Source organism: Paroedura picta, chromosome 1, assembly GCF_049243985.1.
Source record: "Paroedura picta isolate Pp20150507F chromosome 1, Ppicta_v3.0, whole genome shotgun sequence".
Classification (NCBI taxonomy): Eukaryota; Metazoa; Chordata; class Lepidosauria; order Squamata; family Gekkonidae; genus Paroedura; species Paroedura picta.
In genome coordinates, this window is record NC_135369.1 from 1834513 (window position 1) to 1953215 (window position 118703).

The 118703-nt window shown below is 54.8% G+C and overlaps 3 protein-coding genes across 8 annotated transcripts; 1 reads left to right on the plus strand and 2 right to left on the minus strand.

Annotated features, from left to right (window-relative positions):
• Positions 1–654: 654 nt before the first annotated feature.
• Positions 655–44931, minus strand: OTUD7B (OTU deubiquitinase 7B). The gene is given in 20 exon segments (XM_077319281.1): positions 655–5858; positions 5861–5981; positions 5984–6220; positions 6222–6589; positions 6592–6660; positions 6663–6701; positions 6704–6767; positions 7593–7677; positions 8152–8200; positions 8203–8265; positions 8624–8704; positions 8707–8772; positions 8888–9015; positions 11415–11512; positions 12880–13007; positions 14422–14523; positions 16532–16744; positions 17210–17344; positions 22048–22198; positions 44659–44931. Coding segments are annotated over 19 exon segments (2538 nt in total). The 5' UTR covers positions 22133–22198; positions 44659–44931; the 3' UTR covers positions 655–5451.
• Positions 44932–52466: 7535 nt separating this feature from the next.
• On the minus strand, positions 52467–67564 carry LOC143829038 (uncharacterized). 6 transcript variants are annotated; one of them, XR_013227986.1, is made up of 14 exons: positions 66961–67166; positions 65649–65713; positions 64652–64700; positions 64466–64532; positions 63766–63816; positions 62726–62753; positions 61999–62029; positions 61448–61505; positions 59372–59402; positions 58786–58819; positions 57969–58016; positions 54767–54802; positions 53762–53789; positions 52467–52613 (listed from the first exon to the last, which is right to left on the minus strand). XR_013227986.1 is itself a non-coding variant. In XM_077319329.1 (14 exons), exons 2-14 carry the CDS (start codon positions 65668–65670, stop codon positions 52599–52601), a joined length of 486 nt encoding a protein of 161 aa, XP_077175444.1. In that variant the 5' UTR covers positions 65671–65713; positions 67471–67564; the 3' UTR covers positions 52467–52598. The 6 variants fall into 6 exon arrangements, 5 of the variants coding, with proteins under 5 accessions (XP_077175444.1, XP_077175450.1, XP_077175433.1 ...); XM_077319329.1 differs by lacking the exon at positions 66961–67166 and adding an exon at positions 67471–67564 and having other exon boundaries at positions 57981–58016; XM_077319335.1 differs by lacking the exon at positions 66961–67166 and adding an exon at positions 67377–67435 and having other exon boundaries at positions 57981–58016.
• Positions 67565–69492: 1928 nt separating this feature from the next.
• VPS45 (vacuolar protein sorting 45 homolog) lies at positions 69493–117345 on the plus strand. The gene is made up of 15 exons (XM_077319295.1): positions 69493–69681; positions 70982–71116; positions 72160–72220; positions 77771–77850; positions 79287–79355; positions 80828–80965; positions 82182–82292; positions 82728–82862; positions 85070–85183; positions 87211–87378; positions 92487–92645; positions 94372–94479; positions 95460–95581; positions 103754–103885; positions 116860–117345. The coding sequence occupies exons 1-15, from the start codon at positions 69589–69591 to the stop codon at positions 116945–116947; spliced, it is 1713 nt and encodes a 570-aa protein (XP_077175410.1). The 5' UTR covers positions 69493–69588; the 3' UTR covers positions 116948–117345.
• The last annotated feature ends 1358 nt before the right edge of the window (positions 117346–118703 follow it).

The window sequence follows — 118703 nt, forward strand, 5'->3', positions numbered from 1 at the left end:
CTCACTGGTAGTCTTCAAGCAGCGGCTGGACAGATCCTTCTCCTGGATGCTTGAGGCTGATCCTGCACTGAGCAGGGGGTGGGACTGGATGGCCTGCATGGCCCCTTCCTACTCTGGGATTCTAGGAGTCTAGTTCAGCAGTGGAAGGGGCTGCCTAAGGAGGTGGGGAGCTCCCCTCTCTGGCCGTCTTCAAGCAGCGGCTGGACCGATCCTTCTCCTGGATGCTTGAGGCTGATCCTGCACTGAGCAGGGGTGGGACTAGATGGCCTCATGGCCCCTCCCCACTCTAGGATTCTAGGAGTCTAGTTCAGCCGTGGAAGGGGCTGCCTAAGGAGGTGGGGAGCTCCCCCTCACTGGCAGTCTTCAAGCAGCGGCTGGACAGATCCTTCTCCTGGATGCTGGAGGCTGATCCTGCACTGAGCAGGGGGTGGGACTAGATGGCCTCATGGCCCCTTCCCACTCTAGGATTCTATGGTCGTATGATCCTTGGGGGTCCATTCCTGCTTCTCTCCTGTGAATGGAGCGTTGACGCTTGAAAGTTCATCCTGTTGGCGTCTCGGGTGCTCCTTGCTCCACTCCCACCCCCCAGCCAGGCATTCCAGAAGCAGAACACAAAAAACGTACAAAAACACAACTGTGCTTAAATAAAGCTGCTTTCGTAAAAAATAGTTTTTATTGTCAACAACAACTGGAGAATTAATTCAGGTCACTTCTTGGACAAGTAGCAGAAAAAACCCGGAGAGAAACCTTTACATGGATCTCTACAAGCTGGTTAAAGCTACACCCTGGACTTTTTGCCTTTTTAAAAAAGTTAATCTATTTTTTTAAAAGTAAAACCTGAAGAACGGAGATGGGAGGCCTAAGAATTAATGTGTTCAAGTAAAGGAGAGGATGCGAAGGGCAGCACAACGTGGTCTCCTGCTGTGCGCTGAGGAGATGGTCAAAATGAAAGGACGAGAAGGAAGGAAGAGGGCAGTTCTTTGAGAGTCTTAATCAGGGAGGGGGCGGAATCCACAAAAAGGCCACCAGGCGACCCTTCTCTGTTTCCCACCAACAGCCGGACAATCCTAAGAGGGGCAGAACTCTGACCTGGACTGGTCGGTGCATCCCTGGGGGTGGGAGCCGATGTCTAGTTTTCGCCCGTCTCTTAGGAAATACCCGTGGGCAAACTGGCCAGGGAGAGCCATGGGCCAGCTCCCCCCTTGGCCAGAAGGAGCCGGGTAACAGCCCAGCATGCAGCACGTGACGATCAACTTCCCCTCCGACCGTTCTTCTACCAAAAGCAACTCAATATATTTAGCATTCACTTCTCACAACAAAAAAGGTGCTTGGAAATCCACACTGCTGAGTCCTCCTCAAAAACAAAAGCACAAAGTACCACAAAACTTTCCCACGGCATCCAGTATGCAGCTGAGTAGGCAATGAGGGAGGAGGGGAGGGGGGTCAGTTCTGTTCAATAAATATATATATTTTAATATTCCCTTTATAAAGGAAAGAGAGAGGGGTGGGGAATGTTTCACCATAAAGGAAACAACTGACCTCAAAATCGCCAGGAAGAGAAAGAAGACCGAAGAAACAGCTACATCAGTTCAAAGTCAGCTCCATGCTAAAGTCAATTCATGAGAAGTCATTATGACCTCCTTAAGGCAGAAGGGCTTTGGAATCAGGGTCCTATTCAAAACTCCGGAGTTCATAGAAAAAATAGTATTCTTTTACTTAATTTTAAAGGTCTTTTTCTTTTTTTTGTCTTGATTAAAAATGCTACTAGGCAACCTACCTGCACTTTTTAAAAAGATCACACGCACAGACGCACACACAGAGGCCATTAACAAGCTGGTGGGGGGGGGGCCCAGTCCCAAATACTCTCCATCCAGAACTGAGCCTGCACGCCCAATGCAGACTGAGCCCCTTGTGCCAGGAGGTGCTCCAGTGCCCCCCTCCCTCCTGTGCAATGGGGTCAGGGCCGGGACTGGGAACGCTGCCCACAGTTCTCTCGGTAGGGAGAGGACCAGTGGCATGGGATGACGGAAGACGGCCACTGGCCGGGGGACGGGGAGAGGGGATTCACCCCGGCTGAGACACCCTCTGCAACCCGAGGCTATCGTGCCGTGCCAACAAGCCAAAAGGGAGGGGACTGAAAGCGCCATTATACAAAACCCCAAAGAGCCTCACCCTGGAGGCTCCCTTGGGGGAATCTCTGGAAATGCAATTTTATACCGATTACAGAAAGACCCCTTAAAAGCAGATCCCAAGTTATTAAAACAGGATTAAAAAGACAGGACAATTTCTAGATCTATTTTAGTCAATATCAGATGAACTGTATGCTGACGATGGAACGATACACTATGTGGAATCCTGACCGGGACCATCGTGCTGGAACGATCCACAGCAATGGGGAGAAGGGCACAAGGGGGGTTTAAATACAGACTGAGATTTGTGTTTGCAAGGGCAGAAGTCCCAGGACCATGTTCTTTTATACTTTTTTTTGGCCATGCAGCCAAGCCTTAAGAATCAAAAGAAACTGTGTCTACACTGGAGACTAAGAACCCTAAAACATCCGTTTGCCACCAGTGGTGGTGGATGCTGACCGATGTCCTGGCCACAGGAGACCTGTGGGGAAAACCTCCAGAAAATTAAGTTGCATCTAACCCAGCAGAGGAGCCGAAACACTCAGTTGGGGCAGGGAAAAGGGGTGGAGACGCGCCGTTTTCGGTATTTGGGGGTTATATATAAAGCTTACCATCATAATGGCAAAATGCTGTCAACAAAGGGAATGGAGTACCCTGGAAGGTGGCAGGCGTCAGCCCCTCGTGGGTTGAAGCCTGATCTAGGACTTCTGACCTGGCTTTGCAACTAAAACAATCCCCATTGTGTCCTTCTCCTCTGTAAAAGAAGGGAGGGAGATGAACATCGGCACAAGATGGATATTCTGATCATAATTATATAAGTTTATAATTAAATACATGTAAAAATAACGATTTGTTGTCCAGCATAATTTGACTCCATGTATTACCAGATAAACTATATCTTCTGTTACAGAAATAATCCCGTCTTTTAATACTATTTTAAATAACATGTTAATAGCATGGGAATAATATTCATTACGAGGCCTTTCTATCATCACCCTCCCTCTCCCCTCCTCAACGGTAGAGCCACTTCAGGATCCTCCCCAACACTCAGAGGCGAGGGGAGGAGGAGGGCCAGCCCCCATTGCAGGCGCTGACGGATCAGGGGGTTGGGGGGGGGGCTGACTGTCTTGCAGGTGCTGCGGCCGGAGCCTCGCCTGGCATTCCCCCCCCCCTTTTGCTTGTTGACACACGGCTGGGTGCAGCCCATTTCCCCCCCCCCCCCCCGTTTCCTTGTACTGCACAACATCTCCAAGGCTCTCGCACCACACGTCAGCCCCCTCCTGCCCAGAACTCCACGGCCCTCAGGATGCAAAAGAGCCGCGGGGTAAAGCTGCACCTGCACAGCCCCATGTCGTTCCTAAGCTCTCCTGATGCCAGCAAGGGTGCCCCTGAGCAGCCACTGCCTTGAGGAAATGGCAGAAGTTTTATCTGCTGGAACTGGGGGGGGGGGGGATGGCAGGGAGAATGAATCAGGGGAGTTAATTTCTTCAAAAATACATTCTATATCTCCACATACAGGATTTGGCTCCAGTTAGGGCTTGGGTACACACAATAAACTGCAGCAGACAACTAAATCAGAGGGGGAGAAGGAGGGCCGGCCGCCCTCACAGGTGCTGCACCCAGAGGTGCCTGTGAGACTGACCCGCCCTCCCCGCCCCACCCCCACCCAGGTAGGAGGAGGATCCCGAAGCATTGGGAGGGGCGCTGTGGGGCTCTCAAACGGATGACATTGCCTAGGCCAAAGCTCTGCATTCCAAGGATGGAATAAACACTCTTAAGAGAGGGGACCCCACCCCACCCTGCCGTGGCCAGGCACACCCAAACCAATCTCCCCAAAGTGGCTGAGCCAGCAAGCAGAGCTGCCGGGGCTGGGGCTGAGGGTGCAGTGCCCCGGCGGACATCCAGTGCTCCCCCCGCCCACCCGGGAGTGAGGACCCTGAATTTGCCCTGCCAGCGAGCCAGCCTACGACCCTAGCACCCTGAAAACGCCCGATTCTGTAGGAAGTGGCCCAGCCATTAGGCAGGGCAGCCGGGGACAGAGCGCCAGGCGTGGTGCCTGCAAGAGCAGCCGGCCCTTCTCCCCACCTGCCTCCTGGCTGGGAGAGAGAATCCCAAAGCCTTCTGCGCCCTGTTGCCCTTCCTTGCCGTCCCCACAGCTCTGGAGACGGGGGGGCTTCATACAAAGGCCTGTTCTTTGGCAGCCAAGTGGGGGGGGGAAGAGGGCACACCCAGGGGGGCCCCCCGTGGCCTCCCATTTCAAGGCATCTGCTGCAGCTTATGGCTTTTATCCAAGATCTAACTGGTTGGGCTGGCAGGGGTGGTGCAGCGGGAAGGGGCCCCTGCCACGGCACCACCGCTGAGCTCTGCTCCTGCACTGCTGCTGAGTGCTGCAAGGAGTCACTATTTCGTGGGAGGAGGCTGGGGCGGCAGGGGCTGCTGCTGCTACCCATGGTGCTCATCTGAGTCCCGCACGAGGGTTGAGTGCTCCGGTGCGCTTTGGCTGCTTTGGCGAGCACTGGTGCCCAGGGTGGGGAGGGCCGCCTCGGTAGTTGGTGCTTGCCAACTACTCTTGCTGCGGCTGCCTTGGAGAGAGCTACTTGCTCGTGGGGGGGGGGGAGGCAGGGCTGGCAGCCAGCCCCTGAGCACGCACTTCAAGTTACTTCCCCTTACAAAATGCCCCCTGAGCCAAAAAATCTGCAAAGAGAAACCGGGGTTCTCCTGGAGCCCAAACGCTGACTAAGCTAGAAGTATTTTTTTGGCTTTTTCTGGTTTGTTTTGTTTTTTGTTTTGTTTCTGTTTTTTCCCATCCTAAGAAAAAACACACGGCTGAGCACTGAAAACAGTTGACTCCTTCCCTCCCTCCACCCCCCCCCCAAAGATCTTTAAAAATATATTTTAAAAAAATATCTCAAGCCAAACACATCTAAAAAAGGCTAAAGCCAACTTGGACAGAAAACCAGGGTCTTGTGGGAAGCAGGGCAAGGATGGGGGGGGGGAAGGGGCTGCTACAGCAATTGAGGGTGGGGGGAGGGGTGGGGGAATCCCTATCTACTCAAAACCCAAGTTAAATATCTAAAACGGGATGAAAAGAGGTTAAAACATTTGAAACACAAAACTCTTATTTATATCAATAAAAGACAACAGATTTCAAATAGTTAAAAAAAAAAACCCTCAAAACGGCAGGGACTGTAACTGAATGCCTAAAACAACCGAAAAAACCCTCAAGAGCGGACCGGCGGGGGGCGGGGGGGGCAGGGGGGGGGAGGGGTGTTATTGCCTTTCAAATGCGTCCGTCAGTCCAGATGCTGGACGTGCAGCGCGACTATTTTAAAACCGATGACCAGGGGGGCTCCCGGTCCCATTCCTGGCGCTTCAGTTCCTCCTTATAGCAGCAGGAGCAGAAGTTGCCGGTTTTTGGGTGTCCGTAGAAGCTGCAGTCGGGCTGCCTGCACTTGTTCTGCTGCGCGTGGACCAGCAGCCGCATGGGATGGCAGGCCCCGCTGTGGCCCCGGGGCAGGCTGCCGTCCTGCTCTGCGCCCTCCGGGAAGCCGTTGTCGTGCGGAACCGGCCCGGATGCCCCGTCGCAGTCCGGCGGCGCGGAATTGGGCAGCGTGTCCATTTCGGGGGGAGAGAACCGCCCCAGGTGGGGAGGGCTGGAGGGGGGAGGGTGCCCCTGAGTGCAGTGCCTGGGCAAGGTGGCGTAAGCGGGCAGAGGGGCGCAAGGACCGCGGCCACCTGCCTGCGAGTGTCGTGGTAGCTGGGCGGGTGGGAGCTTTCCAGGTGGTTCACCATGGAAGGACGGGGAATGGTGAAGACCCCCGAGTAGCTGGAGGGGAAGCCAGCCATCCTTGGCGCCCACGGGCGGCCCGGTCCGGCCTCGGGATGGCGTAGGGGGTCAGCACCGGGGAGCGCAGCGGGTTCCTCAGCAGGACCTCCTCGCCCTTCGGAGGCTTCCCCTCGGCCTCGTGCTTCTTGGGGGCCGGGCCGTTCCGCAGCCCCTTCTTCTCCGCCGCCTTCTGCTTCTGCTCAGAGGCAAAGCGGTCTTCTGCGTCGGAGAGGTAGCGCTGGATCATCTCCTCCTGGTACTGGTTGCCGGTTGCTGGTCTTGAGCCGCCCGGCAAAGATGAACTTGCGCTCCCCTTGCATGGCCGCCCGGAAGATGCTCAGGCTGAGGCGGACATCGCTGCTGTACTTGGAGGGGTCGGCCTGCTTGTCCCCGGACGCCTTGTCTGCCGGGTCCGCCTTCTCGGCAGGACTCCCCGGATCTCGGGCCCGGCCGCGGCGTCCCTCCTGACTGCCCTTCCTGCCCTTGAGGGAGGCCTTCTTCTTCTTCTCGGCCGCCTCCCCCTGCCCGTTGCTGGCGGCCCCCCCTCTGGCCGCCCGGCTGTGCATCAGGCCCCCCATGTTCTTCTTCAGCTTGCTGCCCAGGGTTTTGCCAAAGCTGCCCAGCTTGTTGGCACCGAGTCTGCCCGCTTCTTGTCCTTGTCCCGGAGGTCCCGCTCCTTCTTTGGCTTCTCCTTGCCGCCGCTGCTGCCGAACTGCTGCACACAGACTCCTTGTCCGAATCCCCGAGTCGGCAGCCGAGCGGGCCTCGTCCCCGGCAGAGGCCGTTGGAGATTCCGGCTGCGCCAGAGGAGCCTGGAGAGAGGAGGAGAAGGAGGCCCCCGTGATCCTCCAGGCCACAGATTTCGCGGGGCTGCGGAGGGGGGGAGCCGTCCCACGGGGAAAGGGCGGGATCGGGGGGCAACAAGACTGCGCTTGGGAACATGCCTGACTGTGGACATCTCTGACCCCTTCCAAAGGCTCAGAGGGAGAGGGAGCCGGGGTGGCAGAGCAGCGGACAGAGGGGGAGAGGAGGGCCCCGGGTTCGAATCCCCACTTCTGCTGGGGGGGGGCTCTCTGGGTGGCCGTAGGCGTAGCCACACCCTCGGCCTGACCTCCCTCAGAAGGCTGTTGTGAGAGAATGGGCGAATGGGACGGCCAGTGCTCTAAAGCCACTTTGGATCCCAGTGAGAAAAATCAACACAGTCAAATGCAATGCGGGGAGAGGCACCCACTGTCGGACCAGGATACAGGGAAACCCTGGGGCCCACCCCCCAGCTCGCCTGGGGTCCATTACTCTCTCTCGGCATCACCTAAGGGAAACCCTGCCCACCACCCTGAGGTCCCTGGATGAATGGGGGGCAACGCAGTGAAAGGCAGCCCCTGGGAGTGCAGGACATCTGCCGCAGGACCTACAGGGGAGCTTCTTGGGGCCCCTGGCCAGAGACGGTAGGGAGGGCAGCAAGACAGGCCATGGCAAGACCCCCTTGCAGGGCTAGCGGTGGAAGCAGCAGCACAGAGGCAGGGAGGGGACAAGGCAAGGGCAGGGCAGGATGTGAGCCTGGGAAGAAGGCAGCCAGAACGGACCCCCGTGGCCAGGCAGGCCAGGAAGGGAAGGGAAGGTCCCGAGGATCCCCCTACCTGTGTCTCGCACGGCAGAGTGATCCAGGTCACATCCATGTAGGCGTGCAGCAGCTGCAGCTTGGCCTCCAAGGAGAGAGTCACGCTGGAACGGCAGAAGGACAGCGAGGTCCACAGGAGCCTCCTTCCACTTGCTCTACAGCCTTCAGCAGGGCACAAGGAGCCAGTCTCTGGAGGTGGCAACCTCACCAAGCCCCCGCCACAGGTTAGCCCTTTGGCACCAGCTCCCCCTCCCCGGGAATCAGCAACTTCCTGACTGGGTTTGCAGCTCTTCTGTCAAGTTCAGCTCCCCGCCCCCCCCCCCCAGGCATGCAAGGCTGCCCTGGACCCCTGGGACGGCCCTTGCAAACGCCTGCAGCAGCTTCCTCCTTCAAGCACCGCCCAGGAAACAAGCAGCAGCCTTTCCCCCCCCCCCCCCCGCTCTCTCTCCAAGCTCCTCCCCTTCGGGCTTCCTGACTCCGCCTGTCAGAGCGCTTGGCCTCCAAGCTACGTTTTGGGCACAGCGTAAACTGCCCCTGGAGACGCCAGCTTGAAGGGCCAAGGCCGGCCCGCGGCTCACCTTGCCAGCTTCACGTTGTCGTGATCGTCTTGGTCCCAATCCCAGTCCAGGCCGGGTCCACGGCAAAGTGGACGGGGAGCAGCTTGTGGTCAGCGTCCGTCAGAGGGATCACAGCTGGGGGAGGCAGAGGGCAGAGAGCGAACCTCTCATGAGGGGGGCAGCCATGGATACCCCGCGGGGGCCGAGCAGGGGCAGCCCCCCACCATGGCGGAGGGGCCGGGGGGAGAGCGGCCGCATCCGGGAATCAGGGGCCTCCGTCCCAGCAACAGCTACACACCACAGGCTCAACCTCTCCAGCAGCTGGACAGTGTTTTGGGAAAGTACCCAAGCCACGCTTGGAGGTCCCCCCCTTGGAGGCTGTCAGACCGGAGGGGCCCACCAATCCTAGCCTGACACAGCCGCTGCCCAGAGAGAGGAGGGGAACAAGAATCCCAGCCAGGCACAAAGGAAGTAGCCCTCCCCGCTTTCCCGCTTACCTTCTTGGTGGGCTCCCTCTGCTCCATCGACACTAGGGCAGAGAAGTGAGCCTGGTCGTAGGCCAAGACTAAGGGGAACGGTGGCACATGCTGGCGGGGAACTCCAAGGGAAGATAAATGCCCCCAAAGGGAATGGGCGCAAATGCTGGAAGAGAAAAGCCATTGACAGGCCCCTCAAGTCAAGCGCGGGGAGGCTGTCCCCGTTACCAAGAGACCAGAGCTGCCTCCCACAGGCCAAGGGGAGCTGCCCTGCCCCTCACCTTCACCTCCAGAATCTCTCAGCATTGTGTCTGCCACCACCACAATGGGCCGCTTGAGCACATGAGCCAGCACAAAGACGTGGAATTCCTCCAGGCTCTCGTACACGGGCTCCTCGGCCACATCGACCCTGCAATGCACAAAGAGAGGCACTCCTGAAAGGCTGCCATCTGGCACCGCTGGGCGCCTAGACGGACCCCTAGGCAGTAACCAAAAAGCAGTAACCAAACCGGGGTGGAAGCTATAAGAGCCAGCGGGTGGAGGAGGTCAGGAGGGCAGACTTCTTATCTGGCGAGCCGGCTTGACTCCCCCTTCCTCCTCCTCCCCCACATGCAGCCAGCTGGGTGACCTCCGCCTCGACACAGCACTGATAAGGCCGTTCTGACCAAGCAGTGATATCAGGGCTAGCTCAGCCTCCCCTCCCTCACAGGGTGTCTGTTGTGGGGAGAGGAAGGGAAGGCGAATGGAAGCCACTTTGAGACGCCTTTGGGTAGAGAAAAGCGGCATCTAAGAACCAACTCTTCTTCTTCAGTAATCTCAGGGCTCTCTCAGCCTCCCCTCCCTCACAGGGTGTCTGTTGTGGGGAGAGGAAAGGGAAGGTGATTGGAAGCCCCTTTGAGCCTCCTTCGGGTAGAGAAAAGCGGCATCTAAGAACCAACTCTTCTTCTTCTTCAGTAATCTCAGGGCTCTCTCAGCCTCTCCTCCCTCACAGGGTGTCTGTTTGGGGAGAGGAAAGGGAAGGTGATTGGAAGCCCCTTTGAGCCTCCTTCGGGTAGAGAAAAGCGGCATCTAAGAACCAACTCTTCTTCTTCTTCTTCAATAATCTCAGGGCTCTCTCAGCCTCTCCTCCCTCACAGGGTGTCTGTTGTGGGGAGAGGAAGGGAAGGCGAATGGAAGCCACTTTGAGACGCCTTTGGGTAGAGAAAAGCGGCATCTAAGAACCAACTCTTCTTCTTCAGTAATCTCAGGGCTCTCTCAGCCTCCCCTCCCTCACAGGGTGTCTGTTGTGGGAGAGGAAAGGGAAGGTGATTGGAAGCCCTTTGAGCCTCCTTCGGGTAGAGAAAAGCGGCATCTAAGAACCAACTCTTCTTCTTCTTCAGTAATCTCAGGGCTCTCTCAGCCTCTCCTCCCTCACAGGGTGTCTGTTTGGGGGAGAGGGAAAGGGAAGGTGATTGGAAGCCCCTTTGAGCCTCCTTCGGGTAGAGAAAAGCGGCATCTAAGAACCAACTCTTCTTCTTCTTCTTCAATAATCTCAGGGCTCTCTCAGCCTCTCCTCCCTCACAGGGTGTCTGTTGTGGGGAGAGGAAGGGAAGGCGAATGGAAGCCACTTTGAGCCTCCTTCGGGTAGAGAAAAGCGGCATCTAAGAACCAACTCTTCTTCTTCTTCTTCAGTAATCTCAGGGCTCTCTCAGCCTCCCCTCCCTCACAGGGTGTCTGTTGTGGGAGAGGAAAGGAAGGTGATTGGAAGCCCCTTTGAGCCTCCTTCGGGTAGAGAAAAGCGGCATCTAAGAACCAACTCTTCTTCTTCTTCAGTAATCTCAGGGCTCTCTCAGCCTCCCCTCCCTCACAGGGTGTCTGTTTGGGGAGAGGAAAGGGAAGGTGATTGGAAGCCGCTTTGAGACTCCTTCGGGTAGAGAAAAGCAGCATATAAGAACCAACTCTTCTTCTTCTTCAGTAATCTCAGGGCTCTCTCAGCCTCCCCTCCCTCACAGGGTGTCTGTTTGGGGAGAGGAAAGGGAAGGTGATTGGAAGCCGCTTTGAGACTCCTTCGGGTAGAGAAAAGCAGCATATAAGAACCAACTCTTCTTCTTCTTCAGTAATCTCAGGGCTCTCTCAGCCTCCCCTCCCTCACAGGGTGTCTGTTGTGGGGAGAGGAAAGGGAAGGCACATGGAAGCCGCTTTGAGACCCATCTCACCAGTTCCTCTGGACAGCCAGCCACAGGGCAGAGGCTGAGGTCTTCATAAGAAACAACAGAAGAGGCCTTCTGGATCAGACCAGTGAAGGGCCACCTAGTCCAGGCTCCCGTCTCGCTCAGCAGCTGACCACCTTTCCGGATGACCACCAGCAGGCACAGAGGCCGAGGCCTTCCCCAGGCGTTGCCTCCTGGCTCTGAGTTCCAGAGGATTAGTGCCTTTAAATGCGGAGGTCCCCTCAGCTGCCATGGCTAGTGGCCACAGACTGACCTCTCCTGTGAATCTACTAAACCCCCTTTTAGAGCGGTGGGTTCCTGCGGCCATCGCTTTGTCCTCTGGCAGTGAAAGCCACCCTTGAATCGCTCTCCTCTGCCAAGAAGTACCTCTGTGAGCAGGAGATACAGCCCTAGAACGAGGGGACCTAAAGGGGCTCTGCCACCGGACCCCCCTCCAATAAGCAACAGCCGGGGAGCAGCTGCCCAAGAGCTCCCCAGAGCATCAGGGTGGTTCCAGATCTCCCCGTTCCCCTGCAGACCCCCTGGGCTAGACGTCTCTGACGGGAGCCCTCCCCCTCCTCCTGCAGAAGTCATGCCACTCACTCACTCTCTCACTCACCCGTTGGTGCCATACAGCATCCGTGGCTCAGTGGACGCCAGCTTGATGAGCTCCTTCCACTCCTTCTGCCATTCCTCTTCTGTGTAAACAAGGCCGGACTGGGGCGGGAGGGAAGAGCAGGAGAGAGGAATGAGAAGGGGCGAGGGGGAGCCCGGTGCCTGCCCTTCTGCAATGCCCTGCCCAGAGGCTGAAGCTCGAGGCTGGCCAAGGAGGCCATGCTGTGGAGCCCAGAGGATGCCAGGGGCTTATCCCCACCAGGAAGGGCCCTTCCAGAAGGCAGCCACTGACCTTGAGGGGCGGGGAGGGCGCCAGACTGCGGCTCTGAGGTTGGCTGCTCTCAAGAACACCCCCCGACCCAACGGGCTGGACACAGGGGACACCAGGGCTGGGCCAATGAAGCCTCCTTAGGCTCCCCTCTCAACGACCGACCCCCAAGGACCGCTCTGCCCCTACTCAGCAGCTGGTGCTTCCCACAACACAAACACCGTCCCGGCCCCTGAGCTGGTGGGGGCAGGCAGCTACTACAAGCCCTCTTCACCAAGAGCCTGGTCACCTTCAGGGACAGCTGTGGGGTGGGGTGGCCTAAAGGGAAATTCCATGTCCAGAGGCAGTCAAACTCAGAATACCAGTGGCAGGAGACAACAACTGGGGGAGCCCTCAGTCTTTATGCCCTTAGGAGGCTGGACCAGATGGATCCTTCGTAGTCTGACCCAGCAGGGCTCTTCTGAGGCTCTTCTCAGGGGAAGGCCTCGGCCTCCCTGCCCTGTGGCTGGCCCTGCAGAGGAACTGGCTGGCCCCTGGGGGAGACGGGAGGCTGGACTGGAGTGACTCTTCCTGGCCTGACCCAGCAGGGCTCTTCTGAGGGTCTTCTCAGGGGAAGGCCTCGGCCTCTCTGCCCTGTGGCTGGCCCTGCAGAGGAACTGGCTGGCCCCTGGGTGAGACGGGAGGCTGGACTGGAGGGACCCTCCCTGGCCTGACCGAGCAGGGCTCTTCTGAGGGTCTTCTCAGGGGAAGGCCTCAGCCTCTCTGCCCTGTGGCTGGCCCTGCAGAGGAACTGGCTGGCCCCTGGGTGAGACGGGAGGCTGGACTGGAGGGACCCTCCCTGGCCTGACCCAGCAGGGCTCTTCTGAGGGTCTTCTCAGGGGAAGGCCTCGGACCCTCTGCCCTGTGGCTGGCCCTGCAGAGGAACTGGCTGGCCCCTGGGGGAGACGGGAGGCTGGACTGGAGGGACCCTCCCTGGCCTGACCCAGCAGGGCTCTTCTGAGGGTCTTCTCAGGGGAAGGCCTCGGCCTCTCTGCCCTGTGGCTGGCCCTGCAGAGGAACTGGCTGGCCCCTGGGGGAGACGGGAGGCTGGACTGGAGGGACCCTCCCAGGCCTGACCCAGCAGGGCTCTTCTGAGGGTCTTCTCAGGGCGAGTGGGCTCCTTGCTGCCCCGGTCCCACCCCCACCTGTGCCCGAGACCGACCTCCTTGTTCTGCAGGGTCTGCTGCCATCTCCAGCGACGCTGAAGGGCCTCCCTTTCCAGGCCTTTATCCATGAGGGAATGAAGGGACTTGCGGAGCATCAGGTCCCGGTCGTGGAAACCCCACATACCTGTAGGCACAGAGCACAAGGAAAGTGCTTAACTGCACTCTGAACTCTGGGTTTCTTTTTCCTTGCAGACGTCAATGTATGCAAGGCCCAATGGCATCCCATCTGCAAGGCAGACCTTCCCAGAAACTTGAGAGCACCCCCAGCCTACAGAAAAAACTGAAATCTAAGATTTAGGGGATTAGCCCCCTCCCCTAACAGACAGCACCTGTAAATGAAAGAAAACCAAGCCTTACCAGTGCCTGTTAGGGGAGTTGTTAGATCATACAATATTGGCAGTCTTCAAGCCTTGGATTCTGCCAGTAATACGTCAAAGAGAGCAGCAGAGACTTTTCCACCACTGGCAGTCCTGCTACCAGGCGACACGCGTGACTCGCCCAGGCCCAGCTCTTGGCTACTGCCCAGGACAAGATACCTCACAAAAGCCAGTGCAGCGCTGTGGTAGCAGTTGCCGGTTTTATACCAATAAAGGTACTCTGAATCTTAATCAGTTGCCGGTGAGGACCTGCGAGGCCCACCCTGGAACCCCCACGCTGCCACAGAAATTTCCCACGTGGCCTTGGGCCAGCCACACACTTAGCCTAGCCTACCTGACAGGGCGGCTGCGAGGGTTAAATGGAGGAAGAGAAAGTGGTGTAATCCAACTTGGGTCTCCCCTAGGGAGAAAATTATAGCACAAAGGAAATAAACAAGAAATAGCTGAATATAGAGAAGCCAACAAAAAAGCTGGTTGTGTGGGAAAGAGCTGAGAAACCAGAGAGAGGGGAGGCTGTGCGGGCCGCTGTAGAAAAGTGTGTGTGTGTGTGTGTGTGTGTGTGTGTGTGTGTGTGTGAGGGAGGGAGGGAGGGAGGGAGGGAGGGAGAGGGGGTCACAGGCAAAGAAAGGTTGTTCCACCTACCCAGACTGGAACCACCTGGAGCTTTCCAAGGGAGAGGAGGGAAAACTGTTGATAAAAGCAGGCCGGTGTGGATGTGTTATGGAAGGAGGGGCGCAGGAGAATGGGAGAGGCTACGGGGGCTTTTCGGGAAGGGAAAGAGGAAAGTGGAGCATGAGATCCTTGGGGTCTCCTGCTTGTGATCACTACTGCCAAGTACAACAAGACGGAAAAGGATGGTTAGCGGAGCACAGAGGAAACAGAGCGCTTGCAAGAGGAATGGGACATCCCAACACAGGACTCCACAGCCCGGTCGGGGAAGCGGTTCCAGCCGAAACACTCAGCGGAAGCACAGAGATTTAAGGCCCAGGGGAAAACAACGACTTCCCAGGAAGGTTTTAGTAGCAAACTTATTTCGTAATGCTCTTTTAAACACCAAGCCTCTTGAGAAAGAAAAAGCTGGAGCGTCATTTTTGTCCAGGGAGCATCAGAAAAAGGCCAAGGGAGGCAGGCGATTGCCCAGCACCCCTGGAGGGGCCTTACCAAGAGAGGCGGCGTGCAGCAGGCAGTTCCCGTCACCGGTAGTCGCCAAGGGGAGCAGGCGCTGGCAGCTTGGATCCACGATGGACCACCAGTTGAGGCGACCTGGACAAGGGAGCAGCCGCAGCCATGAGGACAGAAGAACACAAGAGCAGCCAGGGAGGGTCCCCCCAGTCCAGCCCCCCCTCCCGTCTCACTCAGGGGCCAGCCAGTTCCTCCAGACCTCCAGCAACAAGGCACTGAGAACAAGGCCTTCCTAGCTCTGGGATTCAGAGGGAGAGTTCCTCTGAATTACGTGGAGGTTCCCCTCAGCCACTATGGCTGGTAACCCCTGAGATTTATCCTCCATTAATCTATTTATTCCCCTTTTCAAACTGTCTATTCCTATGGCCATCGCTAAGGCCTCCCCAGGGCTCTCCAGGGTCTCAGGCAGAGAAAGGTCTTCCCCATCCCCTCCTGCCTGGTCCTTTCAGCTGGAGATGCTGCCTGGGATTGAACCGGGGACCTCCTGCCTGCCCAGCAGAGGCTCTGCCCCTGAGCTCTGGCCCCTCCCCAGGGCTCTCCAGGGTCTCAGGCAGAGAAAGGTCTTCCCCATCCCCTCTTGCCTGGTCCTTTCAGCTGGAGATGCTGCCTGGGATTGAACCGGGGACCTCCTGCCTGCCCAGCAGAGGCTCTGCCCCTGAGCTCTAGCCGCTCCCCAGGGCTCTGCAGGGTCTCAGGCAGAGAAAGGTCTTCCCGTCCCCTCCTGCCTGGTCCTTTCAGCTGGAGATGCTGCCTGGGATTGAACCGGGGACCTCCTGCCTGCCCAGCAGAGGCTCTGCCCCTGAGCTCTAGCCCCTCCCCAGGGCTCTCCTGGGTCTCAGGCAGAGAAAGGTCTTCCCCATCCCCTCCTGCCTGGTCCTTTCAGCTGGAGGTGCTGCCTGGGAGGGAACCGGGGACCTCCTGCCTGCCCAACAGAGGCTCTGCCCCTGAGCTCTGGCCCCTCCTCAGGGCTCTCCAGGGTCTCAGGCAGAGAAAGGTCTTCCCCATCCCCTCCTGCCTGGTCCTTTCAGCTGGAGATGCTGCCTGGGATTGAACCGGGGCCCTCCTGCCTGCCCAGCAGAGGCTCTGCCCCTGAGCTCTGGCCCCTCCTCAGGGCTCTCCAGGGTCTCAGGCAGAGAAAGGTCTTCCCCATCCCCTCCTGCCTGGTCCTTTCAGCTGGAGATGCTGCCTGGGATTGAACCGGGGCCCTCCTGCCTGCCCAGCAGAGGCTCTGCCCCTGAGCTCTGGCCCCTCCCCAGGGCTCTCCAGGGTCTCAGGCAGAGAAAGGTCTTCCCCATCCCCTCCTGCCTGGTCCTTTCAGCTGGAGATGCTGCCTGGGATTGAACCGGGGACCTCCTGCCTGCCCAGCAGAGGCTCTGCCCCTGAGCTCTGGCCCCTCCCCAGGGCTCTCCAGGGTCTCAGGCAGAGAAAGGTCTTCCCCATCCCCTCCTGCCTGGTCCTTTCAGCTGGAGATGCTGCCTGGGATTGAACCGGGGACCTCCTGCCTGCCCAGCAGAGGCTCTGCCCCTGAGCTCTGGCCCCTCCCCAGGGCTCTCCAAGGTCTCAGGCAGAGAAAGGTCTCCCCCATCCCCTCCTGCCTGGTCCTTTCAGCTGGAGATGCTGCCTGGGATTGAACCGGGGCCCTCCTGCCTGCCCAGCAGAGGCTCTGCCCCTGAGCTCTGGCCCCTCCGCAGGGCTCTCCAGGGTCTCAGGCAGAGAAAGGTCTTCCCCATCCCCTCCTGCCTGGTCCTTTCAGCTGGAGATGCTGCCTGGGATTGAACCGGGGACCTCCTGCCTGCCCAGCAGAGGCTCCGCCCCTGAGCTCTGGCCCCTCCCCAGGGCTCTGCAGGGTCTCAGGCAGAGAAATGTCTTCCCCATCCCCTCCTGCCTGGTCCTTTCAGCTGGAGATGCTGCCTGGGATTGAACCGGGGACCTCCTGCCTGCCAAGCAGAGGCTCTGCCCCTGAGCTCTGGCCCCTCCCCAGGGCTCTCCAGGGTCTCAGGCAGAGAAAGGTTTTCCCCATCCCCTCCTGCCTGGTTGTGGGGTTTCTCCTCTGGAAGAGCTGACCCTAGATGACGGGCCCAGTGCTTACCAGCCTGCTCCAGGGCAACCAGCATGGACTGTTCAATCAGATCGCGCTCAATGAAGACGCGGAACTCCTCGGTGTACACAGTGAGATCGGGCAACTGGAAGGTGCATAGAGGCATTTCCAAGAGATGCTCGCCGCTGCCGTTGGACACTTGGGAGCGAGCCAGAGACACAATGGGGGAGCACGCATGCGAGATCCCCCGGGAAAGGCGCTTCTCTGCAAACAGAAAGGGACCCTCTTTAGAGCCGTGCAGAGCCCCAGGAACCCCCCCCCCCTCCCGGGGAGCTCCTGTCCCAGCCGGGTGCATCATGGGCTCGGAAAGGACCCTCAGGGGGCAGCTGGCTCACGTGCCCATACAGCTCCCCAGGCAAGAGGCAAACTTTTTGGGTGGCCTCCCATCTGAGCAGGAGCCAGAGCTGGCCCTGCTGGGCTTCTGGTGAGGTCAGGCAGGCTGGGCCATGCAGGCCAGAGGTGACCAGCTCCAGCCTATCCCTCCATGCTGGGCTCCCATCCGAGCACCCACCAGGACAGCCCCGCTGGGCTTGTGAGCTCTGAGGAGATCGGGCTAGCCCCGGCCACCCAGGGCAGGGCGGGTGCTTCGGCCCTCTCAAAATGACACTGGGGGTGTCCGAGGCTGGCCAGCCAGCCCGCCCCCCCCCCAACGGATGCGATGGTGCTTACCCTGGACGATGTCATCCTGCCGCTGCAGCGGGGGCCGCACAGGGCCCTTTTCGACAGGCTTGAAGCTGCGTCCCCCGTTCACCAGCCGGAGCTGCTCAAAGTCACTCAGGGCGGCAACCAGGTCCCAGTTCTTCCCTGGGGAGGAAGGAGGAGATGGTTGGCCAGGGGAGTCCTGCACCTCCTTTCCTTACTTAGAAAACATTGGTTTTCTGCTCTCTTGCTCTCTCTCTCTCTCCCCCTCTCCCTCGGGGGGGGGGGCTCAAGGCAGATTTCAGCGAAATGAATTCACATTTACACAGACAACACTTTAAAGAATTAATAAAGGAAATAAATTTTAAAATTATTAAAAACAGAATTGAACCAACCAATTGCCCACTTCTTCTGTGGGGAAAGAAGTGTGTGTGTGTGTGTGTGTGTGTGTGTGTGTGTGTGTGTGCGCGCGTGGGGGGGGTTATGCATATCTTAGAGATGACCTACAGATGGCTGGGGGGAGGGCCCCATAATTCAGATTTTGTTTTAGGCCTCAACAGTAACCCAGGCCAAACAGCTCTGTCTCGCAAGCTTTTGCCATCACTGGATTTGTCTCTTTGGCCCCTCCTGGGCCACCAAGTAACTGTTAATATTTCTTCCTCCGCTTCATTATTATGCTTTGTTTCCTTGGGGAACACGTTGCCTGAGCTCCTGTCAGGACTGCCAATCTCCAGGTGGGGCCTGGAGAACTCCCAGACCACAGAGATCCCCTGGAGAAAATGCCACTGTTGTACGGCAAGTCACCCTGCCAAGGTCCCTCCCCCCACCGGCCCGCTCTTCAATCCTCCAGGAATCTCCCAAATCAGGTCTGGCGACCTTCCCTCCTGTATCGAGTGGTGGTTTTAAGCTCATGACCAAAGACATGTGGGACGTGGGGTGGCCAAAGACAGCGGCCCGACATCTGGGATCACTTCCCCACCCCCACTGGTCAAGGGAGCTGGACTCCCTCCTTTGAAGCCCCGGCCCAAACCTATCGACTTTCAAAGAGAAAGAGGCCCATTGGCAGCTTCTTTGCCCCAGCAATCTTGGGAGCAACCTGGTTCTCATTCTGCAATGTACTATTTACATACTCTATATATGTTTTTATTCTTCTTGTTATCCACCTTGAGTCTCACGGTTATAATAATCATCATCTTTATTTTTATATCCTGCCCTTCCGACATTCAGGACAAGGAACAACAGTTATTTATTTATTTATTTATGATTAGATTCCTAGAAGAAGAAGAAGAAGAAGAAGAAGAAGAGTTGGTTCTTATATGCCACTTTTCCCTACCCAAAGGAGGCTCAAAGCGGCTTACAGTCGCCTTCCCATTCCTCTCCCCACAACAGACACGCTGTGGGGTGGGTGAGGCTGAGAGAGCCCCGATATTCCTGCTCGGTCAGAACAGCCTTATCAGTGCTGTGGTGAGCCCAAGCTGCAGTCACCCAGCTGGCTGCATGTGGGGGAGTGCAGAATCGAACCTGGCATGCCAGATTAGAAGTCTGCACTCCTAACCACTACACCAAACTGGCTCTCCTAGGCCACCACTCCTAGCATCCTAGCTCGTGGCCGTTTACAAAAGCAAAGGATTATACTCCCCATCAAATACGCACAATAACCACAACTTAAAACCAACCCTAATAAAACACGTTGGCAGTTCCCGTGGGACCCAAAAATATCTCCCTATGCTTCCGGCATCGGTCCTGGAGATGACATGAAGTTAGTTTGGCAACTAAGTTCACAAATGGCTCTCAATACAGTCTAATGCCGTACCGAGGAGTGGGGTGGGGGGCCCTGATCCCCTCGCCCAAGGCTTTCCACCCAGCCTCAACCAAAGCCTGGCGGAAGAGCTCCTTTTTGGAGTTAATAACAATCAATGAAATTATAAAATCAGTATGCATACAATAAAACCATTCTGCTTATATAGGTCCTGAGTGGGGGTGTCCACTCTTTAAAGAGTCCATTCTCAGTTCATGGTGGTGAGGCCAGCTTTGCTTGGAGGTCCTTCCAGGGCCTGGCTGTAGGCCTGGATTAACAGCTCCGTCTTGCAGGGCCCTGATCTCTCTCAGCAGGGTGTCTCACCTCCCAAAGCTCCCGGGAATACCAAGAACCCTGTTTGAGGCGAGGGTGGAGAAGGCCCTGAGGAGCAATTGTGTTGATAGTAGCCGTCAAACGGGACCACAAGCAGGGCTGCCAACGAGATGCCGGAGGGCATCGTGTCCCGCAGAGCATTCAGGAATCTCTTGGATTCCATAAGTCTCTGTGGGGCGGACTAAAATACATCTGTCACCCAAATGGGGGCGGGGGGGATGTCCTCAGTTGGGCCTTCAGGTGGTCTGACCATGGAACAATGTTATTTGCCACCAAAGTTTAAATTGAGGGTGTGGCCAGCCTCGCGTGTGGGACCAGCAACAAACTGCGAGGTCCCCAGTGTAGCTGACACTAGATCCAGGCCAAGTCCTGGAGACAGTATGTCCACATGGATATTGAAGTCCCCCAAAATTAACTGTTTGGGGTACTGCAATGTCTAACCGGCCGCCGCCTCCAGCAAGCCTAGCAGGGAATCCAGGGGTGCAGTGGGTGAACAGTTTACCACCCACATAGCCATGTTCTCAAATGACTCCCACCCCAGACCGACACATTCAACCCCCAGTATCGATGGTGCAGGGAGAGCCCTGAAGGAGAAAGACTCCTGGACCAGGATCTTCATCGCCCCTCCCCTGCCATGGAGCTGGTGCTCGTGCAAGTCTGAAAACCTGGGTGGTGACAGATCTTTCAGTGCAACTGTCTCAACCTCTTGCGCCCAGGTTTCAGTCACACATATAAGGTCAATCTTGCGCCTTGCGATATAATTCTGCAAGGTCTAGGACTTATTGTTAATTGACCTGGCACTGCAGAGCATCAGCATCACCCTAGCCCTCATGCCCCAAGATCTGGGAATGGGACAGAGATTTGAAGGACAGTGCATGTAGTGACCACGCTGTCGAATGTAGGAAACCCACAGTCAGGGCCTTATTGGACCTTTGTACTTTTCTGCCCCTGTATTATTGAATCTCCTCCCACTGCTATATCCCCCTTGGCCCAGAATAGCTGGAATGTGTGCCCCGCGCAGGATCCCTTTCCCTATAGCCCCCATTTCTACCCATCAACAACGCTGCCTCACGTGGCACCCGCACTTAGGGCAGGTCCATTGGTTGTTCACATCCGTGGGGTTAGACAAATAGTCCTATGAGCTAACTAATAATACTATAGCTACACTAATCACCCACTGCCATAACCCAGCCAACCCATGCTCTCCTTCTAACCTAGTAGCTAAATAAAAGAAAAACCCCTCGATCATGCTAGGATCCTGCTGATTGCTGGCAGTTCTCCACTGCCCTCTGCACAATTGGCTAAATATAACTAGCTAACTAAAACTAAAAAACTAAAAATTCCCCCAGAAATATTCCTGAGTTTATTACAGGTCAGTAAATCCTCTGCCACCAGATGGCAGCAGGGAGCGTCTTCCCAGTGATTTCACAGATTGCCACTAGGTGGCGATGACTGCTCCAGCAGCCGACCTTCGCAACAGCCACCTTCGTCTCCTCTCTCCAGTCGGTCGTCAGTCCGGTGTAGTGGCTCCCTCGACGATGGTAAGTGCTCCAGGAAAAAGAGCACCCAGGGGGTCTCTTCCCCCTTCAGCTTCTTGCACCGGCCTCCTTCACCCTCTCCTGCCGGCACCAATCACAGAAGGGTCTCCACTCCAGTTGTCTGAGCCCCGGCCACTCCCTGGTCCCTGGGCCCCGAGAGCTGATCTCCGGCTCCCAGCCCTGCCATGGCCGAGGTGGGTGACTGCCAACCCCGCAGGTGGATGGAATGGTGTCTTCAGGCTCAACAAGCCCATCACAGAGGTTGGAATCCGTGCTCCCGCGCTGCTTAATGGCGCTCCTCACCTTCCCCCTCCAGTCTTGGGGGGGGGGGGTGTGCATGTGTCTGCTGGATCCTCGCGAAGCCCCCAATTCAAGGGGGTGGAGGCAGTGAAAAGACAGGAGGGGGAAGTCCACAGGATAAAGTTGTGGCTGCATAGCTCTCCCCATCACTGCTAGGAACTGCTTCCTGCTGTTGCCTCATGTTGGGATCTTCCCCCGGCTCAGCTGTCGATAGCCTGGGTGCCTCCCTGCATGAGTCCGTGGTCTCAAAGGGGCAGATGGCCTCCGCTTCCCAATCCCACATCCTTGATATTCTCCCGTCGGTGCTTCTCCTGGGCCCGAATAAGCGAGCCACTGTTCGTTCTGCCGACCTCCCGTGTTGTTATTTGGGGTCGGCTATCATTCCGACGTCCTCTATACCCAACAAATGCCTCTAGGACGGGCAGAGCTCAATCTGCAGCATTTGTCCCCGCCATTATCCTACAACTTGTGATATGAGAGAAGACTGTCCTTCCCCCCTACTAGCAGGTTCAGAGGACATCCCCCCCCCCTCACCCGACCACACTGGTGCTGTAAGCCTGGTTCCAGCTCTAGCCAAGGACTGATTCAGGTGGGTCACCACGTTGATCTTAATCAGCAGAACAAAGTTGGAGCCCAGCCAGACACCTTGAAGACCAACCAAGTTTTCTTCAAACATAAGCTTCCATGTGCAGACACATGGCTCGTATCGGAAGTAGTGTGCCTGCACACGAAAGCTGACCCCTGGTTGGTCTTCAAGGTGCCTGGCTGGGCTCCACCTCCGTTTCTAAGGACTGTCAGCAATACCTCCTTTGGCCCAACGGTCTCCGGCTGAGAGAGGGGGAGCAGGGGAGCGCCTCCTACGCAAGCCGAGAGAGAGAGAGAGAGAGATCCTTCCCTACCTTCCAGCAAGTCTCTTGCCAAGCCGGGCTCTGCCCCCGTTGAGCGCACAAAATCCGATAGGACGACATCCATATCCCTGGTCATGGGCTGGTAAAATCTCTCGCGGGTGGGAATGCATGGGACATCGGAACGGATTGGCTCTCTAACCTCCTGCGGAAAACAGAGCACGGAACACCTGGTTACCAACACACGGAAGCAACACCACAAAGCACCGATCTGCTGAACGGAGGGGTGGTGGGTGGGCTGGGGTGTTTGGATGCCAGTCCCTGCCCCACCGCAGGAGCTTGCTGGGCAACCTAGAGCCAGTAACATATTGGGTGACCCAAGAGTCCGCTTGGTATAGTGCAGGCCCTCCAGATGTCCATGGACTACAATTCCTCATGGACATTTGGAGGACTGCAGTTTGACTACCCCAGGTGTAGTGGTTAAGAGCGGCAGCCTCTAATCTGGACATCCAGGTTGGGTTTTCCGCTCCTCCTGCTCTACATGCAGCCAGCTGTGCAACCTCTGGCCAGTCCCAGTTCTCTCCGGTATCTCCGAGCCCTACAGACATCACAAGGCATCTGTGGGGAAAGGCCATGGGAGGCTGCTTCGAGTCTCCTTCAGATAGTGAAGTGGGGAATAAAAATTAATATTATTATTATTTATTAGGTTATTAGATTTTTTACCCGCCACTCCCCAATGGCTCATGGCAGGTTACAAAGATCTGCATTAAAAACCCAATAAAATAACCCTTAAAACCAGTTCTTCTCAGTCTGACCCGCTTCACAGGCCTGCTCTGAAGATACATCCAAGGTGGAGGCCCACAAGACTCAGTGTCTCCTCAGCAGGGGGGCTGTCCCAGTTCAAACCCCACACAGAGCAAAAGAAGGGTGGCAAGCCACTTTCCACAAAAGCCAGCAGAGAAATGCAAAGAAAGCGGATGCAGGAGAAAAATTAATTTATTTTCTGATTCTTCTCAGTTCAAACAGAGACCAGCAGGGGGTTGGACTAGATGGCCTGTGTGGCCCCTTCCCACTCTAGGATTCCATGATTCTAAAGCCCGGAAACACAGCTATTCTGAGGAGGGGGGGGGGGGGCCACAACAGGGCAGACCCTGATCACGGGCACACGCACTGGGTGGAATCAGAGCTGGGGCAGCAGCCCTGCCATCAGGAAAGCCCCAAGGGAGGGGACTGGGGTCACTGTGAGTGAGCAGGTAGCTGTGAGTATTCTTGCAGGGGGCTGGACTAGATGATCCGGGAGGCCCCTTCCCGCGGTATGAAAATAGGTGGTGAGATTGGGAGCCTGCAGACCCACCAGAGCTGTCCCCCCCCCCCATGACAACACCACTTAATTTCTATGTCTGTACCCCCTTCTCCACAAGTGGACTCTGCAGGGGCACCCCAAAGGCCAGGAAAAGCACGGGGAAAACTGTGGCCAAACCCGGCCACTTCTAGGCACCCCCAACCCTGGAGGAAGCACCGCTGGGTCCCCCTGAGGGAGGGTGTCATTTGCACATGCCCAGGGGTGACACTTGCCCCTCCTCATCTCAGAAAGGCCTCCCACCGCCCCTGCCGCTGTCTCACTGGCCAGTGGCTGATCCCTCCCCCACCCCCTGCAGACTGCCCTTGTAATGTGCCCCCCAAGGGGTGGCTTCGGGGTTTGGGAGAGTTTTGGGGCCAGGGCGCTGAGCGAGCCCTCTGAACAGAAAGTGCAGACCCAGGACCCTGCACAGGACGCCCCCCACCCCCCTGGACCTCTGGCCCTAGACAAGGCCAGGCTCACAAGCCACTTCTAAGAAATACGGGGGGGGGGGAGAAGTATGTTGATTTCCAGCTTGGGGGGGGGGCAATAAGGAAGTATTATTTTGTTTTTTTAACCCTAAGTAAAGGAAAACTTGAACTCTCTTTTCTCCTGGGCAGGGATCACAGCCAGAATTCTCCACAGGCACCCAAAACAGTCGAGCGAGCCAATTAAAGCCTCACAAAAGACAGAGGGAAGCCAAGCGCAGACACGCCCAGAGACCACGGACAGCGCTGCAATTCCTGTTTTCCCAGAACGCCGTCCCAAAGCAAGCTATATATTATGAGGCCAAACCTCGGTCTGTGCCCTGGGAAGGGAGGGAGGGAGGGAGGGCAGCCCTCCTTGGAGCAAACAGGCTTGGAGCCTGGCGGGGACACCTTCGGACAAGACGGCCGACAGGAACGGGGGCTAGCGGGGGCTCATGGCAATTGCGGGGAGGGCTACAGCGGTCACCTCTCCAAGCCAGGGAGGAAGGAGAGCTGGAACAACACAGATGGTGGAGGTGACAAGCGTCACCAGGGCCTGCAGGATTTCCAGGGGGAGGCAGGCACAGGTGGCTTGCCAGGAGGGTATCTTCTTCCCACTCCCAGCCCAACTGGGGCTGGCGCTGCTTTGCTTTGGCGGCTGGCGAGATGGGCACGGCCTGGTCCACCCATGCGAGGCCTTCTGCAGGAGCCGTGCCCTCCATCACCACCAGCCGGCTGGCGGGGAGGAGCAGGTCCTCTCTAGGAATCAGCTCGCTGGGGGGCTAGGGAACGGCAGGGAAGGCACCCAGCAGAGGCCTCTCCATGGGTTTCATACGCCGTCCCTCCCAGCCCTACAGATAAGCTGCCTGGTCAAAACCAGCCTCCTGCGGGAGGCGTCAAGGGAACGGGACCTCTCTCAGGGGCCGCCTGTGGGCATTCCTCCCCCCCCCCCCCCGCCAACAACCAGGCCAGACGGACTGATGCTCCTCTCGCAGAGAGCCCCGTGGCTTCGTCGCAGGAGAAACAAGAGCCTGCAGCCCCTCCCACCGAGGCCTCTAGAGAACTGCACGGGGGGTGGGGGGTGGGGAGGGGGGCTTCCACCGGCTTGCCTTAGTCGGATCCAGAGCAGCCTCTCAGGCCCCCTTTGCCGCCTCTGCTCCGGGCCCAGGTGGGCTGCTTGCGGCTGGACTCCGGGGGGCCGAGGTCTGCAGAGAGGGCCTCCTCGGCTTCTGCTCCTCGCCCGCATCCCAGAGCGGATGAGCCGGGCGAAAGAACCGAGCATCTTTTGTGCTCGGGGGAAGGCTGCCAAGGCCAAGCTGTGCCTTTCAACCAGGCCCCGACACAGGAGCGCTTCTGTATTGTTGGCGGGACGTGGGGGGGGGGGGCAAGGCGCTTCACAAGGAATGTGCTGTGTCGGCCCAGGCCTCCATCCCGGCTATCAACAGCAGCCCCGCCAAGGGGCCGGCCGGCCGGCTGGAAGGAAGGAAGGAAAACGGCCCTTCAGAGGGAGAGAGGAGCCAGGAAGCCCGCGGGGAGAGCCACGCCGGACACTCATTCCACGTCTTTATTAGCCGCCTTCCTTCCTACGGAGCTCGAGGAGGCTGGCAACAAAGACATGAAAACAAAAAACATTTTAAACCAAGATCCGAGAGCCCCGGCATGACGGAAAACAATCTCAGAAGACCAGCCTGCTAACAGAGGGCGAGGCACGCTTGTATTCTGAAGGGGGTTCTCCAGTGGGAAGGGAAGGCCCGGCTCAGGCGTCAAGGATTTTATTTACTTACTATTATTATTATTGGACTTATTGCCTGCCATTCCTGGCACTCCGGCCCAGAGTCAAGGGGCAGGCAGGTTCTGGATGGACCCTGGCTCCAGCTTCCGCCCCCCCCCCCCCACACACACACACACACACACTGCACAGCTCTGCCTGGCCTCTGACCAGGAATGCACCGGGGTGAACACCTTGCACACCGACACAAACGGAAGCACTAATGGCCTGCAGAGGCTCTGCAGGGGGCAGGGAAACCAGGGGCCAACCGCATGCCAACAGCAGAGCCCTCAAGATCTGGCAGAATCTCCCCCAAAGAGAGATGGGTCACTTGCAAGCCAAATGCCAACGCAATGGTCCACCAACTGGATGCACACTCCTGCCAGTGAACACACTGGGCTTACGGACCTTTTTCATGCCCGGCAGCTCTTCCTCTGCCCACGCCCCTCCCTGCAAGGAGTCCTCCTCCAGCCCAAGAGGCCCCTTGCATCAGGGAATGGCTCCTGGCGCTGGGAACCAGCAGCTCACAAAACTCCGGCCTTCCCTGGATGACAAAGACGAAGAGCACCTGCCTCCGAGCCCTTAAACCCAGAGGACTGAAAGGACGCCAATGGTGCAACCCTGAGGGACGTAGCTCTCCTTTGTCCTTTCCACTCAGTTTGGTGCAGCGGTTAGGAGCACAGACTTCTCATGTGGCGAACCGGGTTTCTTTCCTTGATCCTCCACATGCAGCCAGCTGGGTGACCTTGGGCTCGCCACAGCACTGATAAAGCTGTTCTGACCGAGCAGTGATATCAGGGCTCTCTCAGCCTCACCCACCCCACAGGGTGTCTGTTGTGGGGAGAGGAAGGGAAGGCGACTGTAAGCCGCTTTGAGACTCCTTCAGGTAGAAGAAAGCGGCATATAAGAACCAACTCTTCTTCTTCTGCAGTAATATCAGGGCTCTCTCAGCCTCAATTCTCTCACAGGGCGTCTCTAAAAGAAGAGTTAGTTCTTATATGCCACTTTTCTCTACCCAAAGGTAGAGCTTCATCTGTGCTGTGGCAAGCCCAAGGTCACCCAGCTGGCTGCACGTGGAGGAGGAACAGGGAAGCCCATCGCAGAGCTGGAAAAGAACCAGAAGAGGGCAACCCAGGTAGTCGGGAGAGAAAGCTGGGCCTTCTCAGTTTAGAAGAGAGATGACTCCGTGGGGACAAGAGAATAGTTCCCGAAATTATGCCTGGGGGAGAGAACCAAGATTTCTAGCACAGACATGGAAGCCTATGCCATTCATCACCCACCTGTAGAGAGAACACATTCACCAGACCACTATGCACAGAAACGTCTTCCAAAATTCAAATTTCTCATGCACATATTTGTCTGGACAATCATTCATTCTGCCCTCGGGCGAGAAGAGGCCGACTCCCCTCCTCCCTCCCGCCCTCCGTGTGGGAGGCTGCTAGGGTCAGGAGCCCAAAATGCTAGAGGAAAGAAGAAACCATCCTCTGAAAGGAACCCTCGGATGCAGGGAGGATGAGGAACCAGAGTCCCAAATCAGCTTTGCCCTTTGTTAAAAAATCCTCAGAAGCTATTTGTTTATCTTATTTATACCCCACCTTTCCCCAAGGCCCCAAGTAGCCAAAGCTGTAAGGCCTGCCCTCCCGAGCCCTCCAAGCAAGGTTAAATCCAGTAGGCCTTTTGGGGGTGGATTCGATGGGATCAGCAAGGCAGAGACCGACTGGAGGAGCACCACAACGTGTCCTTCCATCCCAAGGATCCCAAAGGAGAGCGTGCCGCCCACCAGGAACAGTTCCCTCCCACCGGGCAGGGCAGCGCAGGGCAGGGCGGCTGGCTGGCTGGGAAGCCCTGGGGTGACCTGGGGCTGTCAGGAATTCTCTTCGGCTGTGATGCAAGCCCTGAACTATGCGAGGCAACAAACAGGCGTGGGGGGGGGGAGCTGCTCCTCTGAGAGCTCCTCAGGCGTGGGGGGGGGCAAGGACGGGGAGAACGGTGCTGCAGGGACGTTGTCATGCCATAAATCTCCCTCCCCCATCAATCACTGCCTAGCTCTGAAAAGCTACGATTTAGATTTATAGGCCTTTTACGCACAGCCGCACAGTGAAAGGGCAACAGAAAAGTAACTGGAGGAGGACCTTCGAGGCAGACCTGAGCTGCACCTTGAGTGGGGGTGGGGGTGGGATGGGCCCCTGCAGAGCCACCTGGCTGCTGGCGCTGACCCCCTCTGGCCCAAGGAGCAAGGGGACATTCGGCGGGATCCAACCCCCTGTTTTGAGGCCGTCCTTCCAGCAGCCCTGCAAGGCAGGCCTGGGCTAGTATTCCTTCCAACCAGCTGCTTGGGGTGCCTGGGAGGGGGTGTCCTTTGCAAGCTTAAAGCCAAGACACCATTGGGACAGGCTACCATCCCGCCTCACCTGCTCCGTGCCTCCTTCTGACCCCCAATTGCCCCTCCGTCCCCTCCCCCTAGCCCTCCTCCTTTCCCTTTAAGGGCAAAACATACTAGTTTCCTGCCAGCACCTCCGATTCCAGTTCTCCCCTCGACAACCAAGCAGAGTTGGTTTTCTCTACTCCAACGAGCCTCAAAGCAATTTAGAATTGCCTTCCCTCTCTCTCCCCACAGCAGACGCCCTGTGAAGCAGGTGGGGCTGAGAGAGCTCTGAGAGAATCATGACTGGGTGTATGGGGTCCTGTTTACCATATCACCACGCTGGCACCCATAGAATCACAGAATCCTAGAGTTGGAAGGGACCTCCTGGGTCATCTAGTCCAACCCCCTCCACTGTGCAGGACACCCACAACCCTCTCGCTCACCCACTGTCACCTGCCACCCCCTTGAGCCTTCCCAGAATCAGCCTCTCTGTCAGATGGCTCTCCAGCCTCTGCTTAAAAACTTCCAAAGATGGAGAACCCGCCACCTCCCGAGGAAGCCTGTTCCACTGAGGAACCGCTCTGCCTGTCAGGAACTTCTTCCGGATCTTGAGATGGAATTTCTTTTGAATTAATTTCATCCCATTGGTTCTGGTCCGTTCCTCCAGGGCAAAAGAGAACAACTTTGCCCCATCCTCTACATGGCACCCTTTAAAATACTTGAAGATGGTTCTCAGATCCCCTCTCAGTCGTCTCCTCTCCGGGCTAAACAGACCAAGCTCCCCCAACCTTTTTTCATACATCTCGGTCTCCAAACCCCTCACCATCTTGGTTGCCCTCCTCTGGACACGCTCCAGTTTGTCTACATCCCTTTTCAACTGGGGTGCCCAAAACTGACCATAGGACTGCCACGTGTTCTGGTCCAAAAACAAAGTGCACAAAGAGAGGCCGTTTTGACTGGCCCGTAAGTCGAATAAGCCTATCCGGTGGGGCACACAAGACAGGGCTTTTTCAGCGGCAGCCCCATAATTAGGGAACAACCTCCCCAGTGGGGTGCACTTGCCCCCTCACTTCTGACCTTCCGGAGGGAACGAAGGTGTGTGATTACACCTTCTGCCTGCCAGCAGTCTGAAATTCTGGATTTCCACTAATACTTTTAATACATTTTGAGAAGTATTTACACAGCAAACTCAAACCAGCTGGGTAGAAAAGCAGCTCTTAAATGTCTTCAATAAATAAATGCAGTTTCGGCAACGCACTGGGTGGGCGTCGCGGGGCCAAGTGGGTCTCCTTCCACACTCATGGTCTAGAAGCACTGGCAAGCCAACAGGGCAGGTGGGGGGCAGGGGGCGAGCGAGCCCCTTCCAGGCTTCCTTCGGGAACGGAGGGGAAGCTGCCGTTCTGGCAGATGTTCCAATGCCAGGTAACCCCCAGAGAGGTGCCCAGCGCACCGCCCCCACGAACGCAGCGGCCCCAAGGCTCTGCGCCAGCCACAACAGCGGAGGCACAAAGCGCTCGCTCAGGGAGAAGCCGGCTCCTGGCTGCAGGTTCCCTGGCCACCCTGCCCTCACCCACGGGGAAAGGAGGCCTTGCGGAGCTCTCTAGGGACGGGTTACCTGCAGACTGTCTGCTGAGCAGGTGACTCCGCGTCTCCAAGACACACAACCGAAGCAGGCGTCACGCAGCACAGCAGCAGGGCGGGCAAGCCAGCCCCTTCCCCAGCAGCCCTTTCCCTGCATTGGAGGGTCACAACACCGATGGCTGCACCAGACTCCTTCCCTCGGGGGCCGGGGAGTTCCCCTCCTCCCACAAACCTCTCCCTTGCCCAACTGCCTCTCTGTTGCAAGAGGCCTCCCCAAGACACAAGCAGCCCCGAACAGCAAGTGGTATAATCTAAGCTGCCCCCCCCCGAGCAGGTGTGGCCCAAAAGGAAGGGAATTGGGGGCCACCCACATAGGCAAGCCCTCCACTGCAACGGGCAAATGACAGGCAAAACACAAGAGCCTGCTGCCGTAGGGAAAGGTACCCCCTCACGTGGAGGACACCGGCAGCTGCCTTCGACTGACTCAGGCCCTGGCAATCCACCAAGGTCAGTGTTGCCTGCTCAGACTGGCAGCTGCTCACCAGGGCCTCAGGCAGAGAAAGGTCTTCCCCATCCCCTCCTGCCTGGTCCTTTCAGCTGGAGAGGCTGCCTGGGATTGAACCGGGGACCTCCTGCCTGCCCAGCACAGGCTCTGCCCCTGAGCTCTGGCCCCTCCCCAGGGCTCTCCAGGGTCTCAGGCAGAGAAAGGTCTTCCCCATCCCCTCCTGCCTGGTCCTTTCAGCTGGAGATGCTGCCTGGGATTGAACCGGGGACCTCCTGCCTGCCCAGCAGAGGCTCTGCCCCTGAGCTCTGGCCCCTCCCCAGGGCTCTCCAGGGTCTCAGGCAGAGAAAGGTCTTCCCCATCCCCTCCTGCCTGGTCCTTTAAGCTGGAGATGCTGCCTGGGATTGAACCGGGGCCCTCCTGCCTGCCAAGCAGAAGCTCTGCCCCTGAGCTCTGGCCCCTCCCCAGGGCTCTGCAGGGTCTCAGGCAGAGAAAGGTCTTCCCCATCCCCTCCTGCCTGGTCCTTTCAGCTGGAGATGCTGCCTGGGATTGAACCGGGGACCTCCTGCCTGCCCAGCAGAGGCTCTGCCCCTGAGCTCTGGCCCCTCCCCAGGGCTCTCTAGGGTCTCAGGCAGAGAAAGGTCTTCCCCATCCCCTCCTGCCTGGTCCTCTCAGCTGGAGATGCTGCCTGGGATTGAACCGGGGACCTCCTGCCTGCCCAGCAGAGGCTCTGCCCCTGAGCTCCGGCCCCTCCCCAGGGCTCTCCAGGGTCTCAGGCAGAGAAAGGTCTTCCCCATCCCCTCCTGCCTGGTCCTTTCAGCTGGAGATGCTGCCTGGGACTGAGCATGCCTAGCAGAGTTCTAGCATTGAGGCACAGCCCCTCCACCGGACCCCACTCGACCTTTCCATCACTCAAACATGGGACTGTGTGACTTTGTCAACAACAGGCATGGAATTCAGTGATTCTGCGAACTCTGGCAAATGGTGAGGGGGTGGGCAGAAGGCACTGTGCTTGGCTCTTGTGGCCCCTTCTTGCATTGCCACTTGGAGATCAGAAGGTGAATTTATTCCTGGCCAGATTGGCCAGGGATTCTGATTTGGGGGGAGAGAGGCATCATCTGGGCATGGAACTGAGGTCCCTGTGGGAGGGCAGGTAGTTTTGCATTTCCTGCATCCTACAGGGGGTTGGACTAGATGATCCTGGAGGTCCCTTCCAGCTCTAGGCTTCCCCGTTTCTAAAGCACTGCATGCTGAAGATTAGCAAGGCTGGGTCCACATGAGGAACCCATATGGGCAAGAGGACTTATTTATTCACCTTATTATTCACCTTATAGTCCGGACTTCCCCAAAGACTCAGAACAGATTAAAGGTAAAGGTAAAGGTATCCCCTGTGCAAGCACCGAGTCATGTCTGACCCTTGGGGTGACGCCCTCTAGCGTTTTCATGGCAGACTCAATACGGGGGGGTTTGCCAGTGCCTTCCCCAGTCGTTACCGTTTACCCCCCAGCAAGCTGGGTACTCATTTGACCGACCTCGGAAGGATGGGAGGCTGAGTCAACCTTGAGCCGGCTGCTGGGATTGAACTCCCAACCTCATGGGCAAAGCTTTCAGGCAGCTGCCTTACCACTCTGCGCCACAAGAGGCTCTTCAGAACAGATTACATTATTTAAAATGTACTATAAATAATATACAAAAAAATTGACATAGGTTTTAAAATCCAGAATTAAAATTAGTTTCCCTGAGCCATCTTATTCAGAAAATAAAAGGGGGGACCATGGAATGTAATCTTCTGGTGCACTGAGTAGAAGGTTGGACGAGTCCGCGGACATCTGGAGAGCCACAGTGTACACTGCTTGTCTGGCGTATGCATGGCCCTCCTCTGAGCGCTTTGTTCAGAGAGCCAGTTTGGTGGCGTGGTCAGGAGTGTGGACTTCTAATCTGGCATGCCGGGTTTGATTCTGCGCTCCCCCACATGCAGCCAGCTGGGTGACCTTGGGCTCGCCACGGCACTGATAAAACTGCTCTGACCAAGCAGGAATCTCAGGGCTCTCTCAGCCTCACCCACCCCACAGGGTGTCTGTTGTGGGGAGAGGAATGGGAAGGCGACTGTAAGCCGCTTTGAGCCTCCTTCGGGTACGGAAAAGCGGCATATAAGAACCAACTCTACTTTTTCTTCATATGCCTGGGAAATACCATATCCTTCATGCCACTCTGTGCCGTGTTTTACTTTTCCATAATACCCATTCCATTATGTTGCTTATTTGATGTGTCTGTTTACTGCATTGAATTACACTTAGTAACCCCCCTTTGAGTCTCAATGAGAAGAGCAGACGATTGCTGTAACCGACATTTGCTATAGGGGGTGGAAAATAAATATAAACATATTGTTTTAAAAAACCTAAGCTAAAAAATCCACAGCCTATGGTTGAGGCCTCAAAAGCAACATCAAAAATTCGACTGGCCTCCCTACCAAATCTACCCGAGGACTTCAGAAGTCTTCCCACTCTGGCCCCCCAAGCACCAAGAAGACAGAGCATCCCTGCCCTAGACATAAGAACATAAGAGAAGCCATATTGGATCAGGGCAGTGGCAACCCCAGTCCAACACTGTCATACAAGGTCAAAATCAGATGCCATCAGGAGGTCCACCACTGGGGCCAGAACTCCAGAGGTCTTCCCACTCTGCCCCCAAAGCACCAAGAAGACAGAGCATCCCTGCCCTAGACATAAGAACATAAGAGAAGCCATACTGGATCAGGGCAGTGGCAACCCCAGTCCAACACTCTGTCATACAAGGTCAAACCCAGATGCCATCAGGAGGTCCACCACTGGGGCCAGAACTCCAGAGGTCTTCCCACTCTGCCCCCAAAGCACCAAGAAGACAGAGCATCCCTGCCCTAGACATAAGAACATAAGAGAAGCCATACTGGATCAGGGCAGTGGCAACCCCAGTCCAACACTGTCATACAAGGTCAAACCCAGATGCCATCAGGAGGTCCACCACTGGGGCCAGAACTCCAGAGGTCTTCCCACTCTGCCCCAAAGCACCAAGAAGACAGAGCATCCCTGCCCTAGACATAAGAACATAAGAGAAGCCATACTGGATCAGGGCAGTGGCAACCCCAGTCCAACACTCTGTCATACAAGGTCAAACCCAGATGCCAGCAGGAGGTCCACCACTGGGGCCAGAACTCCAGAGGTCTTCCCACTCTGCCCCCAAAGCACCAAGAAGACAGAGCATCCCTGCCCTAGACATAAGAACATAAGAGAAGCCATACTGGATCAGGGCAGTGGCAACCCCAGTCCAACACTCTGTCATACAAGGTCAAACCCAGATGCCATCAGGAGGTCCACCCCCGGGGGCAGAACTCCAGAGCTCCTCCCATTCTGCCCCCAAAGCACCAAGAAGACAGAGCATCCCTGCCCTAGACATAAGAACACAAGAGAAGCCATACTGGATCAGGGCAGTGGCAACCCCAGTCCAACACTCTGTCATACAAGGTCAAACCCAGATGCCATCAGGAGGTCCACCACTGGGCCAGAACTCCAGAACTCCTCCCACTCTGCCCCCAAAGCACCAAGAAGACAGAGCATCCCTGCCCCAGACATAAGAACATAAGAGAAACCATGCTGGATCAGGGCAGTGGCAACCCCAGTCCAACACTCTGTCATACAAGGTCAAACCCAGATGCCATCAGGAGGTCCACCACTGGGGCCAGAACTCCAGAGCTCCTCCCACTCTGCCCCCAAAGCACCAAGAAGACAGAGCATCCCTGCCCTAGACATAAGAACACAAGAGAAGCCATACTGGATCAGGGCAGTGGCAACCCCAGTCCAACACTCTGTCATACAAGGTCAAACCCAGATGCCATCAGGAGGTCCACCACTGAGGCCAGAACTCCAGAGCTCCTCCCACTCTGCCCCCAAAGCACCAAGAAGACATAAGAGAAGCCATGTTGGGTCAGGCCAGTAGCCCTCCAGGCCACACAGTGTTCCAAACACAGGGGCCATCAGGAGAACTCCAGAAGCCCTTCCACTCTTGCCCCCAAGCCCCAAAAAGCCAGAACACCCCTGCCCCAGACAGAGTATCCCATCTACCCCTTGTGGCCAAGAGCCACTGATGGACTTCTGTTATCCAGTCGGTCCCCCCTTGAAGCGGTCACAGCCCCTCCCTGCAGCCCATGAGCTCTTGTAAGAACAGGAGCAAAGTCCTTTCTCTACCTTCTCCACCCCGTGCGCCGGTCACATCCCGTGAGACCCCTGCAGAATCGCATGGCCCCCATCTGTACTTGCAGGGAGGTCACCCACTCCGGCCACCAGGGCTGGCTCTGGCCAAAGCCCCAAAAGCACCCAGCGCAGATGAGCTGTCCTCCATCAAGGGGCGCAGCAGGCACGGACACGTGGGCACTCCAGGAAAGGAAGGTTAGAAGTATTCATGATAATAGAGAATAGCTACAGGCATCGCATCAGAAAGAGGATTTCCTCCTCCTGTTAATTTATTAATTAAGCCAACCAACCAGCCGATCCGAGCCATGTGACTCAGTGAGTCGAGCTGCGGCACCTGCACATATGCTCCTGGGAAGCCGCTTCCTACTGAGTCAGCTCAGTCCTGGCTCTGACTGGCAGCTACAGTCCAGGATCTCACCCAGAGGCGGAATCCTGCCCAGCACCTGCTCCGGAGACCCTTCTCGTGCCGATGCCTGGGATGGGACCCCCCTGCCTCTCTACGGCAGCTCCCCTTGCCAGATCTGCCCTCTGGATGAGATCTGGGAGATCCTCCTGCCTGCTTCCTCAGCTGGACTGGGGAGGGAGGGAGGGAGGGGGGGGGGCTGTGTCTCCACTGCAGCTGGGACCTTGCTCTGCTTACAGGCAGCCCCACACTCAGTCCTGCCCCCCAGGCCCCCTCACCCACACGTCTCCAGCTACCGAAGGAGGGAAAGGCCCCGGAGAGCCAAAATCAGAATCAGATGGATTCAGTCCAAGGGGGTTTTGTCAGCACACAACCAGAGAGCTCTCAAAGAGAGGAACAACCTGCCATCTGGATCCAGAAGGGAGCTCCCAGTTTCAAGAAGAACTGCTTTCTTGCACTACCTTCTTTCTTTTCACTACCCAGAGTAATCCCAAACCCCCTTTCCTTCCTCTCCTCAAGTGAAGACAAACCAATCCAAATGGCTGGGCTTTCCCTATTTCTCTCTGGGACCTGCTCACCGTTTTCATAATGCTGCATGTCAGTGTATTCTCACACCCTCCCTAGAAGGTTGAACCGATCCCTTCTGTTCCGAGACGTGGTCCCTGGGGAAGTCTGCCTCCCTTGAATGAAACTTGGTTGGTCTTTGAGGGGCCCCACTGGACTCTCAATTTGTCCTTCTCAGAACAGAAACCCTGTGAGGTAGGTGAGGCTGAGAGAGCTCGAAGAGAACTGTCACCCAGCTTGTGGAGGAGGAACTGGGAATGGAACCCGGTTCTCCATTTCACGTCTGCCTCCCATCGGCCACCACTCCACACCGGCTCTCTTCACAAGAACGCAACCCTGACGGCCTGCACAGAAACAGCTCGTGTAGATTATACCCCCCTCCCCCCCCCGGATGTTTCAGATACGGAGAGGGAGCCCACCTCTGACTTCCCAATTCCGGGAGAGATGGGGGTTTGAATCGGGTGCATTAATTTGGGCAAACAAATCAATTAAAACTTCTTTAACAGGCTGGCCGCTGATCGTCACCCCCCCACACACACACACACTCACACTCACATGTCCAAGAGTGGCTGAGGAATTCTCCTCCTCTGCCCTCCCTGCAAGAAGCAACACAACGTGGCCTGTTATTTTGCTGAAATGAGAGTATTTCCACAGGATCCAGACCTCAGCCGGGAGGGGAAGGTTCCTGTGCCCCCCCCCCACTGCTTATTTGGCACTGGACGCTTATTCAGGGGACCCCAGACATGAGACTGAGCAGGTGTCCTACTCTCCTTTCACTGTGCCGGGGGGGGGGGGGGAGAATCCAAGGCAGGAAGGACTGAAGTCAGAGCCCGCTTCAGGGGGGGGAGAAAGGCCCTGGGACAGGGGCCTAAGCAACGCCTGTGTGCCCCACACCCTCTGGAGGGGAAGGCACAGGAACCCGGGTGGGGCCGCTGAGTCCAGCCCCCCCCCCCCCCCCGGAAGTTCACAAGCAATAGCCCTCATCCCTCCCAGCATCTGGCACTCGGAGATACACTGCAGCAGGCCACAGGGGCGCCACAGAATTCTCACGGGGGGGGCAGCCGCCTTGGTCTGAAGTTGCAGAACAAATATCGAGTCCGGGAGCACCTTTAAGACCAGTTTCATTCCCGGGATGAGCTCTTGTGTGCATGTATCTTGAATAAAATGTTGTTCATCTTAAAGGTGCCCCTGGAGTCAAGATTTGTTCTGCTGCAGCTGGCAGAGTCCTCCCCCTGTCCCGCATGGTTCTGTCGCTCAAACACAAACCCACCACAAAGCCTCACATCCACTCCCCGCACCCCCGGTCTTTGCCAAAGAGAGAGGGCGTATCATGCCCACACTCTCTGTCTGCATGCCTCCTGATTGCTTGTCTCATGTGGTCCCAGGGGAACCTTTTCTCTGTTCTGCAACCCTCCCTCCCATGCAAGATCAGGTTAAAAAAGGACTAAACAACTAACAAAACAGAGACACAAGAACTTTCCAGCACAGCTGCTCTTCTCCCAGCTTCTCAACGGCCCAAATTCTGCTCACCTGGGGGAGAGACCTTGTTCCAGAATGCTGCTAGGGTATCAATTAGCCAATGACTAACTTAATTGAACCCGGGTGGGGGTTGCTCACTAATCTTTTTTACAGACTTCCCAATTACAGGCAAGTTTGGAGCACTTTCCGGCCTCTCCTTGGAGAGTAAAGCAGACCTTTACCTGGGGTCTCTCACCTGCTGCCTTACCTAGCAGCCCCTTTTGATCTTTTCCTGCTCTCTGCTTTACCATCCCCATGAAACGAGAGCAGCAATCTCACTGGAGGGGGGCAGAATCCCACCAGTATTTTCTTGGGGGTGTCCTAGCATCTCAGACATCCCCCCATCATCTCCCCCCTGCCCCGCCTAAGGGTAAACGGAAGGAAGGGCAGAAGCAGGGCATCTCTGTCTCGAATGCCCCCAGCATGGGCCGGAAGGGGCAAGCGGTTCTTGCTAAACAAGGCGGTTTCAACCACACAAACAAGAGCCTCTCTTATGAATTCAGAGGGAGAAAATAACAAAACCAGCCCCAACACAATGGACCCGGAGCCAGGGAGAGCAGGCATCTGTTTTCACAAAATCTGTTTTACAACAACTCTGGCACAGCCGCGAGGAGGGACGTACACAAGGTGCTGTGCCATCGCAAAAGCATTCAAGAGGCTTGCTTTTAAAGACGACAACACGTCACACAAGTGCACAGACACACACCCATCTCAAGGAGGCGGCTTCTTTTACATCATGGATGCCTCACACGGCCAGCCATTCACAAAAACAAAGCTCATTCACTAAAAATAGTTTCAGTTTCCGGTCGCTCCCGGAATGTTTCTGGCTGGTTTGCAGGATCTAAGAACGGAGCCAGAAGGGCTAAGCCCTCAAGCAGCCTGATGCTCTTTCTGGGTGTGAACTAGGCAAGTCTGCCCAGCCCCTTGGCCCCCTCGCTCCCAGAGGAGACCCGGACACCAGCAGACACTCCGTTCCCAAGATTGCAGGCAAGGAGGGGCAGGACGGCTGCTCCCCCTTTGGACACGCCGGTGCCCTTCGCGAGGTCTGAAATGCTCCCCAGGCGGCCTCCCCAGAGGCACGCACTCTCCCCCAGGCTGGGCTCCATACAGCTGTCGAGTTTAACCGCACCGTCTTACTTGAGGTTAGTAAGTGCCATGTACTTTGGCTCGCTGGCAGGGGACAGATCTTACAATACTTGAGGATACGCTGCCAATCCAAGTCTGCAAACTGACTCTTGTGCAACAGCACAGAAGCAGTTAAAAGCACGTGGAGGAGACCCTGTCCTAGGGGAAGCTGTGCACATCTCCGGACATGAGGCCAATCCTTGGTGCTGAAGACATCCACTGACCTGCCCCAAGGGCCAGAGGAAGTGCCGAGGCGGCCGGAAGGCATGTCCAGTGGGCCAGCAGGAAATAGCTCCAGGAAAACCTGCACCACGCGCTTCCAGGCAGGCACAGCTGAGCCCTCCCTGCAGGCCGAGGGAAACAGGAAGGCGCAGGCAGAGAGACCACCCAAAAGGGAGGCGGCAGGCCCCAGGGAATGGAGAGGCCCACCGTGACAAATCAGGCTCCGGGGGGCTCCTTCTTGAACCAAGGTGGCCGTCCGGGCTGGGCCTTCCCACCTGCCTCCATGGGCCAAAACAGCAACAAAGAGCGCAAAGGAATCCAAAGGACGAAGATGGCCAGCCAAGAGAGAAAGACCTCTCCCCTCTTCAACAGCAAGAGAAGGAAAGCAGCGGTTTTGGAAGGACGCCAATGGGATGCTTGACACCCTCCCCCCCAAAAAACACAACACACACACACACACCAGGCACGGCCTGGTCTCCCCAGCCTGGCTGCCAAAGAAGGAGCCTTACAGAAGTGGTGGGAGCCTTCTCTCCCCAGAGGAAGCAGTCCAGGTGCCCATCCCTGACAAGGCCACTGTGCCCGCCGCTCAGCCAAATGGGGAGCAAGGTGGAGCATGCCCGAGAACCAGCACTCACCTGGCTGCCCGTGGCCAGTGTCTCCTTCTGGTGAATAGGCTCTTCTCCAGCCCCAGGCCACCCCTTTGCCACTCGTGACTCACCCAGGCGTGTCCACACAGCATAAGCAGGTGAGCTAGCAAGGCAGTTGTTTTGGAGGACTAGTCATGTTGAAACCTTATTTGGCAAGGAAAACTCATCTACGAGCCCACAAGACCTTCTTCCCACGGAAAAACTCCAAGGGGGGCTCCAAGCACTCGCTGGAGGGGCCAATTCCCCTGGGGTGCTCCCTTGCAGCACTCCCCCATTGCCCTCTGCCCTCAGCACTGTTTCCCAAATTGAAGGCCTCCTGAATTTAAGTGGGGAAGTTAGCAAATCACTTGCAGGCTTAGCAAGAGGCAGGTAACTACAGAACCTACACTTGTGTATATCGGGATGTTCCCTCAAGAAATTCTAACCAGTCCCGTGTGAACCGGAAAGTTGTTTTCTTACAGAGAACTTAAAGGAGTACAAACACACACCCAAAATACTTAAAACAGACACACAGAATTATCTAAGGAAAACCAAGGATGAACGGGAATAGCGCTTGGGATAGAGGTGACAGTTATATAGGGAAAATGTAACCTTGAGCTAAACTGACGTAGTAGCCCCTAAAACAATGTGCTGATGAAATCTCTTGTGTGTTGCAAAGAACCTAGGTGACAGGTGATGGCTCTGTCTGGGTGAGGACAATGTTCTAGGAGAATCCTCAGTGGTTCCCCAGAAGTTAGACAATAATTGTGATTCCTCTCCTGGTGCGTTGCTTGACAATCCCTCAATTGCTTGTTGGGAAATGCCCAAGGTGGAGAAAGGTGTTAGGAAGTACAAATTGAGCCCCACAGGTATGAGGGGAAGGAAATATTGGAAAGTGTAGTATCAGTTTCTTGGAAAGCCCATTTCCCCAAAGGCATGCATCTCTGCTTTGAGTAGGGACACAAAACCATTAGTGAGTCGGCCCCTACGATCTCATAGAATCTCATCTAAATGTCCAGGTATGTCCTGGGGACTGTTACATGGCTGAAGTCCATGTTCTCTGTACCTGCTTGGGAGCAGACAATATATCTTCGCTTTTAAGATACAACTGACAACTCTCCCAGTGTCAAATTCCACCCAGGCAGGGTGCTGCAACCTCATATTTGATGCAGAGTTAAAGGGAATTGTTTCAGAAGGATTGCATGTAAACTACCTCTCCCTATGAGGAGCGCTCTGGCTACTACCAATACGACCTCTGCCCAAAGAGGCTACATTAAGTTCCACCTTGCGAGCATGTCCTCAAAAGCTTCTAGTAAATTAGAAGCCTGTGACTCAAGAGGAAGAGGAAAAACTTTTACAAAGCTTCCTTCTGTGGCCACCCAGAGGATGGCAGAGACAAGAGGGCAAGGAAGTGAAAAGGATCTGGGGGTCTTAGTAGACCCTACATTGAACATGAGTCAGCAGTGTGACTCGGTGACTAAAAAGGCAAATGGGATTTTGGGCTGCATCAAACGGAGTATCGTGTCCAGAACATGGGAGATTATGGTACCGCTTTAGTCTGCTCTAGTAAGATCTCACTTGGAGAACTGTGTTCAGTTTTGGGCACCACAACTGAACAAGAATTTAGACAAACTGGAGCGTGTCCAGAGGAGGGCAACAAAAACGGTGAGGGGTCTGGAAACCAAGTCATATGAGGAAAGGTTGGGGGAGCCTGGTCTGTTTAGCCTGGAGAGAAGGCGACTGAGAGGGGATCTGATAACCATCTTCAAGTACTTAAAGGGCTGTCATAGAGAAGATGGAGCAGAGTTCATTTCTGTTTCCTCAAAGGGTGGGACTAGAACCAGTGGGTTGAAATTAATTCAAAAGAATTTTTGACTAAATATCCGGAAGAAGTCTCTAACACAGTGGTTCCTCAGTGGAACAGGCTTCCTTGGAGGATGGTGAGTTCTCTTTCTTTGGAAGTTTTCAAGCAGAAGCTAGATAGTCATCAGACAGAAATTTTATGAACTGAGTTTATGAACTTCGGTAGCTGGTGAGTGGGTGGGCAGAAGGGACTGTGTCTCAGCTTGGATCTTGTGGCCCTTTCTTGTCATTCCAGGGAAATAACTTTCACCATTTTGGGGTCGGGAGGCAAATTTCCTCCAGGCCAGACTGGCCAGGGATTCTGGGGGTTTTATAGGGGGAGGGCGGCATCATCTAGGCATGGAATTGGGATATCTGTGGGTGGGCACGTAGTTGTGAATTTCCTGACTATTGCAAGGGGTTGGACTAGATGACCCCGGAGGTCTCTTCCAAACTCTATGACTCTAAGCTGTTCAAGCCATTGTGGCCAAAAGCCTTATGAAGAATCTCTCAGAGCACTTCAAAGCCATTCCCAGCCCTCTTTTCAAATGTGTCACTTCCAAAGCCTACACAGTCCCTGCTCTTTATTGCAGAAAGTCCCACAGCTCTCCATCTCCCCAGGGTTTATTCCTGACTTTTGGACTGCAGTGTTGACAGACCCTTCCTGCCACACTGGAGAGCAGCGGAGGAGCCTGCCTCCCCAGCAGAAATGTATCTCTGGGACCACGTCAGCCACACAAACAGCACTCCGGAGGGAGGGAAAGGATCGAGGGACAGGGCCACTCAGCACTTTCCACCTGCTTCCTTGTCCACAGCCTTCCTGAGCGTTGCCTGCCTCTTCTTTTCTCCCGCGGTTAGGAGCCTCGCTATACAGAAGGAAAGCTGCTCGGTTAGAGGCCGAAGAATGGAAAGGAATTGGGGGACTGAGGCCGGAACCCGCAGAGTGATGCAGAAGCATGCAGGCAAACCAACCAGAAGGCCAAATGTATTGGTCTCTTCCCAAAATATTTCTACCCGGCTTCTCTCTCCAGAAGCGCTCACGGTGGAGGGCCACAGCCCGGCCCAGGAAGGCAGCTTTATACCGGAAACAGGGACGCCTGATAAGACATGATTCAGGCCGACCGTGGGACAGAAGGAAGCACCAGGGCTGTGGACTGGCATGTAGAACATCCGGTTCAAGTCCAGGTCCACCTTTTATTTATTTGTTAGATTTGTCACCCTCTCTGACAGCAGCCTCGGGGTGGCTGGCAACACTTAAAAACCCGTACATAAACATTTAAAACCACGGACCATTAAAACTAATTTCCTTTGAAAAAATTATCAAACATTACCTCCAAGAAACATGGGATCAGTATAATCCTGAATTAATATATTTCTCCGGGTCCAGATGGAGGAGGCGGGATGTAGGGGGGGGTACACAGTATCACTAAGTGCCAGCACTGGCCTCAACCGCACGCCTGGAGGAAGAGCTGCGTTTTACGGGCCCTTCAGAACTTTCGCAGCGGCTATAAGGCCCGGGTCTCTGCTGGCACCTCATTCCACCAGGAGGCAGCCAGGGCTGAAACGGACCGAGAACACTTCTTTGGGGCCTGGGCCAACCAACAGGTTGGAATCTGCAGAGTGCAATACTACTCAGGGGACAGGCCAGGGAGGGTCCCTCCAGTCCTGCCTCCCGTCTCAACCAGGGGCCAGCCAGTTCCTCTGCAGGGCCAGCCACAGGGCAGAGAGGCCGAGGCCTTCCCATGAGAAGACCCTCAGAAGAGCCCTGCTGGGTCAGGCCAGGGAGGTCCCTCCAGTCCAGCCTCCCGCCTCACCCAGGGGCCAGCCAGTTCCTCTGCAGGGCCAGCCACAGGGCAGAGAGGCCGAGGCCTTCCCCTGAGAAGACCCTCAGAAGAGCCCTGCTGGGTCAGGCCAGGGAGGTCCCTCCAGTCCAGCCTCCCGCCTCACCCAGGGGCCAGCCAGGTCCTCTGCAGGGCCAGCCAGGTCCTCTGCAGGGCCAGCCACAGGGCAGAGAGGCCGAGGCCTTCCCCTGAGAAGACCCTCAGAAGAGCCCTGCTGGGTCAGGCCAGGGAGGGTCCCTCCAGTCCAGCCTCCCGTCTCACCCAGGGGCCATCCAGTTGCTCTGCAGGGCCAGCCACAGGGCAGAGAGGCCGAGGCCTTCCCCTGAGAGGACCCTCAGAAGAGCCCTGCTGGGTCAGGCCAGGGAGGGTCCCTCCAGTCCAGCCTCCCCTCTCACCCAGGGGCCAGGCAGTTCCTCTGCAGGGCCAGCCACAGGGCAGAGAGGCCGAGGCCATCCCCAGAGAAGACCCTCAGAAGAGCCCTGCTGGGTCAGGCCAGGGAGGGTCCCTCCAGTCCAGCCTCCCGTCTCACCCAGGGGCCAGCCATCTCCTCTGCAGGGCCAGCCACAGGGCAGAGAGGCCGAGGCCTTCCCCTGAGAAGACCCTCAGAAGAGCCCTGCTGGGTCAGGCCAGGGAGGGTCCCTCCAGTCCAGCCTCCCGTCTCACCCAGGGGCCAGCCAGTTCCTCTGCAGGGCCAGCCACAGGGCAGAGAGGCCGAGGCCTTCCCCTGAGAAGACCCTCAGCAGGGCCCTGCTGGGTCAGGCCAGGGAGGGTCCCTCCAGTCCAGCCTCCCGTCTCCCCCAGGGGCCAGCCAGTTCCTCTGCAGGGCCAGCCACAGGGCAGAGAGGCCGAGGCCTTCCCCTGAGAAGACCCTCAGAAGGGCCCTGCTGGGTCAGGCCAGGGAGGGTCCCTCCAGTCCAGCCTCCCGTCTCTCCCAGGGGCCAGCCAGTTCCTCTGCAGGGCCAGCCACAGGGCAGAGAGGCCGAGGCCTTCCGCTGAGAAGACCCTCAGAAGAGCCCTGCTGGGTCAGGCCAGGGAGGGTCCCTCCAGTCCAGCCTCCCGTCTCTCCCAGGGGCCAGCCAGTTCCTCTGCAGGGCCCGCCACAGGGCAGAGAGGCCGAGGCCTTCCGCTGAGAAGACCCTCAGAAGAGCCCTGCTGGGTCAGGCCAGGGAGGGTCCCTCCAGTCCAGCCTCCCGTCTCCCCCAGGGGCCAGCCAGTTCCTCTGCAGGGCCAGCCACAGGGCAGAGAGGCCGAGGCCTTCCCCTGAGAAGACCCTCAGAAGAGCCCTGCTGGGTCAGGCCAGGGAGGGTCCCTCCAGTCCAGCCTCCCGTCTCACCCAGCGGCCGGCCAGTTCCTCTGCAGGGCCAGCCACAGGGCAGAGAGGCCGAGGCCTTCCCCTGAGAAGACCCTCAGAAGAGCCCTGCTGGGTAGGCCAAGGGGGGTCCCTCCAGTCCAGCTTGCCGCCTCCTCCCCCTGGGGCCAGGCGGTCCCTGTGCAGAGAGGCCGGGGCCTGCCGTGAAGCTGGCTCGTGCCTGGGCCATGCCAGGGATTAGTGCCTGCAGGAGTGCTGGGCGGGCACTGAGGACTGAGGTCTCCTAATCCGCTCTGGAAGCTGCCTATTCCTGGAGTCCTTCCTCGGGCTGCCCTTCCGCCTCTCCACCGCTGTCCACGCGAAGCGGTCCTTGCACACGCAGTCCTCGGCCCGGGCATTATTGCCTTGATCATCCTATTGCCTTGCTCCAGGAGGCTCCCCGGCTTCCTCCCCGTGCGGAGGGGCCCTTCGCTCCCGGGCGCCTGGAGGGAGGGGGGGATGGAGGGGGGGTCTTCCGGGCCTTCAACCAATGGTCGGAGGGCGCCCCGCCTGCCCGGGGGGGGGGGAAGGGGCGTTGGGGATGCAGGCGGGCCCTCTTCTGCCTGCCTGCCTGCCTGCCTGTCCGGGGCCCACCGGGCTGGGGCCTCCTCGAGTGGGGCGGGGTCCGGCGTGCCTGGAGGCGAGTGCCGGCCGAGGGGGCCCGTGTGTCCGGGGGGGGGGGGCGGTGCGGTGAGGCGGCCTCGGCCTCGGCCTCTCTGGGCCCGGACCGGTCCTGGGGGAGCGCAGGGCGGCGGGCCGGGCGGGAGCCCTCAAGGTCAGCGCGGCCGGGCCGGGCCGGGCCGGGCCGCGCAGGGGGGGGGGGCGGGGCAGGAGGGGAGGGGAGGGGAGAGGAGGGGAGGGCCCACCACCCCCTCCCCCCCTTACTCCCTCCCCTCCCCTCCCCCCCTCAGCCCCCCCCCTCACCCACCGTGTCCGTCCGCGGGGGCGGCGGCGGCAGCAGCAGCAGCGTCGTCGTCGTCGGCCGCCATCCCTCGCTGCCCGGCCGAGCGCGGCCTCCTCGGCGGCCCCCGCCCCGCAGGCGCCTTCCGCGGGCCCCGAGCAGGAGCGGCAGCAGCAGCAGCAGCAGGAGGCGGAGGCGGAGGGAGGGCGGCGGGCCGGGCCGGGCCTGGGCTGCGCCTGCGGGTGCGACGCTCCGTCCCTCCCTCCGTCCCTCGGTCCGCTTCTCCTCCTCCTCCTCCGCCCCGCCCTCCCCGCCTCCCCCGCCGGCCGGCCCGCCCGCAGCTGGGCTCCGCTTCCCGCCCGGAGGCCTTTCGCCGACACACGCCGGCCCCGAGGGGAGGGGCCCCGCGCGCGCCCTCCTCAGGGAGGGGGAGGCAGCGCGGGTGCGCAGGCGTGCCGGGGAGGCGCCCTGTGCGCATGCGCGGCAGAGGGGGGGCGCTGGACCCGCCTCCTCCGCCGCCCCGACCTGGCCCTGAAGCCGAGCCCCTGAAGGCGGCGCCCAAAGGCCTGCGGATGTGCGCGGGCCCGGCAGAGAAAGGGAGCGCTGCGCCGCCGCCCCTGCGAGGTGGGCACGCAGCAGAGGGGCCCTGCGCCCGCGCAGAAGGAGGGAAGCCCCACCGGGCCCCCGCCGCCCTTCGCTTCTGCAGACTTCCTTTCAAGGGCTCCAGGGACGGAGCGGGGCGGCCTGAAGACCCTGCAAGGCCTGCGGGGCCCGGCGTCTGGGAAGCGGCCGCTGAGGGGGCCGGAGCCGAGGCCGGAGGAGAAGGAGAGGCCGCCCCCTGGGAGGAAAGGAAAGGCCGGCTGAAGAGGAGGACATCGCGGCACGGGGGGGGGGGGGTCCTTGGAAGTCACATACGGAAGGCCCCAGTGCAGACCATTCCCGTAAGGAAAAGCCGGAGGAACTCCATAGAGAGCTCTCAAAAGATTTGAGTCAGAAAAGAAAAAAAAAGGAAGGAGGACCTTATATAAAAAAATATTTTAAAAAATAACCAAGGCTTGTAGGGAGAGGGTTAGAAAAGCTAAAGCTCACTATGAGCTTGGGCTAGTGAGAATGGTCAACACAACAAAAAAGGGTCCTTTAGTTATATTCAGAGTAAGAAAAAGAATAGGGCCAGGGTAGGACCATGGTGGGGACCAGAAAGGGACATTGTGATGAAGAGAGGGCTGAACTGCTCAATCCCTCCTTCTCCTCCGTCTTCTCTTGCAAAGGGAATCCTGCTCAACGTGGCAGAATCATTTCACGTGATGAGGGAGGGGAGTTGTGGCCCAGGATCACTGGAGGTCCAAAGTTTCTTTAAATGAAACAAAGTCTTCTGGGCCAGATGAATTACACCCAAGGGTACTAAAAGAACTTGCAGATGTCGTCTCTGAACTTGAGGACACTAAACTGGGAGGGGTAGCAAACACAGCAGAAGACAAGATACAGGATGTTCTTGACAGGCTGGAAAACTGGTCTAAAATGAATTTAAATAGTGAAAAATATAAAGTTCTGCATTTAGGTAGCAAAAACCATCTACACCAATATAGGATGGGGGAGACTTGTCTTGGCAGTAGCATGTGCGAAAAGGATCTAGGAGTCTTAGTAGACCATACATTGAACATGAGTCAGCAGTGTGACTCAGTGGGTAAGAAGGAAAATGGGATTTGGGGCTGCATCAAACAGAGTATCGTGTCCAGATCATGGGAGGTGATGGTACCGCTTTACTCTGCTCTGGTTCGGCCTCACTTGGAGGACTGTGTTCAGTTTTGGGCACCCCATTTGAAGAGGGATGTAGACAAACTGGAGCGTGTCCATAGAAGGAACTGACTAGAACAGCGCGATTTTCCAAATTAGGCTTCACCAGAGATCTCTAGGGAGGCATTACTATGCTGGCCATTTCATTTTCAAAAACTTCCCTGAGAATCCCCATCTCGAAAGAGGACGGATTTATGACTGCTGACAATTCCACGGATCTCTCCCGTGCTTTCCCTCAGTATGCCCCAGGTCACACCCAGTCTTCTAATGTGTATCTCCTTACACTTACCTGTGTTGAATGCTGGCAGGGGCTCCTGGGAATTGTAGTCCACGGACATCTGGAGGGCCGCAGTTTGACTACCCCTGTTCTACGCCATCCAGTCTATAACCTCTGGCTTCCGTCTTTAACAGCCAGGCTGGGGGCAGGCCCATGGAGGGCCCTTGTTGCTTCCCCCTCTTCCCCAGCCACCTTCAGCTGCTGCTGGCCCTATTGTTTCTTCAGGGAGTCTTCTTGTCATCTTGTCTTGTCACAATGGGACCAAAGTACAACAGCCTCGTCATTTAAGTGTCTTGGGGCACTTGGGGCTTGCTCTGGTCCAGGACCCATTTATTTGTCTCTGGTGGTCTGCAGGATCCCTAAATCTCTCTCCCAGCATCACCCTTGAAATGAATTCATTTTCTCCCTGCTAGCTTTCTTTGGTGTCCAGCCTTCTTCACATCCACAAGCAGTGATGGGGAATTCTCGAGCTGGGGCTTCAGCAACATTTCCTGGCCCTGAGAGCTCTTGTCTCGTCCTTGCATGGCCTCCCTTTGTTTGTTAGTTATGTTTATACGCTGCGTATTGCAGCACAGCTGGCTCGAGTCCCAGTCGCCTTCCAGTGTCATGGGCTCAGTCTCCCTTTGGTTCTTTTCAGTTTCTTTATTGTTGCCCAGTTTGGAGAGGTCTTTCTGGAAGGCATTGTTATCTGCAGTCCAGCCAGCCAGTACCCCTCCAGAAAGGCCAAGGCCAAGTATGCAAGTCATTGGTCCGAATTCTCCCAGGTGTTGAGCAACATCTTCAGGTTCCAAAGCCTGAACTTACAGTGAGCGGAGCCAAGCTGGCAGCCCCATTTTATCCAAAGCAGCAGCCAAATGGAACAAGGAGACGAGGGCACGTCCGTCTGCTAATTAGTTTGCTGAGAGGCTGTCGCAGGGATCAGCGTGGGAGTCGGATCTCTGGGAGGACAGAGGTTTCACAAGCCCCGCCTCAGCACCAGAGCTCACTGCACATGCAGATTCATCCAAAACATCATCCCCAATCCTGTCTGGAGGCCTGCGACTCTCTCTGCCCCGGTCACTTCTGCTCAAAGGGTTCCGAGGAGGAAGACTCCACGGTGACGTCCAGCCGTGCCCATCTCCTCTCCCCAGTGGATGCTGGGCAGGCTCCTTGAGGAGTACCCTCCGGGAAAGGAAGCAGGGCTGCTTCGCGAACCTCTTGATTGCCAAGAGAATATCGGTGCTCTCAAAACAAATGGAAGACTGACAGAGCAACCTGGCAAATCCAGGGTTTGGCAGAGTTGCCGTTTTGATACGCTGAGGGAAAGACCCCATTTAATGCACAGGGTCTGCAGAGAAGCATTTTCTCATTCAGCCTGGCTCTTAAATTCTCAAAACCAACTTGCCGTCGTGTGGTTGTCAGTCTTCAAAGATACATAAGCAGATGGCTGATGGGCAGCCTTGGAAAAAGGAAAACACCGTCATCCCAGTTTGGAAAAGAGTCCCTCTGTTTAGTCACGGAGAGGAAATTCTTATTTGCCACAAGTGACCATCCGCGTAATTTTATGAGCCCGTTTTAGTAGTTTCTTCCTTGAATTGTCTCATGTTCCCGTAACGTTAACATACCCTTTGCCTCCAGCAGTACTAAAAAAATAGACTCTGGAGCATTTGGAAAAAATCAGCTACTAGAAGAATTGGTCATGACCGATGGCCTGTTGGCACCACACGCACCCAGCCAGCCCGAAAGCCAAGCATGGTGAGGAGGTAGTTAAACTCTGGGAAACTTGGAACACCCTAAGCTAGCTTTAATTTTACTTGCTGCTTTCCTGAACTCTTTCTTTGGAAATACAGAGATAGAGAAGAGTGGAATTTCTGCTCACCCCCAAACTGTCAGATTAGGTCCAGCTAGTCTGACTTAATCCTTTCTCTTTTCAGGTCTTGAGGCAGCAGAATGTAAATGTTTTGACTTAATACATGGAATGAATACATGGCCAGACGGGTGGCCGTGTTGGACTGAAGCAGCAGAACAAAGTGTGAGTCCAGGGGCTCCTGGGAGACCAACCAAGTGTTATTCTGGGTAGATGCATTTGTCTGCATGCAAAATCATAAAACGAGAAGTGGAACATTTAACATTGCGCTCTTCGAATGAGTGAACTAAATTGGATAGGATTAGGATGTCATCAGTCAGAAAATTACAAAGTCTTTTGCCTGGGGAGTGACAGACAAGGAACGGAGCTGCCCTAACGGTGGGGAGAGATGAGGTACAGGTAGCCGGCCTGTAATGCCGAGTGAATACTGTCAATCTGACTTCGTGGAAAGCCTGTCATCAGCCAAGTTCACGCCCAACTGCAGAGGCTGCTGAGAAAGAAGCTGAACACTCCCATCCCACACCGAAACAGGACGTGCTGCTAGCCCTCGGTGCCTGGCACACAAAGGATGGGGAGCAAAGGAGCATTTGGGCTAGGGGCACAAAATGAAGCCCCTCTCAGAATTCTGTGAAGACAACAATTTGTTCATTGCAAACACGTTTCAGGCAACCAAACAGAGGATTGTATGTCTAGACATCAGGATGGTCAATACAGAAATCAAATGGATTGTAGAATCAGAAGACGAAGAAGCTCTGTTCTCTCTGATAAAACAGGAGCATGGATGGTTAATACTGAACATTTGAATAAAGCTGGCAAAAACATAGTTCCAAAACAGAACATACTAAAAAACCTGTTACAAATTGCTTAAAAATCCTAACAAAATGAGACAGACTGTTTCATCACAGAAACTCCCCTGAACCAGGGGTCGGAAGGTCCAGATTAAATTACAATCCCCAGGTTCAGATGGATGGGGTGAGTGGTAGGCAGGGGGCCATTCATTGATGTTCCTAAGGACTGTCATTGGTCTCAACTATATATCTCGTGGAAAAGCACTATTTTACAGGCCCTTTGGAACTTCGCTTGTTCCAAAAGGGCAGGGCTCTCTGTTGGTAGCTGATTCCACCAGACTGGAGCCAGGGCAGAAAAATCCATGCTTCAGGTTGACTCCACTCACTGGGGCTGGGGACTACTTTCAGGTTGGCATTTGCTAAGCAAAGAGCTCTTCAGAGAATGCAGTCTCTCAGAGATGTGGGTCCCAGACCACTCAGGGTCTTAAAGGTCATAGCTAGCGCCTGACGGAGCTTAAACAGTTCCGCAGGGCCTGCAAAAAGGAGCTCCTCCACCAGGCATTTGGCCGAGACCAGACGTAATCTACAGCGACCAAGGGCCCCTGCTCCCCCCCCACCCCCCCTCAGAATTCAATCAATAAGCCACCCCCCTCAGAATCCCATCAACAAGCCCTGGACCTGTTTGTATTATGATTGTTTATTGTTATACTGTGTTGTGTTTGTACATGTTCTACAGACTGTTTTATGTATGGTTCTCTGTTATAATGTAAACCGCCCTGAGCCTCCGGGGAGGGCGGTATAGAAGTATGATAAAATAAATAAATAAATAAACCCTGATCCAGAACTCCACTGGCAGCCAGTGCAATTGCTGGAGGATTGGTGAACATGGGCTCTGCATGGTGTTCTGGTAAGGACATGGGCAGCCTCTTTCTGGACCAGTGAAATAGGAGGCCTGTGGGTTGAAACCAGGTATATAATAAGGCCAGAATGTGCACAGACTAATCCTGTAACCAAAAGAAATGATAAGCCAAAATAGATGGCTGATGAAACTCTTACAGGTGCTAAAGATAGACAGGAAACAAACGTGAAAAGTGACAGACAGAAGGAAAAGTCTAAATTTAGCATTGTCATGACTCACATTCAAATCACAGTTCTCTGTGTGTGAGTCACTGAATGCTGCATTTAGACCTAGACGGTGTGAAGAAATAGAAGAGAGAAACAACAAAGGAAGAAGAAGAGTTCACAAGAGCCAAGGGGCCAACGGGAAATTTAAAGCAAGACCAACACCAAAATGCATTAACTGAGCAGGACAAAATAAAAAAAGGTAAGAACAACACACTAAAGAAATATATGAGACTAGAAATCAAGCCTGCTGTATGCCAAATAGGAGGCCACTGGGCAGGCCCTCCCCCCCCTTTCCCCGAGACCCAGACTTCAGCGTGGGGAAAGAAGCAGGGTCCCTGACCCTCTCCCCGTGGCGAAGCCTTGTCCCCCGCCCCCCTCCCGCCCCAGGGCTTGGCTTCCTGACAGGGAAAGGAGCAGGGCCGGGGCATCTCCGACTTAGCAGCCATGTTCCTTTCCCCAGCAAGAAGCCTCCTCCCCTCCTCCTGGCCCAGCTCCCATCTCCCCAACTTGGGGCAAAGGAGTCCTCGCTGCCTGTGGATGTTATGACCGCCATCCTAGGATGACATCATGCCTTGTGCCTGACATGATCATAGAATCATAGAGTTGGAAGGGGCCATGCAGGCCATCTAGTCCAACCCCCTGCTCAACGCAGGATCAGCCCAAAGCATCCTAAAGCATCCAAGAAAAGTGTGTATCCAACCTTTGCTTGAAGACCGCCAGTGAGGGGGAGCTCACCACCTCCTTAGGCAGCCCCTTCCACAGCTGAACTGGACTCCTAGAATAGAGTGGGAAGGGGCCATACAGGCCATCTAGTCCAACCCCCTGCTCAACGCAGGATTAGCCCTAAGCATCCTAAAGCATCCAAGAAAAGTGTGTATCCAACCTTTGCTTGAAGACTTCCAGTGAGGGGGAGCTCACCACCTCCTGAGGCAGCCTATTCCACTGCTGAACTAGACTCCTAGAATCCTAGAGTGGGAAGGGGCCATGCAGGCCATCTAGTCCAACCCCCTGCTCAACGCAGGATCAGCCCAAAGCATCCTAAAGCATCCAAGAAAAGTGTGTATCCAACCTTTGCTTGAAGACCGCCAGTGAGGGGGAGCTCACCACCTCCTTAGGCAGCCCCTTCCACTGCTGAACTAGACTCCTAGAATCCTAGAGTGGGAAGGGGCCATGCAGGCCATCTAGTCCAACCCCCTGCTCAACGCAGGATTAGCCCTAAGCATCCTAAAGCATCCAAGAAAAGTGTGTATCCAACCTTTGCTTGAAGACTTCCAGTGAGGGGGAGCTCACCACCTCCTGAGGCAGCCTATTCCACTGCTGAACTAGACTCCTAGAATCCTAGAGTGGGAAGGGGCCATGCAGGCCATCTAGTCCAACCCCCTGCTCAACGCAGGATCAGCCCAAAGCATCCTAAAGCATCCAAGAAAAGTGTGTATCCAACCTTTGCTTGAAGACCGCCAGTGAGGGGGAGCTCACCACCTCCTTAGGCAGCCCCTTCCACTGCTGAACTAGACTCCTAGAATCCTAGAGTGGGAAGGGGCCATGCAGGCCATCTAGTCCAACCCCCTGCTCAACGCAGGATTAGCCCTAAGCATCCTAAAGCATCCAAGAAAAGTGTGTATCCAAGCTTTGCTTGAAGACTGCCAGTGAGGGGGAGCTCACCACCTCCTTAGGCAGCCTATTCCACTGCTGAACTACTCTGACTGTGAAATGTTTCCCCCTGATATCTAGCCTATATCGTTGTACTTGTAGTTGTACTTGATGCAGCTAAGCAGGACCACAGAGCCCTGGTGCGGAATTGTGAGGGAGAACCAAGATCTCTTAGGCTGGAGTTCCTCGCTGGAGAAGAGGAAGAGACCCCCCCCCCCCAGTGCCTCGGAAGAGCAGGAGCAGAATATTGGGGGCAGGGTGATCCAATGGAGGCCGTCTCCACTTGAAGCAACTGTGCAAGGGCCTTCGGATGCTTTGGGAACTGCCTGGTTCATAGATACGCTACCCCAAAGCATACCAGGATCAAAATAGGTTTATTTGTTTAGTTAAATGTTATAATGTAAATGTTATAATGTGCTCGTAGGACTGAACATGGTAAACATAAAACTTTTCCAGCAGTCGGACCAAGTGTTACGTTGGGCTTCCGCTATTCATACACGTCCTGTAACGAGAAAGGTGCTTTATGACGTATCTCCATGAACGACTAGAATACAAATCTGAATTTCAAACAGATATTCTGGTGCAGACCCCAAGACATTTATTTATCTTTCTGTGGCGTATTTATCTTTCTGCGTGAGCAGAGCTGAGCAGGATCAAGTTGAGAAAAGCACCTGAACGGATGTTTTCCGCCATTCTTTACGAATTTCCACCATCACAGAATCAGCAGCCCCAAGCAGCAGCGGAGGGAGGAAGGGAGGGGGGGGGGGTTAGGAACCTTGCATTTGTTCTTGGCTCCTCCTCCTCCTCAGCTCTTCAGTCATTTATTTAGTGATTCACATTTCACCCTGCCTTTGGAAACTCAGGGCTGATTACAGAATTTTAAGATACATATACAATTCCAATGCAAGAAACATTACATTATTATCATCATTATATTACATTAATCAAACTCAACCTCTAAACTTTAAAACATTAAAGTAACTAGTTAAATATTACATGTTAAAATATTAAGACGGACCATTGTGCTTTCACTCGTGGGTGTGTGGCAGCCATATAAAAGGCTTCTTCCATTCCCGCCTCCCCCCCTCCATGAGCCTCAACCTCCAGTGGGAGGAAATAGCTCCGTGTGACTGCAGGTGTCCCTTTTCTCCTGGTTCTTCTCCCCAAATGTCCCCACCCATCCATTTGCCAGGGGGCTGCAGGGGGAGAGCTCAGTTTTACTGTTTCTAGAACCTTAAGAGAGAAAAAGTAGAACTAGCCTGCTGATTGTTTAGATGCTGCTCGGAAAGGGGGCCATAAACCCACCAAGGCCTGAAAGTGCCATTCTGGTAGCTACTGCAACACGTGCATAATCCTCCCAGGGGAAATCAATGGCACCTATTTTTAAGATGTTGATGACACAGAGGTGGTCAGAGAGCTCGGGTGCTGGCAGCACCATGCTGCAGGTCTCGGAATCTGGAACCCTCCCGGACATCTCGTGGGCCGCAGAGACCTCCCCCTTTTTTGGCCAGCCCCCAGAGCAACATTTGAGTGACACGCTTTTGGGAAGGGCTGTGGAAATCCATCCAGCCGAGGATTGGCATGGGGACAGCGGAAGAGCTCGGCAGCGGCCCCCTGTCTGGGGCTCAGATACCAAGGCACGCTGCTTACCTGTGGCAACGGGACTGCAACAAGGTCGCTGGATCGGGGAGAACAAGAACAAGAAAATCAGTCAGGCTTCTTGTCGGAGACATGGTCGGCTATTTCATCAAAGCCTTCAGCTGCAATCCTGTGGACTTCCACTGGGGAATAAACCCGACTTCTGAAGGACATGCCTTAGAACTGTCCTGCACAGAAATGGCCATTGTGGGCTCTGGGCCCCCCTGGCAGCTGCCGGGGTCTGCCGCTCAAAACAGACTTTTTTTGGGCTCAGATTTCTGGCCAGTTGGTATCAATGAGTTAAAAACAGGCTCCTTCCATGGCTGACACAGAATGGTTTTCACTCCAGAGAGCCAGCTTGGTGCAGTGGTTAGGAGTGCGGACTCCTAATCTGGCGAGCCTGATTCGATTCTGCGCTCCCCCACAGGCAGCCAGCTGGGTGACCTTGGGCTCGCCATGGCACTGATAAAACTGTTCTGACCGAGCAGGAATATCAGGGCTCTCTCAGCCTCACCCACCCCACAGGGTGTCTGTTGTGGGGAGAGGAAAGGGAAGGTGAATGGAAGCCACCTTGAGACTCCTTCGGGTAGAGAAAAGCGGCATATAAGAACCAACTCTTCTTCCTCTTCAGTAATATCAGGGCTCTCTCAGCCTCCCCTCCCTCACAGGGTGTCTGTTGTGGGGAGAGGAAAGGGAAGGTGAATGGAAGCCCCTTTGAGACTCCTTCAGGTAGAGAAAAGCGGCATATAAGAACCAACTCTTCTTCTAAAGAGCCCCCAAAGGGTACATTGCCTAGCCCCAAAGCACCCTTTCCACCTTGGGTGCCCTTGCCACCTCTCCAGCTGGAAGCACAAAGATAATCCCGAGAGATCCTCCTTCACCAGAATTAATCCCTGACAAAGGGAGCTTTGACTCTGGAGTGCTTCCTCCCCCTGCTGACATCTTGCCGGGCTCTAAGGGAGAGGACTCCACTCTAGCTGTAGACCCACAAGGTTTCAGTGTATTTATGGTCGCTACCTGGAGAATTCTTCTGCAGTCTGAGTGGCAATCGTTCTAGGTGGAATGGGAAAAGGGCAAAATTACTAATCACAATAGCATTTGCAGCACTATCCGAGATTACAATCAGCCCAGGAAAGCGCCAAAGAGAAAAGGGCACTTCTCAACTCCCAGGTAGGGAAATTAAGTTTGGTGAACCAGAGAAGACCATTCCCGTTTAAAAGAAAATTGCTGTGTGTAGCAGAAGCATTCACAGCGGAGCCTTTAAGAGCAGCGGCATTCTGTTCAAGAGAGACGCTTCCGCGTTGGTCTTCAAGGACTCGGACTTTGTTCTGCTGCTTCAGGCCGACAGGGCCGCCCAGCTGCAATCCTCACTAACAACATCATAAAGGACATTTCCAAAGGCACGGAAGCACCAGTGAAGCAACGACTCTTTCCTCTATACGGTCAAAACACTTGAAATGAAACCAGATCCAACAGAATAAAATTGCAGCTAGAGCCAGATTGAACAGCCCTCGTTTGGTACTGTTGATGCCAGAACTTTGCGTCCTGGACCAAGGAAAGCTCGTCATGCCTGAGCAGATGATGGGTGCAATTCCTTGGCTTCATTTGCGTGCTCTCAGCATGACATTTGAAGGGACCACGGAAGCAAAAGAGCCCACGCAAGGGAACCACGAGGGAGGGATGAGAATCACAGTGGAAACCTGGATGGTAGCTCTGCGGGGTCCTGACTAGGAATAGCATCTAGCCCCTCCTCCCAAAGGTTATGAGATGAACACAGTCAAGTGCAGCCCGGAAACATTCCTGACTCCTTCCGTGGCCATTTCTTTTTAAAAGCCACGGGAGACGACAGGCACACCATTGTCAGCCACAGGGCCATGTCTGCTCTCAGAGAGAGACGCTTCTACGCTTTTTATGGGATGGAGTGAAGCCTTCCCCCCTCCCAACACACAGAGCGGGTCGATGGAATGTTTCTGAGCTGGTTCAAGCTGCTGCTGGTGCCCCACCAGCCCCTGAGGGAGGGAGGGAGGGAGGCTCTGCGGGCCCAGTCACCGTTATGCCACAGCAAAGGGAGGGCACCATCCGGTCACTGTTTTGGCCCTGCCTGTGCTGCCCCACGGGAGGGAAGGCGGCATGGTGTCGGCTGATCACATCCTCAGGTGCTAAGCAGGCTCCATATTGGGACGGAAGCCCACCAAGGAAGGCTCAGCAGAAGGCGGCCCTCCACCTCCTGTGGTGCCCCCTTGCCCTGAAAGCACCTTGTTGGCTGTCCACTAGCAGCACCTAGCCATGTGCCAAAGAGCTTCTGTGGCTTTGGAAAGCGGGGTTTCTTCTCGCTCCCCCGTCCACCTCCACACAACAGTTTCTGCCCCCCAGTCTTAAGGCCTTGGAGTCACTGGCCACCTTGAGCCGTTCCAAGGGGGCTTGTAATTGTCTGCTGCTGGGGACCCTGGCCTTCCTGGGTGGTCAAGAGAACATCTTTTGGATGATGGGATAGATTGGCAGAATTGGTTAAAACACACAAAGAAAAGAGCTTTAATGTACAAAAATCTAGATTTCAGAAAAATATGAGAACGGTAAAGGAATTTCAAAACTCTATAAGTGGCTCTTGGAATGGAATATGGAAGAAGAAAGAGTCAAGGAAGTAATGATTTCTCAGGCTAGGGATTTAGGTCACTCAGGGAGCCTGGATACTTGGGATAGGTTATGGTAGTTTGATATGCGGTTTACCCCCTGCCATCCTGTCACAGGGAATATCTGTAAAATGATCTATCGTTGGCATCTTACTCCTGTTAGGCTTGAAAAATGGAATCAAAAAATATGTGATAAATGTTGGAAATGCAAACATGAGAAGGGTGACTTTTTCCACATGTGGTGGGAGTGTAAGAAGGCAAGACAATATTGGAATAATATACTTGAAGAATTTAAAAAAATGTTTAAATTTAATTTTGAAAAAAAAACCCGCAAGAGCTATTTTGTTGAATTTTCTGGAGGGCAGGGTCCATAAGGATTTTAGAGTTCTGTTTTTGTACACGACTTCTGCAGCCAGAATTGTTTTTGCCTCCAAATGGAAAAGCCCTGATATCCCCTCGACTGAAGAATGACTGAGGAAATTGTTGGATTATGCTGACGTTGCCAAATGGTCGGCTATTTACAAAGACCTGGAACCCTGGAAAATACAGCAGTGGGCATTGTTCTGGAATTATATGAAAAAACATGTTCTGGACTGTGCAAAAATCTGTAAAATTTCATATGGCAACAGCAAGTTTTAAGTACAATGTTATGTCACGGATCTAAGTGTTACTATTTCATTTGTTAGGGCTAGGAGAGAAGTCTAAAATACTCCCCTCCAGTTACCTATGAGTCTCTACCTGTGCTTGAGTTTTAGGTTTTGTGTATTGATGTACTTAGCAATGTGTATTGATTTTTTAATATTACAATAAAATATTTGAATTAAAAAAAAGAAAGAAAACAACAGCTTCAGGAGGTGGGCTGGAGGGGCTTCACCTTCCTGCTGAACTCCTTCCCTGCCCTTCCCAGGCTCCACCCCGGATCTCCAGGAATTTCGTAGCCCTTCCCCCAAAGTCTCCATCCTTGGGAAGCTGGAAAACCTTTCTCCGGCTTGCTCCTGGCAGGGGGATTTTCCATTGCTTGTTTTTCTCTCTCCCTTTCTCTCCCCCCCCCCCCATTTGTCTTTCTCCACAATGAGGACCCAAAGTGGCTTTTATAAATGACTTTAACAAAGAAAGGTTTTTTCCCATTGATGAGAATCAAAGCAGTGAAAACCTGGATGGTAGCTCTGCGGGGTCCTGACTAGCTGCGGGGTCCTGACTGGCTGTTGCACAATAACCAAAAAAAGGATAGGCAACATAGTGTGTGTGTGAATGTGTGAGTGTTTGTGTGTGGGGTACACCGGGGATGTCGCAGCCCGAAAAAGTTTGGGAACCACCGTTATAGATGAAAAGGCAGTCAAAGTGCAGAAGAATCACTCCGGCCCCAAAGGCGCAGAGGGGCGTAACTCTGCACAAGACTGCCCTGTAGTGCATTCAAACCATGGCCCAGCAGGCAGCGTGGCTCTTCTTAGTGGATCCGTTTCAGCAGAGCCATCCCAGGCAGAGCTTTGCCGAGACCCCTGGGGCCGTTCTGCGGAGGACCGTGCTGCTCCTCTCCTTGGAAAATCCCATCAGGATTCCCAGCCCTCAAGTAACGTTCTTTTCCAAACCTTTGCCATTACCGCTTCTCCAGTCCGAGGCCGCCCTCTGTCTGAGTGCTGTGGGAAGTCAAAGGGAAAGGATGGCGTTTTACACCTCGCAAGGACTGGCGAGGGCCTTTCCCATCCCGCTGGGCAGCCCAAGGGAGGGGAGGACATCTCAGAACGCCCCTGGCTCCCCAAAGGCCTCCCGGCTGTTTTATAAACTTCGGGATGATGGTACTTGGCTTGCTTTCTCGATCAACCTTAATTAAGTAGCCGGCCAATTGTTTGCTTCTGTGGTTTTATAATTCTTCTTAATAGCTTTTATAGTAAATAGTTTTAATTCTTGACTTTGATCTTACTGCTATGATTTATGAATGATTTTACTGCTATGATTTTATTGCTCTGACTGGTCTTATTGTTATGCCTTTATGATTCATATATGCCAATAAAGGGATTCGGAACTGAATTGTGCTCATTTGCAGGTATATTCTCACTTAATATTGGGGGAGTTTCCCCCCCTAAGTAACTGAACTGATAATGAACAGAGTTTTCCAGAGTAACTGTGTCGCCATACCCAGTCAATCAGCTACCGCCAATCCAGGGCTGGTTTTATCCATGTAGCACGTGCATCCCATAGATGGATCGGGGCCGTAGCCCCTCTCCTCCCCCCTTTTCCCTCATTAAGGACACCAGAGTGACACCTCTTTGTACTGGGGGGACCACTCTGCCCTCAGTCTGGCTGCTCCAGCCAAAACTGTACTTTTCTAGGGTCTTACAAATCCCCCCCCCCCAATATCCTTAAACTCCTGGGCTAATCCCCTTTTTATTTGCTGATGGGACTCACCTGGTGTGTTTTCTTTCAATCAGAGTTCTTTTATCTATGCAGGTAAGGATAATAGGTTAATCACCTTTGGGAATCTTTTGGCTTGCCTGATCAAACAGCACGAACCTCCTTAAGGTAATGACCTTTCAGGGAAAGAGCAGGGCGAAAACTGGGAGGGGGCAAAGCCATGCAGGAATGCAGCCCAGCACCACGGACACAAATGCATATAAATGTGAGCCGTGCCCCTTGTTGTTATAGCCCAGCTATAGCAGCGTTTTAATACAGTAATGTGGAATTGTGCTACTACGACCAGTTGGAGTTCATGAGCATCAGAACTTACAGCTGGGCTGAAAAGAAAGTAGATGTTTAATCATGGATGACTTTTGCCATCATGAAGCCACCGGGACTGACTCCCTGGCTTTGCCATCTTGGTCATCCAGAAAGGGACACGTTTACTTCCATCCTGGTACAAGGCCAGCACTTCGGGGGGGGGGGGCACAGGTGACCCACTCTCATGAGATATGGGGCGTAGGCCTTGTTGGGAAACAGGGCTCAGAAGAGCCATGGGGGGCGAGTGTCAATCAGTGTGCTAAATAAAACAACATACCTCGGCCATTGAGAAGCTCGGACTCTTCATACTAAAAGAGAAATACAAGGTAACTTGCAATTGCTAACTTGTCACCAAGAATATCGTGTGGAACCTTATCAAGAATAACGTGTGGAACCCACTGTTGTGGTTGTTATGGCTCTTATTCCTGAGCTGGCCTCTGGAGTGGTGGGAAATAAAAATCTAAATAAATAAAAGAAACCAGAGAAGATTATAGGTAATTATTTTTAAAAAAAATAAAATTGATGTCTCTGTGAAGACTGCAAGGCCATATTTTGGTATGGAGTAAATGAAAAGATGTATTATACCCAGGGCTTTCACCTGTGGGGGGAACCTCCCCCCCATTTTGTATCATTTAACGCAGTGGTCCCCAACCCGTGGGCCGTGGCCCAGTGCCGGGCCGCGGCTCCCTCTCCCCGCCCCCCCCGCAGTAAAAAACTTCCCAGGCCGCATGTTTGCGGCCCGGGAAGCTTCTTACTGCGGGAGGGGGGGGAGAGGGAATCAGGGCCGCGCCTGCGCGGCCGCACATGCTCGGCCGGAATCGCACATGCGCGGCACTTTCGCGCATGTGCTATTTCGGCTGTGCATGGTGCATGTGCGCATGTGTGGCCCGGCCGCGCATGCGCAATGCGCGGCATGCGCAGGCGGGCAGTTGCCCGTGGGCCGTGGCCCAGTGCCGGGCCGCGGCTCCCTCTCCCCGCCCCCCCCCCGCAGTAAAAAACTTCCCAGGCCGCATGTTTGCGGCCCGGGAAGCTTCTTACTGCGGGAGGGGGGGGAGAGGGAATCAGGGCCGCGCCTGCGCGGCCACACATGCTCGGCCGGAATCGCACATGCACGGCACTTTCGCGCATGTGCTATTTCGGCTGTGCATGGTGCATGTGCGCATGTGTGGCCCGGCCGCGCATGCACAATGCGCGGCATGCGCAGGCGGGCAGTTGCCCTGCCGGTCCCCAGCCTCAAAAATGTTGTGGACCTCTGATTTAATGAATACAAGTATGAAGATGAGTTGGATTCTTTACTCTGCTTTTCACTACCAAAAGCAGCTTATAGTTGTCTTCCCTTTCTCTCCCCACAACAGACACCCTGTGAAGTAGTTGGGGATGAGAGAGCTCTGACAGGATTGCTCTGTAATAACAAATCTATCAGGACTGTGACTAATCCAAAGTCACCCAGCTGGCTGCATGTGGAGGAGCAGAGAATCAATCCCAGCTCTCTAGGTTCAAAGCTGCCGCTCTTAATCCCGACACCAGGCTAACATTCAGATCTTCCATTCTGCACTGAAGGAAAAGTCAAAATGGCTGCTAAAACACCACATTTTAAGATTTTTCCCAATAGAAGACATTAAAGATCAAATAAAGAGACCATTAACCAAATCTGAAGAATTAATTTAAAATATAGATAAGGTGGAGGTGAAATTAATTACTAAAATATACAAGATATCAATGCATCAACAAACCCTGGTATAGAGATTTTGTATTGTTTTCTACGTTTTATGTAAACCGCTCTGAGCCTCAGGGGAGGGCGGTATATAAATACAATAAACACGTGGAAAGGGACAGTCTGCATCTTCTCAGTCCCACCCACATGAGCATTATTTCCCTTGCTGCCATTGCCTGTGATGGTTACCCCCAAAGCAGTCCTCTCTTCTCAAATTGCAACTTGCAAACCTCACAGGACTTGCTCACAAGTAGACATTCTCAGGGCAGAGGCTTTTCTTGGCTGGTCTGGGAGCCAGAGGGTGGCTCACTCCCCCCGCCCTTTCCTCTGAGTTGAAAGTGGCCAGGGCAACATACTGGCAGCACAGCATGCTCTTGAGTTTCCCCCTCTCCCATCCAACAAGCTTCTGAACCTAGCAGGTAGTTAAGAGGTAGAGAGCTGACCCCCTAATTAGCCCTTCCTGGCTGAGGGCTCCCTTCTGATTGGGGCTAAACTACCAGGGTGGGCCATTCCTGGCTGAGGGCCCTCTCCTACTGGGGGAATATTTCCAAGTGGGGCCAATCAGGTAGGGAGCGAGCTGTCAACTTGAGCTTTATTATGTTTAGTGATTATAGCCAATTTAGATGGTATTTCACTCACCCAGAAATTGGTGACGTTCAAGTAGTTGGATATTTCACTAGACAGCCTCTCAATCTCACTGTGAAAACAAAGCAGACTATGTCAACAGTTGTGATTTTAAAGCTAGAAGTGACTGTTTACCTTGTGAATTACGTTGGCAAAAAAGGTTCAGTAAAAATGCTTCAAAAATGTGCCACTAATCCCATAGTTCAATATTTTTCAAAAACATAGTTTCAACTTATTCATAATGAGAAAAAGAAACACTTCAAGATCAAAAATAAAACAAACTTGCTGGTTAAAAATAGTGTTTATTGAAAGAAATTTCATTAGTAAGGAAAGACCAGATTTGTTTTAGCTGTTACAATTTTAATTATTGATTTGCAGACTGTATTTTTATCCATTTTATTTTATCTGTTATTGCTCGATGTACCCTGCCCTGAGTTTGTTGAGAAAGGCTGGGTAGCAAATATAATAATAGTAACAGTAACAGTAACAGTAAAGACAACTTCATGTTGTTGAAAATCAGTGTCCTAATTTCCATTAAAAGGAAATTGTAATAATCCAGAACTTACTTCTCATATTCCTCCTTCTTTAGAGCCCAGTCTAAGAAGAACAAAAGAGACAGAAGTTATGACTGTGCCTTGCCCATCAGCCCCCTGGTCCCTCGGGCCCAAGCTCTCCAGAGATCTCACAAGGAAGAAGGCCTTAGTTGAACCTGCCATCTGAGCCCCTGCCCACTGGAGGTGCCAAAGGCTACTCCGGGTCCTTCTGCCAGCAGCAGGATATGCTGTCCCCCGACCCACATCCTGCTTTAGGATGCTTAGGGCTGATCCTGCGTTGAGCAGGGGGTTGGACTAGATGGCCTCCATGGCCCCTTCCAACTCTATGATTCTGTGATTCTATCCCCACAGTACGTTGCCTGTTGGACAAGGCACTTGTTTTAAGTGCTTCTTTCAAGACACACACCACCCATGGCTCCTAATTCATCTCTCCTGCAGAATGGCCGGGTGTGTGTAGATTCGTCTCCTCCTTTGTGTCCAGCCAAGCGGAGACATTTCTACCCAGAGGCAGCACTCGGGAAAGTCTAAAGCACCTGACATTCGCTTTGGGAGCCAGTCTGAGCCTGCCTAGTACAACGGGACAGAGCCCTTCAGGATATAAGCACAGTCAATAGGCAGAGAATGTGTGCCTGGTACAAGGTCATTCAGGGAATTCCGTGGCTAAGGATTTGAATCTGGATGTTCGTGTAGCACTTTAACCCCGGTTCGCACTTATTAATGCGTACTAATTAATACATACCTTTGGTTTTGTAACGGAGCCTTGAGTTCTAATGTTTAAAAAGAACAAAAGTCTTATCAGTCTCATATATAAAGCCCTACTGATTTCTGTCACACTTCTGTTACTGAGATCCTATGAAACAGCTTCAGCCAGCCCAGCTGTGAATACATGGGTGCCCAGGGCCATCCTAAACAGAGTTCCCATTGACTTCAATGGGATTAGAAGAGTATAACTCAGCACAGGATGGCAGCATGAAGATATTCAGAAACAGATAAGGATATTCAGAAACAGATAAGGAGGGTCTACAATATAGATAAACAGGCTAATAAAAAATACAGTCCTGCCACACACACTGTGGGCATATTCGGAAGGACATGAGCAAATTCACACCTGGGAACAGAAGTGCTGAGACATCCAGGGCTTGATTAGAGACGGGAATGGTTGATGCAGTTGGGATCTGTACTGGTGCTTTTATGGTATTCTGCATTTCTATGGCAATGTTGTTGCAAACCACCTCGAACCGGTTGGTCCAGGAAGGGCAGTATACAAATTTAATTAATATATTTTAAAAAATTTAAAATATTATTGCAAAGGAATGTCCAATAATAAAATGACTGGGAGAATGGCCATTCACATACAAATACTGTTCAAAGATCCCAGGCAAGTAATCAAAAGTGTTTTTCTGACCTTTTTTTTTCTGACTACATTCCCTATGACACGTAATGAAGGACATTAAAACTAAATATTTATGATCTTCCCAGTTGTAATAAAGGAGAATGCTACAGAGCTTTATATTATGCTGCTGCAGTATGTCCCTGTCGTTTAATAGCACTTTATATTTCTGGTAAACAATTTAATGTTCCTTATTTGCCCCCAGCCTGAAGGAAGCTGCACAAATTCACTGGATTGAATATAGGCAGAAGAATAGCTAGGCCTGGGCATCTGACCCGCACTATTCCCTGAAGGGAGTGCCAGTAGAAAAAACGCAGGCCAGTGAGGACTGCATGGCAATGGAGAGAAAGGCAACCCATAGAAATCTAGAGAGAATGTCTGAAAAGTACCGCATTTTTCAGCTTCCTGTTCTCTGTCCTCAGAGCATCAGTCTCCTGGACCTACACGAAAAATGGAGAAATAGTCAGGATTGTTTCTCGTCTGCCCTGAGGCCACCCTCAGACTTCGAAAGGCTTTCATTGGGGCTCTTTACTTTAATCGTGCGCGGAGACCCTCCCCCCCCCCTTCCAGGCAGGCCGAGTTCCTTCCCTGCTCAAGCTGCCGCCTGATGCACTGCTGTCCACAGCCCAGTCGGCCATCGCTCCTTGGACAGATACGGAGCAAGACATTTAGTGCTTCTCACTTAGCAGCAAGACTTCCTTTGGCTCTCGCCACATTGGCCAAAACATGAGTGGTTCCCAAGTACCAATTGTACAGGGCCCGTAAAAGGAAAGTAGCTTGAAATGTGAATACTTAGATAAGCCCAAATGGTCCAGTCCTAGCCAGGATTCATTCAGGCAGAGAGCCCTGGAATAGGAATGTTTCGGAACACAGGCAGGCTGCTTTTATTTAATTGCCCAGGAGCCACCAATGGGACCTCCTGCATCCAATTAGGAAACAGACCACCGGGCCACGGGGAGAAAACTTCCAGCAGCAGCTTTCCCCTTTAGGAAAAGACCCCCCCACCCACCCAAAAGAAGGGCTAAGGTGATGCACCCTGTGCTCCGGTTTTCAGGATCAGTCTGAAGACACATTTCATGAATGACTTACCGACTGGCTACTGTCCAAAAAGGCGAGGATTTCCTGCACTAGCCTCTTCCTTAGATCTTTGTTTTTTCTTAAAAATGGAAAAGTAATATTTACCTATTTTTGAATGACCGTTAATTTGGGGGAGGGGAGGGTATAATCTTTTGTTAAAAACATCATTTCGAGAGTCAGTGATCCAGCAGGGCTTACATAAACTGGAGACAGGTCTCACTTTTCATCAGCATCTCCTCACAGTTTTCTGAAACAAGACATGCCCAGAGCAGGACGTTACAGGCAGTAAACAAACAGGCAAGGACCAAAGTGGGTGGGGGGGTTGTGTTTGGGGCAGGGCAGATTATTTTATTTTATTTTATTTATTTAGATTTTTCTACCGCTCTTCCATACGGCTCTGGGCAGTTTACACAAAACACTGGAAAACGCCATCCAGGCGACCTTTGTGATCTGAGCCCCCACAGTTTTATTGCACCAAATGCTACAGGACTCCCTCCAGAAGCTGGCTGAAGGGTTTCACGTCTAGAGCCGGCCTAAAATCTTCAGGAATCTCCCAACTTGGAGTTGGCAACCCTATGGAGCATGAGCCTATTTTTTAGGCATGAGCAATGACTGCTAAGTATCTCCACTTCCCCAAACCGAGACCAGCAGTCCTTACATAAAGCATTCCATGCAAGGGGGAAGCTAGCACCTCGGGGAGAAGTCTCCCTTCAGATATGATATGGTGCTCATCCACAAGCAGGAAGTTTAATGCGCCAAGGCAATCCAAACAGTCCGATCCTGACGTAGCGCTTAGGGTAGTAACACTGGGTGATCCACGAGTGCATGACCCTTGTGAGGAGGGGATTAGCTCCTTCCTTTCACAATTCCCCTTCTCAAATGCTTCCCAATCCTGCCATATGTCTCATGGGGGTCAACATGTCCGTTGCCTATGTTTCTTCCAAGAGGCACTCACCCAGCATGACTGGGGGTGGGGGTGGGAGAGTGCAGTTCTCTCTTCAGCCTTCCCTACACCCCTTTGACACGACTGTGTCAGGAAAAATAAATGGGAAGATCTACAAATGAATCTCCAGCACATTTCTATAGAAAGCTAGAAGCCAGGGCCCTGATCCAGCAACGAGCTCACTCCGGCTGCTTTGCACTGGTCTCAGACTGTTTTGGTAATATGAAATGTATTTTAATCAGTCTTTCTTACCCTGCTTTTCAAGCAATGGCATCCTGAAGCCAGCAGACGGAACCAGAAACACCTGGAACAAATACCTGGGATGAGAAATAAATTTGGCATTAATAGTTATTTCATCATCATCATCATCATCATCATCATCATCAATCCCGGTGGCTAACAACAGTGACAAATAGTATATAAAAATACATAAAACCATGTCAAACCCAAACCACAGTCCAGGCTCCTATTTTACTCCCATGTGTTCCTTTTTGGTCATAGCAAGGTGGGCAGAGTTGTCCACAGGTGTTAATCGCCAGCTCCCGAAATGCCTGCACGGAGGCCTCCAATCTCCCGGAATTACAGTTTATCTCCCAACTACAGAGATCAGCTCCCCTGGAGAAAACAGCAGCTGGGAGGGGGGCAGCGGCTGTATGTTAATGTATCCCACTAAGGTCCCGGTCCTCCCCTGGGGCTCCAGCCCAGAATCTCCAGGAATTCCATCCCCTGTCTGTGGCTGGGGGACACCTGGCAATCCTAGTCGCCCAGGGCTTTTTTGCAGTGGCCCCTCCTCACCTGAGGCCTCCACCTGTCCTCCTGGTGCTGCCCCAAGGAGTCTTAGGAGGCAGAGAGCCTGATCGGAATTTAGGGAGCCCAAGAAAATGACTACCAGATGGTTCCCTAAAAAGCCCTCTCCTCCAAAGCTGGTCCTGGGGGGTAATTTCAAAGGAGATTTCTGGATAATTGGGATGCAGTGCTTGTGGAGGGGAGACCTGGGGGACAGAATTTGCGTAGAATCTATGGCACACCACAGTTTACCCTCCAAAGCTGCCCTTTCCTCCAGGGAAACTTGGCTCTGGAGAGCTGTTGGAATTCAGGGAGAACTCCAGGCCCCACTTGGAGGTTGACATTAATAACCTCAGGGCTTAAACTGGGTGTGGGGCTGGGGGTGGGAATATGTGACATTAGGGTTGCCAGTCTCGGGGGGAATCTTCTGGAAAGGCCACAGCAACTGGAAACCTGGAGAAAAGGTGCAGACACCTCCAGGAATTTCCCAAACCCTACTTCCTCCATCCTCATGCAGGTTTCTATCACCAGTTCTCTATCCTTTTACCATTCCCTAGACGTCTAGGCGAAAGAGGGCCACATGAAAGGCCTTCCTGGTCCCAGCTGGCAGGCCCAAGGGCGCACTGGAGACCCCCCAGAATTTCAGTGGGTCTCCATACCAGGGCACCCATGGGCTCTGCTCTGCTCTGGGAAACCCAACATCAAATGCAAAATGTTCTTTTACACAAATGACAAATGTAATGTTCAATTTCTAAGAAAAAATACACATCAGGTTTACAAGATTGCCATTGGTTGGAGGCTGGCAGCCCCGACGTGTGACAATTTAGGCACTCTTGACATGCTTGGAGAGCCCTTTCCCAGCTGGGTTGCCGGTGGAGAGGGGGGGTAGGGTTGCCCCCTCCAACTGCAGGGGGATTGGGGCTGGGGGCTGGGGAGGGCAGGGACCTCAGTGGGGTGCCACCCTCCCTCCAAAGCAGCCACTCTCTGTCCTCTGGAGATGAGCTGGAATCCCGGGGGGGGGTCTCCAGGCCGTGCCTGGAGGCTGGCATCCCTCAGCTTGGGAAGACAAGGCTGTCTATGGGGCCCATCCCCATCGACTCCCCCCGCTGCACGCCCTCTTCAGCAGGGTCTCTGCAGTCTTGGGGTCTCCCGCCCCCCCCTGGAGATCTCCCGCCGCCCCCTGGAGGCCGGCACCCCTCTTGGGGGACTGCTCCGTGCCCCTAGGAGGCGGGCCTCCCGCCCGCCCCGCCCCTCCGACCCCGGCGCCCAATCTGCGCCCTCCTCCCACCCGCAAGGGCGGCTCTCGACGTCCCTCCCCGCCTGCCAGACGCGCGAGACTGACAGGCCCGCGGCAGAGAGCGACCGTTAACGGCTAGGCGGGGTCGGCTCCCGAGGCCCCGCCCACTCGGCGGCCCCGCCCTCCGCGCGCCTATGCCGGAAGCTGAGGCGATTTGCCGGCATTTCTTGCGTTATTCGGGGAGGGGAGGGGAGGGGAGGGGAGGGGAGGGGAGGGGGGGGCGGCCGTTTAGGCGGGGCTGCCCCTGAGAGCCAGGATGCCAATCCCCAGGTGGAGCCTGGCTATCTCCCGGGCTTGCCGCCCCCTCCAGCCCACGTACCCCAGTTCCCCTGGAGAAAAGGGGGGGGGGTTGTGCCCCACTGAAACCTCGCCCCTCCAGACCTCACCCTCCTCAGGCTCCTTCCCCAAATATCCAGGCTGCTTCCGCCCTGGAGTTGGCAACTTCCTCCAGAGCTGGAGGCAGGAATAGGATACCAATTCTTGCAATATTTATACTCAACGCAGCTCAGGGGTGCCAACTTCCAGGTGGTAGCTGGAGATCCCCCCCCCCAAATAATAGCAGCTCCTCTCCAGGCTGCAGAGATCCGTTCCCTTGGAGGAGATGGCTGCTTTGCAAGGGGGACTCCTCTGAGGTCCCTGCCATCCTCAGGATCCTGCCCCAAATTGCCAGGCGTTTCCCAACCCAGAGCAGGCCAGAGAGGGCGGCCAAGAGACAGTCCTCTCCCTCTCCCAAAAGATGAAAACTCGAGGGCATCCGAGGGGGCGGATGGGAAGGAGGCTCAGGGGGTCCAAAGGAAATGCTGTACTCAGGGAGCTATTAAAATCCGGAATTCACTGCCAGAGGTTGCAGTGATGGTCGCAGGAATAGTTAAGATTAACGGAGGACAAGGATCAATGGCTTCTAGCCATGGTGACTGAGGGGAGCCCCCTTGTCCAGAGGCAGTCAACCTCTGAATCTCAGTGCCAGGAGGCAACATCAGAGGAAGGCCATGGCGGCCTGTGCCCTGTGGCTGGCCTTCCAGAGGAATGAAGGCTGCAGTGGCGGACAGGGACCTCAGTGGGGGACGGTGCCATAGTCTGTCCAGGGGAGCTGATCTCTGTGGTCTGGCGTTCAGCTGTTATTCCCCCATGGAAGTTGGCATCCCTAGGAGGAATTCCATCTAAACCTCCAGTTCCTGACAGTCAGAGTGGTTTCCCAGTGGAACAGGCTTCCTCGGGAGGTGGTGGGTTCTCCATCTTTGGAGGTTTTTAAACAGAGGCTGGATCTCCATCTGACGTAGAGGCTGATTCTGTGAAGGCTCAAGGGGGTGGCAGGTGACAGTGGAGGAGCGAGAGGGTTGGGAGTGTCCTGCATATGGCAGGGGGTTGGACTAGATGACCCAGGAGGTCCCTTCCCACTCTGTGATTCTAGGATTCGAAGCGATGGCCACGGTGTGGGATGAGATGCTGGACTAGCTGGACCACCGGTCTGATTAACCGGAGCTCTTGTGGCACCCAAGGGCCACTCGTGCAGTTCCATGGCGGGGGGGGGAGCCAGTGTAGGGCTGCAGGACCCCCCCACCCACCCTGCTAGCCCCAGGGTTTCTGCCGAGGCAGCACTGCAAGGGGGGCAGGAGAGCCTGCCGGCATCTCAGCGGTGGCTTCCTCCCCACAGGGCAGGTGGGCGTGGGGCCACTGGTGGCGGGGGAGAGTCAGGTGGGAGAGAGGCGGGGGGGGGGGGGAAAGAGGGGCCCGCCTCCCTCCCTGCCCAGGTATCCCCTTCCTGGACTCTTTTTTTTTTTTCCCTAAAGGGAAACCTGAACGTGTCCCCCCTGGGGGTCGGGAGGGGGAGTGAGGCCGGCCACGGAGAGGCCGCTCTCTCTCTCGCTCTCTCTCTTGCTCTTGCAGCCCCCGGGCTCCAGTTTGGCTTCGCGTGGCTGAAACTCGCAGGCTGGGCGGGGGGGGCGGGGCTCTGGCCTCTGGGGCGCAGGCGCGCTCCTGCGAAGGGGCCTCCTCCTCCCCGGGAAGGGCCGCCCAGTCCGAGCGCGGGGGCTTGTGGGAAGCGTAGTTCGGCGGCCCGGAAGCGGCGCGGCGGCCTGGTCGGGGAGCGGGCTGACCTGGGCGAGCAAGATGAACGTGGTGTTCGCCGTGAAGCAGTACATCGCCAAGATGATCGAGGACAGCGGGCCCGGCATGAAGGTGCTGCTGATGGACAAGGAGACGGTGGGTGCCGGCCGCGCGGATAGACTGCTCCCGCGCCCGGAGGCTCCATCGGCCGAGGGAGGGATGCGCGGGGGCCCCCGAGGCGGAGCGGCGCCTTGGCAGGCAGGCAGGGCGGCTGCGGCCCATGGCGGGTGCTGCCCCCCTTGGCACGGCTGCCCGCCTCCTGCCCGCCCGTCTCTGGGGCCGGTGGCAGGAGGGGGGGAGGAGGCCGCCGCAGCTCAGTCAGGACAGCGCAGCCTCACGCGCCCCTCGCAGAACTGGGCTCAGGTCGGGGGCCCCCAGTTGACAAGCTGGAGCGTGTCCAGAGGAGGGCAACAAAGAGGGCGAGGGGTCTGGAGACCAAGATGCATGAAGAAAGGTTGGGGCAGCTTGGTCTGGTTAGCCCGGAGAGGAGACGACTGAGAGCGGATCTGAGAACCATCTTCAAGTATTTGAAAGGATGGAGCAGAGTTGTTCTCTCTTGCCCCGGAGGGACAGACCAGAACCAATGGGATTAAATTAATGCAAAAGAATGTTAACAGCTGTTCTCAACCCTCCCGCCCCCCGCAACCCCCAGCACTGCAGTGGCCATGGGGGCAGTGACCTAAAGGGGGTTGTAAGGTTGTGTGCGCCCTAGCGGTCATGGAAGGCCGAGGTGGCCAGCGGCATGCAGGTGAGTCCCGGTGCCCCTCCCCTCCCCACGACACCCAGGTTGAGTAGCGCTGCAGTAGAAGCTGTTAGCCAATGATAATGCATTGAACTGTTCTGAGTTGAAAGGTTTCCAGTATAAGGTGGTGGTTATGCATCCATTGTGTATTTGTACAGTAGTGTCCAGAAAATGTATTTCTTGCAGAGATTGGCTCATTGTCATAGAATCCTAGAGTTGGTCCTGGGTCATCTAGTCCCACCCCCTGCACTATGCAGGACACTCCCAACCCTCTCGCTCATCCACTGTCACCTGCCACCCCCCTTGAGCCTTCACAGAATCAGCCTCTCTGTCAGATGGCTCTCCAGCCTCTGCTTAAAAATTTCCAAAGATAGAGAACCCACCTCCTCCCGTGGAAGCCTTTTCCACTGAGAAATCGCTCTGCCTGTCAGGAACTTCTTCCGGATCTTGAGATGGAATTTCTTTTGAATTAATTTCATCCCTTTGGATTGAGCAAAGTCTTGGGAGTGGACAGCCTTAGAGTGTTAGAACACTGTTTTTTTGCTCCAGATAATGGGATGAGGTAGTTCCCCTTCTCCCTCTGGGTGTTGCAGGGGATGGACAGGTGAGCAGAGGCAGTGCTGACAGCTCATTCTCTGGTCTTCTCCCTCGCAGACCAGCATTGTCAGCATGGTGTTCACGCAGTCAGAGATCTTACAGAAGGAAGTCTACCTCTTTGAGCGGATTGATTCAGCCAACCGGGAGAACATGAAGCACTTGAAAGCGATCTGCTTCCTGCGGCCTACGAAGGTATTTTGACCAGAATGGATTCCCAAAGAGCAGAGTGGCCAGCCACCAAGTGTGGCCTCAAGGTCTCCCAGAATCACAGCTGATCTCCAGGCTGCAGATATCTGTTCCCCTGGAGAAAATGGCTGCTTGGAAGGATGGACTCCATGGCAATATATCCCACTGAGGTCCCCAAGTCTCCACCCCCCTGTGCGGGCCTGCCCTTGTCCCTGACCCGGAAATTACAGCTGGTACAAAATGCCGTTGTGAGAGTCCACACTAGAACTCCTTGGAGGTCCCATATCCAGCCTGTGCTACGACAACTGCACTGGTTACCTGTTTCTGGATCATGTTCATGATTTTGGTTTTGACCTTTCAGGCTCTACGTGGCTTGGGTCCTGCCTCTCTGCGGGACTGGTTATCTGCCTATGAGCCCCTGCAGGGATTTTGTTATTGTTTCTTGTTTTTTGCAAGACAGCCATTGAGCCCATTTTATTCTCTAAGCCTCCCCGAGCCGACTTGTTGGGAGGGGTGGGATATACATTTAATAATAAATAAATATATCTCCAGGGATTTTCCAACCTGTAGTAGGCAATGCTTTCTCCAAAGCACTCCAAAGCAGGAACAGAATACCAATCCATGAAATAGCGATCTTCAGTACTGAGCAGGGTAGGCACCTTCCAGGTGGGGCTTGGAGGTCTCCTGCAGTTCCAACGCATCTCCAGACTGCAAAGCTCAGTTCCCTGGAGAAAGTGGCTCTTTGGAGGGTGGAGCTCTATGGTGTTATTCTGTGCTGAGCCCTGCTGCCCCTTCCCAAGGCTCCATTCCCTAATCTCCAGGAATTTCCTGACCCAGAGTTGGCAACCCTAGTGCAGATATTTTGTGGGCGAGGGCTTTCAGCTGAGCTAGATCCAGGCCCTGCTCCCTGCCCTCCGTGTTTATGGCCTCCTGGATGATAGCTGGAAACAAGAGGGGTGGGCACTTGGGTCAGAATGTGGTTTGGATAAAATTACTCTTGTTGCCTACTTATCCATGGTTTGGATGTATTATTTTAATTGTTTGTTTAGGAAAACGTGGAATGCCTCATCCAAGAGCTGCACAGGCCGAAGTACAGCATCTACTTCATTTGTAAGTATGCATCGTCCTTTCCCATGCCGTCTTGTGACCTCTCTGAGGGCCTCCTCTCTGCCCCTCGGCTTTGCTCATAACGTGCATGTAACTCCCTCTTGGCCTTGCACTCTGAGAGCCATCTCAAGGCCTGTTTTATGTAGTCCCTCTGGCAGAGGCGGGAGGGTGTCCAGGACCGCATGCACACGCTCCTGGCAGTAGCATTTTGGATGCTGCACTTCTCTTTCTGATCCCCAAATTGACAGCCGTCCAGGGAGTCTGTTTGCCAAAGGGCCTAGGGGGCAGCAGGAAACAAAACAACCCGGAGGGAGTCAGCTCAGGCAGGGGAGGGGCTGTCCGCCGGCAGTGAGCTGGGTCTCAAAAGGCTGACTCTGCAAGCAAGGTTCACAGGGAGAAACCAGCTTCAGGCATGTGTGTGGACAAGGGGAAAGTGGAGACAGCAAGTGGGAGGGCAGAGCAGGAGAGGAAGAGGTCGTATTGGAACTTGGGTATAAAGGAGTCCCAAGTCCGGGAAGAGTACAGTAGCAGGGCCTGGATACAAACACGCCCTCTGCCAGGGAGACAGAGGTGGCTCCACATGGTCTGGAGAATCTGGCTGTCGTTCTGAGGCTTGGGGGGCGTCCCAGCAAAGGCCCTGAGGCGGCAGAAGGTGGCGCCACTCCCGGCGTCCAGGCAGCAAGCAGGCCTTTCTTGGTGGTGGCACCTCATCTTTCAAATGCCCTTCCCCTCGAAGGCTGCCTGGCTTTGTATTCTTCTTGGGCTTCGGTGATCGAGGAGGCGGCCGAGCTGAAGCACCCATCCCTGCCACCAGCCAACCATCGCAGTGGGGGGCCCCCTGACACCAGATGATAGCTAGCCCTTTTGGAATGATTGCCCCCACAGGGTTTTTTTAATGGTATCATATTGTATTTTCTTATTGGGGTTTTTATCTGTGACCAGCCATGAGCCAGCTTGCTGGGAGTGGCGGGATACCAATTGAACAAATAGATAAAAATGAACTAAAGAAAGAGGTGCAGAAGTGTTTTTGCCCTTGCCTGCCTCTGCACAGCAACCCTGTGCCGCCTTGGGCGTCTCCCACCCACATGCCCGCAAGGGCTGACCCTGCTCAGCCTCCGAGGTGTGGCGAGACCAAGGGCTCCTGGGCCATCCCGGGCAGGGACCTTAAGCTTTCCAGGGTTCTTCATTGGAAAATTGGAGATTTAAGAGCCATGGTTTTTTAATTGCTGTTTGTTTTGCCCAGGTCCCCGGAGAGGCAGGATAAAGAAATGTTTGGCTCAGGAGCAAATTTTAACTCTCAGTATCTGCAAGTGAGTTCAGATCCCTAGGCTGAGAAGGAGGGAGCGATAGAATCCTCTTACCGTTTGGTTGGGCACGTGTCGGTGTCCTGGCCGTGGTATTTGACAGGCTTAATGCTGGAGGAGAGCTGTGTGAGTCGACAGCAGCGACAGAAAACCCGGCGTCCAGTGGCACCCAGAAGACTGCCGGTCCTCATTCCAGCACCCACTTGTGGAGGTCCCTCGCATTCCCAGAGGAATGAAGAGCACACCTGTTAGGCGGACGTGTTTACGCTGCAGGCGGCACCCGACAGGAGGCCTGTGCGGAGAAAGGGGGCCCATTTCGACTCACCTCTGAGTGGACTCAGTTTATTGGCTATGAGTTTTAAGTGGCCTCATTTTGTAGCATGGATCTCCCTCTGCTTGTCTGCACAGCTGTGGCAGGTGGAGCCACAAATGCCAGCTCTGCACGTGTCAAACCCCCCCCCCCCCACTATGCGGGAACTCACAGCAACCTGCTCGCCCACAGTGACTCAGATTCCATGCCCAAGTGATCCCCCAACACCACCACCAAAAATCTCCAGAATCCAGCCTAGACCAGAGGAAATTCACCTACCTACAGCGGCAGTTTGGTGTTGGGGTTAGGAGTGCAGACTTCTAATCTGGCATGCCAGGTTCGATTCTGTGCTCCCCCACATGCAGCCAGCTGAGTGACCTTGGGCTCGCCACGGCACTGATAAAACTGTTCTGACCCAGCAGCAATATCAGGGCTCTCTCAGCCTCACCCACCCCACAGGGTGTCTGTTGTGGGGAGAGGAAGGGGAAGGCGACTGTAAGCCTCTTTGAGCCTCCTTCGGGTAGAGAAAAGCGGCATCTAAGAACCAACTCTTCTTCTTCTTCAGTAATCTCAGGGGTCTCTCAGCCTCACCCACCTCACAGGGTGTCTGTTGTGGGGAGACGAAAGGGAAGGTGACTGTAGGATACTTTGAGCCTCCTTCGGGTAGGGAAAAGCGGCATATAAGAACCAACTCTTCTTCTTCAGTAATCTCAGGGCTCTCTCAGCCTCACCCACCTCACAGGGTGTCTGTTGTGGGGAGAGGAAAGGGAAGGTGACTGTAGGATACTTTGAGCCTCCTTCGGGTAGAGAAAAGCGGCATATAAGAACCAACTCTTCTTCTTCTTCAGTAATCTCAGGGTTCTCTCAGCCTCCCCTCCCTCACAGGGTGTCTGTTGTGGGGAGACGAAAGGGAAGGCGACTGGAAGCCCCTTTGAGCCTCCTTTGGGTAGGGAAAAGCGGCATGTAAGAACCAACTCTTCTTCTTCTTCAGTAATCTCAGGGCTCTCTCAGCCTCACCCACCTCACAGGGTGTCTGTTGTGGGGAGAGGAAAGGGAAGGTGACTGTAGGATACTTTGAGCCTCCTTCGGGTAGAGAAAAGCGGCATATAAGAACCAACTCTTCTTCTTCTTCAGTAATCTCAGGGTTCTCTCAGCCTCCCCTCCCTCACAGGGTGTCTGTTGTGGGGAGACGAAAGGGAAGGCGACTGGAAGCCCCTTTGAGCCTCCTTTGGGTAGGGAAAAGCGGCATGTAAGAACCAACTCTTCTTCTTCTTCAGTAATCTCAGGGCTCTCTCAGCCTCACCCACCTCACAGGGTGTCTGTTGTGGGGAGAGGAAAGGGAAGGTGACTGTAGGATACTTTGAGCCTCCTTCGGGTAGAGAAAAGCGGCATATAAGAACCAACTCTTCTTCTTCTTCAGTAATCTCAGGGTTCTCTCAGCCTCCCCTCCCTCACAGGGTGTCTGTTGTGGGGAGAGGAAAGGGAAGGCAACTGGAAGCCACTTTGAGCCTCCTTCGGGTAGAGAAAAGCGGCATCTAAGAACCAACTCTTCTTCTTCTTCTTCAGTAATCTCAGGGTTCTCTCAGCCTCCCCTCCCTCACAGGGTGTCTGTTGTGGGGAGACGAAAGGGAAGGCGACTGGAAGCCCCTTTGAGCCTCCTTTGGGTAGGGAAAAGCGGCATGTAAGAACCAACTCTTCTTCTTCTTCAGTAATCTCAGGGCTCTCTCAGCCTCACCCACCTCACAGGGTGTCTGTTGTGGGGAGAGGAAAGGGAAGGTGACTGTAGGATACTTTGAGCCTCCTTCGGGTAGAGAAAAGCGGCATATAAGAACCAACTCTTCTTCTTCTTCAGTAATCTCAGGGTTCTCTCAGCCTCCCCTCCCTCACAGGGTGTCTGTTGTGGGGAGAGGAAAGGGAAGGCAACTGGAAGCCACTTTGAGCCTCCTTCGGGTAGAGAAAAGCGGCATCTAAGAACCAACTCTTCTTCTTCTTCAGTAATCTCAGGGTTCTCTCAGCCTCCCCTCCCTCACAGGGTGTCTGTTGTGGGGAGACGAAAGGGAAGGCGACTGGAAGCCCCTTTGAGCCTCCTTTGGGTAGGGAAAAGCGGCATATAAGAACCAACTCTTCTTCTTCTTCAGTAATCTCAGGGCTCTCTCAGCCTCACCCACCCCACAGGGTGTCTGTTGTGGGGAGAGGAAGGGAAGGCGACTGTAAGCCTCTTTGAGCCTCCTTCGGGTAGGGAAAAGTGGCATATAAGAACCAACTCTTCTTCTTCTTCAGTTAGCAATCCCTGGGTCTGCAAGCAAGGGCCACAAGAGACAAACACTGGCACCAGCTAGGTGTAGTGGTTAGGAGTGTGGACTTCTAATCTGGTGAGCTGGATTTTATTCCCTGCTCCCCCACATGCAGCCAGCTGGGCGACCTTGGGCTCGCCACAGCGCTGATAAAGCCATTCTGACTGAGCAGTAGAGAAAAGCGGCATATAAGAACCAACGCTGCTTCTTCATCCCTTCCTGCTCACCCACTCACGAACGGCCTAAGTTCATGAAAGCAGCATTTCTGCTTCAAGTGAGGGGGGAGCGGGGTCAGGTGATGACAGAGGTGTGTGCCTCTGTGTCTTACAGGTGGAGGGAGGAGCCAGCACACACCATGACGCCAGGTAGAGCTGCAAATGCTGGCTCCATGTATTTTGGGTGAGGGGAATTTCTCCACTAGTTTAAACCCCTAAAGCAGGGTGCGTGTGCCAAAGCGAGGGTTCTCCCGGCCCAAGCAGGGTCTGGTCTCCCAAGGTGGCCATACGTTAGCTGTGATTTGATGGCAGAAAAAGGAGACAATTGCTTTAGGTGTCTAGCTCCCCAAAGCTGATGCTGGAATAAGTGTTTCTAGTTTTTTAAGTGTCGTTGGACTCCCAGTTTATTGCTGTAAATGCGTTATTACAGAAAGTGTGAAGTGGATCTCTGTTGGCCTGAGGCACCAGAACAAAATCTCAGACCAAAATCACAAAGTCTGGGCACAAACATGCAGGATGAAACCTCGTCTTAAAGTTGCCCCTGGGCTCAGTCTTTGTTTGGCAGAAGGGATTGGTGTGAATGAACCTGGGCTGACCTCTAGATGTCAGGGCTCCCCCATGGAAGTGTCTCAAGAGAGGAAGGGCCGTTCGCCTGTGTCTTCTGCCTCCTGCTCCTCAGGGCTCATTTGGAAGGATGGCTCAGCAACACAGGGAGGGAGACGAGGAGGGAGAGAGACAAAGAGAGAAAAGGAGATTTTCTGCAATAGGACAAGCTTGCTTAGCAAAAATGCTCAGGAGTTCTCTAGTGATCTGTAATGCCTGCCATCTCTCTGGTCCTGCTCATTAATTTAGTCAGTCTCAGACCCAAAAGGGCCAATGCAGGAGTGACAGCTGTAATATACCTGACAGGTAGGCTGTGCCATTTAGTTGCGTGCCAAAGTTTCTGCTGGTTCTTAATTTAAAAAATAAACCATCTGACACAGCAAGCACAGTGCCAAGAGCATTAAAACAATGAAAACATTGAAAAATCAGCAGCCCCAAACCTGAGCCTTCAAAAGGGAGGATTAGAAATGTAATAATAAATAGTCAGTTGACAAATTAAGCCAAACATACAAAACCACAGTCAAAGAAGTTATGAAAATCCCAGTGGGGCTGATGAGTTATATGGCCATTCATAGAATCCTAGAGTTGGAAGGAACCTCCAGGGTCATCTAGTCCAGCGCCGGCAAAAGGCAGGAAATTCACAACTACCTGTCTACCCACAGTGACCCCGATGATGTCCCCCAACCCCCCCAAAAAAGAACCAGAATCCCTGGCCAGTCTGGTCTGGAATAAATTTCCCTCCAAACCTCAGAAGGGCCCTGTTGGATCGGACCAGTGAGGCTCACCAGTGTGTGAGCCTTGTCCTCCTTTGCATTGTCTCGTTTCAGATTTCAGCAATGTGATCAGCAAGAGTGACATCAAATCTCTGGCCGAGGCGGACGAGCAGGAAGTGGTTGCCGAAGTCCAGGTACATGACTCCGAAGGGCGGTGAGTCCAGGGGGGCCCCGTCTTGTCTCTGGAACTGTGCCCTGTAGCACGCCCCCGTGAAACTGCAGGGAGGGGCGTGAAGAGTGGCAAAGAATCCAAAAAGGGGCTATTCTGGTACTGGAACACTGGAATATCTGATCACCGGCAGCTGCTTTAGACGGAGATGGGTTCTTGCGTTTAACTGGCTCCCTTGGCTTGGTTGACCCTGATCAGGTAACAGTATCCTTGGTAACAGGCATGTCTTGGTGAACTCCCAGCCACTGTTGGCCTCTGGGATCCACAGCCACCGCTCTGGCTTTAGAAAGATCTTTGTTATCCATCACTGGAATGTCTCGAACGGCAACCAGCCCTGCCCACAGGGCAAGCTCCCACCTCTCCGCTGGCCAGCTGGGTACCACTGGCTTCTGACAGACAACTGGCACGGCCAATCGGCATAATCTCTGGGTGCCTTCTTCCAACTCTGATGGAGGCCTCCCAGCCAGCTGGGCCGCTTGCCTGCCTGCAGTGTGGGACAGCTCTGTGGCTTTGGGGGAAAGGGAGGGGTCCCACCGGTTTGGGGGCTGTCCCCGCAGCATGCCTAGGGATGTGAGATTTAGCCTCTAGAGTCCTCTTGGCAAGGGGTTTGGTAGTCTGAGCCTCTGCCCTTCTAGGTCAAGAATGGTGGCTTCTGATCTGGTGAGCTCGGCTTGATTTCCCCTGGGTGGCCTTGGGCTAGTCACAGTCTTGTTAGACCTGTTCTCACGTCAGTTCTCTCAGAACTCTCTCTGCCTCCCTACCTCACAGGGTGTCTGTTTGGGGAGAGGAAGAGAAGGTGATTGTAAGCCGCTTTGAGGCTCTTTCTTTGAGGTAGAGGAAAGTGGGGGGGGGAGTCCCGCATAAAGCTCTCTTTAACTGCCTCCCGAAGACGGAAAGTGAGGGGCCCACCAGCCCCTGAAAAGGCCCTGTCCTGTCTGCTCACAGGACAAACTGCTTTGGTTTGTGAAACAGTCAGGAGGGCCTCTCCCGAGGATTTTAATTTTTGGGCAGGAATGTATGGGACAATGTCTGGGACCTTGGTTCCCCTGGCTATTTGCATTTTACGGACTGACCAACAAGATGGAGGGTGCTCCATGTCCCAGGCCGCCCAGTAGCCCTACTGCTGAGCAAAAGAGTGAACCTGCAAGGCCTCTCCAGACAAAGCATAACGCTGTGTCAAGAGTGAACCTGATCTCAGCTGGCCCACGAAAACGCAGATCTCCCTGCTGCCCAGAGGAGAAAGAGCAGCCCCCCCCCGTCTCCCTCACAGCCAGGCCAGTGCTGCCTCCCCGGTCTCCTCACGGCTGTTTGCGTCTTTTATTTTGCGTGTTAATCCCCTGCCGAGTGGCTACGACTGCAGGGCCAGGGCCTCAAACCCTGACTTGGTTGTTTGTTTGACAGGAGTTCTACGGAGATTTCATTGCTGTGAATCCGCACGTGTTTTCCCTCAACATCTTGGGCTCTTGCCAGGTACGGGGAAGGGGAGGGCACGGGGCTGCCTTCAGCGCCTGTTTCCTGGGGCACGAGAGCTCCTTGGTGTGGCTGGCTGGAAGGGGAAGGGGCTTTTGTCGTCTGCAGCTTCTACGTTTGCCAAAGGTTGATTGATGCTTGGAGACCCTCGGGAGGGAACGCTGGCTGCTTGGGGAGCATTTGGTCCAGGACGAAGAGGGAGCTGGTGGCCTTTTCCAGCATCCTCTCTGCTCGTCACACTGTCCCGTAGCCAAGAAAGTACAACTGGGGTGGAGCTAGGTGGGTGAAAGGGTGGGGCTTATGCAGATGTGGGTTGACTCTGTTTAGCTTACTCTATAACAATCATTTTATTTTTAACCCACCCTCCTGAAACTGTCAGTGTGGGTAACAGCAGTAAAAGCCACATACAGATTTTATAAACCTAAAACAATGACGATATACAAATGTCCCCCTCTAAAATTCCTAGTCTGGGGAGTCCTCTAAGAGGGAGCCCATCTTCTGACTTCCCCTCCTCCTCTGAGTGGTGAGGCCAGGGGTTTCGGTGGATGTCGCAGTGGGCCCCGACCATAAGCCTGGTGGAACGGGTTTAGGGCCCGCGTGGCCCTGGTCTCTCCGGGAAGCTCATTCAACCAGGCTGGGGCCAGGGCTGAAAAGGCCAGCTTCACCTCCTCTGGGCCGGTGACCCCAAGCAGATGTTGACCCGTAGATCGTGAGGCTCTTGGGGGATTACAAGGGCCAGGGGTCAGAATATCTGGTCTCATTCAGATACAGTTGTGGGGTGGAAGTTCTCTCCCTCCTGCCCTAGATTCTGGGCTTGCTTGGGGCAGGTTTAACACCGACTGCACACCTGGGTTCTAGCCTGGCCTGTTCTCTCCTCCCAGGAAAGGTCTTGAGGGCACCGTCCCGTTGAGGGCAAATCTGCCCTCTTCCACTTTGTAGGAGGGCCCAGCCCTTTGGCTCGACTCACGGGAATCCTGTGACAAAATGAAACTGGGAGTCTAGGGGTGGCCAAACTGGGGCTCTCCAGATGCCCATGGACTACAATTCCCATGAGCCCCTGCCAGCACATGCAATTTCCAGGTAAAGGTCAAGGGCCAGTTACAGAAGTCAATCCTGGAGGAGACCATTGCATGGATCACCGTGGCCAGGTGTTCAGAGGACAGGTAGTAACCCTGCCGGGCAAAGATGGAGAACTGCAAAGTGTGCGTTTGTGACCTGTGCCACCTCAGTGAGGCGTGAGGGGTCGCTCCCAGATTCTTGGCACAGGCTGCGATGTGGAGTTGCTCTCCAGGCAGCTCAGCAGTTGCGCTCCCCGGCCTGCCCCCTCCTTCCCAGCCTGAGAGACGGAGGCTCTCCTGAATCTCCTCCGGACCTGTGGTCGGGTGGCCTTGCAGGAAAGGGCTGCTTGGGGGGGGGGCTGGTGGTTTGTAACCGTCTCTCCCCTCCAGTCTCGTGTGCTTCTGTCTTCCTAGGGTCACAGCTGGGATCCGGCCCAGTTGTCCAGGGCCACCCAAGGCCTGACTGCCCTGCTGCTGTCTCTGAAGAAATGCCCCATGATCCGATACCAGCTCTCCTCCGACGCGGCCAAGAGGCTGGGGGAATGTGTCAAGGTGGGGCTCCGATGAGCGGGCTCTTCCGTTTCAGGAGGAGTCATGTCGATGGGGGCACATTTCCCACGCCCAGAGCTCGTGCACGCCCATCCTGTAAGGTGGGCCGGCTGGGTTCCTCTTCCCAACACGGTGGCTGAGGGACATGCGGCTGCAGGAGGACTCTGGCTGAAGCGAGATTTTGACAGGGGCCTCCGTGCCTCAGAATGTGGCTTCTTTGCTGCCCTCCCTCCCTCCCTTCTGAGGCCATCGGTTCCTTGGCAGGATGACATCCGCCTGGCCCTGGCTGGGATCTGGACACGGAGAGTGAGGCTGAGAGAGCGCTCTGGCCCATTCTGCTGATTCCTCCTTTGGGAGGGATAGGAATAAGCTGGCCCTGGCCCTGTTCCGGAAGGAAGGCCTTTTGGGCCCAGGGAGGTCCCTTAGACCAAAGGTTCCCTGGAAAGACGGGTCAGACCCCAGATGCCCAGATGTGATGTTTATGGGAAGTCAGTTGAACTGAACCTGCGCCAGCCTCCCCTCTTAAGAGCAGTGGACGGCTTTCACCAATCCCAGGCAAATCTCCATCTCTGGTGTCAGAAACGTGTCCGAGGGTCATCTCAGCCCCTCAAGGACCAGAGTCTGACCTTCTCCAGCAAGTAGGGGGGCTGGGTCCAGAAGACGGGTGGTCCCTTGTCCAGGGGGGATTCCGTCTGGCAGGCTGGTCCGATGTGGAGTGGAAGTGAACGGCTTGAGGGGGGTCTGACAGCCTTCCCGGAGCTTCAAAGGTGTTTCGAAGGTGGGCGGGGCCCAGTGGGCCTTTGGTGCTGCTGATTGGCCACTGGAGAGTTGGCTGCCTGTGCAGAATCCTGCCGCACCAGGGCCTTCCCTGGGGGACTGAGGGGCAGCGGTGGCTACTGCTTCCTGCCTGGCTCCACCTTTTCCGGTTGCCATTCTGTTGCCGGGCCCCCACCGCCCCGTGTCAGAATGCTGAAGGGGCCTGCAGGGTTGGGATTAATTTAATTTATTAATTTATTAATTTCTTGGGTTTATACACCGCCATTCCCCACAGGGCTCACTATCTTAATGTAGCCCCCGGCCGTCCATCTGGCCTTCGTAAGGCTTCCCGCTTCCGGCCTTCTGTCCCAGGGCCGTGGAGGGCAGAGCACATTTTCCACGTGACGCCAAACTGCTGACAAGGCAAAATCCTCCTTCCTTCCTTCCTTCCTTCCCCAAACAGCAAATGATCACAAAAGAGTACGAGCTCTTTGACTTCCGGCGCACTGAAGTCCCTCCGCTGCTGCTGCTCCTGGACCGTTCGGATGACGCCATCACTCCGCTTCTGAACCAGGCCGGTGTCCCTCCCACCCTCGGGCCCGGAGGGAGGGAGGGAGGCTTTGGGGGCACTGCCACGGGGGGAGGGGGGAGGGGGTGCTTATGATTGGGACAGCACCTGCCTCCCCCTTGAGCCTTCACAGAATCAGCCTCTCCGTCCGATGGCTATCCGGCCTCTGCTTAAAAACCTCCAAAGATGAACAGGTCCTGAACCGTGGACCTGTTGAACTGTTATGAATTAGACTGTTACCTTCAGTTATGGTTGCTATTGTTATGGCTATTATGGTTACAGTCCATTCATATATTATGTTACGAAGAAACAAAGTTCCATGTAGTGTTTATGTTCCGTGTGAACCACCCTGAGCCTGGAGGGAGGGAGGGAGGGAGGGAGGGAGGGAGGGGGGTATGCAAATATCATGACAGGCCGCTTCTCTCCCTTCCTGCCTCGCAGTGGACGTACCAGGCCATGGTCCATGAGCTGCTGGGGATTAACAACAACCGGATCGATCTCTCGCGCGTCCCAGGCATAAGCAAAGATCTTCGGGAAGTGGTTTTGTCTGCCGAAAACGATGAGTTTTACGCCAACGTGAGTACACAGGAGGCCATTAAGAGATCCAGGGTTTGGAGTTCAAGTTTGTTTGTTTGTTTGTTTATTTGGATTTTTATACCATCTATTCTTTACGGCTCTGGGCAGTTTACGTGGAACACTGCATAACGTTACATGGAACATTATAACACTCCATAACAGTGGTCCGCAATCTTCCTAAGGCTACAGACCGGGGGGGGGGGGGATCTGGCGGCCATGCATGCACGGCATGCACGGCCACAGGATCACCCCCCCCCCACGGGAAGTTTCTCACTACGGGGGGGTGGGCAGGGAAAGGGAGCCGCGGCCCGGTGGTTGTGGACCGCTGCTCTATAACATTATACAATTTTCAACAGAACAACACAATCTATCAGTAATATTTACAACACAACATGAATAACAATGGTGGGGAGAACAATTTGTTCAGTCATGAAAGGGTGTCTGGGGGGGGGGACCAGCAGGTGGTCCAAGTCAGTCGGCCTCAAGCGAGAGCCTGGCGGAGGAGCTCCCTTTGCAGGCCCTGCGGAACTTGGGGAGTTAAACCCAATACTGTGGGAAATTGCCCCTGCCAGCCTCAGCGAGGGCCACAAAATCCACTTCCACCAGATGAGAGGAACATCTTAAGGTAAAGGTCAAGGTCTCCCCTCCTGTGCAAGCACCGAGTCATGTCTGACCCTTTGTGGTGACACCCTCTAGCGTTTTCATGGCAGACTCAATACGGGGTGGTTTGCCAGTCATTACATAACTTCCCCAGTCATTACCATTTACCCCCCAGCAAGCTGGGTCCTCATTTTACTGACCTCGGAAGGAGGGAAGGCTGAGTCGACCTTGAGCCAGCTGCTGGGATTGAACTCCCAGCCTCATGGGCAGACAGCTTCAGACAGCATTTCTGCCGCTTACCACTCTGCGCCTCAAAAGGAACATCTTATCGGTGTTCAAATCTTAATCCCCTCCCCAATACTCTTTTTTCAAACTTGGCTCTGGGGATTTCATATTTCCTGATAAGACTTGAATTGGCATTTCTTTTCCAATTCCATCGCCTGCTTCTGTCCATTCTGAACTCCAGCTGTGTGTGTGTGTGTTGAGCATAGGATGCAGTGTGCAGAAGAATGCGGCCTAGCTCAGAGATCTCCAGCAGGGCACCCACGGGTGCTGTTCCTGGCACCCACCAAGGGTTTAGAAAGTGTGGGGTGCCCATTAGGGATTTTGCCCGGATGCCTGGTGGGAAAGCAAATGACTGTAACCTTCTCATGGATCGTACAGCTATTATGAACTGACTCTCGTTCTGCCCGTTGGCTTGACTGTTTCCGACCCTTGGTTCTTCTCAAGAGAGCAGCGTGTTCCTCCCCGGAATGCAGCTTCCCCAAGAGTTGGAGGAGGGAATGTTTTGAGCAGGGTCAGGCCGGTCTTCTCTTTTGAGCCAAGGCCAGAAGGCATGAGGACGGCATTGCAAAGGGTGCACCTTGGGGGCTGGGACTGAGGCCGGGCTAAGACCCGTATCCCTGTCAGAGGTTCCTGGAAGGCTGGCGTGAGGGCTGTAGGGGGTTCCCGGGAGGTGGAGTGGAGAGGTAGAGATCCCACGCTATTGGCTCATCTTGCAAGGGGCATCATCTCTCCCAGCCTCCAAGGAAAGGGTATTGAACACTATGTGATCCTATTGTTCCCTGTGCAGATTTGGGAACTCTTCTGTGTCTATAAAAAAGGATTTTCTTTCAGTGTGATTAACATGGGGGGGGGGGCTAAAGAACCCTAATTAGGCCGCTTGGCTATCAGCCACATCTGCTTGGCTACTGGAAATTTGAGTAGCTGTGCCAGTGTTTGTTTGTATGTTTGTTTATTCATTCATTTATTTATTTATTGACAACCGTAGTTTTGATAGCAGCTGCCACCACAGCGCAAGGACTGTCCCTGCGTGACCGAGAGTAAACTGTGGCAGCCATTTTGTGGCTATGCCAGAATTGCGAAGGTGCCTGCAAGCTCAGAAAGGCCGAGGGACCCAACCGAACGGTTGCTGTGCCTTCAAGCCATCGCCAGGTCCCTGCTCTTGTCCTTCGTAGCGGCTTCTGAAGTCTGTGGGGGTTTTGTGGCCGTGGCCTCGCTCCAGGATGTCCCGGCCATAGGAGGCCGTTGTGGCATCTCACAGAACGTTTCCTGACTGGTTTGCGGATCAGTTGTCCTCTTCAGACATTCCCCTTTCCCCTTCGTAGAACATGTACCTGAACTTTGCGGAAATTGGCAGCAACATCAAGAACCTCATGGAGGACTTCCAGCGGAGGAAGCCCAAGGAGCAGCAGCGGCTGGAATCTATTGCAGACATGAAGGTAGCGTGGGGGAAGAGGCGGGTGCTTGAGATGCTCACTCCAGGCTGGGAAACGCCTGGGGATTTGGGGCTGCGGATGTAACTCCACAGAGCAGACCCTCTAAAGCAGCCATGGGCCTCAGGGAGGCTGGTTGTCATAATCCAGGAGACATCCAGGTCCCACCTGGAGTATGGCAACCAAGCTGGTGCATTCAGCCCAAGGGCCTGTAGGCACAGAAAAGTGCAGTTTGTTTATTTATTAATTTATTATTATTTGGATTTATGTGACCGCTGCTCTCAGCTAACTGGTTTGTGGTGGTTTACAGGTATGTGAAATACTGATCCAAACCATAAAATAACAATCCCCCCCCATTAAAATATCTCTAAAACTATAATATTACAGATGGCGGTAATAATTAACAACCAAACTCATTCCCCACCCAGGGAATCAATGGGCTGGTCTAAAATCACACAGATCTCAAAGAACGGAGATGACATCAGAAGGGGTGGATCACCTCACAGCTCGGGCGCAGCCTAAGGGGAGGGGGGGACCCGATCTTAGCCCTGGGATCACCGCCTGGCCTCAACGAAATGCCTGTGGAAGAGCCCATCAGAGAGCTCCACCAGGGCCTGCAGCTCTTCCGGGAGCTCCTTCCACCAGGCAGGGGCCAGGACAGAAAAGGCCCTGGCCCTGGTTGAGGCCAGGCATGCTCCTCAGGGTCCCGGGACAGTCAGCAGCTTCCTACCCACACGGCGAAGTGCCCTGCGGGGGGCATAAGGAGGTAAGCGGTCCCTCACGTATGTAGGGCCCAAGCCACGTATAACCTTGAAGGTTAAAACCAAAACCTTGAGCTTAATCCGGAAACGGAAAGGGAGCCATCTTCCCCTTTTGCCTAGAATTACGGTGGCTCCACCTCTGACAGTGGCAGGAAAGGCAAAATTCTGTGTTGGGGATTTTTAAGAAATGCACGGAGAATAAAGTGGCCAATATTGTAACCTCCCTGCACAGTTGGATGGGGTGGCCTCCTTTGGAGTCCTGTGCGCGGTTCTGGTCCCTGATCTCCAAAGGGACACGGCAGTTCAGAAAAGAGACGGCTAAAGGGGGGCAAGAGAGAAGTTTATAAAGCGATGCCTGGGGTGGAGCAAGTTGACAAAGAGAATTCCCCCCCCCTTCCAAAAGACATCCAAGGAAGCGGATGGGCAGCAGGGCCAGAATGGACAAAATGAACTACTCCTTTATACAAGGAACAATTAAATTGTGGCATTCACTATCCATGGAGGGAGCTATTGTAATCAAAACTGATAGGTTGAAGAGGGAATTAGATTCATGGGGGAAAGGTCCTTCAAGGGCTGGTGACTGAAGAGAATCTCCACATTCAGGGGCAGTTTACCCCTGAATCTCAGAGCCAGAAGGCAACATTAGGGGGAGACCTCAGCCTCTCTGCCCTCAGCAGGGCTCTTCTGAGGGTCTTCTCAGGGGAAGGCCTCGGCCTTTCTGCCCTGTGGCTGGCCCTGCAGAGGGACTGGCTGGCCCCTGGGTGAGACGGGAGGCTGGACTGGAGGGACCCTCCCTGGCCTGACCCAGCAGGGCTCTTCTGAGGGTCTTCTCAGGGGAAGGCCTCGGCCTCCCTGCCCTGTGGCTGGCCCTGCAGAGGAACTGGCTGGCCCCTGGGTGAGAGGGGAGGCTGGACTGGAGGGGCCCTCCCTGGCCTGACCCAGCAGGGCTCTTCTGAGGGTCTTCTCAGGGGAAGGCCTCGGCCTCTCTGCCCTGTGGCTGGCCCTGCAGAGGAACTGGCTGGCCCCTGGGGGAGACGGGAGGCTGGACTGGAGGGACCCTCCCTGGCCTGACCCAGCAGGGCTCTTCTGATGTTCCTATGAAGGCCTCAGACTCTCTCTGGCTTGTTGTTGGCCTTTTGTAATAACTGGTGAGACACTAGGCTGGACTCGATAGACCATTGGTCTGATCCAGCAGGGCTTTCCTGATGTTCTCACAGTCCTCAGCTTCCTTTCACAATCTTTGGACCCCTCCTTCTCCCTTCTCTATTTCAGGCCTTTGTGGAGAACTACCCGCAGTTCAAGAAGATGTCTGGCACCGTCTCGAAGCACGTCACAGTGGTGGGGGAGCTGTCCAGGCTGGTCAGCGAGAGGAACCTCCTGGAGGTGTCTGAGGTTGAACAGGAGCTGGCTTGCCAGAACGATCACTCCAGTGCTCTGCAGGTAGCCGCCCGTGCACACAAAGCCATTGTGGTGCATAGCACGCTGTGCCGCAGAAGTTCATATGCTGGTGATGGCAGCAGATGGTCCCGCCTAAGGGTGCCTCTGCAAAAAGGGATTGTCTGTTAGAGATGACTTGGAGCCCATCGGTCTGAGGCTGCTTTGTGGTTTGCTTGTTGGAATCCTAGAATCATAGAGTTGGAAGGGGCCTCCTGGGCCCTCTAGTCTAGTGGTCCCACACCTTTTTCAGGCTGGGGACCGGCGTCAGAATGGAGGGCGATTGCGCATGCGCGGCACTTTCGCGGTTTTGGCCGCTCATGCTGCATGCGCGGCCCTGCTTCCCTCTCCCCCCCCCCCCCCGACAGTAAGAAGCTTGCCGGGCCGCAGCCCGGTGGTTGGGGACCACCACTCTAGTCCAACCCCCTGCCCTATGCAGGGCTCACTCACAACCCTATCGCTCTTCCACTGTAACCTGCCACCTGCTTGAACCTTAGACTCTTCTATAAGAAGAAGAAGAATTGGTTCTTATATGCTGCTTTTCTCTACCCGAAAGAGACTTAGAGCCGCCAGCAGCCTGCTTGCTTTGATGGGCCGAGGCAGCCTCACGGTTCACGTGGTGGGAAATGAGGGGCCAACGGGACCAGGGGCCGGTGCCGTCTTGTCAAAACGTTGTTGCAGTTGGAGAACCGGATCAGTGCTGCGGTCAGACAGGCAGTGGATGGGCAGGCATCTCCTTTGAGGCTTTGAACATCATGGAATCCTAGAGTGGGAAGGGACCTCCAGGGTCATCTAGTCCAACCCCCTGCACTGTGCAGGACACTCCCAACCCTCTCGCTCCTCCACTGTCACCTGCCACCCCCTTGAGCCTTCCCAGAATCAGCCTCTCCTTCAGATGGCTCTCCAGCCTCTGCTTAAAAACCTCCAAAGATTGAGAACCCACCACCTCCCGAGGAAGCCTGAAGATTCTTCATGTCTTTGTTTTTAAGCCTGCCCATTCACCTAGCTGTGACCAGTGAAGCCCTAGTAATTTTCTTCCTTCCTGTGTTACGATGTTGCCACTGTGGTCCATGCCCTGGTAACATCTGCTTTAGATTACTGTTCAGAAGCTCCCGTTGGGCCCGAAGGCTGCGGTCAGAGTGAGGCTGGAGGAGGACCGGATCAGTGCAGCCTTGCTCTGTCTACGCAGGCTCCCAGTTGACTGCCCAGCTCTATTCAGGGTCCTGGGATTGACCTTTAAAGCCCGATCTGGCCTGGGACCAGTACACCTCATGGATCGCCTTCTCCAAGACGAATCAACCTGCATGCTCCTCTCAGCCCAGCCACGGAAAAGCCCTGCCCTGTAGCTTCTGGAAGTGGGGCCGGGCAGGGCAGGGCAGGGCAGGGCAACGGTCTGAAGCTGACCTCTGTGGTTGAGCAGCTTCATGTCAGAGAGAGGGGCCTTCAGCTGCCAGGGCCCCTGGCTGTTTAGGGCGACGGTGCCTGAAAATTAATGTCCAACTTGCATGAGCCTTTGAAATCTTCCTAGGGATAGTTCTTATGTCCAGTGTCCAGGTGTCCACAAGCTGGCCTGCTGCTGAAACCTCTGGGTAATCTTGAAAGGCAGACCTTTATGGCTTGGATGTCCCGTGTGCATGGAGGCCTGTGGCCACATCTCAGGAGCCCGCCATTCGCCTCTTGAGCAGCGTCTTGCCTGGTACACTTTGGTCTCTGTCCAGCTCCCCTTCAGAGCCTCCCGCTAGGTCTAGCAAGAGAGCACAGGGACCATGGGTCAGCAAAAGCTCACCCTGTGTCTAGGGTCAGGTACAACTAAGCCACCGCTTCTGAGATATGGCCACCCCTGGCTGCCTGCAGATCCCCAGTCAGGACGGGGGGCTACCTGGACAAGCCCCCAGGCTTCCATTTCCCACAACTTCTCTTGGAATGGGTCCAGCTTCTTAGATTTATGGCTTGGGATTTAAACATCCCCCTCACCTTATCATTTTTTAATATGTGGAATTTAATTGTGGGGACAGGTGACATTGCAAGGAATTCAGGGCGCCAGCGTGGTGGTGTGGTTAAAAATGGCAGCTTCTAATTTGGAGAGCCGAGTTTTTCCCTGCTTCTCCACATGCAGCCTGCTGGGTGACCTTGGGCTTGTCACAGCCCTGATAGTGCAGTTCGAACAGAGCAGTGATATCAGGGCTCTCTCAGCCCCACCTACCTGACAGGGTGTCTGCGGTGGGGAGAGGAAAGGGAAGGTGATTGGAAGCTGCTTTGAGACTCCTTCGGGTAGGGAAAAGCGGCATCTAAGAACCAACTCTTCTTCTTCTTCAGTAATCTCAGGGCCCTCTCAGCCTCCCTCCCTCACAGGGTGTCTGTTGTGGGGAGAGGAAAGGGAAGGCGAACGTAAGCCACTTTGAGACTCCTTCGGGTAGAGAAAAGCAGCATCTAAGAACCAACTCTTCTTCTTCTTCGGTAATCTCAGCCTCACCCACCGCACAGGGTGTCTGTTGTGGGGAGAGGAAAGGGAAGGCGAATGTAAGCCGCTTTGAGCCTCCTTCGGGTAGGGAAAAGTGGCACATAAGAACCAACTCTTCTTCTTCAGTAATCTCAGGGCTCTCTCAGCCTCCCCTCCCTCACAGGGTGTCTGTTGTGGGGAGAGGAAAGGGAAGGCGACTGTAAGCCGCTTTGAGACTCCTTCGGGTAGAGAAAAGCGGCATACAAGAACCAACTCTTCTTCTTCTTCAATAATCTCAGGGCTCTTTCAGCCTCACCCACCTCACAGGGTGTCTGTTGTGGGGAGAGGAAGGGAAGACGATTGGAAGCTGCTTTGAGCCTCCTTCGGGTAGAGAAAAGCGGCATATAAGAACCAACTCTTCTTCTTCTTCAGTAATCTCAGGGCTCTCTCAGCCTCCCCTCCCTCACAGGGTGTCTGTTGTGGGGAGAGGAAAGGGAAGGCGACTGGAAGCCACTTTAAGACTCCTTCGGGTAGAGAAAAGCGGCATATAAGAACCAACTCTTTTTCTTCTTCTTCTTCAGTAATCTCAGGGCTCTCTCAGCCTCCCCTCCCTCACAGGGTGTCTGTTGTGGGGAGAGGAAAGGGAAGGCGACTGTAAGCCGCTTTGAGACTCCTTCGGGTAGAGAAAAGCGGCATACAAGAACCAACTCTTCTTCTTCTTCAATAATCTCAGGGCTCTCTCAGCCTCACCCACCTCACAGAGTGTCTGTTGTGGGGAGAGGAAGGGAAGACGATTGGAAGCCGCTTTGAGCCTCCTTCGGGTAGGGAAAAGTGGCACATAAGAACCAACTCTTCTTCTTCAGTAATCTCAGGGCTCTCTCAGCCTCCCCTCCCTCACAGGGTGTCTGTTGTGGGGAGAGGAAAGGGAAGGCGACTGTAAGCCGCTTTGAGACTCCTTCGGGTAGAGAAAAGCGGCATACAAGAACCAACTCTTCTTCTTCTTCAGTAATCTTAGGGCTCTCTCAGCGTCACCCACCTCACAGGGTGTCTGTAGTGGGGAGAGGAAAGGGAAGGCGATTGGAAGCCGCTTTGAGCCTCCTTCGGGTAGAGAAAAGTGGCATATAAGAACCAACTCTTCTTCTTCTTCAATAATCTCAGGGCTCTCTCAACCTCCCCTCCCTCACTGGGTGTCTGTAGTGGGGAGAGGAAAGGGAAGGCGATTGTAAGCCGCTTTGAGACTCCTTTGGGTAGAGAAAAGCGGCATACAAGAACCAACTCTTCTTCTTCTTCAATAATCTCAGGGCTCTCTCAGCCTCACCCACCTCACAGAGTGTCTGTTGTGGGGAGAGGAAAGGGAAGGCAACTGTAAGCCGCTTTGAGACTCCTTTGGGTAGAGAAAGGCAGCATATAAGAACCAACTCTTCTTCTTCTTCTTCTTCAGTAATCTTAGGGCTCTCTCAGCGTCACCCACCTCACAGGGTGTCTGTAGTGGGGAGAGGAAAGGGAAGGCGATTGGAAGCCGCTTTGAGCCTCCTTTGGGTAGAGAAAATCAGCATATAAGAACCAACTCTTCTTCTTCTTCTTCTTCAGTAATCTTAGGGCTCTCTCAGCCTCACCCACCTCACAGGGTGTCTGTAGTGGGGAGAGGAAAGGGAAGGCGATTGGAAGCCGCTTTGAGCCTCCTTTGGGTAGAGAAAATCAGCATATAAGAACCAACTCTTCTTCTTCTTCTTCTTCAGTAATCTTAGGGCTCTCTCAGCCTCACCCACCTCACAGGGTGTCTGTAGTGGGGAGAGGAAAGGGAAGGCGAATGGAAGCCGCTTTGAGCCTCCTTCGGGTAGAGAAAAGCGGCATCTAAGAACCAACTCTTCTTCTTCAGTAAGATGTGTGAATTGTGGGCATTTGATTGTCATGTTGTGAACTGCAGGCTCCAGGGTCTTTGTGGGAAATGTTCCCATCTGGTCCCAAATGCTTCTCGTTTGTGGATTTCATAGAGAAGCTGAGCATGAAATGAAGGCTCTCTGGTGGGAGAACTTGTTGGAAATCCTTCCCCAGGAACCCTCCGTGTGTCGAAAGAGTGCCGGTCGAACTTCTATTCATGGTTCCCAGACGTCAGACAGTGGCCCCGGCTGGGGGCCCCAGAGGCCTCGGGATGAATCGTGGCTCTCTGCTGGGAACAATGCCGCCCATTTAAGGGGACGCTTGGGGTGGGGTGGGGTGGGGGTCACTGGAGTGCTGTAGGAGGGGCAGGGAGCTGAAATCTGGGAAGAGACAGAAGGTTTGTGTCTCGCCTTCCTGACCAGTGGACCCCCCCCTGTCCCTCCCCCTTCCCCTCCGGCTGTAGTTTTGGAAAACAAGAGGCAAAGGGGCTCTGTGGGGCCCTCTCTGGGAGATGACGGCTCGGAGGCCCCTCAGCAAAGGTCCCCATGTCACCTGGGCGGTCCTGGCCCAGCAGCAAGGAGCCAAGAGGCGTGCCCCAAGGACTGATGTCCCCGGTTCTCAGGGATCCTTAAAAAGTGCTCCATGCATCATTTCATGGTTCCTTTCCTGCTGAGAGAAATGTTGTGAAGGACCCAGAAAGCCCCTGGGCAGAGTGGATGGCCCAGAGGCGGGTGGGCTCAGCAGCTCTGCTTGAGGGGTAGCAACTTCTCTCTGTCTCCCCCCCCCCCTGCAGAACGTGCGGCGGCTCTTGCAGAACCCCAAGGTGTCCGAGCTGGATGCCACCCGGCTGGTGATGCTCTACGCCCTTCACTACGAGAGGCACAGCAGCAGCAGCCTGCCCGCCCTCCTGGCCGACCTGAAGGGCAGGGGCGTGTCCGAGAGGCACCGCAAGGTACGAGGGCTCAGGCGAGGGGCACTGCCGCAGCTGGGGCTCTCGTTTTGCTGTGCGCTTGGGCCCGTGAGGTTGTACCTCTTATGGGATATGCCTCCTGTATGCGGAAGGATCTCTTTTAGGTCCCTGGGCCTCTACGTCTCCCTCAGCTCTGGCTGACCCCCATGAGGGTGGTCTAGAAATCTATTAATTAATTAATTAATATATATTTTAATGGACTATTATTATTATTACTATTACTATTACTATTATTATTATTATTATTATTATTAATTGAATTTCTAGCCCGCCACTCCCACAAAGGCTCGTGGTGGGTAGCAACATAAAATCCGCAATAAAAGTACCCCTAAAAGTTAAAAACCCAAACTATAAGATACACAACAATCCATACCTAAAAAGATAACCATGAATACACAGCGGCGAAAAGAACAACCAATCCCATTGAATATTAAGCCCCAGGGGCGGACAGAGGGGTTGTTGATCTTTAATCTTTAATCTGCCTACAGTAACCCGGGAGGGGGGTCTAGATCTTCTTCAGTGCGCCGGCCTCAACCATAAGCCTGGCGGGAGAGCTTCGCCTTGCAGGCCCTGCGGAATGCTGAAAGCTCCCACAGGGACCATAGCTTTTCCGGGAGCTCCTTCCACCAGGCTGGGGCCAGGACCGAAAAGGCCAGGCGCACTTCCCGTGGGCCGGGTATGACCAACAAATTTGTACCCACAGAGGGTAAAGCACTGTGGGGGGCAGCTGGATCAAGAGGGGCGGGCAGGAGCTGGCCACCTCGTTAGCAGGCCCACAGTCAGCAGGCCGGGAGACTTTTGTTAGCAGGCCTGGCCCAGCAGGCTGGGAGTCCCTTGTTAACAGGCCTGGCATAGCAGGCCCTCCACCACAACCCTTTGCCCAGGGGCCTCTCCCCTTACCTGCTGCTGGCTGCAGGCACTGAGGTGCGTCTGTGAGCAAAGCTGGCTGCATCCTGATTGGCCCTGCCCCTGCAGCTCCCGCCCTCCATCCCTAGACTCTAGCCTCTGATTGGCCCTATTCCAACTTGGACAGCAGGACACGTTCCACCCCCCAGGCTCTTTCACAAATATATAGAGGAAGCATGGATGGATTGTAGTTAAAACTTGCATTGGCATATTGATTGTTACATTCTCCTTCTATATCCTTTCCTATTATCGCTTAATAACAATTCTTTAGATTCTAATATAAACTTGACAAGCTATATTCTGTCTTACCTCATACATCATATAACTGCCAATTTTAAGATACTGCATAAAACACTAATAGAAATTTTAAAAAAGGTTCTAGCTAACAAAGAAGTCCTTATTAGGCATTACTTATTAGGTGTTACAGAAGTTGCATATGACCAAGAACGTACAAATGCGTTTAATAGACTAGCGTGGCCTTTTCAAAGTGGCACCGGGGAGGTAGAGTCATGTTTGACACTGAGCTTGTTTGTCACATTCCCTTTCTGGGTACAGCTTGTGTCCCCTCAAGTGCCGGCTCAGATTTATTTGTTTAATTCTTTTGCTAAAGCCGCTGCTGCTTTCCCTGCTGCCATTGTAGCTCTGCTGCTGTTTGTTTTAATTTAGTTTAGGTTTGTGGGAGGAGCGGGGCAGAAACCGTTTCAGTGTGAATACCTACCTGAGGGCTTTAACGAGTGCGACTCCAATGACTCCTCCTCACGTGCTTTTCCGGCGCTCACGATTGTCTCCTCTCTCGGAACAGCTGGTGTCCGCGGTCATAGACTACGGCGGGAAGCGGGTTCGGGCGAGCGACCTCTTCAGTCCCAAGGACGCCGTCGCTATCACCAAGCAGTTCCTCAAAGGGCTGAAGGTGCGGCTGCCTGTTGGCGGGAGGACATCTGCCTGCTGGGCCCCATTTGCTGCCCTTGCCGTGCCAGTGGTGGTACCCGGGGGAGGGAACTGCGAGGAGCAGGAACAAATCCACAGGATGCTTGCATCTCGTTAGTCACTTACTAGAAGCGGGAAATCCACTCCTCTGGGTCTGCCCGGAGTTGGTGGGCAGGAGGAAAGGCCCTGGCCAAGGGGTGGGGGGTGGGGGAACAGATGGAGAGGCCTGGCATGTTGGCCCGGGCTGCTCTCCCTTCCTCACTGAGCCATGAAGCTCTCCAGGGAACTTTGGGGCAACCAGCCTTTGTCAGCGTCACCCACTCTGCCGGGCTGCTGGGAAGGGAGAAGGGGAACTCTGAGCAGCTTCAGGAAAAAGCCAGACTAAAATGAGCGGCCTTGGAGTGCTTGGAGTGCCTGGCATAAGAGGCAGCGTGGCCTAATGCTTGCCTTGTAAATACAGACATACGGAACTATTCTGTGCTTGCTCGATCTTCGCCCACCAGTCAAGGAGATCTGATGCATCTGACCATTTACGTGGGGATGGGTGGAGAGAGAGACCAATATTGTGGTCGGCACAGTAAAGGGGTACACCACCTCCCAAAGCAGAGAGCCATGGCTCAGTGGCAGAGCACCTGCAAGCGGAAGGGCCCTGACATCTCCCGTTAAGAGTATCAGCAGGTGATGGAAAGTCTTTTCTCTGCCTGAGACCCAGGAGAGCCCCTGCCCATTCTGTGTAGGCAGCAGTGACCCTGCGGGACCCAGGGGCCTGATTCAGCCAAGGCACCCGGACCCCAGCGGCCCGACTCCATCTAAGACAGCTTCACACTCACAGGGGCCCATGACCTCATGCACCGGTTGGACTTGTGTGTGTGTGTGTGCGCGCACGTGCCCGTGTGTTCACTCCAGCTCAGCTGCTAAACCTAGAACCGTCTTCCTCCTGTGTTTCTGTCCCCTGTCGCACAGGGAGTGGAGAACGTGTACACGCAGCACCAGCCCCTGTTGCATGAGACCCTCGATCAGCTCATCAAGGGCAAGCTGAAGGACAGCCAGTACCCCTACCTGGGGCCCAGCACCCTTCGGGACAGGTAGGAATCAGACCCGGCTCTCCAAATTAGAGTCCTGATTGGTTGATTGGAGTGCAGCAAATTTCTCAGAGCTCTGTACAGGCCCAGCCATCCCCTGGTGCTTCTTTCGCCCCCTTTCCTCACGGGGACAGGGGGCTCTCAGTCTCCTTTCTCCCCCTTGGGTGGTCACTTGTAGTCTTGTTCCAGTGCTGAGAGTGAGCCCTGAAATTCAGCCCCCAGCCGCTGGAGGGGGGAGTCTGTCCGTGGGAGTCTTCCGGCCCTGCAGGGGGAAGCTGTTGTAGTAGTCAGGCCTCTGCTGCCACCTTTCTTCACCAAAGGGGAAACCCAAGGGTGTGTACATATTCCGAATTTTAAACTCACTCGAGGCAGGTCCCCCCCCCCCCTGTGCCAGGGTGGGGTGTTGTTTTGTTCACGTTTGCTGCCCGGTAAGCTCCTGTAATGCGCTGATACTAAATGCGTGCAAGGAAAAGAGGCAATGGGTGGGGAGCTTGCAGCCCGCGTCAGAAATCCCACCCTCCCCTTGAACTCTGCCGGCTCCCGTAAGATTTCCAGGGAGGATTATTGCAGTACTTGGTTCACGGCTGTTTACCATTTCAAATCCAGCTTAAAGCTCTGGCCGCTGGACTCCTGTCCTATTCAGCTGCAACCGAGTCCGAACAGTGGTCATAAAAACTGCAGTTCCCATAATGATCTCCCTTTCAGCACCAAGCCTGCCTTTTGAGACTCTTGGAACTCTTCGGAGTTCAAGAAGGACAATAAATAGTGTAAAACCAGAGGCCCCTGATGTGAGGCCCGGGAAGCCCCTTTCCTGGCACCTGCTGAGTGTTTCTAGAAAGGGGATGGGGCCAGGTGGAACTTTTGCCCAGCAAGGATTCCGATTCCATTTGATTGGCTGGGCAGCTGCTGTCACACCCATACAGGACTGGAGGTGACCTGTGGCAACCATTTTGTGGCTGGCTCCACCTCCTGCAGCAGCCATTTTGTGGCCGAAGAAGAGTTGGTTCTTTTATGACACTTTTCTCCACCCAAAGGAGTTTCAAAGCGGCTTCCAGTCGCCTTCCCTTTCCTCTCCCCACAACAGACACCCTGTGAGGGAGGGGAGGCTGAGACAGCCCTGATATTACTGAGGAAAAAGAAGAGTTGGTTCTTATATGCCACTTTCCTCTACCCGAAGGAGTCTCAAAGCGGCTTCCAATCGCCTTCCCTTTCCTCTCCCCACAACAGACACCCTGTGAGGGAGGGGAGGCTTAGAGAGCCCTGAGATTATTGAAGAAGAAGAAGAGTTGGTTCTTAGATGCTGCTTTTCTCTCCCTGAAGGAGTCTCAAAGGGGCTTCCAGTCGCCTTTCCTTTCCTCTCCCCACAACAGACCCCCTGTGAGGGAGGGGAGGCTGAAAGAGCCCTGAGATGACTGCAGAAGAAAAAGAGTTGGTTCTTATATGCTGCTTTTCACTATCAGAAGGATTCTCAAAGGGGCTTACAGTCGCCTTCCCTTTCCTCTCCCCACAACAGACACCCTGTGAGGTGGGTGAGGCTGAGAGAGCCCTGAGATTACTGAAGAAGAAGAAGAAGAATTGGTTCTTATATGCCACTTTTCTCTACCCGAAGGAGGCTCAAAGCGGCTTCCAATCGCCTTCCCATTCCTCTCCCCACAACAGACACCCTGGGAGGGAGGGGAGGCTGAGAGAGCCCTGATATTACTGAAGAAGAAAAAGAGTTGGTTCTTATATGCCGCTTTTCCCTACCCGAAGGAGTCTCAAAGGGGCTTCCATTCACTTTCCCTTTCCTCTCCCCGCCACAGACACCCTGTGAGGGAGGGGAGGCTGAGAGAGCCCTGATACCACTGCAGAAGAAGAAGAAGAAGGAGAGTTGTTGTGGTCTCCTGGTTCTGGGAGGTTTCCTGCCTCTGCGCTGCCTTTCCCGCCCCCTCCAAAGCCCTGGGAAACGGGCAGACCTTGCAGTGCCTCGTGAAAATCCCCAGGGAAGGGATAGCCAGCAGATGGCAGCCCAGTGCCCTCCTCCGTCCGCAGAGGGAACCTGATGAGGTTGGGCTTCTCCAGGTTCTTTGGGGGGCAGCCTCTGCAGCTGACCCTGGGAGGTCCAAAGCAGGCAGGTCCTCCAGGCTGGTATTAAGCGTTGTCTGAATCCTGGCCACCCTCTCCCCCTCCCACTCCTATGCCTGAAAAGCGGCTCTTTCTTGGTTGCTCCCTCGAGGGTTGTGGAGGAGGCCCCGGAGGTGTTTGGAGCGAGTTGCTGTCTCTCTCCGCTTCCCTCCTCCCGCTGGCTGGCTCCACTGGTCCAAGAGAAAGGCTGTTTCTTCAAAACACATCTGCTCCTGCCTTGGCTGTCAGATTCCCGAGGATCCCATCCATCTGCGCCCGTCCCTCTGAGCATCTGTCTCGGCACGAAACACCCACACCGTCCCTTTGTGGAGGCTGTGCGTTTGTGTGTTTGGGAGTGTCGATTTGGATTACAACATGGTTGTGTCATGCGCTTATCCCAAAGTAACTAACCTTTGAAGTCCATATTGTGCTTTCTCCCCCTCCCTCCCATCTTACTATGCCCATAAGACAATTTGGACAAATTTGGAAGGCGGCTGGAGGATTATTCAGCAGGTAATAAAAGCAAAACTATGATTTTCCAGCTGGCGATGGCAAATAAAAGTTGATTCCCCTGTAAAACAATTTCTCAAACTTCCAAATCCTCAAAATGGACTCCTGGATATTTTCCTGCTTTCGGTATCTTCATCAGTGATGTAAGATCCTCTTTAACTTTTATCAATCAGTCCTCTTTAAATGTATATGAAGAGCATTTATACTTTGTGATGCTAATCCTTGTAGACCTCTGTATATTGGATACTATAGAACTATTTGGAGATTGCGCCGTGCACATTTCACCATAGGATTAAGTTTATACTCTTCTGATAGCTGTTCAAGATGGATAAGAATTCATCAAAAGAGGATTGATTGCTAAAAGTTAAAGAGTATCTTGTATCACTGACAAAGGTACCAAAAACGAGAAAATACCTAGCAGTTCATTTTGAAGATTGGAAGTTTGAGAAATTGTTTTACAGGGGAATAAACAGTTATTAAGAGCCTCTTGTGGCGCAGAGTGGTAAGGCAGCAGACATGCAGTCTGAAGCTCTGCCCATGAGGCTGGGAGTTCGATCCCAGCAGCCGGCTCAAGGTTGACTCAGCCTTCCATCCTTCCGAGGTCGGTAAAATGAGTACCCAGCTTGCTGGGGGGTAAACGGTAATGACTGGGGAAGGCACTGGCAAACCACCCCGTATTGAGTCTGCCATGAAAACGCTGGAGGGCGTCACCCCAAGGGTCAGACATGACCCGGTGCTTGCACAGGGGATACCTTTACCTTTAAACAGTTATTGGCCCATTGCCAGAAGGATTATTCAGGACTTCTCCCTGCCTGGTTGGTCACCATGAAGTTACTGTGAGTGCAGGATTCTTGGTGGGCCGTGGCTCAGGGGCAGAGCATCTGCTGGACATGCAGAAGGTCCCAGGTTTGATCCTCAGTGTCTCCAGGGGAGAGGACCAGGCAAGAGGTGTTGTGAAAGGCCACTTCCCCAGACCTTGGCAAGCCGTAGCCAGGCAGAGGAAACCGTCCTGACCTCAGCAGACCAACGAGGGGACTGGGCCCTGGCTAAGGGGTAGAGCGTCTGCTCGGCCCGTAGACGGGCTCAACCCCCAAGACCTCCAGCTGAAAGGGATCAGGCAGTAGGCGATGTGACGGGCCTCTACCCAAGGCCCTGGCGAGCCGTAACCAGGCAGAGCAGGCAGGCTTGGCATCCGTGGGTCAGTGGTGCAGAGGGGCTGGGACCCCGTGGCAGAGCCTCTGGGATTGTAATTTGTTTTTATTTTTGAGAATTTTACATATGAGATATATCTGTTATTTCCTTGTGTTACAAATAGTTCGGATACCCCCACCATTATAATGTTATTATCCAGATATGTTTCTCCCTGGTCTTGTTATACGGAGATTGTTCCAGGTCTAATCCTCTCTGATCAAGATGTTCTTCTTTTTATTCTTTTTCTTTGGGGAAGGTGGCTAACCAGTGGCAGAGCATCTACTTGACAGGCAGGAGGTCCCCGGTTCAGTCCCAGGCAGCATCTCCAGCTGAAAGGACCAGGCAGGAGGGGATGGGGAAGACCTTTCTCTGCCTGAGACCCTGGAGAGCCCTGGGGAGGGGCCAGAGCTCAGGGGCAGAGCCTCTGCTGGGCAGGCAGGAGGTCCCCGGTTCAATCCCAGGCAGCCTCTCCAGCTGAAAGGACCAGGCAGGAGGGGATGGGGAAGACCTTTCTCTGCCTGAGACCCTGGAGAGCCCTGGGGAGGGGCCAGAGCTCAGGGGCAGAGCCTCTGCTGGGCAGGCAGGAGGTCCCCGGTTCAATCCCAGGCAGCATCTCCAGCTGAAAGGACCAGGCAGGAGGGGATGGGGAAGAGCTTTCTCTGCCTGAGACCCTGGAGAGCCCTGGGGAGGGGCCAGAGCTCAGGGGCAGAGCCTCTGCTGGGCAGGCAGGAGGTCCCCGGTTCAATCCCAGGCAGCATCTCCAGCAGAAAGGACCAGGCAGGAGGGGATGGGGAAGACCTTTCTCTGCCTGAGACCCTGGAGAGCCCTGGGGAGGGGCCAGAGCTGAGGGGCAGAGCCTCTGCTGGGCAGGCAGGAGGTCCCCGGTTCAATCCCAGGCAGCATCTCCAGCAGAAAGGACCAGGCAGGAAGGGATGGGGAAGACCTTTCTCTGCCTGAGACCCTGGAGAGCCCTGGGGAGGGGCCAGAGCTCAGGGGCAGTGCCTCTGCTTGGCAGGCAGGAGGTCCCGGGTTCAATCCCAGGCAGCATCTCCAGTTGAAAGGACCAGGCAGGAGGGGATGGGGAAGACCTTTCTCTGCCTGAGACCCTGGAGAGCCCTGGGGAGGGGCCAGAGCTCAGGGGCAGAGCCTCTGCTGGGCAGGCAGGAGGTCCCCGGTTCAATCGCAGGCAGCATCTCCAGCTGAAAGGACCGGGCAGGAGGGGATGGGGAAGACCTTTCTCTGCCTGAGACCCTGCAGAGCCCTGGGGAGGGGACAGAGCTCAGGGGCGGAGCCTCTGCTGGGCAGGCAGGAGGTCCCCGGTTCAATCCCAGGCAGCATCTCCAGTTGAAAGGACCAGGCAGGAGGGGAATGGGAAGACCTTTCTCTGCCTGAGACCCTGGAGAGCCCTGGGGAGGGGCCAGAGCTCAGGGGCAGAGCCTCTGCTGGGCAGGCAGGAGGTCCCCGGTTCAATCCCAGGCAGCATCTCCAGCTGAAAGGACCAGGCAGGAGGGGAGGGGGAAGACCTTTCTCTGCCTGAGACCCTGGAGAGCCCTGGGGAGGGGCCAGAGCTCAGGGGCAGAGCCTCTGCTGGGCAGGCAGGAGGGCCCCAGTTCAGTTCCAGGCAGCTTGTCCAGCTGAAAGGACCAGGCAGGAGGGGAGGGGGAAGACCTTTCTCTGCCTGAGACCCTGGAGAGCCCTGGGGAGGGGCCAGAGCTCAGGGGCAGAGCCTCTGCTTGGCAGGCAGGAGGTCCCCGGTCCAACCCAGGCAGCATCTCCAGCATCTGGTAGTGGGTGGCGTGAAAGACCTCCTTCTAAGACCCTGAGAGCGGCTGCCAGTCTGAGCAGACAGGACTTCCCCTGAGAGACTGAGGGTCTGACGCAGCCAAAGGCAGCTTCACTGAGTAATGGAGGGGTGTGTGTGTGTGTGATCAAACCCTTTTCCTTGGGGAAGGGGCATGCCTGGTGCATCTCTTCCACCAGCACAAGCACCCCCAAGCATGCCAGGCGAGTGAGTCCTGGTTTACTGGGGCCAGGGCCCGATCCCTCCTTGAGCATTTGCACAACAGAGCAGTTATCTCCTTTCCTCCCCCTGCCCACCCCCGAGTGCTGCGTGACTAACGCTGTCTCTGGTGCCCCCACCCTGCCTGCTGTGCTAGTGAACCATTCAGACCTGCCCAGTGTGACTCTCTGCAGTAGCTAAATATATCCAGCTTAATCCTGGGCTGCTCTGCTGGAAGATCTTACATTTTGTTCCCAGCAGGGTGGGCTTTATCCCTGCTGGGAGAGCCCTGTGTACTTCTGACAGGCACTGTGCCTCTGGCTATTCTGAAATGCCTGGCTGCTTCAACTGGACGCATTCCTGTTCTAGAAAACCTTCCTTCCTGTCCCACCCCTCTTTTCCTTGCTAGGTAAAGGTAAAGGTATCCCCTGTGCAAGCACCGAGTCATGTCTGACCCTTGGGGTGACGCCCTCTAGCGTTTTCATGGCAGACTCAATACGGGGTGGTTTGCCAGTGCCTTCCCCAGTCATTACCGTTTACCCCCCAGCAAGCAAGCTGGGTACTCATTTTACCCACCTCGGAAGGATGGAAGGCTGAGTCAACCTTGAGCTGGCTGCTGGGATTGAACTCCCAGCCGCATGGGCAGACAGCTTCAGAGAGCATGTCAGCTGCCTTACCCCTCTGCGCCACAAGAGGCTCTTTTCCTTGCTAACCCCCTGCAAACTGCACCTCCCAGCACAGGCTGAGTCCTGTTTCCTGGCACAGTCTTGAGCGGAGGAATCTGTTTTGGTTGAAAGCCCTGGTCCATTTTTACCTGGCATCGGGGCAGTGTTAACAGCTGCGGTGGAGCTTTGCAACCAGAGAGGAGGTGCAGGCTGGGGAGGAAAGGCCTGCAGGGGAAGAGCGTCAGGCAGGCAGGACGTGGGCCAGGTGTCCTTGGTGTCAAGCAGTGCAGCTGCCTGTCTGCAGCCAGGGCTCCAGAATGCCAGGGGCTTGCGGCTGGTGCAGGAAAGTGCCATCAAGTCACAGCTGACTTACAGTGACCCTGCAGCGTTTCCAAGGGGAGAGAGAGGCTCTGCCCAGCAGCCCTGGACCTCCCGGCTGGTTCCCCGTCCAAGCACTTGTCAGGGCCAGCCTTGCTTCGCTCCTGCGATCTGACAAGGACCGGCCAGATGGGGGGCCCCGTGAGTCTGTCCATGGCAGCAGAAGGGAGCCAGAGACCAGAGCACTTTAGGGACAGGGGAGGAGCTTTCATAGAATCATAGAATCATAGAGTTGGAAGGGGCCATGCAGGCCATCTAGTCCAACCCCCTGCTCAACGCAGGATCAGCCCTAAGCATCCTAAAGCGTCCAAGAAAAGTGTGCATCCAACCTTTGCTTGAAGACTGCCAGTGAGGGGGAGCTCACCACCTCCTGAGGCAGCCTATTCCACTGCTGAACTACTCTGACTGAGAAAAACTTTTTCCTGATAACTAGCCTATATCGTTGTACTTGAAGTTTAAACCCATTACTGCGTGTCCTCTCCTCTGCAGCCAGCAGAAACAGCATCCTGCCCTCCTCCAAGTGACAACCTTTCAAATACTTAAAGAGGGCTATCATGTCCCCTCTCAACCTCCTTTTCTCCAGGCTGAACATTCCCAAGGCCCTCAACCTATCTTCATAGGGCTTGGTCCCTTGGCCCCAGATCATCTTCGTCGCTCTCCTCTGTACCCTTTGTACCCTTTCCTTGGTCTCTGTTCCCTTCTTCAGGCAGATTGAGATGGGGGGGGGGGCTGTGAGTCTGACTGCAGCAGGAGAAAAGACCCAGAGTCCAGGAGCACCTTCCAAGCTAACAACATGGGTGGCAGGGGAGGAGCTTTCGGGAGTCACAGCTCAAGGTGCTCCTGCACGCTGGCTCTTTTCTCCTACTCCAAGGGAGCCCTGCTCCAAGACTCAAACATTACCTAACCGCTTCCCTCCCAAAAGCAGCCATTTGTGCAGAAGATTTAGCTTGAAAAATCCCTTCTTGCCGCCATCCTGACCTGGTTTTCAGCAACAAAGCTGCCCCTTAAGTCACCCCTCATCTTCCAACAGCGGGAATGGGCTGTTCCCTCCAGAACACGTCGGCTGGCTCCTTCTCCGCTGCTTGGCCACACAATCCAGGCATTCGTTAAAAAAAACAACATTGTTATTGCAAGTGAGGCTGTTTAACACCGGGATGGCTGGCCCTCTGCCCGGCGGTGCATCTGTGTCTGTGTCTCTTTTGTGTTCCTTTGCAGCAGGAGGCCCGGGCTGGGCTCTCACAGGTTCTGCAAGGCCCATTCAGGCATTTTGGGGTCCTTCCCTTTCCCTTTCAGCCCCTCTAAACAGCCGTTCCCTGTTGTTGTTCTCAGGCCACAAGACATCATTGTGTTTATGATTGGCGGGGCAACGTATGAAGAATCCCTGGCTGTTTATAACCTGAATCGCTCCACGCCAGGGGTCCGGATTGTGCTGGGCGGTACCTTCATCCACAACACGAAAAGGTAACTCGGCCTTCGGGTTTTTACCCTCCGTTTCGAAAGGGTGCTGTGAATTCCATCAAGGCAAATTGAGGACTGGAAATGCGCCTCCATCCTAAATGCGCCTTGCTTTAGGATGCTTATCCTGCGTTGAGCAGGGGGTTGGACTAGATGGCCTGTGTGGCCCCTTCCAACTCTATGATTCTGTGATTCTATGATTCATCCAGTGATTGTTTAGCAGGCAGAATTCTTTGCCACAGGAAGTGGTGGTGGCCACAAACATACACCGCTTCAAGAGGGGGTTGGGTCAGCATAAGGAGCAGCAGGCCGTGAGTGGCTTTGAGCCACGAGGTATAGGGAGAAGACGGTCTGAGGTGGTGAAGTTGTGTCTTCTTGGTACTGGGGGAGCCACCGTGGGAGAGCTTCTGGAGTTCAGGCCCTGCTGGAGGACCTCCGGAGGGGCCCTGAGTTGAGGCCACTGTGTGACACCAAGAGTTGGCCTGGAAGGGCCACTGGCCTGATCCAATATGGCTTCCCTTATGTTCTGGGGCCTTGATGCTCTGTCTCCTTAGATGTTTGGGGGGGCCAGAGTGGGAGAGCTTCTGAAATTCTGGCCCCCTTGATAGACCTCTTGATGGCCCCTGGGCTCTAGCCACTTTGTGACGCAGAATTTTGAACTGGATGGGCCTCTGGCCTGATCCAACATGGCTTCTCTTGTGTTCTTATGAATCGATACCTTCTCTGACAGCAGTGCAAGTCTGTGAATGTGACCAGGAGGCAGACTGCAGACAGCGTGGGCTTGTTGGGCCCCCTCCCTGGCCTGTTCTTTTTTGTTCATCTTCATGGTTTCTGGGCAGTCCCATGTAGGCAGCTCCGGCGGCTGCAGCACACAACCCTAGTCCGAGGCTCTGCCTGAAGGTTCAAACTGCCTTGCCACGTCCAGCTGGTTTCTGGCCATGCCTCAGGGGGACTTTTAGTGGGACTTGATGGAGACAGCCACTGGCCACCCCGGGCTTGGGGGTCCTCTGCATTTGGTCAGTGCAACTACAGAGTCTTTGAAGAAGGATGCGTTAACAGCAGTTGCTTAGAAAAATGGAAGAGGCTATAGGGGCCATCTGATCCACCCCCCTGCTCAGTGCAGGGTCAGCCAAAGCATCCCTGGCAAGTGTCCATCCAGCTGCTGGTTGAAGACGGCCAGCGAAGGGGCACTCCCGACCTCCCAAGGCAGCCCCGTCCCCTGCTGAACGACTCTGCCAGGGAAAGAATTTCTGAATCGCTGGCCAGTCCCTTTCTGTCCCCCATTGAAGCTCATCACTGCCAGTCCTTTCCTTAAAGAAGGCAACCATGCCCCTCTTTAACCTCCCCTTCCCCAGCCGGACCCTTCCCAATTACCCCCAGCTTCTCTTCCTCACCAGGCTCCGCCTTCAGGCCCTGGATTGGGGACCCAGAACGCTTTACTGCATTCTCCTCTCCTCTGTTTTGTCCTCACAGCAACCCTGTGAGGTAGGCTGGGCAGAGAGCGGTTGAGTGGCCCAAAGTCAACCAGGGAGTTTCCATGTTGGAGGGGAGATTTGGACTCAAGAGTCTCCCAGATCCCTCCAGCCCCTGCCCCACACCAGATCTGGTCCCCAAATCTTGACCGATGAGGAGTACAAGAAAGTGAAGACAGGAAGCGGCTTCTCCAAGAGCTTTGGGATTCCGGTATTCTTTGCAGCTCTCCTTGTCCTTCCACAAACGCCGTGACAGCCAACCCCCTTTCCCGTCCCCCCTGCTTGGGGAGTTCTCCATGGCCAGATCCCATTGGGGGGGGGGGGCAGCAGCCAGTGGCTTTCTTGATGTCTCCATTTCCACAAGGGGGCCGGGGAGAGGCAGGGAGCTTCCCCACACATTGGGCAGATGAGGGGTCAGTCCGAACTGGTGGTGGGGAGAATTCCTCCTGCAGCGGACCAGGGAATGGGCCTCTGGGCCTCTGTGTGCCTGCCTGCCTGCCTGCCTGCCTGCCTGCCTGCCTGCCTGCCTGCCTGCCTGCCTGCCTGCCTGCCTGCCTGCCTGCCTGCCTGCCGCCTCTTGGGAGAGGAAAGCAGCGCCGGCAGCTCCCTTTCCTTGCTGGCCTGCTGCCGGCCAAGAATCCTTGCCAGCCCCCCCTCCAACCAGGCCGTTCATAAAAGAGCCCCCCCCCCCCTTCAGAAGGCTGGGAACAGGTGCCGGGGATCCCTTCCCTCCTGCTGCTTGAGCACATGTGAAACCCAAGAGCTCTTCAGAGATTCCCAGCAGCTGCTCTGAAATTATGGCCCTCCTCTCTCAGGGAAAGGAAGCTTTTAGAGCTCGTTGAACATAAATGAAATGTGTCCTTGCGTGGAGGACGGCTCCCCACTGAGCTCCCCCCTCCCCGAGATGCCCTTAAGCCAAGGCAGGAGGGAAATGGTGCAGACCCCCAGGGCCCCCTTGGATTGAAAGTGTGTTCTGGAGATTTTGCCTGCACAAAGCTCCACGGGGGGGGGGGGGCTGCCCTGGCAGAACCTCTGTGTGGTCCGAGACGGAGAGCGGCTAATAGCCGGGAGGTTTTGGTGGACGGTTTGGGGGTCTGGCTCAGCCCAGCGCTCTTATTTGAGACGGGGCTGACTGCGGTGGCCGAAAGCCCTTCCTAGGTTTGCCTCGGACCTGGAGACTGCTGCGCTGGCTGTTCTGATTCGTGTTTGAGTACTGGAACATCATGTATGCGGGGCTGCCCTGGAAGAAGATTTGGGAACTGGCTTGGGTGCAAAGGGGGGCTTGCTTTGGTGCCAGTCTGTTTAAGGCGCTGGGGATTGTAGATTTACCTCTGCTACAACATTGCGTGTTCTTGAGCTGCAGGGCTGATAGTACTGTTGTACGTCTCTCTGAGATGCCGTCTGGCGTGGACAGAAAGCTGCAGCATCCCTTAGAAGAGTGCTCTGCAGATGCTTATTGCGACTCTCCTAACAAGGAGGTGGCGGAGGTCCTCACTTGGCCTTCTGTCTGCCAGACATTGAGAAAGAAGGGGGACTTTGGATTCTTATCAATCAGGGGTCCCCGCGACCCCTGCTGACGGCCTTTCTGGTGCCCACCAAGGGTTTCCCAGAACTGGGCAGGGCCAGGTCGGACTCTCGCCCCGCAAGACTTCGGGTGGTTGGCTGTGCAGGTTGAGCCCGAGCAGTAGCATCACAAGAGCATCGGGGAAAGTGGGGGAAGTTATACAATAGAATGCCATCTTTTTATTGCAATGATGGGGTATTTATGGGATTTTACTTTGATTTTATATTTTATTGTGAACCGCCGTGAGACCTTTTGGCGAACGGCGGTATATAAATCCAGTTATAAATAAATAAATAAATTCTGGCTTCCCTACTTGAAATGCCCCGCCTACAGGCAAACATCAACCACCAGCAATACCCCCAGCACTCTATGTGCCCCCCCCCAAAAAAAAGAGAGAAAGAGGCAGCCGGAAACCCTGAGACCCACTTTTAATGGCGATAACTTACAGAACTGATGATAGTATGTGATTGTATGTAACTTGTAATGGTTGTGAGCTGACCTGGGCCCTTTGGGGGAGGGTGGCATACGTGGGGGGAAATTAAATAGAATGTTTCTGTGCCAGCGGCGGCCACCGCAGCTCCTGGATCCGCACTGTGTGCCAGAAGAGAAAAGACCGAACCTGGGGGGACGAGGGGGAGGCAAGGCTGCCTGCAGGGAGAAGGAAAGAGAGGCCTCTGTCACAAAGAGGCACAGGCAAGCAGGCAGCCCCTAAGGCAGGGGTGGCCAAACTGTGGCTCTCCAGATGTCTGTGGACTACAAATCCCATGAGCCCCTGCCAGAACATGGGAATTGTAGTCCATGGACTATTTGGGGAGCCACAGTATGGCTTCCCCTGCCCTAGTGGCAGCGTTGCAGTGGTTAAGAATAATAGACTTTAGTTTTGTATCCTGCCCTTCCTAGACAGCTCAGGGTGGGTAACGACTTGACGAGATCAAACAATTCATCACGTAAAATCCCGTCACAAACATCAAGGCATCTGTGTGCATGACATCAGCCCCATGCGACCCCCACCCCTAACTAGCTTGCTGCCTCTCTTGAACCCTTGATGCTTTCTCCTTCCAAACGACCGTGGATGAAGAGGCCGCTGGAGTGGTTTTCGACCAGCCTTGGCCTTGTGCCGTGGCTCCCTGCGGCCGAAGATGGGGCAGGCGGGCAGTCTTCCGGGGACGCCAGCGTCTGCTCTCTCCCTCCAGGACCGTTCCAGGGATTTCCCCGCCTGCTGACCCAGCACTACAGCCCAAAATGATTAATTAGTGTCTTGCTCCCGAAAGGATGGCAGCGGCGTCCTGCCAGGCTGTGGGGTGGAAAGGTAGTTCTCCCGTCAGCGAAATACCAAATAATCAAAAAGCTCTTCAGCTGGATTTCAGACTTAGAGTAACTCCCCAAAAGTAGGTTACCAAGGCAAGTCTGTATTAACCCACATTTCCGCTCGATTCCCCTGCCACTTGCTCGAGTTCCTCCCCGGATTGACGCTGCGTAGCCAGGCTGCTCCACCCCTGGGAGACGGAGGAGCATTGTGGGTGGCTGAGCCCCATCGTGCTCTGTCCAGACTGGGAGACCCTGGCCAAGGCTGAGGCAAACGTCTCCTGACAACCTCTGGCCTTGGGCCTCCCTAATTTGGGGGGTGGGAGGGTGTTATAATCATTTAAATAAATAGTCCAGACCTTGCCTCCTCTGTGTGTGAGAGAGAGAGAGAGAGAGAGAGAGAGAGAGAGGTGCCGTCCAGCCTCTGCCAGCTCCTGGTGCCCTCTAAATCGTCCTCTTGTTAAGAGCCTTGCTCAGGTCTTGCAGACAGAGGGCCCTCGTGGCTGCCTCACTGGAAGCCATCCGTCTCACCTTGGAGAGTCCTCTTTTCCTGCTGCCGCCAACTTTCTGCTTTAGACAATGCAAAATCAGCTTCCTGAAACTTCACAGCTGCGATTCTGGCAGCTGCTAGCTTAAAGAGCTTCAAGGAAGGTGAGACAATTCAAGGGGGGGAGGGGGGAGCAATGGCTGGCTGAAGCCCCCATATCTAGAGGCAGTCATCCTCTGAAGGCCAGCTAGGGGCAGCGGGAGGCTTTGGCCTCTGTGGCCTTTGCTGGGCATCTGGCCGACCACAAGATGTCAGGGAAGAGCCCTGCGAGACCTCAAGCAATGAAGCTGCCTTTGATTCTGACAGCTGCCTTAGGCTGAGCCTGTCCGTCTTCTGGTGGGTCTTCCCTTTCCCCAGAACTCTTGTCCAGGGGCTCTTCTTTGTATATACAGGCATTTTTTATTTTAAACATAGCGAATCATGACATTTAAATATTATTCCTAAGAACGGGCCTTGAAAGTGTCCCCTCCCCCGGCCCCCGGCCAGTTAGCTTAAGGTGGCTTCGGGCTGCAGCTCACAGCTGGATCAAGTGGGGTGGGCGGGGCAGTTCATTAGCAGGGCCGGAACAAAGCTTCCTAGCAGGCAGTCAGCAGGCCGGGAGGCCCTCATTAGCAGGCCCTGCTTAGCAGGCCACGAGGCCTTTGTTACCAGGCCTAGCAGGCCAAGAGGCCCTTGTTAGCAGGCCCTCCACCACGACCCTTTGCCCAGGGCCCTCTCACCTGCTGCTGGCTTCAGGCACTGAGGTGTGTCTGAGAGCAAAAAGGCTAGAGTCCAGGGACGGAGGGCGGGAGCTGCAGGGGCAGGGCCAATCAGCTTTGCCGGCTGCACCCTGATTGGCCCTATTCCAACTTGGACAGCCGGACATGTGCCACCCCCCAGGCTGTTTCACAAATATATAGAGGAACCCTGGATAAGGATACTTTAAAAGATAAGGAAAAAGGAAAAGAATTCTCCCCGTCTCCTCCTCATCACAATCTTAATGAATATTTAACCATAATAATTAATAGAACTTACTTCAATTATTTTATAATAACCTATTTTACCACTGTTTTATTAAATGTCATTGTTACTACTACTTATAAACATTTTATCACCTCTACATAGCCATCTTAGCATATTAACTATGATCATTAACATTGTTATACCATAATACAAAAACAAAATGCTTTAGGATGCTTTGGGCTGATCCTACATTGAGCAGGGGGTTGGACTAGATGGCCTGTATGGCCCCTTCCAACTCTATGATTCTATGATATATGAGATAACATCATATATTAAAGAGGATATCAAAAAAAATTTCCCCTGATTCTCATCTCCTCATAATGGTTGGATGATGCAAGATTTGCAGCGTGCATAATTGAGCAGAATATCAAGGGTGACTTGCAGGGGGCATCAGAGGAGAGGTATATTTAGCATAGATAGGAGGGGAACTTCCTGATAATTTTCAAATTACCTCCGGTATCCTGATTGGCACAACAATAGACTTCCCTCTTTTTTAGCAGACTTCCTGCTTGCCATCAGAACAGTAGTTGAACAGACAGAAGAATGCAGATAACAGCTAACAGATAACAGCTAGAACACTTAGTTAGCTCTTTCTCTCTCTCTCCATGATTGTTTCTCATTGTTAATAAGACTATTGTATTCTAAGTATTCTGATGCTCCCCTCTGTCTGCATATTTAACCTCCACAAACAATAATGTGACCAAAGTACAGTAGTCCTGAGTTTAGTCATTTTGGCTTCTGGGGAGATTCCAGGCTTGGTTTGATCCGGAACCCACTGATTTGCCTTTTGGGTGGCCTCTCTCAACCTCTCCTCTGACACCCCATCTCCAAGGGATCTGCTTTCCTCCTGTGCAACTTTCATGCCACCACGGTGTGAATCCCAGCCCTTGCCTTGGGTCTTACGGGAAAAGGTTTTCCGGGCTCTGCGCGGGTTCTTCCGGAATGGAAAGATCCAGATGGACTGCTGTGGCCCACGGGGCTCTGGCTGTTTCCCTGCTCCTGGGTCTTGGATGGCCGAGTAGACAAAGGCTGAAAGAATTAGAGTCTGGTCTGGACAAGGAGCCAGTGAGGAGGCTGGGGGCTGGAGGATTGCGGGGTGCTCTGCGTGAGGCTGCCTGGGAAGGCCGAGGTTTGTCTGTAGGCAGGAGCTGAAGAGAACCTGCCATGCCCAATGCAAAGAGGCAACATAGAGTGCAAACTCTGTATTTTAATTTGTTGGCTTCATTTATACACCATCTCTTCCCCCCCCCTCCCCATGGGATCCCCAAATGCCTTGTGTCATTCTCCTCTCCTCTGTGGAGACATCAAAGGTCACCCCTCAATTCCTGGCTAGGGGGATGTCCCCTCCCCACAGAGCATTGCCTCATGGCCAAATCTGCCGTCACTTCTTCAGTGGGCAAAGAGTATTTTCAGGACTCCAATGTGAGTTCTAAAAGGCACTTGCGGAGATTCTGGGGCAGAAGGTGTTTCGTTTCTGTGGCCAGGAAGCGGCCGGATTCCTTGGTCTGTCGAGGTCAGTAATGCCTGCGCAGACGGGCGGCCGCTCTGCAGGGCCTAAGACAGAGGAGGGTCTCTCATAGAATCATAGAGTTGGAAGGGGCCATACAGTCCCTACTTACCCAAAGGGTTTCACAGTGACTTACAACAATAAAACCATTTAAATAAGATTAAAACAGCATTTAAGCAGAGAGTAGAAGCTGATTTTTTATACTCCGCTTTTCTCTACGAGAAGGAGACTCAAAGCGGCTTACAATTGCCTTCCCAGTAAAACGTTAAACTATTAGCACATGGGCTGTCCCCAGACCATTAATCAAACAGCCCAAAGAGGTGGGTTACCCTCCAAAGGCCAACCTAAACAATCCAGCCTTGCGTTCCCCGCAAAAACTAAAGCTGGCAGGGCACGAGAGTCCTCCCAGAGCACTTTCCAGGGGGCAGGGGCCGTAACGGAGAAGGCCCTTCCCCGGGAGACACCTAACCAAGCCATCCTGGGGCCAGGCACCGCCAAGCGGCCCCTCGGCCATGGCCCAACGGTGTACGGGAGAAGGAGGTTGTAAGGGAGGGCTGGTTCCATAGGGATGCGGGTCCCAGACTGTTGAGGGCATTATCTTTTGCGCTTTATCCACAAAGAAGAAACCAGGTTGGTCTGGCGGGACCCATTGGAGACAAGTCCGTGCTGACTTCCCCGGACCAACAAATTGTCCTCCAGATGATTGCAGGTTTACAATCTGCTCCATTATCTTCCCTGCAATTGAGGTCCGACTCACTGGCCTGGAATTTCCTGGGTCATCTCTCCTTACTTTCATGAAGATTGGGATAACCTTTGCTCTCCTCCAGTCTTCTGGCACCTCTCCAGTCCTCCAAGAGGTCCCAAAGGTGATGGACAAGGGTTCCACAAGCTCTCCAGGATGTTCTCTGAGCACCCTCGGGTGCACACCACCTAGCCCAGGGGAGCTGAACTCATCCAGTGTAATGTGAACCTTGCTCAAGGCACCTATGTGATAAAGTGCGTACACGCATTGTGCATGCGCTCAGTGTAGAGGGGAACAAGGCTATAGGCAGGCATCTAAAAAGAGGGTAAATATAATTGATCATCTTAAGAAAATGTCCCGTCCCCGTTCCCGTTCCCCCCGTACATCATGTGCTTGACAAGTACCGGTGGGGGAGGGTTGAATTTGGCCCTGAGGCCTGCCGTTGCTGACCCCGAGGGTCCGGGGGGATCAATTGCATTGACTCCAGGGAAACTCCCTGTTTGGGGAGAGCCAGGTTAGATTCCCCACTCTTCCTCCGCCTGCAGCCGGTTGGGTGATCTTGGGTCAGTCCCAGTTCTCTCAGGGCTCTCTCGGCCCCACCTCCCTCACAGGGTGTCTCTGGTGGAGAGAGGAAGGGAAAGCCACTTTGGGTAATGAAAAGTGGGGAGGGGGTTAAAAAAAGCAGCCCCTCTCCTTCCAGTGTGAGCTCTCTTGCTTCACCGTTACATTTCCAGGAGCAAAGTAGACGCACGGGAAGGGGAAATGAAGGAAAACGGTAGTGTGTGTGGGGGGGGAAGGTTCCAGTTGGCAACCGTGCGGGGATGGGACTCTTGGGGGTGGGGGGGATCCAGTGCCAGCTGCTGCTCCAGAACAGTTCACTCCTTCCTGGCTGACACAGCAGAGGTTTTTCTCGCGGTTCCCCAGAACTGTCGGAAGCCTAATAGAATGTCCTCCGCCAGGCAGTCCTTTAGGGAGGGCCCTGATCCTTCCCGCAGGGCAGGCCATGAAGGCAATATCGGGGGCTTCCACGCATGCCAAAGAAGGCCCTTTTAGTCCTCGTCAGCGACCGTGGGCAAGGGGATTTTGCCGCTTGCAAAGTGCGTAGGACGTGGGCTGAGAGAGTGCTGCTTCGTTGGTGCGGAAGCCCCACAACTTGTGGGCTTTCTGCTGTGCCCCAGTGGCTGTTGACACAAGCAGCCGGCCGCCTGCAGGAGAGTTGGTGGACACCAGAGGAGACCCCCCTCCCTCCCCCCCCCACATCTGCCTGTTTAATTAATGTTTTTATGTGCCCTGCTGAGGATTAGGCTCCCTTTCTGCATCTGGCAGCAGCAGAATCGGTGGCTAAATAAAAACCAATCCGTGCCCAAGGAGCCCATCTGGTTCTTTCTGCGGCATAATGAGCTGGAACAACGGGACTGATCCGCTGGATGGCAGAGCCTCTTTTTTTAGAGCAAGATATAATTACAGCTCTCCTTGCTTTCTTTTTCTCCCTCCTCCTCCTCCTCCTCCCCACGGCTGAGTTTACTTTTTGGCTCTGCTTGCCGGAGCCTGTGCGTGGGAGCCCTGTCGGCACCCTGCGCCGGAGGCTGCATTTTTGTCATTTATATCCCGCTCAAAGCGGCCGGAGGAGATTGTCCTGCCCTCCTCCTCTGTTTACAAGCAGTGGCTGCAGGAACTCTGGTCGGGGATAGTTTCCGCGGATCCTGCATGGAGGTGGGAGGTTGAACGAGATGGCCTGCCCTGTAGGACCCTTCCAGCGCCTTTCCCCTTCTCCTTCCCCTCACAGCAACACCCTTGTGAGGTAGGCCAGGGTGAGAGTCTGTGACAGACCCAAGGTCACCCAGCAGTCTTCCATGGCAGAAGGGGAATTTGAACCGGGGTGCCCCCCTGCCCTCTCCACGCCCCGCCCCCCAACCCTCACCTGGGTAGTTAAACTTGAACTGTCCACGGGAGCATTCTGCGTTCTGCAGGGCCTGCCAAACAGAGCTCTTCCGCCAGGCCTGTGGTTGAGGCCGGGGTCTGGGTAGAAGATCCGATCTGGGGGCCCCCGGTGTGAGCAGCAGTAGGCCAGGGTGACCCATGGCGAGGGTTATGGCTCCCCTCCTACCACTTCTTATGGCAGGGGTAGTCAAACTGCGGCCCTCCAGATGTCCATGGACTACAATTCCCAGGAGCCCCCTGCCAGCGTTTGCTGGCAGGGGGCTCCTGGGAATTGTAGTCCATGGACATCTGGAGGGCCACAGTTTGACTACCCCTGTCTTATGGGGAGGGGGGATGTAGTGGATTCTTACTGCCATGTCTCTGGGTCTATGAATTGTTATTTTTATGTCCTTTTAAAATGTTATTGGGGTTTTGTTGGGGGGTTTTAGTTGTGGACGATTGTAACCCGCCAGAAGCCAGTCTTGGGAGTGGCAGGAAATAAAAATTGAAGTAATAATAAAAATAACCCAGGTCTCTGTGACTGAGCTTGTTTGTCTTAACAGATCTGGCCTCAAATGAAAACCGTTTATACCTTTGTAAGGGATTTTGAACCATCGTTAGCCGCCTCGAGTCAGTCGCTGGAGAGGGGCGGCCTCAAAATTTAGAAATGAATAACTGGGCTGCTCCCATTCTTTCCCAGGCCCCAAACGATCTGCTCTCAGCCTCTGGGGCGTTTTTTAGGAAAGCCAGCCCTTCCGAGCTCTGACGGTCCCAGAATGTCAGCCAGTCGCCAGACCCAGATTGGGGAGCCCTGGTGGGCTTGACGTGGGGTCGCCGGTCTCCCTGCCGCCCCCCACCCGTAGTGCTGCCAGAGCCTAGCCAGGAAGCCCCTGGAGCCTGGGGAAGAGAAGGACTTCAGTGGGGCCCAATCCCATAAGATACCCCCTCCCAAGCAGCCCTTTTCTCCAGGGGAACTGATCTCTGAGGTCCAGGATTCAGCTGCAATTCCAAGGCCCTCCAGGTCCTGCCTGGAGGCTGGCATCCCTACGCCCAACATTGTAGGGACCCCCCCCCCTCCATGCACCCAACATGGACGTGGCCTTTACAGCCAGGATCCGGGTCTGCTGAGCCGTACCAGCTGATCTGTGGTGTTGCTCTGCCTAAAAATACAGCAGAAGGGGAAGGGGGGCGGGGCAGAACGCGGAGGTGTAACTGAGCACAGCCAAGTGGGCCAGAGAGCAGAGAGGGCTGTCATCCCTGGAGCTCTCAGGCAAAGCTTTAACATCCCCCCCCCCCGCTTGCCTCCTTAAAAGTGGGGCAGGCTGCTTTGGCCGTAGTCTTCGCAGCGTGGGCAAAGTGCTTTCTGCCGTGGGGAGAGGAGGGGCCGCGCCGTGTCTTCACCTGCTGTGCCTCCTGTGCCCGGGTTCTCCTGGCATTCACGCCTGGGAAATTATCTCTCGAAATCAGCCCGATAGTGCTGAAAGGAATGCGTCACTGGCCCAGCGCATCATGCGCTATTTCAGTCTGCCTGCTTGTCAACAAATCCTTCTTTCTGCTGTTCCTGAGAGAGTCCTGCAGACACCTGCCCCCCCCCCCGATCCTGTGAATCTGTCCTCCCATGGAGATGCTTCCCCCCCACCCCCTGGCACAACGGGGTGGCCTTTGGTGAGACGTTCTCATCAGCCCCCTGGGCCACTGTCAGGGAGTGACGTGCACCTCGCAGGGTTGTCCTAAGGCAGGGGTAGTCAAACTGCGGCCCTCCAGATGTCCATGGACTACAATTCCCAGGAGCCCCTGCCAGCGAATGCTGGCAGGGGCTTCTGGGAATTGTAGTCCATGGACATCTGGAGGGCCGCAGTTTGACTACCCCTGGTCTAGCGGTTAATCTGGGTGGTGGGTGGGGCCTGGAGAGTTATGGGTGGGGTTTGGGGAGGTTGGAGTGGGGGAGACCCCTCAGCAGAGTATGCTGCCCTGGAGTCTGCCCTCCACGAATCTCTGCCGTCAGAAATGTAGTTGCAACTCCAGGCCCCACCTGGACATTGGCAACTAAGCCAGTGAGCTGAGATGGCTCCCTTCTCCCAAGGGAAATGGTTAGAGGAGGGGCAGCCCCCCCATTGCCGACACAGGGAAAAGTCCCCCGTGGAACTGGAGCATCCGAGGAGCCTGGTCCTCTCCTGGCTGGGGAGGGGGTCGGGGGAGGATGTGGGGAAGCCAGAGGGAGCTTGTGCAGGGCCAGGGCTGCTTCAGATGCGGCTCGAGGGGGCAGGGAGCGGGCTGCTCAGAAAAGGAGGGTTCTCCCCAAAATTCTCAGGAGGCATCTCATTTCCCCAGAAGAGCAGGCCAAGTGCTTGGGGAGAGACCGATTTCCACCAGCAAGAATCGATTACAGGCCCACTTGGATTTTGTGGGGCATGCAGGACACTCCCAACCCTTTCACTCCTGTAAAGATTCAAGGGGCTGGCAGGTGACAGTGGGTTGGGAGTGTCCTGCGTAGTGCAGGGGGTTGGACTAGATGACCCAGGAGGTCCCTTCCCACTCTAGGATGCTGGGATTGTATGAGTGCTCAAAAGGCCAAGCTCCCTGGGTCAGATTTGCCTCAAGGACACTGCCCCTCCCCCTCTGCCTCTCTGCAGGAAGTCGGGGGTCCCGTGGGGCTTGCAGCTGGCTGGCCTGATTGAGTCGACAGAGGGGCCTCCGGGGGCGGGGCGCTGGCAGAAGTCCTGCCTCCGGTGTGCTCTTTCCCACCGTTTTGGGCTGGTCTCTGGTGGGGGCAGCCTCCTATTTCTGGCCTGACTCAAGGCGGCTCCCACGGCCCCCCGTGCGTCTGTCTGCGTTTTGCAGGCCAGATCTACTCACTCCCCCACAGTGCCAGTTGCGGGCCTTTCAAAACGTTTCCCTCTCGTGTCGTTTCTGTTTCACAGCTTCCTGGAAGAGGTCTCCGCGGCCGGCTTCCGTGGACGGGGCACCGAGAGCTCTCAAGCGGCAGCCCGGGCGGCCAGCAGGCGCTGAACTTCGGCCCGTCTCCAGGCGAGAAGTGTCCCCGTGTGCCCAGCCACACCCGCTCCCGCTCCTGGGCAGCTGCATGCCGGGCGGGCGAGGAGGCCGCCGGCCCTCCAGGGAGGAGTGACGCCCACCTCCGGCTTCCTCCAGCCCAACCTCCAGGCAGCGGATTGGCCGTGGTGCTTGTCTCTCCGTCATGAGGGAGGGAGGGAAAGGGGGGCTGGAGCTGGCCAGGGAGGGGGACGCCCCAGATGTGTTTTCACGGGGGCACACTCTCCCCCCCCCTCCGGGTCCTGGGCTCCCCGCTCCCCCGAGAGGCACCAGGCGCTGTGCCCTGCATCATGTGGCCTGCCCCTACCCTCAACCAAGCAGTGGGGAGAATTCCAATAAAAGGCTGTCTGATTTTGCGGCAGAGGCTGGTAGACTCTTCTTGAGTGGAGGGGGGGGAAGCGGCAGGCCAGGTGGGTGGTCGTTGCTGGGCACTCCTTGGAAGGAGGCTGTGTGTGCGCGCACTCAAACCTGCGCTTCGTGTACCCTCTAGCAGGAGCCAGAATAAGGAGGCAGGTGTGCCCCCTCCCCAAGAGGTGGAGGCTTTTGTGAGACCCCTCTTGAACCCGGGGGGGGAGGGCTGGGGGGGCGTGGTTTTGCTAAATGGGAAGCGGTTTCTGTGGTGCATTTCACCGGCCTGGCTATTTCTGCCAAGGACGGAGCACAACCTGCATGCCCTTTATTTGCATCCCCTTCTTCTGCCAAGACCAGGGTCACAGCAACTGATTTCACGCTGATTTTCGCCCAGACTGTTGGCGATTGGCTAACTTCCCTGAGCCCGGACTCCCCGGGGCTGCTCTCAGACAGAGCCAGGGTGTGGGGCAATGGGTAAAGAGCCTCTGGGAGACTCTGGGTTCAAAGCCCCCCTCGGCCAGGGGAGGCCACTCACAGACTCCCAGCCAACCTACCTCACAGGGTTGCTGTGAGGGTAAAACAGAGGGTGACAGGAGCTGTTCTGGGGAGAAATGAAGTAAATGGATGAATACTAGCTCTTGCACATAAGAACATTAAGAAGAACCCTACTGGGTCAGACAAGGGAGGCCCACCTAGTCCAGCATCTCATCTCATGCAGTTCCTTTGGATGGCCAACAACAGGGCAGAAGGGCCAAGGCCTTTCCCTGACGCTGGCTCCTGGCCAAGAACATGCAGGCTCCCTTTGGAAGAGGAGGAGTTGGTTTTTATCCCTTGCTTTTCACTGCCCAAAGTGGCTTCCAATCACCTTTCCTTCCTCTCCCCACAACAGACACCCTCTGAGGGAGGAAGGTCAGACTGAGAAAGCCCTGAGATTACTGAAGAAGAAGAAGAGTTGGTTCTTATTTGCCGCTTTTCCCTACCCGAAAGAGTCTCAAAGCACAAGAGACAAGAGACAAAGCACAGAGCAGGGGTCGCTGGGGCAAGGTAGGGGAGGTTGTTGTGAATTTAATGTGTTTTATCGGGTTGGACTAGATGCCCCTTGATGCCCCTTCCAGTTGTATGACTCTGTCCGACTTTAGATGTGGTTTCTTCCCCTGGTGCCCCTGAACAGCCCTTGGAGTGACTGGAAGGCAGGGACCATGATCCAATACTAAAAGACTTCTGGGGGTCTGTAACTTCTGTTGTCCCATTTAGAGAGGATGCAGGACAGCATGAAGAGCCTCTTGTGGCGCAGAGTGGTAAGGCAGCCGTCTGAAAGCTCTGCCCATGAGGCTGGGAGTTCGGTCCCAGCAGCCGGCTCAAG

Coding starts and splice junctions, on each gene's coding strand:
- LOC143829038 (XM_077319309.1), bottom strand. CDS start 67,022: ATGTCAAGAGTGCCTAAATTGTCACACGTCGGGGCTGCCAGCCTCCAA. Junction 63,817..64,465: donor TTTTGGACAGTAGCCAGTCG/GTAAGTCATTCA, acceptor TTTTTCGTGTAG/GTCCAGGAGACTGATGCTCT. Junction 58,820..59,371: donor CGAGCTTCTCAATGGCCGAG/GTATGTTGTTTT, acceptor TTACCTGCATAG/ATAAAAGAACTCTGATTGAA.
- VPS45 (XM_077319295.1), top strand. CDS start 69,589: ATGAACGTGGTGTTCGCCGTGAAGCAGTACATCGCCAAGATGATCGAG. Junction 82,293..82,727: donor TCACTCCGCTTCTGAACCAG/GCCGGTGTCCCT, acceptor CCTGCCTCGCAG/TGGACGTACCAGGCCATGGT. Junction 92,646..94,371: donor TGTCCGAGAGGCACCGCAAG/GTACGAGGGCTC, acceptor CTCTCGGAACAG/CTGGTGTCCGCGGTCATAGA.